The sequence below is a fragment of the Diplotaxodon limnothrissa genome, linkage group LG17 (genome assembly GCF_057381915.1).
Source record: "Diplotaxodon limnothrissa isolate DT_005_m linkage group LG17, D_limnothrissa_male_GT1.1, whole genome shotgun sequence".
NCBI lineage: Eukaryota > Metazoa > Chordata > Actinopteri > Cichliformes > Cichlidae > Diplotaxodon > Diplotaxodon limnothrissa.
Genome location: NC_140612.1, coordinates 14,949,248 through 15,093,426, shown reverse-complemented (window position 1 = coordinate 15,093,426; position 144,179 = coordinate 14,949,248). Strand labels below are relative to the sequence as shown.

Here is a 144,179-nt window from a genome sequence, read left to right as displayed (position 1 = left end):
CACAGATTATGAATGTAAAATAATGTTTCGTCTCGACACAAAGCTTGTGATCTTTCCTTCCATCCTTCTTTCCTTTGTGACAAAGCTTGTGATCTTTCCTTCCATCCTTCTTTCCTTTGTGACAAAGCTTGTGATCTTTCCTTCCATCCTTCATTCCTTTGTGACAAAGCTTGTGATCTTTCCTTCCTTCCATCGTTCTTTCCTTTGTGACAAAGCTTGTGATCTTTCCTTCCATCCTTCTTTCCTTTGTGACAAAATAGGAAAGCTTTGTCAGAAAGGAAAGAAGGATGGAAGGAAAGATCACAAGCTTTGTCACAAAGGAAAGAAGGATGGAAGGAAGGAAAGATCACAAACTTTGTCACAAACCAAAGAATGATGGAAGGAAAGATCACAAGCTTTGTCAGAAAGGAAAGAAGGATGGAAGGAAAGATCACAAGCTTTGTCACAAAGGAAAGAAGGATGGAAGGAAGGAAAGATCACAAACTTTGTCACAAACCAAAGAATGATGGAAGGAAAGATCACAAGCTTTGTCACAACGGAAAGAAGGATGGAAGGAAAGATCACAAGCTTTGTTACAAAGGAAAGAAGGATGGAAGGAAAGATCACAAGCTTTGTCACAATGGAAAGAAGGATGGAAGGAAAGATCACAAGCTTTGTCACAAAGGAAAGAAGGATGGAAGGAAAGATCACAAGATTGGTCACAATGGAAAGAAGGATGGAAGGAAAGATCACAAGCTTTGTCACAAAGGAAAGAAGGATGGAATGTAGGAAAGATCACAAGCCTTGTCACAAAGGAAAGAAGGATTGAAGGAAAGATCCCAAGCTTTGTCACAAAGGAAAGAAGGATGGAAGGAAAGATCACAAGCTTTGTCACAAAGGAAAGAAGGATGGAAGGAAGGAAAGATCACAAGCTTTGTCACAAAGGAAAGAAGGATGGAAGGAAGGAAAGATCACAAGCTTTGTCACAAAGGAAAGAAGGATGGAAGGAAGGAAAGATCACAAGCTTTGTCACAAACGAAAGAAGGATGGAAGGAAAGATGACAAGCTTTGTCACAAAGGAAAGAAGGATGGAAGGAAAGATCACAAACTTTGTCACAAAGGAAAGAAGGATGGAAGGAAAGATCACAAGCTTTGTAACAAAGGAAAGAAGGATGGAAGGAAAGATCGCAAGCTTTGTGACAAAGGAAAGAAGGATGGAAGGAAAGATCAGAAGCTTTGTCACAAAGGAAAGAAGGATGGATGGAAAGATCAGAAGCTTTGTCACACGGGAAAGAAGGATGGATAGAAAGATCAGAAGCTTTGTCACAAAGGAAAGAAGGATGGAAGGAAAGGTCACAGGCTTTGTCACAAAGGAAAGAAACAATGGAAGGAAGGAAAGATGACAAGCTTTGTCACAAAGGAAAGAAGGATGGTAGGAAAGATGACAAGCTTTGTCACAACGGAAAGAAGGACGGAAGGAAAGATCACAAGCTTTGTCACAAAGGAAATAAGGATGGAAGGAAAGATCACAAGCTTTGTCACAAAGGAAAGAAGGATGGAAGGAAAGATCACAAGCTTTGTCACAAAGGAAAGAAGAATGGAAGGAAAGATGACAAGCTTTGTCACAATGGAAAGAAGGATGGAGGGAAAGATGACAAGCTTTGTCACAAAGGAAAGAAGGATGGAAGGAAAGATGACAAGCTTTGTCACAAAGGAAAGACGGATGGAAGGAAAGATCACAAGCTTTGTCACAAAGGAAAGAAGGATGGAAGGAAGGAAAGATCACAAGCTTTGTCACACAGTAAACAAACGATGGAAGGAAAGATCACAAGCTTTGTCACAAAGGAAAGACGCATCGAAGGAAAGATCACAAGCTTTGTCAAAAACAAAAGAGGATGGAAGGAAGGAAGGAAGGAAATATCACAAGTTTTGTCACAAAGGAAAGAAGGATGGAAGGAAAGATCACAAGCTTTGTCACAAAGGAAAGAAGGATGGAAGGAAAGATCATAAGCTTTGTCACAAAGGAAAGAAGGATGGAAGGAAAGATCACAAGCTTTGTGACAAAAGAAGGAGGATGGAAGGAAGGAAAGATCACAAGCTTTGTCACAAAAGAAAGAAGGATGGAAGGAAAGATCACAAGCTTTGTCACAAAGGAAAGAAGGATGGATGGAAAGATCAGAAGCTTTGTCACACGGGAAAGAAGGATGGATAGAAAGATCAGAAGCTTTGTCACAAAGGAAAGAAGGATGGAAGGAAAGGTCACAGGCTTTGTCACAAAGGAAAGAAACAATGGAAGGAAGGAAAGATGACAAGCTTTGTCACAAAGGAAAGAAGGATGGTAGGAAAGATGACAAGCTTTGTCACAACGGAAAGAAGGACGGAAGGAAAGATCACAAGCTTTGTCACAAAGGAAATAAGGATGGAAGGAAAGATCACAAGCTTTGTCACAAAGGAAAGAAGGATGGAAGGAAAGATCACAAGCTTTGTCACAAAGGAAAGAAGAATGGAAGGAAAGATGACAAGCTTTGTCACAATGGAAAGAAGGATGGAGGGAAAGATGACAAGCTTTGTCACAAAGGAAAGAAGGATGGAAGGAAAGATCACAAGCTTTGTCACAAAGGAAAGAAGGATGGAAGGAAGGAAAGATCACAAGCTTTGTCACACAGTAAACAAACGATGGAAGGAAAGATCACAAGCTTTGTCACAAAGGAAAGAAGCATCGAAGGAAAGATCACAAGCTTTGTCAAAAACAAAAGAGGATGGAAGGAAGGAAGGAAGGAAATATCACAAGTTTTGTCACAAAGGAAAGAAGGATGGAAGGAAAGATCACAAGCTTTGTCACAAAGGAAAGAAGGATGGAAGGAAAGATCATAAGCTTTGTCACAAAGGAAAGAAGGATGGAAGGAAAGATCACAAGCTTTGTGACAAAAGAAGGAGGATGGAAGGAAGGAAAGATCACAAGCTTTGTCACAAAAGAAAGAAGGATGGAAGGAAAGATCACAAGCTTTGTCACAAAGGAAAGAGGATGGAAGGAAGGAAGGAAATATCACAAGCTTTGTCACAAAGGAAAGAAGGATGGAAGGAAAGATCACAAGCTTTGTCACAAAGGAAAGAAGGATGGAAGGAAAGATCACAAGCTTTGTCACAAAGGAAAGAAGGACGGAAGGAAAGATCACAAGCTTTGTCAAAAACGAAAGAAGGATGGAAGGAATGAAAGATCATAAGCGTTGTCAAAAAGGAAAGGAGGATGGAAGGAAGGAAAGATCACAAGCTTTGTCACAAAGGAAAGAAGGATGGAAGGAAAGATCACAAGCTTTGTCACAAAGGAAAGAAGGACGGAAGGAAAGATCACAAGCTTTGTCAAAAACGAAAGAAGGATGGAAGGAATGAAAGATCATAAGCGTTGTCAAAAAGGAAAGGAGGATGGAAGGAAGGAAAGATCACAAGCTTTGTCACAAAGGAAAGAAGGATGGAAGGAAAGATAACAAGCTTTGTCACAAAGGAAAGAAGGATGGATGGAAAGATCACAAGCTTTGTCACAAAGGAAAGAGGATGGAAGGAAGGAAAGATCACAAGCTTTTTAACAAAGGAAAGAAGGATGGAAGGAAAGATCACAAGCTTTGTCACAAAGGAAAGATGCATGGGAGGAAAGATCACAAGCTTTGTCACAAAGGAAAGATGCATGGGAGGAAAGATCACAAGCTTTGTCACAAAGGAAAGATGCATGGGAGGAAAGATCACAAGCTTTGTCACAAAGGAAAGAAGGATGGAAGGAAAGATCACAAGCTTTGTCACAAAGGAAAGAAGGATGGAAGGAAAGATCACAAGTTTTGTCACAAAGGGAAGAAAGAAAGAAAGAAAGATCACAAGCTTTGTCACAAAGGGAAGAAAGAAAGAAAGATTACAAGTTTTGTCACAAAGTGTCATGGTCCTGGGTCGTTGACCCAGCGTTTTGTGATTATTTTCCTCTGTTCTAGTTATTCTGTGTCCTCCTCCCTTGTGTCCGGTTCGGGTCCTAGATTTCCTGTTTTGTTCTGAAAGTCTGTGTCTGTTGTCATTGTGTTCAGCTTGTCTCCTCCGGTCCTCGTGTGTATTAGGTTCAGCTGTTCTTCCCTCCTGTGTGTCTGTGAACGTTCTCAGTCATCCAGGTCATCGTAGTCAAAGGAGCTTGCAAAGAAAAGCGTCAGGACTTCTTTAAGTTGTTTGAAGACGTTTCACCTCTCATCCGAGAAGCTTCTTCAGTTCTAAGGTCAAATGGTGGAGAGTCCCAGATATAAACCTAGTGGGAGTAACCCCCCAATGAGGGACAAAAGGACCCCCTGATGATCCTCTAATCGCCACACCTTGGCTCAGGCGATTAGAGGATCGCGCCGTTGGCGCGTCACCCCACAGCCGGAGATTAGGACTTCTGAGTTGCCGGCTGTGGTGAGTGCAAAAGACACTCTGTCGGTTTCGCCAGATCTTGTTACTGTTTATACCGGGGCAGTGTTTGTTGAGTTAGCTTCCCAGCCAGAAGCTCAGTTAGCTGCCCAGCCTTCACCTCCATCACATTCAGCCTCACTACCCATAGCCCAGTTACAGTCACAGCCAGACTTATTAGACACTATGTTACAGTCCATAGCCCAGTCAATAGCTCAGTTGTTAGAAGACTCATCAGCCTTATTATCAGCTCAGCCACCTATTCAGCCATCATCTTCACCAACTCCTCCTGTACAACAAGTTAAGTCCATCCAACCCGAAAAGAACTATTTTTCATCTGTTTATTTCAAGCAGAGAGACAAACCACACAATATTGAAAACATTCCTCAAGAGCTGGCCAGTTCTGAGACTGAGACACACTCCAGGGCCTCCCCAGAGGCTGGGTTTCAGCCCCCAGCCCACTCTGGACCCCTGGAGGTTAAGAAGCCAGCTGAGGACTGCACCCGGCTATCGCTGCCTGAGCTGAGTCAATGCTCTGTGCAGCTGCAGTCTGCTTTGTGTTTGCCAGAGGCCCGTGCGCCTGCTGGTTCTGACCTGTTCCTGCCAGAGGCCCGTGTGCCTGCTGGTTCTGACCTGTTCCTGCCAGAGGCCCGTGCGCCTGCTGGTTCTGACCTGTTCCTGCCAGAGGCCCATGCGCTTGCTGGTTTTGTCCTGTGTGTTCCAGGGGCCCCGGTGCCCACTGGTCCAGAGACTGTTTTCGCTGGAGGACTCGAGGAGCCCGTCCAGCCTCCTGCTTCGCCAGCTGGAGGGCCCGAGGAGCCCGGCCAGCTTCCTGCCTCGTCAGCTGGAGGGCCCGAGGAGCCCGTCCAGCTTCCTGCCTCGTCAGCTGGAGGTTCAGGGGAACCTAGCCAGCTTCCTGCCTCGTCAGCTGGAGGGCCCGAGGAGCCCGTCCATTTTCCTGCCTCGTCAGCTGGTTCAGGGGAACCTAGCCAGCTTCCTGCCTCGTCAGCTGGAGGGCCCGAGGAGCCAGTCCAGCTTCCTGCCACGTCAGCTGGAGGTTCAGGGGAACCTAGCCAGCTTCCTGCCTCGTCAGCTGGAGGGCCCGAGGAGCCTGTCCAGCTTCCTGCCTCGTCAGCTGGAGGTTCAGGGGAACCTAGCCAGCTTCCTGCCTCGTCAGCTGGAGGGCCCGAGGAGCCAGTCCAGCTTCCTGCCTCGTCAGCTGGAGGTTCAGGGGAACCTAGCCAGCTTCCTGCCTCGCCAGCTGGAGGGCCCGAGGAGCCCGTCCAGCTTCCTGCCTCGTCAGCTGGAGGTTCAGGGGAACCTAGCCAGCTTCCTGCTTCGTCAGCTGGAGGGCCCGAGGAGCCCGTCCAGCCGCCTGCTGCAGCTTCATCATCTTCGCCTGGCCCGGCTCCAGCATCATCAGCTTTGCCTAGCCCGGCTCCAGCATCATCAGCCTCACCTGGTCCGGCTCTGCTTCTGCCTCGCCTGGTCCAGCCTCTGCTTCTGCCTCGTGTGGTACTGCGGGGGCCACACCACCATCGCGTCCCGGAGTGCCGCCTCGACATCAGCGGTCGTCTGCCGGGCCGCTAGTTGGGCGTCATCGTCGACATGGACGACCTCCCAGACGCCGCCGTTGCCGTCCGCACGGTCGGTCGCCTGAACGGTTTCCCCGTCGCCGCCGCTGCCGTGTGCACGGTCAGCCCCCTGAACTGTTTCCACTTCGCCACCACTGCCTTCCGCGCAGTCGGCTTTTGGATCTGTGTCGCCAACGTGGCCGGCCTCAGAAGATGAATTGTCCTGGTCTTCTGAGTTGTCAGCCTCCGGGCCGGCCTCCTGAACTGTGTTTTGTTCTTGTACTCCAGCATGTGTGTTTTTGTTTTGGACAATTCCCTCGGCTCGCTGGATCTTGTTTTGTTCGGTGTTGGGTTAGGGTTAGAAAGATCACAAGTTTTGTCACAAAGGGAAGAAAGGAAGAAAGAAAGATCACAAGCTTTGTCACAAAGGGAAGAAAGAAAGAAAGATCACGTTTTGTCACAAAGGGAAGGAAGAAAGAAAGATCACAAGTTTTGTCACAAAGGGAAGAAAACAAAACTGTCACATGAATATAGGGCTGAAGTACAAATGGCCATCTATAACAGAACATACCACATTCTTAAAACATTACTGAGAAGATATATCTGTTAAATTATTCATCAATGAGTAAAACCGAAACTCTGCTTTTATATATAGAAAATTTTGCTTGACCCACCACAAAATTTAGCAGATTCCACTTTGAAGCCTCCTTTTTTTGTATAGCCAGCACCAAACAGAAATGCCAATGGAGACCAACCCCATCCACATTTTTCAAAGACATGCTCTAACATAACAAACAGTGGTTCAAGGCATTTACATTCAAGAAATGTGAAAAACAGTTTCTGTTTCCTGTTCTGTTTTCTGTTACCAGCTGTCAGCTACTTACAAAAGGATCCTGGTGTTATTTCTCAGAAACAGTTCATAACTTCCCTTCAACTCATTCATGTCACCTAAAAGCTAAACCTGTTTCTCCATCACCTGTTCATCTCTGATGATTCAGTGAGGACATCTGGTTTCATCTTCATGTTTCCCTCTCACCAGATAACGAAACCAATATCATGACCAGCAGCTTTTATGGCTGTGGCTCCAGCAAACATCCGCTGATACTAGAAATTAATATTAAATAAATTCTAACAACAGCTCATCAAGCTGAATAACTCCAGCTTGTGTCTTTTTCGATTCTAGCTCGAGCACGGGACAAACTATTCCTTTTCAGCTCAATATGTAATATTTTCGCTGAATACGGGACGATTCCATTTTTTAAGGGACGGTTGGCAACTCTAATAACTAACCTTATGAATAAAATAAAGTTCACTATCAGTAACATCATAGCACCCACTCAGCTGTATAGAAACTCCGTCATGCTAGCTAGTACCCAGTACGAGTTAGTAACTGACTATAAAAAGGCAGCACAACAAAAATAAACTACACATAAACTTGGTTTATATCTGAAAAAAAAAAAATCATCAGCCCATAAACATGAAAAATTATCATCGGCCCACCGGGCAAGTGCCCGGTATGCCCAATGGCCAGTTCAGCTATGGTTGTGCCATCAGTTAACCCAGCTGGCACGGGTTGCTGACCCCTGCTGTAGTGTCTTCTGTGTTTACGTTCACCTTCCCATGTGTATGCGTTTCTCTCTCGCCCCTCTGCATGTCTTAGGTTGGCATCTTTATGTTTCCTTTTTTATTTTGACAGACTTGTGTTCCATGTTCAATGTTTTTAGTTTTGCTTCCCCTGTGGCGTCAAGTTCATTTGTATCAGCTGTGTTCCCCATGTGTTTCTGGTCATTGGTTATTTTCACACCATGTCTCCAGGTTTCCACACTGGTTTTCATGTTTAAAGTTGTCACGTTTATTATCTAGTTTTCCCAGTTTAGGTTCAGTTTAGTGTCAGATTCTTTTGCCTCACCCACAATAAACAGTTCTTCTCGTTAAGATTTCTGTTGTGTCCACATTTCATTTGTCTGCATTTGTTATACTACTCTCCACACCATCTGCCAGAGCAGACTGTGCCATGGCCTCATGACATCATTAAAATGTAAAAAGTGGCATACAGTTTTAAGTCCAAACTTTTAACACAAGTTGAAATGGAGACTCATAGCTGCAGCTGAGGGTAAATAACAGTCACCTTCATTCCATTTCCAGAGTGTGCTCTGGCACAATCATATGCATTGGTTGCTAAAGAAAACAAGAAATAAGAGCCACCCCTGATCACTAGGTAACATAGATCAGATTATCATCATCATCATCATCGTTTATTTGTATAGCACTTTACGAACACACCAGGCAGACCAAAGTGCTGAACAACACAGATCAAAACAACAACCAAATTAAAAATACCATAAAATCATTACATACAATAAAATAAATAAGAAGGTGTCAGTTTCCTACAGAGTTAAAAGCCAGGGAATAAAAATAGGTTTTCAATCTGGACTTAAAGACCTGCACTGTCTAATTTGGAGGGGAAGGTTATTCCAGAGCATCGGAGCCGCAATTGAAAAGGCACGGTCTCCTCTGCATTTCAGCCGCGACTTAGGGACCGACAGCAGCAACTGCTCAGCTGAACGGAGCGAGTGAGGAGGAACATGTGGCTTCAGCAAATCAGATAAATAGACAGGAGCCAGACCATTTAAAGATTTAAAAACCAATAAAAGGACTTTAAAAAGGACTTCACTAAAATCTTCAACCTTTCCTTGTCATCAAACACCGTCCCGCCCTGCCTCAAAACCTCCACCATCATCCCCATCGCCAAGAAGACAGCTGTGGCCAGCCCAAATGACTACAGGCCTGTTGCACTTACGCCTGTAGTGATGAAGTGCTTTGAGAGACTGGTCTGTCAGCACATCAGGGCCGGTCTGCCTCCCACTCTGGACCCCCACCAATTTGCCTACAGGACAAATCGTTCCACCGAGGACGCTATCACCATAGCGCTCCACACTGCGCTGAGTCACCTGGAGCACCGAGGAAGCTATGTGAGAATGCTCTTTCTGGACTTCAGCTCAGCATTCAATCATATCATCCCGGAGATCCTGGTCCAGAAACTGTCTCACCTGGGACTCTCCACCCCCATCTGCCTCTGGATCAAGGACTTCCTGACAAATAGACCACAGTCTGTCAGACTCGGCCCCCACCGGTCCAGCACCATCACACTCAGCACCGGGTCTCCACAAGGATGTGTTTTGAGTCCCCTCCTGTTTACGCTCTACACATCCGACTGCTCCCCTACCCATCTCTCAAACACCATCATAAAGTTCGCAGATGACACCACAGTGGTTGGACTCATCTCAAGGGGGGATGAGTCGGACTACAGAGATGAGGTCAACAGACTGACTGAGTGGTGTTCAGTTAACAACCTCCAACTGAACACCACGAAAACTAAAGAACTTATCTTGGACTTCAGGAAGGGCAGAGCAGACCCGGCCCCACTTTACATTCACGGGAGCTGTGTGGAGAGGGTACACTCCATGAGGTTTCTGGGCGTGCAGATATCTGATGACCTCTCCTGGACTGCAAATACTACAGCGGTGGTTAAAAAGGCCCAGCAGCGTCTCCACTTTCTGAGAGTGCTCAGGAGGAACAACCTGGAGGAGAGGCTGCTGGTGACATTTTACAGAGCCACCATAGAGAGCATCCTAACGTACGGCATAACAACATGGTATGCAGGGTGCTCAGCTGCAGACAGGAAAGTACTGCAGAGGGTCATCAACACAGCCCAGAAGATCACTGGCTGCTCTCTGCCCAGCCTGGAGGTCACTGCAAACTCTCGGTACCTCAGCAGAGCTGGCAATATCATCAAGGACCACTCTCACCCCAGCAACCAACTGTTTGAACTATTACCGTCAGGCCGACGGTACAGGTCACATAAAACCAGGACAAACAGATTCAGGGATAGCTTCTTTCCCAGAGCTATCATCGTAGTAAATAAGCACAAAAACAATTGAACCTATTCCATACCGTCACTGTCATTATATTATGCTGCTATTCATACTGTCATCATATTAATGCTGCTATCCTGTATATATTGTACATACTATTGTTTGAGTACTTACGATTGTTTTGTTTTTTTTTGTACTTTTTATATTTTACATTTATATTTATTATTGAAACTTGCACCAAGGGAGTGGCACTCCAATTTCGTTGTACTCTGTACAATGACAATAAAGGCTATTCTATTCTATTCTATTCTATTCTATTCTAAAACGAATCCTAAATTCAATGGGAAGCCAATGCAAGGAAGCCAGAACCGGAGTGATGTGATCGAATTTCCTACTACCAGTTAAAAATCGCGCCGCCGCATTTTGCACTAACTGCAGGCGTGACAAGGTGCCCGACCCGACCCCTATTAAAAGGGAATTACAATAGTCCAGACGTGAGGTGATAAAAGCATGAATAAGAGTTTCCAAATTGTGTTTGGAAAGGAAAAGCTTAACCTTCGACAGGCGTCTGAGGTGATAAAAAGCTGATTTCACCACCCCATTTACATGACCTTCAAAAGTAAGCGCAGAATCAAGTTTAACACCAAGATTAGTGATTGAACTTTTCAGATGAGAGGTCAAATCACCAAAATCAACATCTGGAGAATCAGTAGAACGATGCGGGCCATATAAAATTTGCTTCAGTTTTGCGACCATTAAAATTCAAAAAATGATTTGCCATCCATAATTTAATATCGCTAAGACAGTCAAGCAGTGATTGACCTGGGGAGGTATCCAAATGACTAAAAGGTAAGTAAAGCTGACAGTCATCGGCATACAAATGAAATGACACTCCGTGTTTACGAAAAATCGCACCAAGGGGGAGTAAATACAGCGAGAAAAATAATGGCCCAAGGCTAGATCCCTGGGGCACACCCCAAAGCAGAGGGGCCACAGAGGAAGCGGCCAGCTCCAGCTTGACACAAAAACTCCTTTTGGAAAGATATGATTTTATCCATGACAATGCCAGATCAGAAATTCCCACACAGTGATGTAAGCGGGAGATCAGCAGGTCGTGGTCCACTGTGTCAAATGCAGCTGTCATATTCAATAACACAAGCACAGCATATTTACCACGATCAGTAGCAACAAGGTTGTCATTCATAACTTTAACAAGAGCTGTCTCCGTACTGTGAAAGGGCTTAAAACCAGATTTCAGACAATTGCGAGTCGCTCAAATAATCCAACAGTTGGGTATGTACAATCCCCTCCAAGATCTTGCTTAAAAAGGGAAGTTTGGAGATAGGTCTAAAATTTGACATAGTAGAACTATCAAGGCCAGGTTTCTTAAGTAAGGGGTGTATGACTGCATGTTTAAACGCACTAGGAACTTGACCGGTTAACAGACTAGTATTGATAATTTTCAGGATATAAGGTCCAATGATGGGAAATACTTTTTGGAGAAAACGGGGAGTAACAACATCATTCGGGGAGCCACAGGGCTTAGCATGTAGCACCAACTCCTCTAAGTCACGCAGAGAAATCAGTGCAAAAGCAGGGAATAGGCTTGAGCAAGGAGCATGCATGGCCGGATCGACAATAGGTGGAATCAGAGGCCTCAGGCTAGCCTCAGAGGACGGCAAAAGGTTGTGACCCTCCAAGTTAAGTACAGAATTAATCGTATTGTATAAAACACAAGGGTTGTGAGAGTTGGCCGAAATAAGTTGGGAAAAGTAGGAGTGTTTATCGGCCTTAACTGCCCTCTGATAAGTTTTCCAACTAATCTTTAGGGCTTCCAGGGTGTTACATCCCCCAGGAGGATGTCTCTTCTCCCTATTAACCCTTTGTTTTGTCCAGGCTCCACCTCCTCTGTCCTGATTGGATGTTGCGCAGAGTCCGGCTAATTGGTAATCAGCAGAGCACTACTTAAGGCCTGTGGAGCTGTGCTTCTGTGCCCTCTGGCCATTTTGGTTGCCATACTTGTGCAGGCTTGCATGCCTTTGTATTTTGTGTGAGCATTGTTGTTTCATGTTCAGACTGCTTGTAGGGGAGAGCTGCCTTTTGTTTTGACACCCTGTTTTCTCCTGTTTATGTGTTGTTAGGTAGGTTATGGTTATAGGTTGTATATTTTGTTTCCTTGGAGTTAGGTAAGTTTCTTTTATTTCTACGTCAGGGATGTTTTGTTTGTTATGTTGGCCTTGGCTCTCCCTGACGTTACACCTCGGTCTGAACCCCATCACCAGTGTTAAATAAACCTTTTAAAATTACCATCTTGGCTCCTCCTTCTCTATCCACATTTATGTTCGTCCCTTCAACCCCCTAGACTAGCCAGGGGACGTAACACAGGGAGACATGCAATCTGTCTTTTTTCCACTGTCTTTCACATTTCCTACATTGTCTTCTAATAGCTCGGGTACGCTCTGTTAACCAAGGACTAGTCTTAGATTTACATTTTCTTAGTCTCAAAGGGGCAACAACATCAAGCACAGATTTACAAGCAAAGTCAAAATACAAAAGTAGGTCATCTGCAGTGGGCAACTCAGGGGCATAAGACATAAATTTGTCAAACAGTATAGAAAACCGTTCATCAGAATCCGAGCCAAAGGCACGATAACATCGAGCAGGTGCAGCCTGATTTGCAAAAGCGTTAGAAAGAGCAATATCAAATAAGATAGGCATATGATCAGAAAATACTTCATCTTCAACCCGTACATTGCAAACAGATAAACCATGAGATAAAACTAAGTCCAGTGTGTGACCACGTTCTTGAGTGGCACCACTAACAAATTGGACAAAATTAAAAGAGTTCACTAAGTCCAGAAAGTCCTTGGCCAGGGGCTTCCCCCCTTCTGATAAGAACACCTTGTTATATTTCAGCGGGCGATAAACAATCGCACATAACAACGAAGGCAAGTGGCCCAGTTTACATAAACAGAGTTCAAAACTGGTGTAGCGAGACGAAGGGAAAAGCTGCTTCAAGTCCAAGTGAGCCTTAAAAACAACAGCAAGCCCTCCTCCGCGACCAGAAGCTCTCGGAACATTAAAAAAGGTACAGTCAGCGGGTACTAGTTCAATGAAAGCGCTTAACTCACTGGGAGAAATCCAGGTTTCAGTCAGGAAGAGTAAATCCAGAACACGAGATGGAAAAAAATCCTTCAATATGAAGGTCTTGTTGGCCACCGACCTGGTATTTATTAGACCCAGCCTGAGAGGGACTGGGTCCAAAACTTCCGAGGTATTAGCAACCAGATCCACCGGTCGAAGATTTTTCTTGTCAACTCCGCGCCAGCGCATATGCCGTAGAGGAGAGAGTTTTGCTGGACCATTTTCGAAAGACCCAACAACAGCGGCGGATGCAGCGGAGCTCATGGGGAAAATGAGAAATCCAGGTTTTCAGCTTCACAAGACGACCTCCACGGTTACCCCGTCTCCTGCGTCGCTTCCGCAGATCCGGTGACGGTGGTAGGGAACGCCAGTACGGTGGTATTGGTTCCAGTTAGGGAGGAAAAAATCCTTGGCTGTCATATTCAGGCCGGTCAGACATCCGGATGGATAAACCTATTTCCAATAATGTCTGGCGATCATAGGAAAAAGTACAACACACATGTAACACAAAGTTAACTAAAAACAATAAAACAAAACAAATAAAGGAGAGCGATAGACGGCGTGCCGAACACACAGGCGCCATCTTGAAATTAACCTCAGTTGGTCTTAAAAAAATTAGAGAGAGAGAAATGCAGAAAGAAAAGCACAAACGGAAATAAATGAACATATAACTAAAAGAAATTGTGCTTCTTTATTTTATTTCCAAAGCATGCTTTGTTATTATTACAAGGATTCATTTTTATCACCTACTCAGTATTAAATAAATCCCATGCATTTGGATACATGTAAATGTATATATTATATCTATAAAAAAAATAATGTTCAATGTTCTGGACAAAATTGACATAATTGTCCATCATGTCAACAAACAAAGAAGTCTTACATACTTGTCCCAAGTCAGCTTCAACAAGACTCTATTGCCTTTTTTTTATGGACTTCCGTTTAACAGTGATTTGTTAACACAATGTAAATCTCCAAAAAGCTATTGAGTCTTGTTGAAGCATCATATGTTCTTTTGTTTATTTTTGTTTTATTCGGGACTTTAATGAAAAGTAAAGAGAAGGAGTCCAAGCAGCAGATGGATCATTCCCAGTCTGATAGAACAAGCATCACTTTTGGTGGTAGAGGCAGTGGTTGCAGTTGATGTAGCAGTTATAGCTGTAATGGCGGCGGAGGTTGTAGTTGGGGTAGTGGTTGTAATCGTAGTTGGGGTAGTGGTTGTAGTTGTAGTTGGGACGGTGGTTGTAGTTGTGGCGGTGGTTGTAGTTGTGGTGGTGGTTGTAGTTGCGGTGGTGGTTGTAGTTGCGGGGGTGGTAGTAGTTGCGGGGGTGGTTGTAGTTGTTGTTAGGGTGGTGGTTGAAGTTGCGGCGGTGGTTGTGGTTGTAGTTGGGATGGTGGTTGTAGTTGCGGCGGTGGTTGTTGTTGGGGCAGTGGTGGTGGTTGTAGTTGGGGCAGTGGTGGTGGTTGTAGTTGGGGCATTGGTGGTTGTTGTGGTCGCGGCAGTGGTTGTAGTTGTGGCGGTGGTTGTAGCTGGGACAGTGGTTGTGGTTGTTGTTGGGGTGGTGGTTGTAGATGCAGCGGTGGTTGTGGTTGTAGTTGCAGCGGTGGTTGTAGTTGTGGGCATGGTTGTGGTTGATGTAGCAGTTGTAGCATTTGTAGCTGTAATGGCGGCGGTGGTTGTAGTTGGGGGAGTGGTTGTGGGTGTAGTTTTACTGGTTGTAGTTGGGGGGATTGTTGTAGTGGTGGTTGTAGTTGTGGCAGTGGTTGTAGATGTTGTTGGGGTGGTGGTTGCAGTTCCGGCGGTGGTTGTGGTTGTAGTTGCTGCGGTGGTTGTAGTTGTGGCAGTGGTTGTAGTTGTAGTTGTGGCGGTGGTTGTAGTTGTAGTTGGGGTGGTGGTTGTAGTTGTGGCAGTGGTTGTAGTTGTAGTTGTGATGGTGGTTGTAGTTGGGGTGGTGGTTGTAGTTGTAGTTGGGGGGATGGTTGTAGTTGGGGCGGCAGTTGTAGTTGGTGCTGCAGAACAGGCAACACCTGATACTGTACCAATGCTCTGCATGAAAGGTAGAGAACCCAGGCTTGAAGCAGCTGCACACAGGTTTGCAGATGCGCAACCGTAACCTGGATACGTGCTGGTGCTGCTTTTGACTGCAGATGAAAAAGAAGAATTTCAGGAAATGTTTTAAATTGGCTACTTTCCAGGAAGCTTAATATATTTCATGCAAAAAACAACTTAACAGCTTTTTAAAACATTTATGTGTTTGTCTGACTTCCAGGCTTGAAATTTAAAATCTTATTACAGTAACTTTCACACCCAAGGATAACATTTAGTATAAATTAGGGTAAAAGTTTCCGCTCTTTTTATATGTCAGATGTATTACAAAAGAATTTGAAATCATCTTTGATAGAAAACCGATGACACAACTGATACAACATAAAGACTCACTGATTGATTGGAAGCATTGGTTCTCCACTCCCTGACACTGTAATGTGGAGGAGCACTGACCAGTGGAAGGGTCACAAAAGTTGCATACCCCACCATTATTTGACTGAGAAGCAGGATCTGAAACAGAAAAGAAGATGATTTCATTTCAGAACAGAGACCCTTAGAACATCAGATTATTGTCTTTATCTCTTTATATTATTCTTTTGTCTTCAATGAGCAACATAGTATTTAACTTACTTGGCAGAGTTGCTGAGTTGCAGTTATCTGTGTTGCAGCATTGAGCAGAAGCAAGAGCACTTTGAAAACCCAGGTCGACTGAAAATGTCTGAGAAGTTACGGCTGGACACAGGGAGGAAGATGCACATGCCTTGTAGATTTGTGTTGTCGTAGTTCCAGATAAAGTAGCTACAAAGGCAAAGTTATGGGCAGAAATCTGTGCCATCAGAAACTGAATTTGAATAAGTTAAATTTGAATTTGAATTGCTCCAATTGAATCTGAATTGTAACTTGAATAAATGCTTTTGAAAACTGAATTTGAATTAGTCTAATTTGAAATTGAATTTATGGTTTGAAAATGATCATCACTAAATTGAAATTGAATTTTATATTTTGAAAATGAATTGATTTGCTTTGAAACTGCATTTTATCCTTTAAAAATTCAGCTCTCGAATAATTTCAGTTTCACTTCTCACCATTCAGTTTCAGGTCTACAATTCAATTTCAGGTCCAAAATTCAGTTTTTTGGAACTTACATCCGGTTCCGGTTCAAGCGCAGATTAATAGAACTACGTTTTACTAGCGGACCGAAAGTGTTACTGACGGGAATCTACAGCGTCTTGAGCTGAATTAAGACTTCAGAAGTCATTTGTCATGTCGAATGACCAGCGGATAAACTCTCAGGTTGGTAATAAATGTATTACATGTATAAAAACAAGCGTCGTGTTAACAAATGATAGCCGTAAGGTAACTTTTATGCTTATTGTAGCTGTTATGTCACGAGTTGCTCTGAGGATCCACTCGCAGGACTCCGGAGTTGTGTTTTAACAGAGACGGTTTATTTACAAGATCTTCACCAAGTGTATTTACAGACAGTGCGAGGACAGTGCTATATACAAGATGTGAGAGGCAGGGTTCCAGGGCTCCAGGGAAAACAAGGGAATCACACACGCGCTCACGCAACCTCTCTCCGCTAGTGACCAGTCACCCCTTACACACTCCACACGGGGAAACACGGGGACGGGTCCGGGGAATCTAGAACAGAGAGACACACGTTAACTTTCTGAGACGGAAGTGTGGGAAACTAGGGCTCGACGTGTACTGACTAGAGTCTTCACAACAATCCAGCGTTGAACAGCTGATCTCCTCCTTCTAATATACCAGCTGGTCTGATGAGGCCCAGGTGTGCATGATCCAGGAAGGCGTGGACCGAGGGCGTGAACCCGCCATGAGTTCCGCCCCGGCAAAACAGGGGAGAGGGAGAGAGAGAGAGAGAGGAAAAAGAGAAGAGAAGGGGGGCTAGGAGTGGAGAGACGCTGATCAGCGCCTTGCCGATCCCGCAGGTCGTGACATGTTAGCTAAAAACGCTAATTTAGCGTAGTTTGCCCTGAATTCAGCTTTGACAAACAAATATGATCGACTGTTTTTAGTAGAATTCCAAAGTTGTCATCTTGTACCCTCTCAGAGTACCACCTCTGTATGCTTGCAGAGACCCCTACAGTAGGGAAACATGCAAAACAGTGTCCAAACCTTTGTATTTTAGCTTTATTTATGTCTTACACAGCATCCCAACTCTTTAGCTAACTTAATAACTTTAGCTAAAGCGAATAGTTAGTCTAATTCATTAGTGCAGCATTACTGGATCACCTCTGTTTGAAGTGATATAATATGATATACAACTATCACTGAAACAGCAAACTTTGTAAATAAGCAAACAACACTTCTCATTCTCTAAACGTTTGGCCACAGCTGTAGATTACACTATCAGTGCTTGTTCACTCTTGACAATAATTACATTTCAAAATTTACTTTGTGCATTTACAGGTAAACAATATCTAATATTTTATCTAAATGACTGCTTTGTCTTTGAAAAGGGTGAAGAGCCTGAGGCCGGTGACAGTCCAGTTCTACTCTAAGTACAGCCTTACAGTGGCTCACAGGACAAGGCCACATTCCTGTCCTGCCAGAAGAGAAGAGAAACTTCAGAGTCTTCATGCAGTTCAACCACACCTGTCATATTCCATATGACAGGGGTCTCAAACTCCAGTTCTCAAGGGTCAAAGTGTCATGCAACTTTTCCATGCCCTCGAGGACTGGAGTTTGAGACCCCTGCCGTATAGTGTTCATGCAGTTTTCTACCCCACAGTTACAGCATGTCTGACTGCCTGTTCAGCATATGCAAAAATATATGATGACTTTAAGCATGTGATGACTAAGGCCTTCCATTATGGTGTTTGTCATCACATGTCACAGACATCTGGATGATCATTTGGAATAAACTAAAAACTAAAAACTTGTTACTTCATCTTTTATCTTTATTATTATCATTGTTCTTATTTTACATTTTTCATTGTTAGGCATTAGGTTTATTTGTAGTAGTCCTTTCCAACTTCTTTCCCTCTTCCATGTTACTGTGTCAGCTTGTCAGCATCTATTTGGGTTTGGAAGTGGAACAGAAAGTAAGGAAATCCAAAGTGCCATTAAAACCAGGAGAGGTTCTTATATTTCAGAAGAAGGGATTAATTCAAAAGAAATGACCTCAATGCCATATTTTATTTAGGAACCCTAGAGAGCACTTTGCAAAATAACACATTCTTATAATTTCACCCTCAGATGAGCCAAGCTACAACTGTCAGGGAAGGTGATGTAGGTACAGAGCATATGAGAGTGGTTAAGTTAATGTCTCTTGTCTAGATGAAGGCACAAGAGGGATCAATGGCAAGGCGTAGAGATTCAGTATCTTCAGTGGACACTCCATTTCTGGCACAAAACACCTGTAAAAGATGGTCGATTTAGGAGGTGACCCGACAACTTCAGCCTGTCAAACATAGTAATGGAGCAGTATGCTTTTAAAAAAAAAATCTAATTAAGCATGCACTCAGTACCCTAAGAATTATTATGGTAGTTAAACACAGTGATAGTTGTATATCATATTATATCACTTCAAACAGAGGTGATCCAGTAATGCGGCACTAATGAATTAGACTAACTATTCACTTTAGCTAAAGTTATTAAGTTAGCTAAAGAGTTGGGATGCTGTGAAAGACATAAATAAAGCTAAAATACAAAGGTTTGGACACTGTTTTGCATGTTTCCCTACTGTAGGGGTCTCTGCAAGCATACAGAGGGGGTAATCTGAGAGGGTACAAGATGACAACTTTGGAATTCTACTAAAAACAGTCGATCATATTTGTTTGTCAAAGCTGAATTCAGGGCAAACTACGCTAAATTAGCGTTTTTAGCTAACAGCTACAATAAGCATAAAAGTTACCTTACGGCTATCATTTGTTAACACGACGCTTGTTTTTATACATGTAATACATTTATTACCAACCTGAGAGTTTATCCGCTGGTCATTCGACATGACGAATGACTTCTGAAGTCTTAATTCAGCTCAAGACGCTTTAGATTCCCGTCAGTAACACTTTCGGTCCGCTAGTAAAACGTAGTTCTATTAATCTGCGCTTGAACCGGAACCGGATGTAAGTTCCAAAAAACTGAATTTTGGAACTGAAATTGAATTGTAGAACTGAAACTGAATGGTGAGAAGTGAAACTGAAATTATTCGAGAGCTGAATTTTTAAAGGATAAAATGCAGTTTCAAAGCAAATCAATTCATTTTCAAAATATAAAATTCAATTTCAATTTAGACTAATTCAAATTCAGTTTTCAAAAGCATTTATTCAAGTTACAATTCAGATTCAATCGGAGCAATTCAAATTCAAATTTAACTTATTCAAATTCAGTTTCTGATGGCACAGATTTCTGCCCATACAAAGTGCAGCTGGTTAATGTTGATGGAACACAAATAGCTTCACATTGGATGTAATTTAGTGAAAATATGAAATATGATATGAAGAAAACATTACCTTGAATGGTAGCTGTAACACACATTGGTTCCGATGAGGAACATGTATTTGCTACTGTGGTTGAACACGTCAAATCTGTTCAGATTTGACACAGAAGGGCTCCAGCTGCAATCAGGAGAGAAATACAGAAATGATGATCACAATTTAAATATATAGCAAATATGAGATGTTTTGAAAGTTCATATTGGGTTACAGCAGGTTACAGTAGAGTCAATACTACTCACTAACTTTGGAAAAAAAATACAATGTTAGATTTAAAAAAAGATTTAACCTCCTAAGACATGCATTTTTAATTTCTCTTTGATATTTGGGCATATTGGGGCCCGGTGAATGTAAAAACAAAGAATTACCAGATTTTTTTTTTAACCATATTTTTGTTTTTAAGAAAAATAAGAGCCACATATGAGGATATTCGTTTAAAATTTTAAAAGAACAGTAGCAGTATAATGTCCTCGTAAGTGGATATCAGGCCCATGTAGAGCAAAATTGAGTATTTTAGTCTAAATAACCCAAAATGTGATGTCCACATATGTGGACGCCAGGTCCTAGGAGGTTACAGCTTTAAATTAGACTCCCTTCTACCTGCAGGTGAAATGAGTGTAGTTACCTGTGGTGGAGAGTGCCCAGAGATGAAACAGAGAAAACAGCAGCTTCATTGTGATGAACAGGTCAGTTCTGCAGATTAGTTTGCCTGGGCTGTGATACTGAAGCTGAGGAGCAGCACTGCACTTTATATACTGAACAGGTGACATCAGGTTTGGGTGTGTTTACATTTTTACAGCATGATCATTCATACATTCAACTCTTCTTTCGTCAAATCACTATGTCAGAGCACCTTACCACACCTGTTTTCTTCAAATCAACAAGTATCCAGGCATCAAAACAAACAAAGTAAGTTGTTTTTTAATTTTTTAACCTTTTAATAAATGAGAATGACCTCGTGCCTAGCATCATTAAACTGTCATCTTTCATTTTTATTGTGAAACCATGATTGAATTTTTGTTGATACAATTTAATTTGTTTATAACAGTTGACACTTTCAAATAAAATCAGGATCAAATGCAAGGGCGATTCTAGGATCAGAGCTTTGGGGATGCTGAGCACCCAGAGAGCTGTCCAGCCAAGCAAGATAAACTACTTGTCACGATGAGACTTCTTCCCTGTCTCTGTCAGTCCCTGCATCCTTAAATGTCTCCAGTTGCCCCGAGTTCTCTCTGACTGTCTCCTTGGTGCATTTAAACCCCTGTTCCCGTCCTCGTCGTCTGTTGTCTTCGTCTCCGTTATCAGTCATCATAATTTTACCATCTCTGTGCTCGTCTGCAAATTTCTTCATTAAATCATAAGAATCTTAAATTCATCAAGTCTCTATGTGCCTGGGTCCTCGTCACAAAACACGACATCACTGTTTTGTACATTTTAACACAATTTAATCCCCACATTTGTGAAAGAAAAGCAAAACACTTTTTTTTTTGAAAAGTTTGTAACAAAACCATCAAATCTGATAAAGGTTATTTAAATGCTGCAAAAGGCTACTACTGCAAAAGAAGAATTGATTGGAATAAAAAAATACATATCCTAACCTTAATTACTGGGGGAGAATAATGCATGGTGCTCATAGTGAGTAAACAGTAAAACTGACTGCATTTTTTTGAACAGAGATTCACTTTTATTGTGTATGTACAATATAATACAGATACATAAAAAATACACTCCAAAAATAGAAGAGTCCTGATGATGTACAAATGTACAAAATATTAATTAAAAAAATTATAAAAAATTGAGGCAACTTTGCCTAGGGTACAATGTATACTATGTAAAAAAGCTACTACTACTGCAGCTATTACTATGGCTCTATGGCAGATTTTTTATTTTAGTTTAACCTCCGTCGCCTCACCTTGAGGCAAATCACTTTTGGTGGTCACATCTCTCAAGCAGTTTAACAGTTTCTGTTTTGCCTGTCACTAGTCCCTGTCTGTTTTCTTACCTGGTTCTTCCTGACCTTGTACTTTCTCCTCACGTTCCTCTCTTTCCTCTCTCCTTCTTTGGACTGACAATCATACACAAATAGATTGTATTCAATTAGATGAAAAAAATTACATTAATATGCAAAAAATACTATTAAGATCACTAATAAAAAAGTTCTCTCTTAGTGTACTTTCAACTAAAAGGCAAATTTTCAAATCACTTGTACATATGACAAAATAAGCAGCTTCTCTCATTCCATTTCAAACAGGACAGTGGTAACAACACTACGCTACAATAAGTTTTAGATTTCAAATAGGCTGTATAAATCTCAATGGAAGCAACAGGACGGTCAAATGTAGCTGATTTTACTACAGAGTAAGACGGATTGTAGGGTAGCAAATATCGTCGGAAAACACGTTTTCAACACTGCAGGTTACCTGGATGTAATGTTTTTCAGCTAAAAAGAAACATGGTCTGACTCCTACCTAACTATATAAAGAGCAACTGAAGGTTAAATGCAGCTAACATGTCCTGTTTTAAGCCAGGCACTTACACCTCCGCTCCGCTGCATCTCAGCCACTATCGCTCTGGAAGAAAGGGCGCTAGAGTCAGAGCAGGGGAGAGGCGAGCTGGAACAAACCATTTTAATATATTTTAACAACAAACCTTTTGTTGTTAAAATATTACGTCTCAACCAGGTACTGTATGATTTTTGTATTTTTATTAGTGTGTCACACAAACAGCAAATATTGTCAAAAAAAGTAAGAAATCTTCAGGGGTGCTTTGATTCACCCCCGATTCATTTTTTGGGGTGTTGAAGCACCCCCAAAAATGGGCATAAAACGCCCCTGATCAAATTTTTCGAACCAAACCTGGAATGACTTTTCTACAACGAATGAAGGCCGAACCTAAATGTTTAACATTAGGTATTGTCCACTACATATATATGGAACGCCAGGACTGCCATAATGAATTAATTAAATACACCATTAAATAATTAATTAAATGTGTCAATAATTAATTAAAATTGGAATTAATTAATTAAATAAATAGTTATGACACATGTAATTAATTAATTATTGACACATTTAATTAATTATTTATGTATTTCACATTTTAATTAATTATTGACACATTTAATTAATTAATTATTGACACATTTAATTAATTATTTATGTATTTCACATTTTAATTAATTATTGACACATTTAATTAATTATTGACACATTTAATTAATTATTTAATGATATATTTATTTATTTCATTTTGGCAGTCCTGGCGCCTGGCTCTCGTCATGAAATAATTTTATCTGTCAGCCTCACCCATCAAACTCAGGGGGCGGGGTTAACGCTGCCCATGCAGCTTCTCTAACATTTGATTGGTTGCCGTGCAAAGTAAGTCAAAACAGGTCGATCCTAGATAATCGATTGCTTGTGTAGACTTGGGGCAGCCAGTTATCCCAGAATGCAGATCAAATCACAGGCAGCAATGGTGGTGGTGTAGTTTTAAAATACCCCGTTTTTCTGTCACCAGCTACACTTTTAACAGTGTTTTAGCCGCGAATGTCGCGACGTATGTCTGGTCAGGTTGTCAACATAGAACATGTTTGCAAAAGTGCTCAGATGTTTTCAGAGATTTCACTAGCTCTGCTAACAGTTAGCATGCAGAGTGCACCGAGGGGGTACATTAACCGGTTTGTTTACATATTCCACTCTCCGTGTTCCACATGTTGCATTCGCAGATTCTCATTTTCACCGAACGATCGTCTCTTTCCGCCTGGTCTTGTGTCTCTGTGCTTCTGTAACATAAAGAACGAGCTGACATTTTTCTCACGAAACCAGCGATCAGCTCAGCAGACCCTCAGTTTACCTGCATGCATCCTCCTCCTCATCTGTCAGCTGTTTAACACCTGCTGCTAATTCAAGAAACACGCCTAGTTACCTGGTGATAGTCACAGTTTAACTGGGCAGCCGGTGCTCGATATAACGCAATGTCAGCGCATTTTTCTGCACAAGATAAGTAAATATAGTATTTTCCCCGAGCGCAGAGCTGCTGGAGCTTGTTTCCTTACAGAGCACTTTATAGGCGAGCCAGCTTTATCAGCGGCTGATGTCCAATCACCAGCACACAGCTTTGAAACCTCAGCTGAGTTTTAGCTCTCAGTGGTTAAACGCTGGACTTCATTCACTCAGGTTCTGTCTGTCGGGTCACGTTTACTTCGCTGTTTTATTTACAACTGAGCAAATCGGTTTGGCTGAGGTTAAAGTTACGTTTCATAACTGCATAGTTTCACAGACGTTTAATGGTTCACTGGCACATGTGTTAGACTGAACTATCATCTAAATATCATCTGTTTTTTAATAGTTATTCAACTGTATTCTAAGCACCAGCTGTCTGTTAGAATGTGATTTTTTTTCTCTCTCTGTTGGCAGAGGTATAAAAATGCGCAGGAAAATCTGACGTGCATGGCAAACTTCACCGACGATATTTAGGGAGGAATAAACACACATCAAACATAAATGAACCATTTGCCTGTCTCCATAATTGAGAGCATTTTCTCTTCTTATGTCAACACTCTCTCTCTCTCTCTCTCTTTTTTTTTTTTTTTTTTTTGCTTTTTTGGTCATGTTATGTTTACCTGTCAAAGGCTTGTTACAAACTATGAAACACATTGTGCAGACTTCTGGATGTTAGAAGAAAACGAATACTGCTCATGAATGAGACTAAAGGCAGGAAGGTGTCCTTTAAAACTAAACATGTTAATAGGACCTCCCTATTTATATCATAGTTTATGATATAGCATGTGTATTTCAGTAATAGCCTGCTGAGGCCACTATACGTGCTGGCCTCATATCAAATGTGAAGGCAGACTGAGTCTATGTTTGACGTTTGTTTATATCTAATCTTCCTTTTCAAACATTTAAACAGCAGCGAGTCTGCAGCTGAGGGAATACAAATTCAAATTGTCGGAACAGGTTTGCTCGTTTCTTGGATTCATTTGGTGATTTATTAAATGTATAACTGTTATTCTAATCTGCTGCTGAGTCTCTTACACTTTTCTTTATGCTGTATATTTTCACGTCTCTGGAATAGTTGGCAGTTAGATAGTCAGCTGGGAAACTTTGTGTTAACTCATGGAGCTGAGGATATCGTGGATATGCTGACCTCGCTGCGTGGTGTACAGAGCGAGGTCAGCATGATTAATATTCACAATAAAAATATTAGCCGAACATCATGAAGTCTGTATGTGTTTCATAGTGTCGAACAACCTTTGTACAGTTAAAGCCAGCAGTTGCTACATGACAGAAACACCAACGTTATCTCTTTTATGTGTTTATACACAGGTCACGCTGATTACTGAACAAAAACCCAAAGATCAGATGTTAAACAGATTTATTTGCTCTCTCTCCTCCTTAAACATGTTTTTAATGTTAGTTATAATTCAGAATTGGCGACTGAAACACGTAGGACACATAAGAACATCAGGAAATAAAACACCGATAAATATAACCTCAGTAAAAGAAGTCAGCGGGGGTTACTACAGCTGTGTACCGGGGCCTGCGCTTTGTCGGTGGGATTGCTTGCGAGGCGAGCGGGTCTATCCCACGCTTTGCCGTGAGACTGGGACGACATCTCCGAAATCATCGAAACACTTTTGCAAAGAGGCTGTATCTTGACAAACCGACCAGACACATGAAGATTAAACCACTACATTCTCGGCTAAAAAAATATTAAAACGGTATTTGGTAACACACAAACAGGGTTTTTAAAGCTCAGTTCTGTTAGCTTCCACATGCCGGTTGTTGTGTGCTAGAAACAATGGCCACCAGGCCAAAGCAATGGTTTTGACTCGATCAGCGTTAACCCCGCCCCCTGAGTTTGATGGGTGAGGCTGACAGATAAAATTATTTCATGATGAGAGCCAGGCGCCAGGACTGCCAAAATGAAATAAATAAATATATCATTAAATAATTAATTAAATGTGTCAATAATTAATTAAATGTGTCAATAATTAATTAAAATGTGAAATACATAAATAATTAATTAAATATGTCAATAATTAATTAATTAAATGTGTCAATAATTAATTAAAACGTGAAATACATAAATAATTAATTAAATGTGTCAATAATTAATTAATTACATATATCATAACTATTTATTTAATTAATTAATTCCAATTTTAATTAATTATTGCCACATTTAATTAATTATTTAATGGTGTATTTAATTAATTCATTATGGCAGTCCTGGCGTTCCATACATATACAGGGAGTGCAGAATTATTAGGCAAATGAGTATTTTGTCCACATCATCCTCTTCATGCATGTTGTCTTACTCCAAGGTGTATAGGCTCGAAAGCCTACTACCAATTAAGCATATTAGGTGATGTGCATCTCTGTAATGAGAAGGGGTGTGGTCTAATGACATCAACACCCTATATCAGGTGTGCATAATTATTAGGCAACTTCCTTTCCTTTGCCAAAATGGGTCAAAAGAAGGACTTGACAGGCTCAGAAAAGTCAGTAGTGAGATATCTTGCAGAGGGATGCAGCAGTCTCAAAATTGCAAAGCTTCTGAAGCGTGATCATCGAACAATCAAGCGTTTCATTCAAAATAGTCAACAGGGTCGCAAGAAGCGTGTGGAAAAACCAAGGCGCAAAATAACTGCGCATGAACTGAGAAAAGTCAAGCGTGCAGCTGCCAAGATGCCACTTGCCACCAGTTTGGCCATATTTCAGAGCTGCAACATCACTGGAGTGCCCAAAAGCACAAGGTGTGCAGTACTCAGAGACATGGCCAAGGTAAGAAAGGCTGAAAGACGACCACCACTGAACAAGACACACAAGCTGAAACGTCAAGACTGGGCCAAGAAATATCTCAAGACTGGTTTTTCTAAGGTTTTATGGACTGATGAAATGAGAGTGAGTCTTGATGGGCCAGATGGATGGGCCCGTGGCTGGATTGGTAAAGGGCAGAGAGCTCCAGTCCGACTCAGACGCCAGCAAGGTGGAGGTGGAGTACTGGTTTGGTAAATAAATGGTAAATGGCCTGCATTTGTATAGCGCTTTTCTAGTCCATAGGACCCCAAAGCGCTTTACACTACATTCAGTCATTCACCCATTCACACACACATTCACACACTGGCAAGCTACATTGTAGCCACAGCTGCCCTGGGGCGCACTGCCGGACACAGGCGCCACCGGGCCCTCTGACCACCACCAGTAGGCAAACATGGGGTTAGTATCTTGCCCAAGGATATTTGACATGCAGCCCGGAGGCAGCCTGGGATCGAACCACCGACCTTCTGATTAGTGGCAGACCTGCTCTGCCACCTGAGCTACAGCCTTTTCGGGTTGAGGATGGAGTCAAGCTCAACTCCCAGTTTCTGGAATACACCTTCTTCAAGCAGTGGCAGAGGTGGGACCAAGTCATTGTTTTGCAAGTCTCAAGTAAGTCTCAAGTCTTTATCCTCAAGTCTCAAGTAATGTCAGGCAAGTCAGAGTCGAGTCTCAAGTCACTGGTGTAAAAGTCCGAGTCAAGTCACAAGTCTGAAACTTTGAATTTCAAGTCCTTTCGAGTCTTTAAAAAAAAACAAACGAAAAAATAATGTTGCAGTTATATGCTAAATGTAAATATTAGACCATGTAATTTTAAAATCTGTGTTTTTCTCAACACATACAAAATAGTGAACTTAGAAAATATACACAAATTGTGAAATTGCACCTCTTTAAAATGCAGCTCAGTTAAACTTAGCTCCAAGAATAATTTTCACCGACAGTTCTGAGATACGCTGCATGTTATTCTTGGATGCGGTTGTAGGACCAGCTTTAAAATCGCATGACAAAAATATCATACACATTAAAAAAAACTGTATCACCAACGTAGCCTGGAAAACATTTGCTAGTTAGATGAAGTCAGCTATCTCATCTTAGCATATTTATATGCATATTTATAATTATACGGTTCTTGGAGTGAGTGCATACACTCATGAAGTTTAGTAACTTCCAGTCACTGCAACAAGCCCAGGTACAGTTTACCGACGGATGGGTGCAGGACCTTGAAATGCACCGTGTAGAACGAAAGACCATCGTACGTATCATAAGTTTACCAGTCTCACAAATCGTCTTCATAAATACACATTCGTTAACCGTTTATTAATATAACCTTTGAGCTCAACGGTAATTAATTAGTAGTGGAAATAATTTCTGGTAGCATCACAGAAATGTAGCAGTGACAATAATATTGTATGCTGTAATCGCACTGGGCAATTAGTGATACAAAAAACCTGTTTTATCCTGTGAATAAAAGTACATGTTTTTGTCAATGTACCATAATAACAGAAGCGAAACGCAATATTGTGTCAGGATAATTTACTATTTATGCACAATAAACAAAGGAGCATAGCGCGACAATTTCTGTTCAGCGCCAGACTTGCTTGTAACCTATATCACTAATTATGTTATGAAAATGACGTATTAACTACAACAGCAGACTGACCTTCGTGTAAATGCTTGGAGCAGACTAACCTGTGAGCTGGAGTGTTCTAGGACGTTATATTTGATCTTTGAATGGCTGCAATCCAGTCGCCTCTTTGTTACTTCGGAAACATGGCTCGAACAATTTCTCTTCAACGACGTAATCCGATAACAACCGATCTCTTTACCCGTCGGCTTCCCGTGGCTGTCATGCGACCGGCTATTGCAGTTAATAATACAACAGCTTCTTGACATTTTTGTGTTTCTTTTTATCGCTGTGTGACTGATTTTAATTGAAAGCCTGCGTGCGCTAGTACCGCTTGCCACGAGTTCCCAGAATCCTTTGCGGTTCTACCCGTGAATGACGTCACATTTTCAATCTCCATATAATATGCATGTTAAATTTTATATTTGGGGTAAAATATCAAGTCTTTTCAAGTAAACCGGTTCAAGTCCAAGTCAAGTCACAAGTCTTAGAACATTTTTTCAAGTCAAGTCTAAAGTCATAAAATTAATGACTCGAGTCTGACTCGAGTCCAAGTCATGTGACTCGAGTCCACACCTCTGAGCAGTGGTACAGGAAGAAGTCTGCATCCTTCAAGGAAAACATGATTTCCATGCAGGACAATGCTCCATCACACGCGTCCAAGTACTTTTTGGGTTCATTGAGAACATGGTTGTTGTTCAATATTAAAATTATTCCTCAAAAATGCAACTTGCCTAATAATTCTGCACTCCCTGTAGAGGGTGCATTCAAATAAACCTGATCACTCTTTCTTTAGCAGTTAATATACAATGAGCTAACATTGTAACAGAAACAATATGTACTCTGTGGTTATGAGGTTAGTACCAACTAATGCAACCAGTCACTGTCAAACATGTAACATCCATATACATATGTGTTATACTCTGTATTTTGTTCTTACCTTCACTTGGTCTATGCTGTACACCTGGCCTTTTTTTTTAAAAATTGCTATGGCTATATCTTCTCAAACATCTTCACTTTTAGCTGATGTGAGAGATTTTACATGGTGTTCAATATGAACCAGCCGAATCAGACATTGCAGAACGGGTGCTGTACATTTAGCACTGAAAGAACTGACATAAAAAAAAGCAATAAAGTCTGATTGACTGATAATAAAGACCAAATAGTATTTGATAAAACTGAAAGAATAAGAACAAAACAATAATAATTGTAAAAAAACAAATGTGACAAATAAAGGCTTCATCCATCTATCATAACCTTGGAGTTGGACTTCACATTTTTCTACCGCAAACCGACAAGTCAAACACATCAGATTTTTTTTTTTTAGGATGACCTGATTCTTATCTACAAAGTCTAAAAATGTCTGTTTCACTACATTTTTAGATACGGCCAAGTAAAATAACAACACAGGTATTTAATATGTAAAGATTACAATTAGAATTCTATTATTCTTTTCTAATGTGTCGAGCCTCTCATGAAATATACGCGCGTTACATCTGCATTTCAAACGCGTGCATGATATCATCCACTAGGTGGCAGCAGAAAATAAATGACCACATTGCACCACTTAAACACTTCCGGGTAACGTTTGTTCGATTGTAAACACTTGGGGCTTTAATCTGAGTTGTGTAAGGTGTGCAAATAGCAGAAACACACAGGCTGTCGTTTGTGAAACACCACATTTTCGGTTCCCGTGTTTAATACGGAGCCTATTTACTATTACTCGGTTATGTTGTTCCTCCGGACCGCGGCTTTCAGCGCCAGAGCTCTGGCCGCTCTGCGCCGCGGACCAGCCGGCTTAACCGCCTCCAGAGCGACCGCTACGTACGTCCAGGGCCAGAGCCCCACACCACGCATCCGAGAATACTTCTACTATATCGACCATCAAGGACAGGTAAGAAAGTAAACTAGCTCTTCAAAAAGTAAACATCCGGAGTCTCCCTTTAGCAGTAAATATCATGTTAACTTTCATTCCTCTACTTGCAGCTTTTCCTCGATGATACCAAAGTGAAAAACTTTGTCACCTGCTTTAAAGGTAACCAAGAAACATACAGCACAGACTTATTATTTATTTTGACATTAAGAAATGACAGCGTTACAGTACACAGCAAAACTCTTGACTGGCCCATCATTTCTTTATAATTGAAAATGGGCAATGTATGTAACGATTTATTAAAATATCCAAACATGCATGGAAATACAGTTTAAGGCATAAACAGTTTGTATAATTCTAACGAGCTTGGAACCTCTCTCTCTTGGATTTTGGCACTCTTTTGTTCTCATCCCTTCATTAATTCTGAGGTCCAGGCTCAGGGAAGATAGTGTTTTGTTCTTCCGTCCCGTTTGGTATCCTCAGTACATACTGCCGACAATTTGAGCCCAAAATGTAAAGTTTGTATTCATCACTCCATACGACCAGTTGTCATTGATTTTTCAGTCCGGTTCTGGTGTAATGGTCACACCCCTTTTTCCCATCCTTAAGAATGTCGTCGTCTTCTTCTTCTTCTTCTTCTTCTTCTTCTTCTTCTTCTTCTTCTTCAAGGTACAGCGTGTAAAATATCACCGCTATATGCTGGTAGATTGCAGTTGACTGATTTCTGTTTTCTTACGCCTCCCAAATCATGTGCATTATCGTAGCTTTAGTGACTTCTGTAGAACAAACAACTCTGGCCAGCGTTAATCTGTAGTAAGAGCAGGCAGTCAGTCCACTATTTACCTCAAACATCAGAATTCTGAGTGTCCACATCTGTTTATTCTGGAGGATGCTGCAAAACTTTGTGAATGGAGTCTGATACACATCAATGAATCACTTAAGCTCACGTCTGTCAGATGACATGATATTGAGATGAGGTGATGAGGATGTCCTGAATTTTTCTGTTGGTTAGCGGTGCTGTTTTACCATTGTTAGCTGCTGTTAGGCAGCATTGATGAAACTTTCTCTGAAGTGGATCAAACCTTGCGGTGAACCCCAGGAGAACTGACGGCTCTGACGGCATCCCATGGGATGTTGTTAAAGCCTGCGTGAAACAACTGTCAGGGAATCCTCACCATGCTGTTCAACCTCTCCCCGACTCATGCCACCATTCCCACCTGTCTGCCTTAGCCATCATTTCCATCCTCCAAAAGACTGGAATAGACCGCCTCAATGACTACAGACCCATAGCCCTTACGTCTGTAGCCATGAAGTGTTTCAAGCAGAAGGCCCAACAGCAGCTGCACTTTCTACGCATCCTGAGGAAGAATAACCTGGACCAGAAGCTGCCGCTGGTCTTCTACCACACCTCAGTGGAGAGCGAGCCGTCCTACTGCCTGGGTGTTTTGTACTCCACTACTGAGCCCAGGATGTCCCACACCTCCAGACTCATGAACAGGTTCTTCCCTGGGACATTTAGACTGTTAACAAAAATTGTTCTCCCACACCCCACCCCTGCCCACCATCCTCACCAATATGAGCTATGGTCTGAGTAAACCTCACCATTCAGACCACTTACAAGAATGATACACGTGATAATGCACTGCTTCCAAGCACTTTGTTCTCCAGTGTGTGCCTTTATTTCCTTTTTGATTGTATATATTTCTCCTGTTTGTTATTTATTCCTTCTGTCTTACTGTTATTCATGTACAAATGTTAAATGGTTATATTTGAACCATTTGCGCTTTTTAAATTAAAAACAACTTATAAGGTGTATTACATATGCGGCCGGTCCTTAGCTATGTACATTAAACACATGATGTAGAAATACTTCAGAAAATAAGTGCTTGAGACCACTTATACCAGGTATTTCAGTTAATTATAAAAATGTCTGGATTCTTGGATGCAAGGAACCAGACTAAAGAAATGAGAGGTAACTTGTGACATTTCACAATTCGCAATTCACTTAAATTGCAGCCAGCTTGAATACATTGTAGTGTTGTACATTAAACTGGGAAAAGAAAAAAAAATTTACTTTGTGATAATCCTTGAGAGACATTTAAATTGTGTTACACTGAGATGATAAACTGTGACATTTAATTATGGATTTAATATCACATTCTTATGTTATACTAAAAAAGTTTTATACAAAATGTAGTGCGATGTTCATATACAGTTGAATTATTTTAATTTCAAGTAAATTGCATTAATACCACTTGTGAGACCATTACTGATGCCCTCATTTTTTATTTATTTGTTTTTTGTTACCAGATAAGGAATTCCTAGTCTTCTTCTTCACTCGTCTGCGCATGAATCATAGTGGTCGTTACGAGGATGACTTCCCCTTCCTGTCACTGTGCGGCAGGGAGAGGAATTTCCTGCGCTGCGATGACCGACCTGTGGTCTTCACCCACCTGCTGCAGAGCCCCACTGGACCGCAGGGCGAGCAGGAGCTGCTATCATACTGTGGCGGCGCAGAGAAACTCTCCGTCCTGTTCCGCCCCGAGGCGCTGTACATGCATCCTGTCAGCGGGCGAGTTTACCACCCCTGCTCAGAGCTTTCAGGTGGAGTCGGCCTGGTCAGGTCGGCTCTGGCAATTGAACTCAGCCCCTTCTTTGTGTATACACAAGAGCGAGACCAGTCAGGACAGCCTACATACTTTGTATGGGCAGGACAGAAGCACGCACTGACCAATGAGCTTGCAGGATACTTCCCTGTAGCTGAGCAGGGCAATGGACACCAGGGAGAAGTGGGATAATTTGGTAATGATTCCAGACTGAGTTTAAAATCTTCTTAGGGATGGGATGTGTGAGAAATGAGAATCACTAATGAATAATAGCTCCAACATTTTTTTGGCTTGCAAACAAAGAAATGCCTTCTTTTGTCAACGTGTTTGAGGCTGTAGCCCACTAAAGGTGTCACATTTGAATTCGGTTTATGTGCCTGAAGCGATGAAATTATCCAGACAGTCAAAAGAGTACAGCTGTCTAGTGTTTAGGACTGTTACATTGCAGCAAGAAGGTACCCAGTTCAAATCCAGGCTGGGACTTTTCTGTGGGTTATTTGCTCTGTTGTGGTCTTCCTGTGCCTACGTGGGTTTCCTCCTCTTGCTCTTTCCCACAGTCCTGAGATATGCGTATTTTAGGAAGGATATTATTTATACTTCTGTTCTATTAATTAAGCTGTTCTCCTGAGGAAACTTGAAAAGAAATCCAAGTTGTTGTATCACAATAGAATGTGGTGTAAAACTGAGTTTTTTTTAACAGTTGTATATATCATATTATAGTTACAGTTTTTGCAAATTTAGGTGCAATTCCTTTTAAAGAAAGATTCAGATGTAGCCTCACTTTTAAAAGTTGAAACTTGATACAAATGCATTCATTGTGTTGAATGCAAAGTCTAAGAGTATTCATTTGAACACTGTAAAATCACAAGCAGTGTGAACTGAAGTGTGCTTTGGAAATATTTTGGAATTAAACTAATAACATATTCCAAGGTTTAGTTTTCAGTTTATTTTTGTCACACAAAAAACAAAATGCTTGGACACTGCTAGCATGGGCGCCTACAGAAACGCAAAGCAGTAGATGAAGCATCGCTGAATATGTTTCCAAACCAACTTCATTCTAAGCCAAAGACTAGAAAATATGGTGAAGCATATCTTCCCTTTGGTTTCACCTGCACAAGTGCCAAGGTAGGTCTCCACTGCAGAATTGGTTTTCCCTTCGTCGGGAGCAGCGCTGGGCTGTTTAAATCACGGACAAACAGTATCCCACATTCGTGATTTAGTTCACAAACACTTCTTGTAATGACTAACTACTCCTGACATTTTGGAGATATACATACTATACTTTATAGAGTAAAGTTACAGTGGGATACAAATGATATCAAGCTGATCCTGCCACGATTTGTTCCCCCGGTTCAAATCACGGACAAACAGTATCCCACCGTTATTTATGTTTTAAACCTGTTTTGCTCAGAGAGGCATTTTTTGAAAAATGTATTGATAGCAATGTTGAATATTATTACACAGAAAAAAAACAACTACATGTAAAATAATTACACCGTGACGCCTCTGCCTTTGTAAATGGAGGGACAGTAACTGCGTGTGTAAATGTAAGCCTGTAAAACCTGAAGATGGTCAGATTAACACATTTGTCTCTATCTGCCAGTATGCAATTCATCTCATGTAAACAATAACGTGGCGCACAGGGTGATGTGGAAAAAGGCACATACCTTTGACGTTGCATGATGAACTCTGTATTCCTCGTCCACACGTAAACGCAAAAAAGGAGTTTTAAAAAAAATCTCCGTTTTCGGTGATTCGAAACGCCGTTTACGTGTGGACGAAAGGTCAAAACGCATAGAAACAGCTGCGTTTTCAAAAATACCCGTGTAGATGTGGACGTAGCGTAAAAGAGTTAGTAGTTTATTTTCTTACTACCTGTAATTTATTGCAGGTTACTTGTATTTGCTTAATTGTTTACTAAATGTTTGAGGTGTGAAATAAACCGCAATGGAGCAAAATATGGGTGTGTGTGGTTGGAGGATGTGTTAGTGCGTGTGCGTGCGCGCGTGCACGCGGTGGGGGGGGGGGGCGAACATTTTTCTTGTAAAACAAAGGGGGGCCAGCAAAAAAAGTTTGGGAACCACTGGGTTAACTAATGATTGTACATTGCCCATGCATGTGAATGTGAGTTTGAATAGTCTGCCCCTCTGTGTTAGCTTTCCGACAGACTGGTGCCTCTTCCCCTGTTGCAGCTGGGATAGGCTCCTGCTGCAAACCGCTCAGGTCCTATGGCTGCACAAGCCCAAATCATTAACCCTTCACCACTGTGCTGTGTATTACAACTAAACTTCTCCACTTTGCTCTTATCTGTCCAAAAGACATTGTTCCAAAAGTCTTGAGATTTGTTCAGGTGCAACTCTGCAAATCTAAGTCGTACTACCATGTTCTTTTTAGAGAGAAGAGACTTTCTCATAGCAACCTTCCAAACAAGACATGCTTGTTCTTTCTTTTTTATCTACATTCTCTTGTCATAATGGTTAACATTTAAAATCCAGAGGCCTGTGGCTTTATGGTTGTTGTTTTTTTTAATGTTCTCTAAGCATAAAGCAGTATGACCTTGGAGTAAATTTGTGTGATGTTCAAGTCTGGGAACACTGTGGGAGTGTGTTAAAACAACTCCTGCTGTGACTGGCCCTCTCAATTACCTATGGAAGCACTAAGGATGTGTTAGTTTTTCATAGGACTGCATAGAGTCACGGGAAGACTTTTTCACATGACTCTAGCTCATTGCCAGATTTAATTTCAGCTTGACATAGTGGCCTGCAGAGAACAAACTAAGACCAGTCATTACTAGATTGTTGATAACCAGAGATGGGCAGTAACGCGTTACAAGTAACACGTTAGTGTAATCCGATTACTTTTTTCAAGTAATGAGTAAAGACAGGGATTACTATTGCAAAGAAGGTAATTCGTTTACTGTTACTTTCCCGTGAGCACGCTGCGTTACTGCATTACTAAAACCATGATTTTTTTTGTGTGTGAGTGTCTCACGACAGTGACCTAAGCGAGTGCGGCATTCGTGGCAACAGCTGCGTGCAGATCAACAATGGATAATATAATGGATACTATAATATATCTCGAGAGAGAGAGTATGACCGTGCAGCATTTAAAGTGTGGAAGTACTGACCTTACTTTGAGTTTGATTCCGTAAGTGACAAAAACATTAGCGTCTGCTGTTCGAAGAAAACTTTTACAGCATCTGTTTGAAAGTGTGAGTTTAAACACAAAAGCCTATTTTTTATATGCTGGAATGTGCAGAAAATAGGTTTAAATGTTAAACAAATTTCTTCCAGTCAGAGAATGTTGCATATAATTAAAGTTTTGCTTGATGCATAAAGTTTAAAAATTAAAACTAATAAAACAAGTTTTAAAAAGAGACTTTTTCATTTGATTACATTTTATATGATGGATTATGCAGAAAAATGGTGTAAATGTTTTTAAAGATTAACTAAGTAACTAATTACTTTCAAAAATAAGTAATCAGTAGGGTAACAGGATTACTTTTGGGGGGTAATAATCAGTAATTAGTTACTGATTACTTTTTTCAAGTAACTTGACCAACCCTGTTCATAACTATGCAACTGACAAATAAAGAATCTTGAATAAGGTTAAAACCAGAGGATGCTTGCTGACATTTTGGAATAAATTTAGTCAGAAATTAGAAATAATCAAATAAGATATTCCAACATTTTCATGGCTCATTATAAATAAAGACTAATTTTGTAGTTGCAATATATGCATAGATGGTGGGTTTTTACATTGCGAGCTGAAGGATCTCGCTCCTTCACAGCAGGTGGCCACATGGACGCGATATTTTGAAAGTGAATCCAGTTTTCATCATCCAAAATTGCGTTAGGTTAAGCGCATGACTCGTGACACGGGCTGACACTAATGGGAATCACTAGACCATAAATGTACGCCAACAAAGAGACTAACTGAAAAGTCTTTAATGCAACAACGTGAGCCGTGGCTGTATCTCCCAGCTGCCCCGCTCCGTCTCTGCCTCAGGGGGTAAAGGAGTCGGTGGGAGAACTGCAAGTCCCAGAGGTCTCGGCATCAGCCCTGGGAGAACATGGCAGCGCCGTCCAGCAGCAGCACGTGCAGCGGGGTTATGGAGCGGTGTATCCGGGAGCGGGTTCCCCCGCTGCTCACCGACTTGTACCAGTTCACCATGGCGTATGCGTACTGGCGGGCCGGTCGCCACGACGAGCACGCCGTGTTCGATCTCTTCTTCAGGGACAATCCGTTCGGCGGAGGCTTCTCGCTGTTCGCCGGGGTGCACGACTGTCTGCTGTTCCTGCGCAGCTTTCGCTTCGCAGACGAAGGTGAGGAGATCAACTAACTACATGTTACTGTCACTGACTACAAACTGGACATAAACGCTAGATTAAATAATAAAAGTCTCGTTATTAATCCGCTGACAGTCACGTTTCTCTCCCGTGGAGCTCTGGTAGGCATACAGAACTGGTTGCGCAATACTACTTATTATTTCTTAAGAACTGGAAAAGAGAAAGTAGTGACTTGTGAAAACTTACAGAAGCCCAAGAAGCAACTGTGCTTCTTTAAGTTCGTAAAGTCCAGTTTCCCCAAAGCCGTTAAGAATACCACCATTAATCGTATGATCGTGTTACTATTTGTTCCACCAGCAGCAGCTTTGCTACTCCAGGACCGATTTAACCGCAAAAGGCACACAGGGGCTCTGCAACCTTGGTTTTATGTAGGAATATAAGCAAATCATCTGTAGCCCACTGCACATCTACTCAGACTGACTGCGAGGTGTTAGTGCTCTGTCTGTCTGTATGAGAGTGACAGCAGTCAGTCCGAGTGGGACCACTGTTGATTTTGGATACACAGATATGCCAGTCCAGCATCAGTATCGGATAACATGACTGCATTAGATGTTGCTACCTATCCCAGTAACTAATGTTAATGTGCTGCCCTCGCTTTGATATAGGACTGTTTCAGTGTTTGAAAGTGATGAGGTTTGCACAGTAGTACACAGCAGAGGAGCACTGTTTCACACTGCCTTCAAAGTGGTGGACCTATGATGTTCCTTCTATACATGTGTTGGAACGTGTACTTGAGTAAAAACAGGAAATCTATTTTTCTCTACCACAAAAGTATGGTCTAAAGTAGCATAACATCATCAGTTAAGTAAAACCACCAATTTCTTTGCAATACTTGAATTAATGCACTTTTTAAAACTTTAGCAGCTGCACAGGTGAAAAGTAATCAGCGCTAAGACAGGATCACTGTGCCACACTTGTGCAACAAACATGTTTAGTCTAACCTTCGTTATAGTCGCACCACTGATTTACAGGAAACGATGTGATTTTTTTTTTTTTTTTTTTTTTTTTTTTTCTGTTCCTGTGAGTGTAGGTGCGTGAGACAGGAGGACAAACAGAGAAGTGAGTCAGGAGAGTGTTACAGGGTTGTGTTAACATTTTGTGTTCATGGATCCAGATGTGGAGTTCCTGCGCTCTGTCATGCCTCCAGACACTGACCCTGCCTTCTTCCAGTTTCTGCGATGCCTCGACTGTTCGGGTGTAACGCTCCATTCCGTCCCCGAAGGCACTGTGGTCTTTGCCAGGGTGAGCTATGAGTCTTTAAGGTTAAACTGAGGTTCAAAGGTCACAGTCTGAGGGACTAACTAGTGCTGCATGTCATCATATCTTCAGGTGCCTCTCATGGAAGTGGCTGGTCCACTGGCTGTGGTACAACTACTGGAGACAAGTCTATTGTGTCTTGTCAACTATGCCAGGTAATACATAGTCATATTTCTGTCTTTCCTGGAAAAGTAACGTCCTGGTTATTTTCCCATGTTGTGCCATCTTTAAAGCTACTGCGTTCACCCCGAGGACCTTAGGAAATATATTTCTGAAGAATTCTATTTCATATTTGGGAAAATGTAAATAAGCTTATTTGCGATATTTTGTTTGTTGCTTTCATGGAATATAAATGTCATATACTGTAGCTTCATTGAAGCAAAGCTAAATTTATATAATGGACTGTTGCTTCAGTGTCCTCTCTCTTCTCTGTTGTCAGTCTGGTCTGCACTAATGCTGCCCGTTTCCGTCTGGCGGCAGGCCCTAAGAGGAAGCTGCTGGAAATGGGCCTCAGGAGGGCTCAGGGTCCAGATGGAGGACTCACCGCCTCCCGATACACACACATCGGAGGTGATTGCTGTGTGATTACTTTGTTTTGATCCTCCCAGATCTCGACAGATAACTTGGCACATTTGTGGAGTTGTCACTTAAAGGCTGCTTTCCTATATATATATATATATATATTTTTAAATGCCAATATCAAAAATCAGAAATGTGATTTTTTTGATATTGGCATTCCATCCAACGAAACTCATGAAGAGGACGCCTGTCTTAATGAGAGGATAAAAGCATCCATCTGTAACCTCTGAAGGAATGTAGCGATCTGGACTTCATTTCCATGCTGTCTTACACAGCGTGTCTGCAGTATTTACTGAAATTCCCAAAGAACATTACTATATGACATCAAATGAACAAAAACCAGCATGTTTTATGTTGAAATAATGCATGAAATAATGTGGAAATGATTTTCTTCTGTTCTGCATACACACAGAGACTTTATTCCATCTTTCAGGGTTTGATCTTACCAGTAATGTTCAGGCTGGTTTCCTGTTTGGAATCCCAGTTGCAGGGACCATGGCACACTCGTACGTAACTTCTTTTACCTCCCTGGAGGAAGTGTGGCCGCAAGTGAGTATGTGCACTCTGTCTTTACGTCATCTGAATGGAACCATACCATTCAGATAATTGAGCTACACATCTTATGTGTTTATACTGGCAAACCAGAACATGACTTCCATTTTACACTCGGCAGGGTTTGTAAAGATCAGCTGTGACATGTTCCACGACTCATTAATGCAAATATCCTATGAGCCAATCACATGGCAGCAATGCAATTATGGCAGCAATGCAATTAAGCGAATTAAAACATTACTATACTAGCAAGGTCTACCAAAAAAGCTGGTCTGGGAGTTTATGTAAGGTAAAGGTGATGTAATATTAGAGAGAATGCAAGAATCAGACCACTCGGCGACAGTGAGGAGGACACCCCCCCCCCCCCCCCCCCCCCCCCTCTTACCACACTCCCTGCCGGTGCCTGATGCCCTCGTGTGTTGGTGGTTCCCGGTGTCTGGGACTGGGCGCTCAGGTATGTACTGGCTCACTCCCAGTGGCTGCTTGACAAGGCCTGGCGCCCGGGACTTGGTCGGGCCCCTTCTAGGGGGTGGGGCACCCCCTGACAGTGGGCCCCTGGGCCCGGGATTCGGTCCGTCCAAAAAACACAAACTACCAGAGAGAGTTGACAAATGAAAATGAACGACGTGCACCAGTGGCATATAAACACCACAGTCCCCAGCCACCTGAGTTATCACCACCAAAACTACGGGATGGTTCAAAAGATTCAGCTCCCATTTGAACCCTAATTTCAAAAGTAGAGAGGGTATCAGTCTCCTGAGGGCTGGTTTCACAGGAGAGGCACACGTTAGGCTCTCCTTATGTTGTAATTTGGTAACTGAAATGCTCTATTGCATTTAACAAACTCTTAAACGTCTTGTTTGTCTCTTTACAGACACTTTCGGCGGTGAACGGGGAGCATAATCCAGTCGATATCATTTCTTTAACAAAAGGCTGGCTGAGTCGTGTGTGTGATCTTCTGGGAGCAGAGCCAGGGAAGATCCATGAGGGAGAGCTGGCTGCTTTCTTGTCTTATGCCATCGCGTATCCTCAGAACTTCCTCCCAGTGATTGACAGCTACAGTGTTGGCTGGTAACTCCTGCCTTACATTAAGTTAAAGTTAAAGTTTACACTGCATATATGAGATAAAGCTGACAAATTGGCAGTTTGGCTAATGAAAGCCAGAAAACTAAGAAGCTCTAAAAACTAAAGGAACACTTTTTAATCAGAATAAAGCATCTAGTCACTGAAACTTCTGGGATTAGAGTTAAAATAATGAGACAAGCCCCAAAACAAAGGTGGAGGCCACTGACATTTTTCCCTCATCTTTTCTGACTGATTTATTCATTGGTTTTGCATTTGGCTACAGTCAGAGTCACTACTTTTAGCATGAGGTGATACCTGGACCCTACGAATTGATGTTGTAGAGGTAATCCAACTCCACATCAGTCTATCACAAGGTAGGCTGGGTCTTCCAGCAAAGTTTGAAGTGCATGGAAGAGATTCCAGGAGACAGGCGGTTGCTCTAGGAGAGCTGGACTGTGCAGGAAAAGGTCTTTAACCCACCAGCAGGACCTGTATCTGCTCTTTTGCGCAATAAGGAACAGGATGAGTGATGCCATAGTCCTATGAAATGACCTTCAACAGGCCACTGGTGTGAATGTCTCTGAGCTAACAATCACAAACAGACTTCACAAGAGTGCCTGATGACCTTGGAGCACAATTAGCATTTTCCATACAATATTAGAACTGACAGGTCCACCACTGGTGCCCTGTGATTTTCAGTTTAAGAGCAGGTTCACCCTGAGCACATGTGACTGATGTGTCTGGAGAAGCTGTGGGGAATGTTATGTAAAATCATTAAACATGACTGGATTGGTGGTGGGTCATTGATGGTCAGGGGAGGCATATCCATGGAAGGACACAGACTTGTACAGGCTAGGCAGTGGCACCCTGACTTACATTAGGTATCAGTTTCATGTGATGAGAGTATGCAGTCAGCTCCTGGAGGACGAAGGAATTGATATCACTGACTGGCCCTTCTCTTTTAAGCCTTGTCTTTTCTCCATTCCCTAGCTTTGTTTCCATTAAACAAAGCTAAACACAAAGCAGTTCAATGATCTCATCTATTCTGTGTGTAAATATAATTTCAGCAGCGGCATCTTGAACTTCTGTGCTGTGGCACTGGTACTGTGTGAGCTGGGCTACAGGCCGGTGGGGGTTCGTCTTGACAGCGGGGACCTTTGCAAGCAGTCCCTTGATGTGCACCGTGTCTTCAGACTCTGCAGCGAGCAGTGAGTAAGGTGTCCTCCCGTCTGTCTTTAAACTTACAGTGAGATATGTTCTGACTCCTCCAGAGATCTGTGGCTCGCGTCTAATTTTGTGTCACTGCTTTTTGATTCCTCTCTTATTGTTCATTTCATCTCTGCAGATTCTCCATTCCTGCTTTTGATTCCCTGATCATCGTTGGGACTAATAACATCTCAGAAGAGAGCTTGGCTGAAGTCAACAGTAAGGTAAATTGAGTGGCCATACAGGGTAATTCATTAGGAGTCAGTCAAATTTTGTGACTTGTAAAAGTGACTCCCTGCAAGACCTTTCCATGTCAGCTTGATGTGTCATTGTCTTAGGAGAACGCGATCAGTGTAGTTGGTGTTGGAACACATCTGGTGACTTGCACAAAACAACCTTCCCTTGGCTGTGTATATAAGGTGATTTAATGAGAATTCACACTTACTAGCCTCTCTCCTCTCCTGCCATGTTTAACACCTGTATGGTTTTGTTTGTTCCTCTGTTCATTAGCTGGTGGAGGTGAGAGGAAGACCCAGGATGAAGGTCAGTGAGGACCCAGAAAAGAGCACTGTTCCTGGGAGGAAAGCTGTCTACCGGCTAATAGATCCTGAAGGTGAGAATTGAGTACTACCTGCTGCAGCTGAGCTTCTTTCTCTGTGTGGCACAACAACAGGAACGCCACAAATTACTTGTTATAAATGATCAGAGACAGGTCCGTGAATGGCAGTATGATCGTCCCTTTAGGCAGAAATGAATATGTTCCTGTAAATCTATAATTGGTTTCTGTCCTTTCTCCTCTGCAGGTCATCCATTTCTAGACGTGGTATGTCTGGCGGTGGAGTCTCCTCCAGAGGCGGGACTCCCACTGAGCTGTTACCCCCTGGGATGCAACCACACCGCCCTCTCAGTCACTCCAGCTCGGGTCACCTGTCTGCGTCAGGAAGTGTTTAGTAAAGGACAGGTGAGGATGGGCCGCTCTCTCAAACATTAGCAGACAGCTTATGAAGAATTGTGGGATAATCACACTGAATACATACTTTTTTTAAGCTTTGTATCTTAAAGATTTTCCATTTAGATTTTTAATCAGTGACTAATAAGTTTACAAAGAACACCAAACGTATGTAATATAACAGCAAAGAAAAGTACTTTCTTTAAAAACTATTAAAAAAAAATCACACTTCATGTACTAAACAGTACCAAACAAGCCACTATAGTGTGTGGGAGCTTTGCCTTTATGAGTGTCTCCAACATTTTCTAGGTCACACAGCCTTTGTGCAGCACTGCAGAAACTAGAGCAAAGGTCCAGCGCTCCCTCCAGACTCTGCACCCTCGGCACAAGAGACTGCAGAAGCCGGATTCCTACACAGTAAGTCTCTCAGTACAAGCTGTACTGAATGCAAGAGTACAGACCAACTTAGTCCTTCACTAAGATGCAGAAATTAACTCTCACAGATTGTGAAAGATTTCTTTACCTATGCCTGTGGCTTTCTCTTCCACTAGGTGGCCCTCTCCCAGAAACTCCACAACATGGTCAAAGAGATCCAAAAAGGAAGCAGCAACAACACCAACTTTCTTTTAGCCAACTAAAGCGAATCAAGTGTTTCCTAAATTGCCTCACAGAAGTTCTTATATTTATAGAGCATCGTCTGAATGAACCCTTACAGTGGGGACACTCCAAATACTGGAATAACAGCTGTTGTGTCGCCGGTGTTATTCAGATGTAACGAATGTTTTTAAAGAAGGATTAAAATAAAGGTGTTTAGTGCAATGATCATCAGGGTTAGACACTCTTTCAGACATATCCTTATAGTTATGTTTTCTACATTTGGAAACTTTCGACAATAAACATCCAACAAATCTAAAAACAGGAGCCGCACTGTGAAATGAAGACATAACAGTGCAGAAATAATCATGTTCTCTGAACCAGACTTTGCTGCCTTGTTGCAGATTAATATCATTAAGTTCATGTTAAGGTGCTGAAGAAAGACGTGGTTGGAAACTAGAAAAAAAAATAGAAAGCTGCCCGTGCATTAATTATTTTTTCATATTAATAATATTCTAAACTTGGGACTAAGACTCAGGTTAGTGGAATTTTTTAAATAAATATGTAACCTCAGACCCTTTGATCATGCTTTTGAAAAAGTGGAAGCAATTACAGGTTGATATTTTAGCTCCTGTCAAAGATTATGATTTTGTTTGACAGTATAGAAGCTAAGGAAGTTTGACCCTAAAGTATTTGTGCTTTCTTATCCATAACACTTCATCCATAATCACAGTAATCAACATTTTTATGTAGGTGAGACTACACAGGATGAAGGCACTGAGGAATATCGAAATTTCAGGTTACTTTAGGTTCATCACACTGTCGTCTTTTCACTTAAATTAAGAGGAAATCACCAGATTATAGATTACGTTTCCTTTGTCTACATGATATTAATGTAAAATGATTCATATGTAATATGTAAAACACACACTTTTCATATTTAATTGTAAAATTCCAGAAATCCTGCCATGCAAAAAAAAGGTAAATTATCTTCATATAATCACCTTGAGTGTGGGGGTCTTTAAAATTCTTACTGATAACTTGTATTTAATAATAAAATCTCATCTTCAATAACAAAGGCTGCTTTTTGTGAGCAAGAAATCACCACTTCAGTTGTATTTACATCTCTGAACTTTCCTGCTGTATTACTGCAAATTATAGCACTTTTTTAACCAACAAGTGTATTGATTGTCATTGAGTGCTTGATTTATGGAACAGTTTTACCTAATGTGTTTCTTTCTGGGCTCTTAATATGAAAATAAAATGACACAACAATGAGGTTTTTATCAAATATTCACATTTGTTTTGAAAAGGTATGCTCAAGTTAAACATAGAAATGTAACAAAAAAGTTGTAAACATATTCTTTATGTTAGTAATAAACAAGCCCAGTTTCGTAGTGATATGTGTTAGTAATAAAAACCTATTCACAACTAAAGTCTCTCAAATCCAATGGAAGGACTCAGTAAAAGATAAATGGCTGCTTGTGTTAAATCCACACAGAAAAAGAAAGTTCTAAAGCTGTGTATAAGTCCTTGGACTCACGTGTAGCTTATTTCTTTCAGCTGTTCTGACAGTATCTGTGTTTCTGTCCAGTGATGGTAAAGAAACTGAAAATCAAAGACTGCAGCTGTTTCCAAGTGTTCTTCTCATTTACCTACAAACCAAACGCATGCCACTAAAACAGTATTAAATGTGCCATGATAACAACTTTAAGTTCATTTCAACATGTTTTTCTGCTTTTTGCAGTTTATGGTTTCTTTGCAGGATTCATTTTAAGTTTGAAAAGAAGCAGAGTGAAGATGGAGACAGAGTGTAATGGTACTGCTCTTAGTTTAGATGTAAAATTTAACCTTTAGGCGATTAACTGAATGCTCACCATTCCTCTTTACTCTGCTTCAATCTGAAAACTGTTGGCAACAATTCTCTACATCCCACCCCCCAAGCCTCTTTTCCTTGCTGCTGCAGGACATGTGAGAAGAGTTCCCTTGAATTCTGATTGGCTGCCTGCTGACCAGTGGTAGTGGAACTGGAGATACACCCAGTGGACATATGGAGCTGATTAAAAACAGAGAGGCAGTGATATCATCCTTGACTGTCTCAGCGGTGGATCAGTCCACACTCTTTTACAGCCTCAGGGAGTCCTGCTAATGCACATTACTGAACTTTAGTCTATTTCACTACATAAATAATGGTCAGTAGTGGGCGAGTTATTCCTTTAGTTATGGGGATCACAAGGCACAAATCCTCTATCCAAAATTCCACGACACTACTTTTAAGCCATCCCTAATCTCTTTATATTTTGCTGGAAAAATGGGAAATAGGTGATTTATTGGAATGTCCAAATATATGGAAATGTAGTATATAAGGCAAAAACAGTTTGTGCTGTTCTATAGTTTGAAAGTCTGTAAGGCATGACCACCTTTACTCTATAAGTAGTTTTCAGGAATAGTTCTCCAGGATTCTTGCAAGACATTCAAGCTCTTCTTTTGGATGTTGGCTGCCTTTTGTTCTGTTCTCTGCCAAGATGATCCCACACTGCTTCAATAATGTTGAGGTCTGGTCTCTGCTGAGGCCAGTCCATGATTGATAGTGTCATGGATAAAACACTGTTTTGGGATCATTGTCATGATAAAAAAAAAAAACTTTCTATTTTTGTGTTCTTAATGCCATCAATTTTGACAAGTTCCCCAACACCACTGGCTGAAGTGCAATTCAAATCCACCTTGTTTGTGCAAAGATACAACTCAATGCCTGTCAAACAGTCTTTTCTTTAGCAATTTGTCAATTTGGTTTTTTGTATTTGTGTAAAGAAATGGGAACCAATTATGTGCTTTTTGCCTCTGGCTGCTAGTAACAAAGTGTCTAAAGGTATAATTTTAAGTTGTTTCTTTGCTAAGTTTTCTGTTTCCTGCAGACAACACACTGATACACTGCTTTTAATGCTTGGCTGATAGGTCAGTGGTAAGTGACTTAAAAAACAAAAGTGGCGATGTGCATAGACGCGACTGAAAACGAGTGAAAATCTCCACACACAAAAAAGCTCGGGACCACTTTAAAAGTTAGAAGAATGCATTTTTTATTATAAGAAAAATAAATGACTAGTGGCTCAAGACTTCTGCAAAGTACTGTACATAATAAAAGTTACTAAAGTTTTGCATTGTGCAGTAAGATGAGAATCAATTTATTATCCTGTTAGGTCCACATATATTTGGACTTCTTCTCTATTTTCCCTATCCTTCTGTTCATTCTCTCCCAACCTCTCTGTCCTTTTTCTTTCTCTTCGTCATCCCGCAGTTATGTCTGTTCTGATTGTAATGACTTAAAATAAAATAACAATATTAAAATTTAAAAAGTAATAAAAAAAAATCCTGACAAAATTCTAATTAACTATGACAATCAAGTGGACCTGAATAGCAAAAGGTCCACTTGGCACAATCAATCTGGGCATTTTCCTTGGACTTCAGAAGACAATTCCGATTGCTACAGTGACGCGGAAAAAAAAGTGATCAATACAATCCTAAAATTAGTTCTAATAGGTACATTAAGAAACCACAGAGCAGCATTTTGAACAGAGTTCAGGATGACTTTTTAGGGATACCCCAGAGGAGGGAGTGGAAGCGGTTAAGAAATACTGTATATACTAGCTGGAAATGACAAACTGGTTTTAGACTCAGATTCTGACTCTAACCAGTATTCTTTTTATTTCAAGGACATAAATTACTATATTTGGAAAGAGGGGGGGCATATTAAATAGCACACGCAATTTGCAAAGTGCATCCATAAAATAAGCGCAAGATGCAGACATATTGGCTAATTAGTGCTAGGTAATGGACTGATAAGCCACTACAATTTCACCCCCCAGAATTAAAGCACAAACTTGCTGAATGGTCTGTTGTACACTACAAACATGTTGGTCAGATAATCCATCAAAATGCTCCCAAACATGCTCCCCTTATTAACAGTATTAGTTTAAAACGATTATATGTATAATGTCCTGGAAATCTAAATTTCAGCTACGACATAAAAACAAAACAAAATAAACAAAAAGAACAACCTCTAGCGAGCTCACCAGTCTTTTGATTTACTGTTACTGGGTGACACATCAGTGACCTTTGTAATTTGAACCGCACTTAACCTCCTGACATGCCCAGATACCCGCTGAGTCCACTGCGCATTCGCTGCAGAAAACGCTTTCACCTGCAGATCTTGTAGAGGCCGGCAGGGGGCGCTCTGTTCTCTGGCTTCTCTCCCTCTCTGGCTGTCCCTGCGACTCTCCCTCTACTCCCCTCATCTTCCCTCAGATACTGTACAGCAGGCAAAAAAAAAAAAGTCGGATCAAGCTTTTCCGGTCTGCTGGCACTAATTTCCTCTCAAGACCTCTGGCGTTGAAGCTGAGGATACGCACAGATCCAGAGACAGAGCGCGACATCCTGGGGAAGGAGCAGCAGGGAGGACCTGGTGAAATTAACCGCACAGTCTTGCACCCGTCTCAAGGGGTTTTCTACCACGGGTGAGTGGATCCTGTGAGCAGGGAGAGGAGGAACAGAGAGGGAGAAGGGAGCAGAATGCTTCGGCAGATGGGAGCGCTCCCGAGTCTCGTCGCGGCTGCTCCGTGCTTTCCCATCCGCGCGTCTCTTCGTCTCCGTGAAGCCGCCACATAGCGGCCGCCGCTGCCCGTCCTCCTCTCCGCCGCCACTCCGGGTATTTGCCCGGCTCGTTATTGCATAACCCAGCGTCTTTGTCACCAGCCCCGACTTGATTCTCGTCAGTCAGCGGTGAGGGGATCCACATCTTGTTTACCGGCCCAGCGAGAGCAGCGAGGCGTCCAAGCAGGATTTTAAGCCGGATCATCACGCTGTCTGGCGGTGATGAGAACTCACCCCGAGTGGATTTCACTGGTGTGCTGCCAGAAGCATCTGGAAAGGATAAGACAGGAATACACTCCCCCCTCCAGAGTACCAGAGGATAGTTCACATCTCAGACGGGTCGGTGTTTGAGCTGTGCAGCTGCTGACTGATGCCTTTTAGCTTGTGTTTTATTGGGGAATAGTTTTATTCACTCTGGCTGCCCCAACTGACACAGTTCATAACCAGATTTCCTCCTGACCCCAGTGGGCTTGAACATGTTGAATACCCCTGTCCTTGTTGCTTGCAGCTGGTGACTGAAGGATAAGCATCCTATTCGACAAATCACAACAGATTAGTAATCCAGCAAGGTTTACTTTTAGCGATGCAGTGAAGATGTGTGCAGCCAGATTCAGTGGCTGCCTCAATGGCTGTGCTGAGGAGGCCCCCAGTAGTGTTGCAGGGGCTGCTGGTTCAGTCATGGTCTCCAGGATGCTGGACTGGTCTGAGGCAGGTGCCCGCATCCTCCACAGCCTGGAAATGGGCACAGTGATGACCATCTTCTATCAGAAAAAGTCTCAGCGCCCTGAGAGGAGAACGTTCCAGATAAGGCAGGACACGAGGCAGATAGTGTGGAGCAGAAACCCAGACAAAATAGAAGGAGAGAGTAAGTATAAAATTGGGGATTGATTTCTGTGAAATGTTTAAAGTCAGTAATTCATGTTGAAAAGTCAAACAGTTCTTCTAAACTAGCAGCAGTGAAACAATTGTGCTTTTAAGGCTTTTAAGGCTAATCCAATGTTTGCGTCTGCCAAGTTTAAACCAGCCCGCAAAACACAAGCATGTTTAAACCATGGAAACATCTGTCTCACATTTATAACACGCAGAAGTGTGTTTGAGTCAACCAAAGAGTCAACCTGGTTGAGCCTTTCCATCTTGGAGCTGTTCTGAAACAAGACCACAGATTCAGACAGCAGCGCTCCATATAAAACAACCTGAAGAACCAATCCCATAAACGTATAGGTTTGCTCTACATCACAGGTGTCGAACTCCAGTCCTCGAAGGCCGCAGTCCTGAAACGTTTCCATGTGTCTGTGCTGCAACACATGGAGAAAATTAGTAGGTCATTATCAGAACTCTATGGAACTTGACTGCATGCTGAGGTGGCAATTCAGCCATTTGATTCATGGTACAGCAGCTCATGAATATGGTGCAATAAAAGTACTTTTAGAAGTTAAAACTTAAATTTATTTAAACTTACTTGCACAAGGGTTAGGGGTTGCCACCTCGGCATGCAGTCAAGTCTTTCCAATGACCTAATTTTATTCAGGTTTGTGCAGCAGGGACACATTTCAAAGTTTCGAGGACTGGAGTTTGACACATGGTCAGAGCTGCTGACCATGCATGTAACGCATTATTAGAAATCTGAGTATGATGTTATTTATGTGGACTCTTTCAGCTCATTGTGAAAGTCTCTACTGCTGTTTTGGTACCATTGTGCTTGATTCTCTCCTCTGCTCGCTGTTTTCTGTCTGGTTTAGGTTGATACCTGGCTTTTTTTTAAGGCAGTAAATGAGAATTTTTAGGAAAAAAACCCCCACCATCACTTCATCAAGACAAGGTTATTAAAGAAAATCCAATATTCTGATGTTCCAGTTCAGTCTTTATTTGAAAAATCTTCAAAATAGATATTATGCGTCATATAAAAGTGGTTAGAAACAGTCTCACATAGATGCAGTGCCAACACTAGACAGCAGATTTTCCCACGTCAGTTACATTAAAAGCTGAAATGAAAGGCAGTGATCAATACAGTTTTCTCCAGGCGTTAATCTGCTTAACATGGCTAACTAGCATAGGCAACATGAGCACTTGGCTAATTAGCCATCAATATATAATTCACATTATCAGAATTATGTCCTGACCCCTGTTTCCTTTCTTTATTTACAATCATCCCATTACAAACTGTAGTCTGTATAAAAATGTTAAAGAGTTATTATGTGTATTTATGTGTATGCTCATATGCTCCCTAACTTGCTGCACTTATGCAAGATTTCTGTATCGTGCTATTAAATAATGAGAGCTCAACAGCAGGGGCAGTGGATCATGTGTTTGATGACCTGAAGTTGAGGCAGCAGCACAGAAAGGCCTTCTGTCTTGAACCATCACACCCATGTTCACAGACTCATCAAGCCTCAAAGATAAATCTGCGGATGTGACAAAGTTTTGTATTCACACAAATGAATGTGAATGGCTGTGTTTACGCTATATTTATGAGTTAAATGAAGGAGAACAATAGATCCCATAGAACTTCTTAACATTTTTTACACACCTCACACAGTACAGCCTCTGTCTGAGTGCTCACTGCTGATCCGTACAAAGAGAATACCTTGTTCTGAAAGCAAGGCATAATTGCGTGATGTGGTACTGTGTATTTTTTTTTCTTTTTTGGGAGGTGGGGCTGCTGTAGGGCTATAAAAAGTGGGTAAATCTAGAGAAAATAGTTGATATAGAGATATATAGTTGGCAACACTGCTGTAAATAAGGGTTGCAGGCATACAGAGAATTCTCTTTATTGAAAAAAAGAGAATCTATGTCTATTATTAAAAAAGAATATATACAACAAACAAATATCCAGATACATACAGTGATTACATAGTTATGAAGAAGCTTTATAAAAATGCAAAATAACAATAATTGGGTGTATTTCTCTATAGCAGAGGTTTGATTGATTTTAAATATTTGTGCTCAGAAATCTTTTAACTATTGAGAATAACACATTCATACAGGATATGATGGCGCTGTTTTCCACAAATCACATGCACAGATTGTGTATCAGAAGATGTTGAAGTATCAGCCAACGATTAGGTGTCAGTGAAATATGCTGACAAGCAAAGAAACAGGACACCACAGTCTGCTTCCTCAGCTCTGTGTTCACGCTTTTAAGAGGTGATTACCAACTATAGACTGTATGTAAAAGATGGATATGGACACCTTGATGTTGGTCACTGGGCTGCAAAGCTTTTTAAAGCCTCAAGCTGAGGATTTTTGCAGGTGCCATTGTCAATAGAGACCTGTCCTAAACCACACTCTGCTTTAATGTCCTAAACAGTGTGAAATCCACTTCTTGAAAACACCACCTTCAAGCGGTTACATCTTTTAAATCCATCCATCCATTTTTTTAAATACAGCATACCAGCTGTGACCCATTAAGATGCAGTTTAATGTTAATTTTTATCTGTTATGGCAGCAGGATAAAGGATAAAAGTACAGTCAAGTGCCCAGTGAGGCCTTATACTGAGACAGTGCAAATGTACAAAAATTACACATTTTGTTGCTTTTCTGTCTCAGTTTCTTTGTCCATAAGTGCACTATGGATAAAGAAAGTGAGGTTTTACAAACCAAATGACACAAATATTTATGCACACCGTGTGTGTTTGTGTGTACAGCACTTTCTTTCTCCACAGTGCGCTTGTGGGCAAAGAAACTTTGACAGCCTAAAATAAAACCAACTTCAAAGTAAATGTAGGAAAAGCTGACTTTGAAGGCTTAGCCAACTGTTTAATCAAGTTTCTTCTGATTTAAAACTAAATTTGTCCAGTTTTACGCTCTAATTCAGATTCCTTATAAAGGTTTTGTATTTAACAATTTTAAGAGTGTTTTAGAGCTTTAAAGTTTGATTTCTCATGGAACTCATGGCTCAGTAGCTTTCCTTTTTCGGGGGTTTTGAGCTATGAGATTCCCTCTGTAGTCACTGGATGAAAACCAGACCTGATGTGGTTGAAAGCTCAGGAAAAAGGCATTGTTTTGCTGGTGATGCAAAAAGCTCTGAGATCTGGATGCTGCTTAAGCTTGAAGCAAAATCAATATATAGTTAACTGATCCTTTGAAAAAACAGGTTTCTGGGGTTTTCGTTCTAAGCGTTGCTGTAAAATGACATTTTGCTGTGGCAGGCTGTTCCCCACAGTGTCGGAGTGTCTCCCGTCCCGACACTGTGACAGGGCCCTCAGACGACAGACAGATCATGACCCTGTGACCTCTGTTTCCTCCAAGTCAGCCTGCCTGTCACTCTCAGCACACATGCTGCTGCGGCGTGGATCTTTGGCCAGCTTTAGCTTTTCTGCCGGCTGCCCAACATCCTGACTGACTGACTGGCAGGTTGTGGGCTTAGACGACTGAGACAGCCTATTGGAGTGGAGTCAAGTGGCAGTGGTAAACTTAAAGCAGGCGGCTGTTGTTGGGCTGTTGATTCGTCCTGTCTGGGGTGTGGACGCTATTGTCTGCGTCCTGGATTTTGTTGCCCGGGAGTGGATTTGTTACAGATTCTGTTAGTACTGAGAAAACTTATGGTATTCACAACTGGCATGCTAGAGTTTCCTTCTGTCTGCCATGTGTTATTTTAACTCCAGCAACTCTTCAGAGGCGACGCATCACCCTGACAACCAAGAAAACTGAGGTTTAAATAGGTGTCAGGTGTTGTATTTTGATCCAAGCCATGATTTTTTAAAAACCAAACCAAGTAGGTCATATATACAAATATATATATATACAGTATTCTGTAAGTCTTGAGACAACTGAATTTCTGTGAAAAATTGGAAATTGGTGCAGCGATTTATTGAAAGCTATCCAAACATAAATGGATATATAATCTATAAGGCAACAAGAGAGTGGTTCAGAACAGCCTCCTTGTAATTTCGATAAGTATTCTTCATGAGTAGCACTCCAAGCTTCTTAAGCTCTTCTTTGGATGGTGGCTGCCCTGTGTGCTGTTATTTGTCAAGATGATCCCACACCACTTCAATAAAGTTCAGGTCTGGATTCTGGGGAGGCCAGTCCACGACCGATAATATTTCATTGTGTTTTTGTATCTAAGTATGCTTTTACTGGATGTGTTTGGGGTCATTGTCATGCTGAAAAATGAGGCTGCTGCCAATCAGACATTTTCCTTGAAAAGCAGCCCTAAACCAGGACATACATTTGAAATTAGGATTCACTACAGGATCTGTTGCCACTGATTTTTATTAAAGTCATTGTGTAATTTGGCTTAATAATAAGATATTTTGTGTTATTTGCTTTGTGAGGGTTTCGATCATTGTCTGTTGTGTGAGCAGCAGAATGAAATTTTTATTTTATGAACACATTCACAATGAAAAGCTAAAACATACAGCACAGAAGCTGGGAGAACACAGAAAAGCTAGCCTATAGTTTTTAGATGACCTTCCTTTTTTTTTAAAATTGTTGAGCTGTGATATTCAAACTGTAGCAAAGTTCATGTGTGCCATCTCGGCCCTCTGTTTCAACAACAAACAGTTCAGTATCAGTAAGCATTTCTTAAGCTAGCAGTCATTTAAGGGGTTGGGCAAGTCAGCAGTTGTTAGAACCACAGACTGTAAGTAAAAGATGGTTTCTGGACTTCTCTGCATCTCATTTTTCACAATCACATGTTGTTACTTGCTCTGCAGATGATGTCCAGTAGGTGAATAATGAAGAATTTATTAATACTGTTTAGTTATCTGTAGTTGCCCCTCCTCTCTTCTGAACTCTCCTCTGCCAATCTTTCTCTGAACGCTCAGAGGCTGATTTAACCTTAATTGTAAACCTAGCAAAAAACAGCACCTTGGCTAATGAAGGGAAAAACATTCAAGTGTGAGCATGTACAAAATCACAGAGAACACCTACTCTGTCCAAGTCTACACATTCCCACAATGGTAAAAACAAAAACACCCCGTTTACACAAAAACACAAAAATCCTCCCACTGGAAAAACTCATCAGTAGATTCTAGGAATTCAGCAGGTCTCTCTTTGACTTTAGCTCCCACAGCTCTTACTCTCAGCCACCCATGTTTATCCCTCCTCTTCTCGCCTCTCCATTTTCTTCCCCCAGCTGTCCTTTCTCATTTTCCTGCCCCCACGCATTCACCTAAACACCCTTCTCATTTCCAGATTTTCTCTGACCTCCCACATTATTTTCTCACTCTGCTTTCTTTCACTTTCTTTTTGTAGCTACAAGCTCATTTATCTCACGCTTAGACCATCATGACCTTCCCCTTCTCTCCTGCTTTTCTTTCCTTTGTTTTTGTTGTTTTTTTTCCCTACTGTTTGCTCAGCTATGTACACACCTGCATGCTTGGATTCAGTGTTTTTTGTCTGAGATGAGCACTTTGGCAAACAGTGGAGGTATTAAGTCTTGAGGCAAAGGAAGTATGGGGTTATCAAGGAGTGTCTCACTTCCTGCCTCAGATTGAAGGGCCGAAAACAAAAGGCCCAGCGTCATCTACAGGAAGCAGAGACATGGTCCACAAATGAGGAGTTGGATGTTTGAGATACTCAGAGTATTTTGAATCAACAAAGAACAATTTTGTTCTTGATTAGGGTTAGCCAGAGTCAGTTTATCTGAAATGTGCATATGTAAGATCACTATGCTGAAAAATATGAGATTGCTCTCAGCGGTGTCGATTGTCCTCCCATCTTTAAATTTTTTCTTTAGCTCCATTAAGCTGGGACCATACAGAGTATAGAAAAGTAGCTTCAGAATCTGAAAAATGAAGTCTGCATCCTTTATAATGGCCAGCAGGGGGCAACTCCTGTGGTCACTAAAAGAAGGTTGTAAGTATGTGGAAAAACTTCTCCTTTGTTATTTGATCTGTGACCTCAGTAAATGTTTTCCTTCTAATTTATTGTCTCCATTAGAGTGAAAAACAAGGATAGAGCCAGGCATTATTCAGTGCTTAACAGTTAATCGAATATAAATTTTAGGTATGATTTTGTCTTTTAGTATTTATGAAAAAAAAAGTAGTGCTATCAGCGTTAATCTTCATGGGGCTGTACGGCGCTAACGCGGTAACAAGCTAACCGCTCTAATGTGTTGACGCCGTGCAGTCCCACGCACGGGACGACCCATGCTAACTCGCTAACGGAGATTTGCCGTGTTAATGTGGTTATGGCGTTAACGTCATTTTAACGAGATTAATGCTGACAGCACAAAAAATTGGATAAATTGCATTTTTGTATTCATTTTTACTATCATTTTCTCTTGTCTAGCATGAACATTTTCCTTTACAGCAATGCACTTTCTCCCCTCCTTCAGAGCCAACTCAAAATTTAGTTCAACTACATTATTTGGTTGACAAGATTGTCTAAAAGAAGTAAAAGGTGTAAAGGTTTTTGACAAGTGAACCTGCCTATTAGCAGCGGTAGGTGCCTTTGTGTACAGATCACCAGAGGTGTTTCACCTCACCAGTCCTGGAGCACAGTGTTGGTTGGCTTCAGGCTCTCCATCGCTCCCTGCATGGCTACCACGCATGTCTCTTCCTGAAGATGCAACATAATTACCAGTAGAGCCCTATGTCTGTGAAGGTTCTCAGTCATCCAGGTCTAAGGGCTTGGAAAGAAAAGCGTCTGAAGAGCCCTACCTATTTATACATGGGCCTAAATTATTGTCTGTTATAAGCTGTTTGGCAGTCTTTCAGTATCTACATTTATAACTAAATGAAAACTAAAAAGTAAAGAAGAGAGAAGAGAAATATCCTTTAGTCGTGTTGCATAGTTTGTCCATTAGAGGCCACAGTATCAGTCCACCTCTGATGACCAGTTTACATGTATTTGAAGTGCCTGAAGAAAGCTGCTGTAACTTTTAGAAGTTGTCTTCATCCACAGCCTTTCCCACTCCTTTCTACTCTTCTTATTAACAGTAAACATCTGTGAATTACAGTAGAAAATGGAAATCAGAGCCAGAAGTGGGGCAACGTGGCATTTTTGATGCTTTTTATATAACTACAGCAAGTGCAAGAGGTTCACATCGTCGACCCAGAGTGCATTGCTCATGCACGGTAATGACAGCTTCCATAAGTCATAATATGTATTAAAGTGGGATTTTTTGATTATTTTTTAAATATTTAAATTCCAAATTTGTAATCTCCATTAAATTTAACTTCATTTTGCCTTGTCTAGCTGGGCTATACATCTGTGTTTGGATGTCAGCTGAGTTCTTCGATAATGAAAGCTTAGAAGTTTTGCGCAGCAATAATACTATTAAACCATGTTACAGTTATGTCATATCAAGCTTTTCAATGACGAGTCCTTCTAACTGTTCATTATTTAGTCCTTGTCTAACCTGAACACCTCCCTCCCTTCAATTCAAATTCTTTGAGCTGCCATAAACTATTTGTTCCAACGGGCAGGAAATTCTGTTACTAGCTGTACCAGAAGAAATTTGTTTCACTGGAAGTCCACTGCAGCTATCAGTGGTGTGTGGTTTTAGGTCAGCTATGCACAAAATGGCTTTTAGGAGAGTTTCTACAGCCAGTGTCCGTCTAGCACTGAGTATTGACAGCAAACCAGAGAAGTTCATAAGCTGCTCTCATGATAAAACAACTGATTATATCTCTTTTTGTGATGGAGGTTTACCTTGTATTTTCTTTCTGTGAGGCTTCTGACATTACCTCACACTCTTACATGCTAAATGTGCAATTGGCCCTTTGGATACGTCTCCCTACTTATTCTTTAAACTTTACTTTAGATTGCAGAGTCTGTGTGTCTTTATCACAGCTATGTTTACAGCTTAGACCCGGATTAAAGACCGTAATATGTGTGGTATTTATCAGTCTCTGCATACTGCGGAGTGGGAAAGGCTGGGTGTGTGCTGCCATAGTTATGGTGAGCGAAGTGTGACGTTTGGTGAGCCGAGCGCCTGTTTGCCTTATTGTCCGGAGTCCAAACGAAATGGCAGGAAATAATAACGAGAGCGAGCAGAGGAAAACAAATAGGAGGTTTTTGAGGTATTTCTAAAATTAGTTTGGGAAGAAAGTGACTCAGCTTAGACTGTGAAGCACTTTGTATAGCTTCATGACTGATGCATATAGTGAGGCATTTTTGTTTTTTACATGTCTAGCTTGAGGGATATAAAAAAGGCCATGGCCTAAAAAGGAGTTTTATGATGCATCAGACAAACAAAAATAAAATTAGACTTAAAAAAGTGAAAGTTTTTGGTGTTGGGCTCTGACTAGGTCTTTTCTTTTTCAGCCAGTCTGTTGCAGGCTTGCTGCTGTGTTTGGGATCACTGTCCTGTTGCATGACATCTATCTGTCTTCTCTCTCCCCAGCAGATGGCCGCCCCTCCCTGAGCTTAGTTCTGCTGGAGGTTTCTTCCTGTTAAAAGGGAGTTTTTCCTTCCCACTGTCGCCAAAGTGCTTGCTCATAGGGGGTCATATGATTGTTGGGGTTCTCTCTGTATGTATTATTTTAGGGTCTACCTTACGATATAAAGTACCTCTAGGTGGCTGTTGTTTTGATTTGGCGCTGTATAAATAAGATTGTATTGAATTGAACCCAGTTTCAGACAACTTTCAGCTGTCAGACATTTGACTCTTTGGTATACAAAGGGGTTTATAGTTGATTCAAGGTGTCAAGGTAAGGTGTCCAGGTCCTGTGGCTGCAAAACAAGTCCACTCCCCCCAACCCCCCACTGTGCTTGATAGTTGGTATGAGGTGTTTGCGCTGGTATGCTTTGTGCATTATGTGCATTATGGCCAAACATTTCCACTTTTGTCTCTTTTCTTGTAGGAAGTCTTGTTGTTTGTTCAGATGTACCTTTGAAACCTTAAGCTCTGCTCTATGTGCTTTTAGAGGTTTTTCTTGGTCCTCATTCGTGTGAAGACTTTCTTTTACACATGACTGTATATGATCATGAAGACCGCTATTAAGAGTTACCAAGCAAACATTAGCTGTGTTTCCTCTTGGTTTAGTTTGAGTGCAACACCAGGTTAGTATTTCCAAGTACGAATAACCTGGATCTTGTTTTAAATTTCACCATGATTTTCACTTTGAGACAATCAAAGGGATATTTTTTAAGCTAATGTATGTGTGAATCATTTATGTTTATAATGGTGTTTTTTTTTACATCTTATAAAGTTATTATTTCCATGTACTGAAACCAAACAGATCTCTGGTTAAGAAATTGCTGCTTCCAGTGCTGGACCCCATCTCAATGAAGTACGGCCACATTTCCATCTGAGGAAAATGGCTTTCTCTTAATCTCATGCCAAACGTGCTCCATGTCATCTCCACATGCAGGAGGCTCAGATAGGAACCAGATTTCTGTTTGATTCCAGATTATTTACAACCTGCTGAGGATGGCCTTGGCTTGATAAAGACCCGGAACACTGTTCTTTCCCCTGCTGTGTGTTCCCTGTTGTGTATGCCCTGCAGTGTACATTTTGGAAAGATAGCTTTTTCCTGGTGGGATTTTTTTATGCCAATGGGAAAAAAGCTGTTGGGCTTCTGCTTGATTCCTGTTTTTATTCGGAAGAAGCTTCTCTGTGGTGGAAAAATCACATCCAGGCTTATAAAAGTCACATTCAGTTCAAGTGTGTGTGTGCTACAGTGGGTCTTTCTGTGGTCTGTGAATGGCAGAGCATTTTTGAGCCTATGTTTATGTGTGTTTGCACAAGACATCTGCTATGTCAGTAAGCTGGGGTTTTCTTTGTGGGTGTGTCGACTGCTCCCAGTGTCAAAGCAGAGGCCGGAGTTTACATCATATTCGGCGGTCTGTCACCCGACTCCATAAGCCTGCCAGTGGAGCTTTCACTGACTGAGCCACAAGTGTGCATTACATCTATGAAAGCCTTTATATGACACAGGAAATAAGCCAACGGTTAGATTGCATGTAAATCTTCATCAAATAAACAAAACTGCTTGACGTGCTATATTTTGAGAAATAAAAATGACTTATTTATAATAACTTTATGTTATGACTAAGACTGCAGTGCATATTGTAGGCACTGCAGTGCAGTGCCTACAATGTGCACTGCAGTCTTAGTCATAGAATAGTTTCGGACTGTGTGCTTACCCTGACATTGAACAGGCATGTTCACAATTTGCTTCAGAATTCCAGAAGAAGTTCCAACCATCAGAACCAAAGTAAAGTTTTCTCATGTTTCGTTTTGTAATTCTAACCAAAGTTTATCTCTATTTATGTTGTTTTCATGGTCACCGCCTGGCTGCTTGCACAGAGACTAAAGGTACAAATTGGTTTTATAGCAGGCCGAATATTTTTTTGTCCAGATGCTTAAGACTGAGACCTATCCCAGCTGTCATAAGGGGAGAAACAGAGTACACCCTGGACTCTTGAAATGTCGTTGAGCATCCTCAGTAAATTTTAATTAAGTTAATAAACGAAATTAAGTAAATTTAGTGGCTTAAAGCCATGATTATAAAAAGGGGCCTAATCTATTTTTCTGTTTCAGTGAGTTCAGAATATTTCTAAGTAATTCCCATGACCCAAAAGTTTAGCTCTAAACTCGCAATTTGAGACATTTTTCTTTCTTTTCTTTGCTCTGTGATGTCATTGAGAGCAGATAGACCTAATATGGTCATCTCAGGCACACAGCTCTGGCTGTGAGTACAGAAGCCCCACCCACCTGTTATTCAAAACTTCTTTTTCCAAGGAGAAGCCAATCAGAAGGGAGACTGAAAGTATAATCTCGCACTGTTAATAATGCAAAACTACTAGAGTCTCAAATTAAAAATACATTAGAGAATCTTTTCCTTTAATAATGTGGAAGGAAAGCGTAAACATCGGTGTGTTGCAGACATTCTGCAGTCAGCAGAAATGTTAGTGTGTGTTTTTGGGCTCTCACACACAAACACTGAGTATTTGTTCAGCTCTTCAGCAGCAGATTTCTGTGTGTTTGGCACTGAAATGAACAACGTGCCAAAGTGTGATTTATGGTTGTGCATATTTGCATTCATGCAACACAATCTTTCCTTCCTCTCTCTCTCCCTCCTACAGTCGACATACGGGAGATCCGGGAGCTGCGGTTGGGGAAGGGCTCCCGTGATTTTGAGCGCTACCCTGAGGAGGCTCGTAAGCTGGACTCCACCCACTGCTTTATAGTGCTGTACGGCCTGGAGTTTCGCCTCCGGACCCTCAGTGTAGCTGGTCAGTGTGTGTGTGTATATAAGCTACTGTCTGTGTATGTGTACTGATGATTCCCAAAGTGTTTTCACAGCTACTGTTTGGTTTTTCTCACAGTCATGTCTGCTGCTCAACTAGAACTCGCATCACATCACATAACATATTTTCTGTTACTCATTTTCACAACTTTGTTCATCTTAAACAATCAGTTTAGCACTGCTGTTTATTTAATTACTGTCAAAATGCCACATTTTGACACAATCTAACAATGTGCTTGGTTTCTCTATCATGATGTTAAGGCTCTACTGCAAACATATGTTGGTGGGCCCCTGGTGTTCACTGTCATAGTCTACAGTATCATAATTTGCCAAGTAACCATATAAGCAAAGCTTAGTTATGTAATCAACTTAAAATCACATCTTAAAATTTGATTTTCAACAACAAATAAAACAACCGTGTTTTATATTGTACTGTTACTTTACAATGAATCGTACAGACCTCAGTTATAATGAGTAAACCTGGAACCTACGTGGGTTTAAAACTACTGGTTTCCAAGTGAAGGTGTAAATCTAAATAACAACTATGGGGAAAATGAACTCTTATTTGTTAGTGTGTGTTTTTAATAGTTTTTGATACAGAGTTATATTTGTTATGAGAATCATTTTACTGTTGGGTATGGTCTTTTATTTCTGGAGGAATTCAAGACAACAATAAAACTACAAAATTTAAAATACCTACAATTCAGTTTTAGCAGGACAATTGTTGCCCTAAAAACATTCTTGCTCTGTGAATTTGTGTTTGTAGCCTTCAGTGAAGAGGAAGTCAACATGTGGATCACTGGACTCAACTGGCTAATGATGGACACGCAGAGGGCACCGGCACCACAACAGATTGACAGGTTTGTGTGTTTGTGTTTGAGAGAGCTGTAAACCTGAGGCTTCATATACACAAATGGATATGCTCCTATATCAACACACAAATCATTCCTGTCCATCATCTTAAAGGGCAGTTTGTGCTGGGAAGGTAGAGGAACGACAAAGAGACTCTCAGATTTATTACAGTTGGTCTTCTGATCACATCAGTGTAGCTTTGTACCAGAATGACAAGTATCACAAGAAACCTGTGGCAAACATCAGAAGAAACTCTGGATGAAAATCTGTATTATGAGTAATAATAAGAGTAGAAAACAATAATCATATACTTACACATATATAGACCACCGGAAGGGACCGGTCCGGTCTGGGGGATCTTGAGGATCAGGACTGTCCAGCCTTCGGTTAGCCATTCCGGGTGTCTAGCAGCTGGTTCATTAGTACTGCCAGAAGCTTGTGGAGTGCAGTCAGCTTCTTCAACCAGTAGGTGTGAACCATGTCGGGGCCTGGTACTGTCCAATTCTTCATACTGGAGACCCTTTCTGCCACTGTGATGGTTACTGGACCCTGTTAAGGGAGGTTGCTGTGGTCTGCTCTTAGATCCACTAGCCCCTGAGCATTGCCGTTAAGGGTTGCGTCCTTCTCCCATAAGCTCTTCCAGTATTGCTCCGTCTCCAGCCTTGGGGGTGCTGTTCTCACAAATTCACATTAACTACTTACATCCAGGGTCTAGCTAGAACCTCATAGATTTGAAACTGAAAGTTAGAAATTCCTCCACAAATAGTGATCCAATTGCTGCAGTATGGTGATATAGGCACTCTGCAGCTTTGCTTTACATAGAAATATGTCAAGTGTCCTGATTTTATTCGGTGTGTTAAAGAGACAGTAAGTAAGTAACAACTAAAAACACATCTTTTTAGAATTGCATTTTGTTAACTTTTGTCTGTTTTTGTTTTATACCTTGTGAAGCACTTTGTGATCTTTTATCTAGAAATGTGCTATATAAATAAAATTTTACTTACTTACTTATTAAGTATTAATGTACAGGATGTTTTATTAAATGTCAGAAGTTTGTGAAGCTTTTATTTTGACATTTAAATAAACAGGAAGCTGGAGGTTCAGAGAATAGTGGGGAAAGCATGGCTGCACCTTTGAGACCATTCATCAAAACAATCCTTTGGAAAGCAAAGGATGTGAGTTCCATCAGTTCTTTGGGAACTGATTATAGTGTGTTTTGTGTAGAGATGGCACGATACCACTTTTTTATGTCCGATACCGATACCGATATCATAAATTTGGATATCTGCCGATACCGATATGAATCCGATATAGTGTTTTTTAATCAACAAAACTGTTTTTTTTAAAATATCTTGCTGCATTTTGTATAAGTTCATACTCAAGTTTAAAACAACAACTACACTAAAGCTATTCTGTTATACCTGTATGCAAAAAAAAATATTTCATAGTTCAGCAATACTGATCAATCTAATAAACTTAAACCTACACCATCCTCCCTATTCTGGTATTTTAAAGAGTACTTAGCATAAATATTAAGCAGCCTAACTAATAGGGTTCCAACTCCCAGCAACAACAAAAATAAATAAATAAAAAATAGGGAACCACCCCTCACGCTCCACCTCATGATGCTTAATCGACGTAACCAACCTTAATTTGATGCAGTGTGAAAAAAATTATTTATTAAAAGCTAGACATTTTAAATGAGAATAAGAAAGAAAAGTATGTCTTTGTGCCCCCTTTTCCCTGTTAATGCCCTATCGGCCCCCCTGGCTAAACTTTGCTAGATCCGCCCCTGCACAGTTACCAGCGTCAGCTACGTAGAAAAAGATCCTCGAGTAGAAAGTAATAATAAATAAATTCTAACAACAGCTGATCAAGCTTAAACGTGCTGCTGTTGTTCAGCCGCTGGTTTCCTCTTTCTGGTGCAAAGTGGGCCAAAAGCAAACTAGAGACACGGACTCGCGACAGAAAAGCCGATCAGCTGATCGTTAAGCAGTTTCATGATTGAAGTAGCAGCAAGAAGAGGCAGTCGCTCCATATATCGTTTGTTAAGCTTAATGCAGGAATGCTTTACAAACATTCAGAGATGGACTTACACACTTGCTTTACTTCTCTCGGGATAACTTTGTCGGAGATGAAATGCCGGGTTGCTAGCGAAGCTCCAAATGCTATCCAGACCACCGACAGGTCCCGCATGCCACAGCCGCTCTATCACGTGATGCATACTGCTCCGACGTGCTAACGTTCTGAGGCGAGTTACGGCGTGTTGCAAGTTTTGTGAGGTGCTTTCGTGATATTTAATGGATCGGATTACATTTTTTATTTTTCTCCGATATCCGATCCAGTAATTTAGGTCAGTATCGGACCGATACCGATACGTAATATCGGATCGGTCCATCTCTAGTTTTGTGACAAACCAGTAATAGAAGTTCTAACCTGCTTATTGTGTTAATATAAGATTATATGTGTAGGAAACTTGTAGTCTCTTGTGTTAGTACTATTTACATGACAACCTATTAAGAGTTTTTTTTCTGGCTTTCTGATTTCACTCCAGTTGATGTCAATGATGTCAGTTCGATGTGATGGATGTGTACGAAGTCAATAAAGGAGAAAGTATGCTCTCTTTCCTTTCCCTGAAAAGGAGTTTGGCTGGTTGATTATCTATAACTCATTTATTCAGATTGATTAGTTAAAAAGAAGTTAGAGTTATTATGAAGAGGGAAGCTTTCTAAAGAAGGCTATAAACATGCTTTTAAATGCTGTAAAGTTGCCCACAGGAACCTATATAGACTGGCCAGCTGGGTTCAGCAGAAGCTATAGGTTAACAAGTAGCTTTTCTTTAGTCAAAATCTAAACATGAACTCTTAAACTTTTTCTGGCATGCCCCACTTCAACAGCCCAACGGGTCAAGCCCCATAGCCCACATTTTTTATCGATTATTAACAATGAAAAAAAGATCTACGTTGAATTTGACTTAAATAGGGGTGAAGATAATCAGTGCAGTAACAACAGGAAATTCTCCTTTTCTCTGGGAAAAAACAGGAAACTGTTGAACAAAAACTAAACAAAATGAGCAGGAAAATTATACACCCCCTCCCACTCTCTTCCCCAAAACTAAAAAAAAGGCTTTTCAGTGCCTCACCTGCAATGTCTCTGCATCTCACGTTACCTATACATTCACATCATCTGGCAATCATTTTCAATTCAATTTCAATTCTTGTTGTAGTGGACAGCAAGAGAGAGGGGCAAATGCACAGCAGCCACTATCCATTATTAATGAGTAGCAATGTATAACTTAGGGCTTTTTAGAAATACAATGTGTGGAAGGCAAAATAAGACACACATATGTGTGTATGTGATTTTGGTCTACACAAAGAGTCTTCAAATCCTGAGGCTTCTGTTTTTCTATGAGGTTGCAATTGGATTCAGGTCAGGTGATTGGCTGGGTCATTCTAGCTGCTTTATTTTCTTTGTCTGAAATAAATTGAGAGTTTTCTTGGCTGTGTGTTTGGGATCATTGTCCTGCTGAAACTTCCATTCCTGTTTTATCTTCATCATCCTGATAGATGGAAGCTGGTTTCTCACAAGAATGTCTCAGTAAATTTTCCATTTGTTCTTCTAGCTCTGCACAAGTGGTCCTTGGCTCTGGGGAAACTCTTGTGATAATTCTTTTCAGTTCTCTGTCTGAAATCTTGTGGGGAGCATCTGGTCGTGACCAGTTTACGGTGAAATTATGTTCTTTCCACTTCCAGATTATGGATCCAACAGCGCTCACTGGAACCTTGAGTAGTTCCGAAGATTTTCTGTGACTAATACTAACAGTATATTTTGCAACAATAACTTTGCAAAGGTCTTGAGAGAGCTCATTGGTTTTACCCATCATGAGATGTTTCTTCTGTGACAACTTGGTAATGAGACACCATTTTATAAGCCATCAGTTGGGACTGAAAAAGCTGATTTTAATTTGCACTAAGTGGCAGATGCTAGATATCAGCTGGTGTCCCATGCCTTTTTGCACCTCCCTTTCTTCAATACTTATTGTCCTCGCTGTATATACGTGCAGAAATTGGGTTGTTTTTAATATGAAACATTAAACTGGACAATGCTCCCCACAACCACCAAAACGGGAGGCCAATTGGTGCCAATTAAAAGTACAAAACTGAAGTAATGGAAACAATTTAAAAAAACCTGTCTATATTTGTGATCTGGGTATATCAAAGGAGTGGTGACCTGGACAGAAACGGAATTGTGAGTCAGCAGTGAGGACAAATATTTATTTTGGGATGAAAATATTTGTTCCGGACAAATGTGCGGAGGCAGTTTTTTGGCTTATGTGGTGAAAGCAGAGGAACAGAGAGGTGTTGTATGGCAGAAAGACAGTTTTGTTGTCTACATAGTGAGCACAGTTTATGTTTGGAAGTGGTCGAAGGGAATGAAATGGATAATTTTATCTATTTATGAAGTTAAGGAGAAGAACCATTGGCTGAATACTTAAAATAGACGCAGGCATTATGACAAAAGTCAACTTCAATGTCTTTGAAAGTTTAATAGTTAAACAAAAAGGGAAACTCTGTATAACATTGGTAATGTGTGTCTTTGTGTGTTTTAACACTGGAACACTAATTAGATTAGCTTTGTAATGTTACAGTATGTTGTAAGTAGCACTAATATTGAAGACATTAAAAGTGAAACTTTTTCATCCCAAATATAAATGATGATCTTTTTAAAAGAAAGAAAAAGAAGGGTACTCTTAATGAAAGACAATAAAAATATCCTACTTGAATGACTTGGCACTATGACCGGCAATTTCAATTCCATTTTATTTATATAGCACCAAATCACAACAGCAGTTGCCTCAAGGCAATTTAGAATGTAAGGGAAAGACCCTATAATAATATAGAGAAAACATCAACAATCAGGTGCAAGCACTTGGCAATTGTGGGAAGGAAAAACTCCCTTTTAACAGGAAGAAAACTCCACCAGAACCAGGCTCAGGGAGAGTCAGCCATCTGCAGCAATCCCAAGTTGTTAGGAAATGAGCACACCATGGATAATGTTCCTTCCTCACACTAAGAATAACCAAAATCGATAACATCGACTTAATGTTTTAGTTAGTATGACCAAAAATGATGCACTGGGCACATTATCATCAGGAAATTATTTATTAGTTTTACCTAAAATAGAATGACTTCTTTTCAGAGCACAGTCTGTCAGAATACATGTTCTGCTTCTATGTTAACAGTTAAAACAAAGTCTAAAAATATTCAGTGCTTTCCTTTAACTTCAGTGTTTTAGCACAGTACCCAGAAGTGTGTATGTTAGAGTTTAATGCTTTTAAATGCTTTCTCTCTCCTATTACTTTACCCTCTCTCCCTCTGTAGGTGGCTGAGGAAACAGTTTGAAGTCATGGACAGGAGCCACGAGGGCAGGTGAGTGACATGCAGGCCTTCAGCACCCAGTTGTAAAGCCTATGACGGCTGCTCATTAGTGGGTGCCACAGCAGGTGGAATTACGGTGAAATCATATCCAGATCTCATCAGAGAGACTCTGCCAGGGACCTGCCCATACACCTCCATGCTCCGAGGCAAATATCACGCAGACTATTTTAAATCCAGGCTTCTGTTTGGGTGGAAGTAGCTCCAGGACAAACAGCCTGCCACCCCCTGATAAGGAGGAGGAAGTGATGTGATGCGATGCCGGGAGAGGGCAACTTCCTGTCTCCTGTGAAAATAGTAACAGTAGCTAGAGAGAAAGAGGAGGGAGGTGGCAGGTCTGAGACCAGTAGTGATAGCGGTCATTGAACCTAAAAGATCCCAAGAGCGCTGACCTAGATTCTTTTCCAGCTTCCTTCTGTAATCTCTTATTGATTTCTGAAGTTGCATATGTTTTTTTCCTTAATCTCTAATCCATGTGCAATTTGTCTATGGAAAAAAAGTTTAACGTTAAAGACATCAGCGGCTCTACAAAAGCTCACGCAGTCTGCTAATACACTGTTTTATCAGATCATGTATCTCTTTTTTTGACCGTCAGTTTAAAAACTGTTAAGGCATTGTTAAGTTTAGTTAACATTTAGGATAATGGTTTTCACAGTGGAAAGTGCCCAACTTTTAATGTAACGGTATGGTATTTGCCACCATGTGACTCACTCTGAACAAACTAGATGATTTTTTCATGTGCTGAGTTTAGATTCACTGCACTTGAATAAGGTTTTTCTTTCTTTTCTTTTGTTCCCATCCCAGCATTACAGTAAAGGATGTGAAAGCTCTGCTGCCTCAGGTCAACTATCGAGTGCCCAACATGCGCTTTCTCAAAGACAAGCTACAGGTTAGAGTGAAACATAAGTCTGAGGATCATTTTAATGTTTTACTGCCTGCAGCTTCTTTGCCTTTTTGAATTTGCTCTCCTGCATGTTCTGACTTGACCACAGCACTGTTTGGTGTCACTGTAACTCACAACAAACCCATTTACATAGGAGGTGGAGGCCAGGAGCGACCTGTCATACCCCAACTTTGCACAGCTCTACAGAACACTGATGTTTGATGCACAGAGGAGTGTGAGTGTCAGATATAAACCTACATACATTTGCAGAGCACTGGAGGAAGTATTAAAATCGTATACTTAATAAGTAGCATCATCAGGATGGAAAAGACAATAAAGAAGGTTTTTCTTAAGTCACTATTATAAACCATATACTAAATGTTATGCAAGGAAAGTTTTACTGTCCAAGTGGTTTCAAGGGTGGGGGGTACACCTTGCCACACCAGAATGTGAAATAAGCCAGCGAGCTTGAGCTTGAGCTCAGCCTTCAATAATGATATGATAAGGAATTCATTATTGGAGTTTGGATTTCATTAAATCTATATGATGAGATATAGTAGGTTGTTCACCAGCTAAATTGTTTCATGTCCTCTGGAGGATTCATTTTGACATTAGGAACTGTAGGAAAAAATCTGGGTTAAGTTCAATATCAGCAACTAGCGCTATAAACTAAGTATGCTACGTCCTGCGACAATTTTCACTTTGATCAGGAATAAGCTTACTGAGGAAACTGAGACTCAGTTGCCTTTTTTAGGATGCCATTACATGTTGTTAGTGCTTCGTAGCTACAGGGTGTTATACAGCATGACCCAAAGTGGCAACTGATGAAAATCTTTCAAGAACCTTTTTTTGTTGTTGACTTAGCAAGCATAGACAGTGAAGGAAATGGAGCTGTCATGATGTCAACCATCAGTTTCTGAAGTAACTTTTGAACCCTCAAGATGAATGTTTTCGCTGTCTTCATCTTGGTTGCAATAAACTTGACATGAAAGGCAGGTCTGGCTGAAAAGCAAATGATGCCACTAACAACTCTTTAGGCAGTTAGCTTGCTGTTTCTCACGGGTCCTCCATTTTGAAACACAGCATGACCAAAATGTACAAAATAGGCTTCATTTTTTTATTTAGTATATCCCAAAATGAGTAACTGAGCTCACAATTTACTATGGTCAACACATGAAGTTGTTTTTTTCCTAGACTTCTATGCTATGTTAAGTAGCTAGCAAAGTGTCTGTGTTAGCATGCTACGAGCACACATTGGTTTTGATACCTAAGACCAAACAGAGAAATCCTGTTCAGGATGTTTTATTCAAGAAATCATGCAGCACGATTTTAGTCGTTTTTATATTCTTCAATTTTCTAAAGCTCTGGCTGCTACAACAGCAATATAACATAATTGTTTTCAAAACATTTGTAGACAAAATTAAAGAGGTAAGGATGAGAGTGTTTGGTAGGGTTGCCAACTGTCCCGTTTTAGCCTAGACATGGCGTATAATGAGGCAAATTAGTTTGTTCCTTATTAATGTCCCTGGATGCTTGTGTCCAGTCACAACCAACACTGATGACCTATCAGGCACACCACATGTGAGGAGTAACACGTGATTCGTAAAAATAACGTTTGGTCTCCGTAGCATAATAAACTGGGTAATTGAAGCCTGTATTTACAGTATTTTTATTTGAATATTTTTTTCTTTTCTGATTATTTTTCAAAAAAAAATGACCATCATTTACTTTATTTTTCTTTATTGTGTTAGAAAAGGCATTGAAACTGATTACCAACATTTTACTGCATTTTTATTATAAGAATATGGACATAAAGTGCATATTAAACTTTGCCCAGCTGACTGTGCATTGTGCTTCTGGTGCACCAGTGTCCCTATTTGATAGTTAAAAAGTTGGCAACCCTATGATTGGGACATGTGCAGAGAAGCGATGGGGATATATTGGTCAAAGGATGTTAACCATTGAGCTGCCAGCAGGAAGGAAAGAAGGAGATTCCAGAGAAGATTCATGAATGTAGTGAAGGAGGGCATGCAGAGGATTGGTGTGACAGAAGAGTTTGCAAAGTATAGGGTGAGATGATCCACTGTGGCAACCCCTGAGGGGCTAGCTCAAGGAAGAAACAACAGCAATATTTTATATGTTTATACAGTATTATATTTATCTGATCTTGATTGTTGTACTTAAATATCACTTAGCTAAAAGTTTCAGTAGCTCAGAATTCCACTAAGTAAACACACCAGTGCTGTGATACTTCCTCTTCTGCTCTCATGCACGCTTTGCTCACTTTGTCCTTTACTGCTCCCTCCCACCTGTCCATCACCTGGTTCCTTCCCTTTTGTTCTTCAGATTATTGAGCAGCTGGAGCTCTCCTTCCCTCTGCGGTGAGTTCCTCCACCTTTTTGTCCTCAGTGTCTTGTCCTTCATCCTCACATCCCCTGCTATCCCACTACTCCTCCAGTTTTCCCAGTTTATCAGGGAAGTTTTGCATTTCAAATCTTTATATGATTTGTCACATTAATGAAATTTAATAATTGTTTTGGATGTCCAAAAAAGTGAAATGTTTTCTTAAAGTTATGTATGCGATGGGGCGGTGGTAATAAAATAAAGAAAGCTATCACAATGAAATTATCTATCACTAAAATTCTTGATGTTTCATGCCTGCTTTCTCATTCAATAGTACTTTCAGACGTCTGCCATCTAATATCTTGTAAATCACTGTCTTTTCAGAAATGTTGACAGACCAGAGCTATGTCAAATCTCCCTCTATGACTTTCAAAAGTTTTTACAGATGGACCAGAAGGTACAGAAAAGATTGAGTGCCCATCAGCACACAGAAAAAGCTTCCCAAAACTTCTTTGCGCTTACTTTTCTTTATCCGGCTCGTCTCAGGAGTCCTGGGCATCAGATCTTGGTCGTGTCAGGGAGTTTCTTATGGGCTACATGAGGGGGGCACCACAGCCTGAGCCGATGCTACAACTGGATGAGGTGACACACTAAATAAGCACAAAAAGTTAACCTCTCAACAATCCACCAGGTCACTGACAACCTCGCTGTACGGCTGCTTTTGTTATAGACACATACGTGGTCAGTGCTGGTGTTCCAAATGACCAAAGGAAAATGGTACATTACTGAAGTGAAACCCTAACCTGAGATGAAATGCCATTGGCCTGATGGATGTTCTCGATAAACTTGAGCATACAGTCAAATCACAGTGTTTTCCTGACAATTAGATCTTTTTGCTGTTTTTTGTTTTTGTTTTTTTTTTAGTTCCTGACCTTCCTGTACTCTAAAGAGAATTCTGTGTGTGACCCTCGTCTTTCACCCGTAGTTCCTGATGACATGAAAAGGCCATTGTCTCAGTACTGGATCTCATCTTCGCACAACACGTAGGTCTCACAGGAAATCTTTCAAGTTCACAAATATTCATAATTCAATAAGAACATCTTTTAAGCTAAACACAGATGACAGTTTAAAAAGTTCAGTGATAAACTACCAACTTTATTATTATAGAGAGCATGTCATTAGAGACTGAGTTTGCAGATAGGAATTTTTATTCTGCTTGCTAATATTTTTAGGATTTTTATACATTTTTTGAATGTTTTTTCCAACGCAGAAGTGAAAGGGATATTGCTGTTCTTTGACATCTTATTATCAAAAATGTTGAGTTAAAAAAATTGGAAATTGAAAAGTCCTTCATGACAGAGATATTTCAAGAGAGATATTCAAAATCCTCGGATTTGCTGGTAACTGCTGAAAACAATACGATTCAATATTTCTGTGGAAATTTAAAGACTGGAGTCTGTTTTGTTTTTGGTTTTTTTTGCTTGCTAGTTGCGTCGAGGGGTAGTGCTGGGGGTTGTTAGTATTTATTTTTTTAAATATCATTACGGTATATTTTTACTTGCTACAGTATTAGTTATTCTATAACCACCGCTGCTATAACCAGGTTGTTTTCTACATTCATGCTTTTTCAGGTACCTGACAGGTGACCAGTTTTCCAGTGAATCATCTCTAGAAGCCTACGCTCGCTGTCTGAGGATGGGCTGCCGCTGCATTGAACGTATGCAAGATGTTTTTTAAACTCACTGGTGAACTATTCCTTCCTGCAGTTTATTACATACATAGTGCTGTTCCACAAGCTTTGGGTTAACCAATACAGGCTTCATTTCAGGGTCTAAAATCTTAACTATATGTTTGATTTTTAATTTCTAATCTAAGTGGACTGCTGGGATGGACCTGATGACCTGCCAATCATCTACCACGGCCACACATTAACTTCCAAGATCAAATTCCTGGATGTGCTGCATACCATCAAAGAACATGCCTTTGTTATATCTGAGTGAGTACATGATTGTGTTCATTTACTGAGCCGTATTGCTAAAGTAGCAGTTTTAAGTAGCGACTGAATCACCATTTTTTTTCTTTAGCATTACAGCTCTTCTACCTACTGTTGTGTCTTTGCAGGTATCCTGTGATCTTATCCATCGAGGACCACTGCAGTGTGGTCCAGCAGAGGAACATGGCCACGCACTTCAAGAAAGTTTTCGGAGATCTGCTGCTCACCAAACCGGTTGACAATAACGCAGAGGAGCTTCCTTCGCCCTACCAGCTCCGCAGGAAGATCCTCATCAAAGTATATACTCAACGCCTCAACACTGAAGAGATTTTTCATTTTAAATTGAAGTTAATATCACACAGTGATGTTTGTCAGGTGGTAACAATGTGTGCAGAGATGTGAGTTAATTCAGAACAATGGAGGAGGTGTAGATAATGGAAAAATAAAACTATTTTTAAAGGTTGCCTTCAAAATAGATTCAAAGCTGTATTGCTCTCAGCTCTGTATATATCTGGTCAAAAGTTTCATCATATCCTGAAAATTTACACCACATGTTCACCAGAAAGCTTGACTATTCCACAGAGTGGTAGATAGAGTAGCTGACAGTAATTACGATGCTGCCCTCAGCTCTCTGTCATCAGCCCCAAAGCACAGCGTCCCACCCTGTCTATGACCAGCCAATCCTTCCTGATTATAGGCTAGAAATGCACGCAAGCACAATTAGTCTGCCTATAGTTAAGACAAAGAGTTACTTTTGGCCATTTGAAAAACAAAAATCTCTTTGAAGTTTAAGTTAATGAAATGCCACCTACAAAAAAGGTGTTAAATGAAATGTCGAAAAATCGTTTTATATTTATACATTGGTGTGAAAAAGTGTTTTTGCACCCTTTCTGTTTTCTTATTTTGTTTTGTTGTTTGTCACACTTAAATGTTTCAGATCATCAAACAAAATGTAAATATTAGACAATGATACACAAGTAAACACAGCATGCCATTTCTAAATGAAGGTCTTTATTATTAAGGGGCAAACCTTAATAATGAACTGCATCGCCCTGTGTGAAAATGTGATTGCTGCGAAAGCTGTGGGATTCCAGTGAACCATAGTGAGAGCCATTATCCACAGATGGTGAACACATGGAATAGAGGTGAACTTTCCCAGGAGTGGCCGGCTGACCAAAATTAGCCTAAGAGCGCAGCGACGACTAGTCCAAGAGCTCACAAAAGACCCCAGAACAACATCCAAAGAGCTGCAGGACTCACTTGCCTCAGTTAAGGTCAGTGTTCACCATAAGAAAGAGACTGGGCAAAAAGCAACATAAAGGCTCTGTGGACTGATGAGACAGAAGTTAAACTTTGTGGAAGGTGTGTGCCTCATTACATCTGGCGTAAAAGTAACAGGAACATCATATTAACAGTGTGATGGTCTGGGGCAGGTCAGGACCTGGAAGACTTGCTGTGTTAAATGAACCATGAATGCTGCTGTCTGCCAAAACATCCTGAAGGAGAAAGTCCAGCCATCTGTTTGTGACCTCAAGCTGAAGCACACCTCAGGTCTGCAGCAGGACAATGAACCCAAGCCCACCAGCAAGTCCACTTCTGAATAGCTTAAGAAAAACAAAATGAAGACTTTGGAGGGGCCTGGTCGAAGTCCTGACCTGAATCTGACTGAGATGCTGTGGCATGACCTTAAAAGGGTGTTTCATGCTGGAAAACCCTCCAATGTGGATGAATTATAACAATTCTGCAAAGATGAGTGGGTCAGAATCCCTCCACAGTGCTTCACTACCAGTTATCACAAATGCTTAATTGCAGTTGTTGCTGCTAAGGGAGAAATCAGGAAGGGGACAAACACTTTTTCAAACCACTATAAAATTTATAATGCCAGGTATTTATTTCTTGTCTTGATATCACTTGCATACTCTTACCTCCACCTAGGCAAGATATATTTTTTCCCACATTTTTTTCCACACAATTTGTCATAATTTAAAAAGAGAAAAAGGTTTCTGATTATGACAAGAAACTCAAGAAAAACTGCTTTGGTAATGAGTGCGGCAAAATAATACACTGTTTTGATTTGTATGTGTAGATTTTTCTTCCCCTTGATTTTACTTAAAAATGGCTTGTATGTCATGGCATGGTGGCCAGTTCTTTGACATCATTTCAGGCCGTGTTGAAATCGTACAAATGCAAACACTGACAGTTCCATTCCCTAAATGGTGATGTCTGACAATGAGATCACTGTTTACCTTGAGCTGTCAATTAACATTTCAGATTCCACATTAATGGAAAATACACCTGGTTGAGATTTTCCTGGGACAGTAAACCTGTGGTGCTCAGCATCTTTCTTTCTTCCTCTGTCACAGCACAAGAAGCTGGTTGAAGGAACCCTGTATGAAGAGGTGACGTCAGCCAGCTACTCTGAAAACGACATCAGTAACTCCCTAAAGAACGGCATCCTTTACCTCGAAGACCCCATTGACCATGTGAGTTTGTGTAAGCTTGGCTAAGTGATTATGAAGAAAATATACTTTAACCTCTAACTCTAACTATACTGATCGTTGTGTGTCTAAAATGTGTGTATCCATTTGCAGACATGGACGCCACATTATTTTGTCTTGACCAGTAATAAGATTTACTACTCTGAGGAGACGTCTCATTATCAGTCAGCTGATGAAGAGGAGGATGATGAAGGAAAGGAGGTAGAAAAGTGGCACATAGCAACACATGGCAAAACTTGGTGCTTTCGCAACCAACTTTGGTATTACTACCTCCTATGTCTTTGTAATTGGTCAGGAGTGCAACAACAATGAGCAGCACTGTGCAGAGCGCTGGTTTCATGGGAAGCTGGGTGGAGGACGCGATGGCCGACAGGTGGCTGAGAAACTCCTGCAGGAGTACTGCGAGGGCGGGGCCAAAGACGGCACCTTCCTGGTCCGGGAGAGTGAGACATTTGTTGGAGACTACACCCTCTCCTTCTGGTCCGTGTGTTTTCTGTCATAAAATAGCTGATAAATTAGTAACACAATCTGGTGCAGAGAAAGAAAAAAAAAACAACATTTGTAAAAAAAAAATTGCCATTTCATGATCAGACATCTCAAATTTAAATTATCTCCAAACCCCATATCCAGGAATGTCAGAAAAGGTTTCTAATTATCTTGAAAGTTCATTAACAGAACAGCTTTACACACTAGACAGACTCGCTTAGGAAAGCCCAGGCTTTCCTAAAATGACTAGCGGTAACTAGGCTTAAAAAAAACTTTAGCAAATAAGGAACCTAAATGTTTAGAAGTTGCCTACAGAAGAATAAATCATCGACAGTTCAGAGACCCACATATGATAAAACTCTGACTGAAGAAGATAGGACTAAAGAGACTAGAGAGAAGGAACTAAATCACAGTACTAATGCAATCTTATTCGCCTTCCAGGCGCTCTGGTCGGGTCCAGCACTGCAGGATACATTCACGTCAAGAGTCTGGCTCCACCCGCTTCTACCTGACTGATAACCTGGTGTTTGACAGCCTCTACCGGCTCATCTGCCACTATAGAGACACGCCGCTCCGCTGCAACGAGTTTGAGATGAGGCTGGGAAACCCTGTACCTCAGCCGAATGCACACGAAAGCCGAGAGTGAGTGACTCACATCTTAATATAATAAAGTAGAGGGTAAATGTATTGATACTTTAGTGTAAAAATACATTACAAGTTCAAGTCGTGCATTAAAAATGTCCTGTAATGTAAGCAAAATGATGCTAGAATAGAGGAAAAAATATGAATCTTTATTATTGATGCCTTTAATATTTATTGTATTTTATAGACTGCAGGTTACATAATTTTCATTACTGAATCAAATCGTCTTTGAATTATGTTAGTAATTAGTTCATTAAAACAATCATAAAATTAAAGTAACAGCTTTTGTCCTGCCAGCAATTTAAAAGGTTGAAGCCCAGGGAGCAAACTGAATTCATTGCTCAATGTACTCCACAAGTGACAGTGCAAATAACAAACTGTTAAAATGAAGTTTGTTGCTGTTCAGGTGGTACCACTCCAACCTGTCCCGTGTTCAGGCTGAACACATGCTGATGCGTGTGCCCAGAGACGGAGCTTTCCTGGTTCGAAAACGCAGTGAACACAACTCCTACGCCATCTCCTTCAGGTAGAACTTGACACACCGTAAAGGACAAAAATATGAGTTCTGGTCTCTGCTCAGTTAATTCTTAAAGCCAGCATAAAAATGTCATTTATTTTTGTCTATAACTTTTTTGTGTGTAGGGCAGAGGGTAAGATCAAACACTGCCGTATCCAGCAAGAAGGCCGTCTCTTCATGTTGGGTAGCTCGGCAGAGTTTGAGAGTCTGGTGGATCTGGTGAGCTACTATGAGAAACATCCTCTGTATCGTAAAATGAGGCTCCGCTACCCCATCAATGAAGACACTCTGGACCGGATGGGCACCACGGTTGGTCAAGACACACCTCACTTCAAAGCATAACCTTGTTGTACAGTATTGTGTAGTCTTAAGCGCCCCCTCATTTCTTTTTATTTTCTCTACAGGGAGACAAAATGTAATGAAATTTTCACTCCTTTTCAGTCCAGTCCTTGTACTGGACCATTTTCAGTGTTTTGATTGTTTGTTGAGCCACTCAACACTGAATTATTCAAACATAAAAATGCATCTAACTCAAGGCACGGACCTGTGTTGTTACACATAACAGACAACTTGGCAAAGAACGAATTTTACATTTTATCGTTTTGTAACTAGCAGCCGGTCACAAAGACACATCATTTGTTTACATTTCACTGGTTGAATCACGAAAAATGCACAGTGAAAAATCAGACATATGCCAAATTACAGAAGAGCTGGACTGAAAATCAGTGGCAACCATTTTTATACACTATTGAATTTCAGCCAGTGGGGATGGGGATCTTAATAGAATTGATGGAATTATGTAGAAATGTACCATCAGATTTTGATCAGTCATGCAATAGCATCTGGAAAGCACCTGAATGGCAGCAGCTATATTTTTCAGCATAAGAATGATCCCTGATACATTACGTATGCAGTAAAAGCATAGCTGCATACAAAAACACACCAATGGAACACTGTCAGTCATGGCACCCCCAGATCCTGAGTCCCAACATTGCTGTAGTGGTGCGGGATCAGTTTGACAGAGAACAGAACAAAAGGCAGCCATGATCCAAAGAAGAGCTTTGGAATGACTTTAAAGAAGCTTTGAGAACCATTCCTGAAGAATATTTACAGAAATGACAAGAAACCTTGCCTAAAAGATCTCAGGCTATGTTGAAGAATAAAGGTGCTGATACTAAATATTGGCTTTCATGCTTGTTAAAATTGTACAAAATCAGTTCTTACATTATACTACTACTACTCATCAAGAAATGCTACACAACTAAGTGAATTTCCATTCAATATGAACATATAAAAAGCTGATTTTCAGAGTTTTAGGGTGCAACGGAGTCATTAATCTAATAATAATTTAATGTGCTTAATATTTCGTTGTTGTTTAGTCTATGTCTGACAATAGCAAACAAAAAGGCAGACCTTGTATTTCCTGTTAAACATGCACACTGTTCCAATGGTGGAATGCTTCTATTAAACATTGCCAAAGTCAAATATTGATGTTAGTGTATGTTGAATTAATTCAAAGTCAGTCAGAAGTAACAAAACAAAAACGGTGGCTGAAAACTTGATTATTTATTTTTCCAGGAGCTTGACTATGGAGCGCTGTATGAAGTTCGCACTCCTCATTTCTATGTGGAGGCTAATAAGATGCCCACAGCACGGGTGAGTGTGACTGGAAACACATGGCCTATGGCCCTTAAGTTTAATGGGTTTGTTTATTGATTATCACATATTATCATATTCTTTAGTAAATGATTAGTAGTTTTAATTGCCTCATTTTGCTACTATGGAAACACGGTCTAATAGCCTTTGGCAGCTCTCTGCAGTAGCAGCACAAGTACAAAGTACAGGAAATGTTTGTTTTCAGTCGGGTATTGGGAGTCCAATGTCCTTCTTGAGGGGCTAACAGTAAAACTACTGGCACCAAAGAAGAGAGTGGGGTTTGTGCTTTTAGAATAATTAAAGGAACCAAAAAGAGAGACTGTTTATTTAAAAAGAGAAGCTGTGACTGAAAGAAACAAACGAAGAAAGAACAGAAGGAAAGAACCAGCTGTGTTTTTAAGAGACAGTTTAAAAAAAAATGTAATTAACTTTGGCGCCATCAAGCGGCTGCATCTAAAGCACAATGTGGCTGTTACGTCCCCACTTAAAAGCTAGGCGATGAGGGTGGGGGACAGTAACAGTTAGATCCAGGTGGAATGAAAAGAACGCCAGGCAGAGGTATTTAATATAAAATAGATCTTTATTGTAGGCAAACACCTCAATAATCATATAAATGGCAACAACAAAAGGAGACAGCACCGCTGCTTTAATGAGAAATCAGGGAGGTCAACCCAAAGTGGTAATGACCACTTCAACAAAGAAAGCAACAATAAGGCTTCAACAGAAAGAGACAGCAATGCTGCTAGCAAACAATATCCAGGCAGGCCACACAAACTAATGAAGGCTGCCGTCACTCATGGGCAATCACTGCTCAGTTAAGCACTACTCACAAAGAGCCACACACCAGAAGGCTGTTCCACACCTAAGCCAGTAGCACACTCTGACCAGCACACTCTGACCAGCACACTCTGACCAGCACACTCTGACCAGCACACTCTGACCAGCACACTCTGACCAGCACACTCTGACCAGCACAGCAGAAATCCACCCGAAACCTCTCCCTCCTCCTCCACACTGCTCTTCTCCAGCTTATATCACCCCTGAGGGTAATTGGTTGTAACGAGAGCAGATGAGCAGCAGGTGTGACCTAAAGGAGAAGGCAGGGGCAGAGAGAGACAAGGGGAGGGGCCAGAACGAAGGAGGAGGAGAGGGAGAAGAAAACACCACGCCCACACAAGGGCAGTATCAGGAGGCCCAGCTAGGGCCGTAACAGTGGCATAAATGCTGCAATGAACTCAGTGAAAGCAACACATGTGATGCTTCTTATCACTTTAATTCACGTTTCAAACCTCCACAGCATTAGTTATGTCTCAAAGTGCGTTCTCATTTCTCTAAAATTGTGTTTTCTTAATTGCATCAGAGTTTGTGAATTGGTCCTGTTTCTCCCTGCATGTTTTAGTGTACGGTCAAAGCTCTGTATGACTATCGAGCTCAGAGAGAAGACGAGCTATGTTTCCCCAAACAAGCGCTCATCCTGAATGTGGATAAGCAGGAGGGCGGCTGGTGAGTGACGCTCAGGTGCACATGTACCTTCTTCTGTTTTCTGCATACCTTCTTGCTGTTGATATGCGACCTGCCTTTAGGTGGAGAGGTGACTATGGAGGAAAGAAGCAGCTGTGGTTCCCTGCAAACTATGTAGAGGAGGTCCCTAGTTCCCCCACTAGAGAGATGGATGAAGCAGTGAGCTCTGATTCACTCACTACTTTCAAATGAGCTTCCAGCTTTCACTGTGTATTATTCTGACAAATATTTATTCTTTTGTGTCAGTCCACAGAGAACAGTCCTCTGGGAACTTTCCTCAAAGGCTTCATAGATGTACCAACCTGCCACCTGGGTTAGTGGATAAACGTTCTTATGTGTTATAGTTTTATCAGGTATATTAAATAATTACTGCAGGAAGGGACTAGTTCCTGCTCAAAATGATGTTGAAATTTAACCTTGATCAAAAAGATCAGTCCACAACTAGGATCATTGACTATTTTAGAAATCGAGGATTTGGTCTTTTAAAACGAGCTGCTCTCTGGTTTGTATTTTAGACAATGCAATGTTTTTAATAGTTTAACTGCATACATGTGTTTACCAGAACAATTTATTGTTTTACATGTCATATTAAAAAATATTATTTTAAAGAAAACAATTTCTTACATGCAAAAGAAAAGAAATAAGTAAAGTAGTGTCAAATAAGATAAGGTGTACATGCAACCTAAATAAGGTATATAAAAAAATAAGCCTTTATCTTCTTGGAATGCTTTCCAACATTATTACGAGGCAAAAAAGGACTCTGACAGTATTGTATCTCCTGAGTGAGGTAATTGTGGGTTTTTATGTGAAATACATACATCTTGTACACTCCAAGCCCTTATTTAAAGCTGGATAGCTGCTGTCAACCTTAAGCTACCAAATTGAAACATGGTTTCAGACTAAGTTAACAGTTGATCTGAATCAGTGTTTTTGTTGAAAAATTGGGCGTCACTTTTTATTCATACACATGATACATTTCTACTGCAGGTGTATTTTTAGTCACAAATGTGGGTGAAGCGGTTGCACTTACATGGTGACAACTGGGCTCTACAGAGTTATATTAGTATTGAAGTATTAAAGTAAAAACAGCATAACAGATTTTGTTAATGCTGTTTTTAGATTGCTCTGTGGAAGTCCTGTTCTCACTCCTTGCAGGCTTGCCCCTGCTGTGACTTCCACATGTCTCAACTTTCTCAACTTTAAGACTTCATCATCGTCACCAACATGAATTTCAAGTTCAAGATTTCTGTGTTTTGACACAGAATGAAAGAGACTTGTCGTGCATCACAGAGGCCACAAAACAGAGCAGTCTAAAAAAAAACCCCATCACTGGTAGCGAGGCAGAAATGCAAAAGATGATGAACTTGAAGGTGAGATTGGCCTAAATTAAATTAGTCAGGGTTTTAGATTTGCGTGGATTCATTAGTGGAAAGTAAAGCTCTGGGCTCTTACCTAGGCATAATACTGCTTTGCACATGTAGATGATACTGGGCTCAAAATTCAAAACCAGGAAGTCCAGCCAGTTGTTTTAGGACTGAAGAAGCCTCTTGGATGATCAGTAAAATGTTTTCATAAACCAGCTCTCAAGACTATCATGACCTAGATGAATGAGAAACTACACAGGCACATTTATCCAATTCTAACTTCTTCCCTCCCTTTTTTCTCATTCCACTTGTACCTCCTTTAATCTCTGCAGTGGTGCATAAAGATGGAAAGAATTCCCGGGCCTTTGTGTTCACTATCCACTCCCAACACCTCTCTTCTCATCCGGTCCAGACTCTGGACGTAGCAGCTGACAGTCTGGAAGATCTCACCGGCTGGGTCAGCAAGATCAGAGAGGCTGCACAGAATGCTGATGCACGAGTGAGTGCAACTCCGCACACATACACAGATGAGTGCAAACACATCTGTTAGAGTTTTTGCTACTTGAATAATTAGACCGCAGGTCGTCAGGACTTCACTTAAGGACTTTCCTTGCTTACATGAAAACGTGACAGAGCCTCGATTACACTTCGCATCACAACTAAATTTTGTAAATAGCAATATTTATGACTATGTATATGATATATGTGGCTTTTCTAGAACAATTAAGTATGAATATTTTTCAGATGTTTGTGTAAAATGATTTGTTTTATCTTTATGCTCGATTGGACTGGATGTTTGCTGTGTTTGTCAAACTGACTTATGGTTACTCTTTTGATCATAAAGCAGGAAACTACATATAAAAAATTTAGAGATTAGGAAATGTTTTCATCTCTAAGCGGAGTCTGCATTTATGGGTCCGAGCCTGTGGTGAGCTTAGCAGTTTTGTCTTGCTGAATATCTAATTTTGGGGGTGACAAACTGAGAGATTAATGGGTTGGTGAGTTATATCTGTGCTATGAAGGGGGCTCTCTCTTCACCTGGTCAAAGCACTTTAGTCACTTGCCGAGGACATCATCTGCTCCTGACAATGTTGTATTCAGATTTCACTTTAAAATTGTCTACATGCACCACGTTTTCATGTCTTCTTTAATACACTACAGCAGGGGTGAGGGAACTCCAGGCCTCGAGGGCAGGTTTTAGATCTCACCCTGGGTCAACACATCTGAATCAAATGATTAGTTCATTAACAGGTCTCTTGAGAACTTCAAGACATGTTGAGGAGGTCATTTAGCCATTTAAATCAGCTGTGATGGATCAAGGACACATCTAAAACCTGCAGTTCCCTACCCCTACGTTATGGTGTAGTGTAAAACTTGAACACGCTCTCAGTCTTGCAGAAGTCCACTTTACTGTTAGTGTGAACACTGAGGTTCTTGTAACCCTCTGCTGTCTCCAAACAGAGCTTGGGAATGGAAATAGGGATCACTGGTGTTGTTGTCCTCCTCATGCCCACAACCAGTTCCTAGGTCGTTACCTCATTAAGCTGCAGATGGTTGTGCTTTGCTGCATTCTTCCTCATCACCAGCCTAAAGTCTGTGGTGTTTGGGGTGAAGAGAAAGGGAGACGGGATAGGAGATATGTTTCCTGTGTTTTGTGATCAGCAACACACAAGTCTGTGAGAAACACAAAAACACTGTGGGAATCACTTTGTTGACTCTTGCATGCTAACTCCCCACTTCTTCGACTCCACTGCTGTTGGCTGGCCTTAAACCAGTGATGGTCTTCAGACCTCCCTCATGTTGTTTTGCTGAGATTTCCACTCCAGCTCCCTCCTGTATTTGTCCTTGGCCTCCCTGACTTATGCCTTCAGTTCATTTTGAACTTCTCTCACTGCCTCCCTGTTAGCAGACCTCAAAGCTCTCTTTTTCCTGTTGAGCAGTGCTTTGATGTCCTTTGTTACCCATGGCTTGTTGTTTGGATAACACTTCACACTCTCTGTTGCAATTGTGGAGTCGGTGTACAAATTTATGTAGTCTGTGGTTAATTCTGTGAGCCCATCGATATCCTCCCACAGAGTGCTTGGCAATTAGTCACCTCAAAACAGCCCTGGAGAGCCACAAAAGCATCCACTGATTATTTCCCCACCGTCCTTGTGGTCACAGGCTATCTCTTGACTAAAGGGGCATTGCACAGAGTGATGTGAACCAGGCTGTGATCCAAACGACTAAGCGTGTGGGGGGGAGGATCAGGTTTGGAGCAGATCTATTGTCCTGTCATTTTTGGTGGGGCAGCTAGCCTGCTGGGTGAAGGTGGTTATTGCGGTGTCAAAGGTGTTGTGGTTAAATTCTCAAGCGATAGCAATAAATGCACTTGGATTTTGTCTCTGTAACCGGGTCTGGGCATTTAGGTTCAACATGGCAGTGGAGAAAGCAATCCCCTCAAGATGCTTGGATCTGTTTCCTAGTCCACTGTTTACATCACAGAATGATACATGGGGAACTTAGTTGGAAGTTGCTGTCAGTTTAAGTTGATATAAGAGTTGTAGGTCATAGGTGGGTACATTCCAAATGGGATTCCTAGAAGCTGCTGAAGCATGTTTTTGAATCAAACTGCTACACCACCAGCAGTAATCTCAGCTAGAGTAGAGAGTGTGAATGTATAAAGTTTTCTACGGGACAACCTTGTCAAATAGTGAAACTCCAAACTTGACAGTTTCCTCATACTCATATGTCAGATACATGCTGTTATAATGTCGGTTGTTTATAGAAAATATAGTTAATGTTGTCAGAAGATGATGCCATGTTCAAGATTCAAGATTCTTTATTTGTCACATGCATAGTCTGAGCGGAGCGGTCAGGAATGTTGCTCCTTGTTGTCCATGTTGTTGTTTTCATGGTGTGAAAACCGTTTGCAGAAAAAAATGTGACATATGTTTAAGAAATGTTCATATTTGTATGGTTGTCTCATCTCCATGGTAACAGATGCAGGAGGAGAAACAGATGGAGAGGAGGAAGAAGATTGCAGTGGAGCTGTCTGACCTCGTGGTCTACTGCAGACCAGTGCCCTTCAATGAGGACAGTAAGGACCATACCATTTCATTTCTTTTACCATTATAAACTGTTGCTGTATGCAATCTCATGTCTCACTTCCTGTTTCATTTGCAGAGATTGGGACGGAGCGAGCATGTTACCGGGATATGTCCTCCTTCCCGGAGACAAAGGCAGAAAAGTTTGCGACCCGTGGCCGAGGGAAACGCTTTCTGCAGTACAACCGTCGTCAGCTTTCCAGGATTTATCCCAGAGGACAGAGGCTGGACTCCTCCAACTATGACCCTCTACCTATGTGGCTCTGCGGCTCACAGCTGGTTGCACTCAATTTCCAGACCCCAGGTTAGTGTGTGGATGCATTACTGTAGAGAGCCTTTCTATCCACACAGTGAGTCCAAGACAGCATGGGTTGATGGCAAGTTGTAAGATTTTCCTCATCTCAGACACTAATTCATGTCTGTTCTCAGAGAAATTTATCCATCCATCTTTTTCCACTTATCTGGGGCTGGGTTGTGGGGGCAGCAGCCTAAGTAGAGAAGCCCAGACCTCCCTCTCTTTGGCTACCTCCTCCAGCTTGTGTGGGAGAACACCAAGGTGTTCCGAGGCCAGCCGAGAGATATAATCTCTCCAGCGTGTTCTGGGTCTGTCCCGTAGCCTCCTCCCATTGGAGGAGTGAGGAGGAGCAAGAGGCCGGGCAGACCCACCTCACCCGGGAGACACTTAGGAGGCATCCGTGACAGATGCCCGAACCACCTCAACTGGCTCCTTTCGATGTGGGGGAGCAGTTGCTCTACTCTGAGCCCCTCCTGGAGGGCTGTACTTCTCACCCTATCTCTAAGAGAGAGGCCAGCCACTCTTCGGAGGAAGCTCATTTCCACCGTTTTTATCCACAGTCTTGTTCTTTTGGTCACTACCCACAGCTTGTGACCATAGGTGAGGGTGGAGACGTAAAACAACTGGTAAATCGAGAGCTTCACTTTTATACTCAGATCTCTCTTCACCACGACAGACCGTAACAGCATCCACATCACTGCAGTCACAGCACCAATCTGTCTGTGGATCTCCCGCTCCCTTCTACCATCACTGGTGACCTGTCACCCTGGATACTTAAACTCCTCGACTCAGGGTAGGAACTCGTCCCTGACCTGGAGTGGACACACACCTTTTCCAGCTGAGTACCATGGCCTCAGATTTGGAGGTGCAGACTCTTGTTCCCACTGCTTTACACTCGGCTGATGCTTGCCCTCAGGCACGCTCCCCGGGCCTGGCTCCTGAGCAAGTTATCGCTAACAAATTCCTAACAAATTTGACTCAAGCAGTGGCCACCAGGGGGAGACATTGATACAGTGTAACATCTGGCTTACTTTAACAGAAAAGCTCCTATTTGCCTCTAAGAACAACAGGCCACAGTCTGTCCACATACTCAACCTGTGATGGATCAGTAATCAATTAGTGATGCTAAATACAATTTTACACTCATTCTTTAAAACCTGTCTGTTTGTAGATAAACCCATGCAGCTGAACCAAGCTTTGTTCATGCTTGGAGGTGGGAGTGGCTATGTTCCCCAGCCTGACATCATGAGGGATGACATGTTTGACCCTTTCGACAAGGACACATTGCACGTGGAGCCAATCACCATCCAATTACAGGTCAGATTAAATAAGCAGGATAGAGGGAGTTTGATTGTACAGCTAAGTCAATCCTAAGAGAAAGCAAAGGAGCAGTTCACATTGTCCAGGCATGCTCCCTTTCTAGGTGAGAACAAGCTTAAAACTACACTTTTATTGTTCTTTGAACCATAATGAAAGTTAATGGAAGAAACTGACCATAGCTAGAGTTAGAAAGGCCACAAAGTCACACTCAGCCACCGTTTTGGCAGATCAGTTCATACAGAAGGTGGTATTTTTGCTCCCCCCTTTTTTCAAAGCGGAGTGAAAAAAATATCATATGAAGTCAGTTGTCTGACAATATGATCATGAGCCAATTTCAGCTGATTTCTAAAAAATACAGACCGATTTTACTTTGTCTATAAGTGCTCCTGGCCCACTTTAATATTCTAAGTGTCCAATTTTCCCACTGTCTTGCTTATTCTTGCTCTGTTTCCCAGGTGCTGGGAGCTCGCCATCTGCCTAAGAATGGTCGGAGCATTGTCTGTCCTTTTGTAGAGTTGGAAATCTGTGGAGCCGACTATGACAGCTACAAGTGCAAGACAGATGTTGTAGGTAAGACAGCTGCTGCATAGCAGCAATGAAAATGCAACATTTCAGCAGTTTATGTGCACTCACTGCAGTGTTAACCCTCTGCTTTTCTCCACCCTCCTAGCTGATAATGGTCTGAATCCTGTGTGGGTGCAGAAGCAGTTTGTGTTTGATATCCACAACCCCACCTTCGCCTTTCTGCGCTTCACTGTCTACGAGGAGGACATGTTCAGCGATCCCAACTTCCTGGCACAGGCAACCTACCCAGTCCGTCTGCTCAAAACAGGTGAGTGCGCAAATGTCTCCAGAATACAAACTTATGAGTTATTTATTTTTGTATTTTTTAGATTGCAATGTTTCTGGAAATATTTCCTAATCTTAATTTACATTGAATTGGTTTAATTTTCTGTTTTACCAGGCTACAGGAGTGTACCTCTAAAGAACAGCTACAGTGAGGAGCTCGAGCTAGCGTCCCTTCTGGTTCACATAGAAATCGTCAATGCTAAGGTTTGGGCTACTTTATCTCTGCAACAAACAGGACATCTGAATAATAGTACTCTGCAGGCATGAGGCAAGATTTTTGGTTTCCATTTGTAGTTCAAAGATCTGTTGATGTGGAATCTACACACAGAACCCCTGACTTTCACCGCTGTGAGATACATAGCCACAAATAACATGGTATCAGCAAATAAAGTTCACTAAGCACAGTCATATTTGATGATTTCTGGATTTCCAGTTAGCAGCACTGCTGTTAGTTGAAGCTGAACACCACCATCTGAACGTGAAAATTCCAGCGTGAAATAACCTTTTTGAACACGTCTTCATCATTATTTCCACAAAACAAATATCACACAGCCTCTTTTTTCAACTAGGCACTAAAAGTCACAAATTCATGAATTGTTAAAAATGTTCAAAATTTATGATTCATTACAAATCCACATTTATCAAATCCCACTGTTAAGTATTACATTCTGAAATAAAGCTGTTGTATTCTCTATCCACCTTGTGGCTACAAGGAGGAAGACGATGAGAACTTGTACACATCCATCCAGCGGTTGCGAGATCGAACCTGCGAGCTGTCCAACCAGGTTTCTCTCCTGGAGAGGTCAGGCTCCGCAGACCTGAGCTATCAGCAAAGTCTGGAGGAGCTCCGAGCCGCTCAGGACCAGCTGAGTGAGCTGGTGGAGGCTCGCAACCGCAGGTTAGTCCCTTAGCAGTGGCTCCTGCAAGCTTTAATTTAACATCTCCAAATTACATCTGTATCTGCTACATCTGCTATCTGTCTGTCTTCCACTAATCTGTCACTGTTTTTCTTGCTGCTCTTTCAGGCTGATGGAGAAGAAGAGAAGGGAGAAGCTGAGACAACAGGTGATAGCAAAGCGCAGCTAATCCTTCCGTCCACCCGAGAGCGCTAAACTCCAACACAAACTGTGCCTCATAGGTTGTGTGGTGACAGCCTGAATAGAACAGGGCTCGGTTCCAGGAAGCATATTCAATAAACTGTTAGTCTGATAAACTCTTAGTTGATTAACTCTGATATCAGAAGCTCAAGGTTTTCAGTTTCAGAACTGCTCATAAGTGTTTTCTTTCTCTACTCACTTGCATGAGTAGAGAAAGGAAACACTCATCACTGAAGATCAGATACCACAATGCAACAGGGGAATATAGTGCAGAGTCTCAATTTTAATCAAATGAATGGAGGAATGTGAACATGTGCCAGTGCTGACTATGACATTTATCGGGGGGGGGGACTCATTTTAATTTGCTTGGACCAGTCTGTTATCATTACAGACCTTACAAACTTTTATATGAAATTTAAAATTTTCTATCGTGTTCACAGTCCTTTACATGAGATGTGCATCCAAAACGGACCAAAAACGCATGAACTGGGAAATTACTGAAGCCGAATTCAATCCAGGCCCGATCCAGTATGAATCTGTGATTCTTGTCCATTTTTAATCTTTTCTGTTGTGCAAGTGGACTCCAACCTGAACATAGTTTTTGATCCATTGTGGAGCCTATCATAGGCTACCTGTGGGCAAATCTGGGTCTGAGTTGATCCAATGAGAAAGATTCAGGTGATTTTTTTAGTCGAAAACATCAGATTCAAATTCTGATTTTCAGACTCTCTACCATTCAGCCTGATGTTTGACTTTAATTTAATGAGTTAATGACTGAATATCAATCTGTGAACACATTTCAACATGAAATCTACAGAACACACCGCATTTTGCCTAAAAAGCCAATTTAAAATACATTTTTAGACTCTTAATGCCCTTTCAGCCTAATCTTCATTCAAATATTCATCTCCAACATCTGTGACTGATAGTATGACCGATAGCAACACGGGAAATGAAGTTCATTGACCAGTGTGTTGTCTGTCTAACGCTTCATACAGATCAATTTAACATAAACAGTAATTGCTACAGTGCTCTAAACTTGTTGATAGGCTGACAGTTACACAGCTGTCCACAGGGTCACAGAAGAGATGGATCTGAGTGAGGGTAAAAGCACTCAAATCTAAAAACAGCTAACTGAGGTCTAACTGGGATTTGTGTTTTTCTAAAAATGTAAATTTCCTTAAATGAATTACCTGTGCTATGCACTTTCATAGTGAATGAGGAGCTGAATCAGAGTATCAGTCAGCTGATTCAGCAGCAGCAGGACATTGAGTGGGTTTAGTTCTGTTTACCCAGTGACTGAGTTTAAGTTAACTCGCTTTCTGGAACAGAAAACCTGGCGTTTTCCTCATCTCAGGGTTAACAAAGAGTTGTTAGATAAACCTGCTTCCTGGAGTAGACTCTAGCAGGCTTTCTACAGCAGCCACATGCAATCCATTTAGAAGTGAAGAAAACATGTTCTTTGACGAGAAAATATCATATAGTATAGCAACGTTCTGTGCTGAGGGCAGAATGAAAAAAGTAAACACAAACATAAGTATCTCATGGACTGAAAAGACATAAAACTAAGCTATAAAAACAATCGTGGACTAAAGGCTGAAACATATTAATTGCAAACTGGTTTTTCTGTGACAGATTTCATGAAAAGTAGATCGCATAACAAAACTACAACGTGTTTCTAATACTTTTGGCAATAGTGTCCAATGAAATGGAATCTGGGGAAGTTTAAACCATTGGTGAGAAAAAGAAAGTGTTTGAAAATGAAATATTTATGAAAACAGACATTATTCATTATTTTGATGGACCTGGAAGTTATTTAAAAAGGAAAAACAATCAGTACAATAACAAATAATGAAATTATTCTTTAATTATTATTTGCCATTATTATAAAGAGTCATTGTGGGAATCAGCAGTAAATACAGCTAGCACTTTTTCAAATGCAAACACAATATAAATTTCCATTTGACATTTTCAGATGAATGCTGTACAATTTAAACAATAATTTACCTACAAAGCTCCCCCTGAAATTTGCACTTACTTTGTTTCAGGCTTTACCAAGAAAAACAGGATAAAAAGGGAGACGAAAACTCAGGTTACACAAATGTGGGGAATGAAAAATTAAACTGTTCGTAATGGATGGAAAAAGGGGTTAGAGGGCACTTGTAGCAAAAAGGAAGTATCCTGTATGTGCCTTTGTTCTGGAGTGTAATTACTCTTGTATTTAAGAAAGAACAGGAGCTCTCTTTACAACTGGAATAATTTCCCTTTTAGGGAAAACGATCTACAGTCTAGAGGAACATGCTCATTTGGTTTTTGACCACTACCCATGAAATAGGGTTTAAAGGGATCTAAAGATGCAAGTCTGTTCCTCCTAATCAAGACCAAGTCCTCGGTTGATCACTTGAACTCTGCCTCCAGGTGGTGGGGGCTTCTGTCATAGACTTTCTTGTTCTGCCGGGGAGAGCACAAATTCTCACCAAACCACGTAGAGAAGTTTTTTTTTAATATTTCTTCAAAGGGCTCTAAATTTATCTATACTACCTTCAGAGAAGTGTGAGAACAGTGAGTGGGGGAGGAGACGAGAACGCTCCCCTGGGTGTCTGCATAGGGGCTCAGATGTGTTCGCCTCTACAGGGAAACACCCACAAATAAAGGGCTATCACTAAAAAAAAAAAAAACCAAGCAAAGAAAAAAACAACAACAAAAAAAACCTAGTAAAGCATTCTTTTTACCTGCCAGCTCTGATTTCATGCCTTGTTTCTAAACCATCGATCAAGATCAGTTTCCATCATCTGACTTTAATCAACAGATGTGGCCCAACTGGTCCTGAATTTGCCAAAAGCAGCTTTGATTGGACCCTCTGCATGACTTTATATTTAACCACCCACCCCTGTAGCTACTTCATCTCCTCCCCTGTCTGATTTCTCATTGTATATAACTTCTTTTATTTATCAGACAGCTGTAGATCCTGTTTTAATAGATAAAAGAACGTGCTACAAGGATGCTAGCGGACTTCAGATTGAAGATACTATAACTTTATGTAGAAATTATTATTGTGTACCTGGAGCTCCCTTTAACTGTCCCCGTAGACACAAACCTCTCTTTCTCCCTACACTGCAGTTGCACTGGGTAGGGACTTCTATGCAAAGGTCATCGTTTTGGCCTATAGCCATTGTGTATTAGGCGGTTGACACAAGTTGTGTTTTTCTCTCTGCACCTATGCTAACTGTCCAGTATTATTATTCTGCATTGCAAATCATGTGCAAGTTTCCATTTAATAAAGCTCTTTCATGTAATCGGCAGAGTGTCTTTTCATTTTAAAACAAAAATCCAGAAAAAGGAGTGATCACATTTTTATTGATATATATATTTTTTTCTTCTTTTTTTCTTCTTCTAATGATTAAAAAAAATTGCATCCAAACAAATTCTGTCCCCTAACGTGCGGCAACCAGCCGCTCTCCACCTAGCTCCCTCCTCAGGTATGGCTCCAGGGTGGGGCCCTGGTTAACCGTCTCAGGTAATTTCACCCCGTGGCAGGAAAGGGACCGTCTAGTCCAGGGCTGCCCAATCCCAGTCCTCAAGAGCTACTATCCTGCAGCTTTTAGATGCATCCCTACTCCAACACAGCTGAATCAAATGGTTTGATTACCTCTTCAGCATGCCATCATGTTTGGCAAAGGCCTGATAACAAGCCATTCATTTGATTCGGGTGTGTGGGAACAAGGATGCATCTAAAAGCTGCAGGACGGTAGCTCTCGAGGACCGGGATTGGGCACCCCTGGTCTAGTCCAAGTCTGCTCTGTTGTATAAAAGCTAAACTTATACAATTATATATGTGTCAAGTAATTGATAAGCAACATTTTTCACTGAGTCATTATGTGAACCAAATTAAGAACTGTTTAAATGCTGCTATGCTGCTACCAGTTAAAGAAAATTCAAAGTTATGGGCTAGCACAATCCATTTCATTCCAAACTTCCCAAAATATTCTACTTTTGCACTTTGTCATAGTTGTCTGTAAAAAGATTTCCCACTTTATTTTAATGTTGTTTTATTAGTTATTATTTTTCCTCTGTACGGTGTTTATCCTTATTCCTATGTTGCATTTCTGAAGAATAGTTGTTGCCAAGCTTTTTATCCTTGATCGGCAAATGAAGTAGATTTCTATTCTGATTTTGTCAAAGCATTACATTACAAGCATTACAAAGAGCTTGTTCAACAGGTAGTCATATGATAAAAATATTTATTGACCCTTATTTATTTATTCGGAACATGCTGATATGTATGTGACTGGAGCCCCAGTGTAAATTAAATAAGAGCCTTATAAAAGGAATGGTGTCATTAATAACTGCAAAAACAGTTGCGTATTAAAACCACAAATTTCTAAAATATTGTGATCTATTTAAAAATACAAGTTAATATATAAATATTCTTGCTTGGGTTTTACATTACATTATTTTCTTTTAGACCAGTACATAGGTCTCTTTCTGGTCAAAGAATTACATATTAAACCTGCAGTCCCATTTCATTCTGTTGAAGTGGTCCACCAGTTAGTTATTCTTTAATTTGTTGTGGTAGAACAGTGGTTCCCAAAATGTCTGTGAAGGTTCTCAGTCATCCAGGTCATCGTAGTCAAAGGAGCTTGCAAAGAAAAGCGGTGGTTCCCAAACTTTTTTTCCTCCCCCCCCGCGCGCGCACACTCACACTCACGCACAATCACATCCTCCAACCACACACACCCATATTTTGCTCCATTGCGGTTTATTTCACACCTCAAATATTTAGTAAACAGTTACGCAAATACAAGTAATTGCAATAAATTACAGGTAGTAAGGAAATAAACTACTAACTCTTTTACGCTACGTCCGCACCTACACGGGTATTTTTGAAAATGCAGCAGTTTCGTCCACACGTAAACGGCGTTTCGAATCACAGAAAACTGAGATTTTAAAACTCCTTTTTTGCGTTTACGTGTGGAGGAGGAATACAGAGTTCGTCATGCAACGTCAAAGGTATGTGCCTTTTTTCACGTCACGCTGTGCGTCACGTTATTGTTTACATGAGATGAATTGCAGAATGGCAGATATTCAGATTTACAGGTTTTACACGCTTGCATATAAACACGCAGTTACTGTCTCTATTTAGAACGGCAGAGGCGTCACGGTGTAATTATTTTACATGTAGTTGTTTTTATTCTGTGTAATAATATTCAACATTGCTATCAATACATTTTTCAAAAAATGCTTCTCTGTGCAAAATGGGTTTAAAAACATAAACAGCTGTGGGATACTATTTGTCTGTTTAGACAGGGGGACCAAATCGTGGTAGGATGGCAGAATCAGCCTGATATTATTTGTATCCCACTGTAACTTTACTGTATAAAGAGCTAACATCTGAAAGGGAAGATATGCTTCACCATATTTTCTAGTCTTTGGCTTAGAATGAAGTTGGTTTGGAAACATTCAGCGATGCTTCATCTCCTGCTTTGCGTTTGTGTGGCGCCCTGTGCTAGCAGTGTCCAAGCGTTGCCCCCGCCCCCCGCAATGGCTTTGGGCGGGCCCCACATTTTGGGAAAGTCTGTGCTAGAAAGTAATTTGGAAGAAGCAGTGTCTGTCTGGCAAAGCTCCTCGGACTGCAATAGTTTTAAATGGACAGCTCCAACATTTGAGTTCAACTGTTTCATGGAGATGATGACTTCTCTTCAACATGTGAACCCCACAGTGAGAGGGCTTAGAGACTCTCCGCAAACTATGCTTCAGAATCTGGCTGAACGAATCAGAAAAGAGATTTCACTGGTAAGTCCTGGCAATCAGCTCAAACGTATATATCCAAAATATCTTTCTTTTAAGTAAAAGTGTCCGTGGAATAAAGTAAATGCAATCTCTGTAGCAAACATCGGGAAAGACTAGCCTCTCTTCAAGTGGTAACGCAATGTGTGGTTTTTTTTATTTATTTATTTATTTTTAGAACATGTAGCCAAATGTGTAAATGAGAATGCATACATTTCCCTACTGGAGATGTAAATATAGGTAAGTTGACACTTGCCAAACTCCTTGATTTACACATAAAAGGTATTTACAGATCTGTCATAGCAAACAATCACAAAAATCACTTGTGACAAGACAGCTCTACTTGCTTACAGGATTTACAGTTATCTACACACTCTTAGATCTACTGAGGAGTGCTAAATTAAAGGAGTTAAAGTAACATACAGCATCTCAGTAAGGTGACAACATGCAACTACACTATGCGGCTGTGCCTTAGATGTTGAAGCAGGCCGTCTACTAATCAGAAGGTCTTACAAATTGAGAGTTACAGATTCCTGTTTAATTGTTTATTTTTTAATGGTTGTCACAGGGTTGTGAACAAATGTCTACATCTTCTCCACATACACAGCAGTAGTGTTACACCACCTTTAAAGGTGAAGTCAGTAATTTATTTTACACTATTAAATAGCCAAAAACCATAGTGTACTCCGAAATATATAGGAGGTTGGTGTGTAATTATGTCTTCCAACAAACATATAATTAATCTATTAAAAATACACATCAGTGGGTTTGCAGTTTGTGGAAGCAGCAATGTTGTCCCACTCTATTTGAATGCAGTGGTCGGGAAGGACTTCTTTCATCAGACTAATCACGTTTTATGTGGGCCAAATGTAAAATACAAAATGTAGAAGAGAAGAGAGTCCCCGTAGGCATTTGCATACTGTGAGGATACATTTTAATTCATGTCTGCTCCTCCATATTCAAGATATGAAGCATCACATCTATGTTCTGTTGTAGGAGAAAGATTCCAACAGACAAAAACTGGCTAAATAATAACAACAGCTGGTTAAAAACTAACACTATGTTAATGTTCCATCACACTTTCTCAATGATAAACAGTTTGGTTACATTCTTACGGTGGCCCCTAGAGACAAAGCACGTACAAACTCCAAAACACTTGCAAACTCCAAAACACTTGCAAACTCCAAAACACTTGCAAACTCCAAAACACGTACAAACTCCAAAACACTTGCAAACTCCAAAACACTTGCAAACTCCAAAACACGTACAAACTCCAAAACACTTGCAAACTCCAAAACACGTACAAACTCCAAAACACTTGCAAACTCCAAAACACTTGCAAACTCCAAAACACATGCAAACTCCAAAACATGTACAAACTCCAAAACACTTGCGAACTCCAAAACACATGCAAACTCCAAAACATGTACAAACTCCAAAACACTTGCGAACTCCAAAACACTTGCAAAATCCAAAACACGTACAAACTCCAAAACACTTGCAAACTCCAAAACACGTACAAACTCCAAAACACTTGCAAACTCCAAAACACTTGCAAACTCCAAAACACATGAAAAATCCAAAACACTTGCAAAATCCAAAACACTTGCAAACTTGTTACGGATTCAAATATTGGGGATGGACACAAGAGGAAAAACCACAATAACAACACTGGTCCGGCCGGGTTGAGTCAAACAATGATTTTAATGATCACACGCGTGGGAGATGGACACCGTACGCAGACAGCATCAGATCTCAAAATGGTGGAGCATTTAGCCTCTAGTGGCCCCCACCTTATCATAAAAGCCTAAACATTCACATGCTTTCTCTCACACAGTGCCTAAGCTACGACCTTGGCTCCCTGTTTATCTGCTCCTGCTGAGATGGGGCAGAAAACTCCAGTATGTTCTGTTCTCTTCTAATCAGACAAATAAGGCGATGACTTTCTGCGAACAGTATTTCTTATAACTCAGAAGTATAATGCATCATAAAACAATATCATTCATTCACAATAAATCAGCAATCTAATGTAATGCAAATCAGTTTAACAAATGCAATAGTTATCACCTTCTTCTAATTCAGGAGAATAATGCAAACTAAAACTACATAATAATTCACAATCTTTAATTAGGGGTATAACATGGCATAAAATAATATTATAATCTCACAAACTCCAAAACACGTACAAACTCCAAAACACTTGCAAAATCCAAAACACTTGCAAACTCCAAAACACGTACAAACTCCAAAACACTTGCAAAATCCAAAACACTTGCAAACTCCAAAACACGTACAAACTCCAAAACACTTGCAAACTCCAAAACACGTACAAACTCCAAAACACGTACAAACTCCAAAACACTTGCAAACTCCAAAACACTTGCAAACTCCAAAACACTTGCAAACTCCAAAACACTTGCAAAATGCAAAACACATGCAAACTCCAAAACACATGCAAATTCCAAAACACAACGGAAGTGCTCCAGGACGCTAGGGGCAGTGTTGAGCTCGATTTGCAAATTAAACAGCAAGTTCGTCTGTATGCGACGGTCTAGTCTCCGTCGCGCTTCCCAGGTTGCCTAGCAACCATGATACTAACCGCTGGAAATGTGTCATACAACTTTGCTTGACAGAAATGAAGGAGAACATATTTTGTTCATTTGTTTGTTTGTTTCTACAAGAGCTTTGTGTGATTTGATAAGTATCTGAGGCTGAGACCACAGGACAGTAAAACATGATTTTTGGGCTTCATTTCTGTACTGAACAGTTATTTCAAGATTAGTTAGTAAATAACAATTAGCTAATGTTGTTCATGAGACTAAAGTCATATCACTTTGGTAATGTAAATATAATATGCCCAATATTATTATAGTTATTATATTAATCATTATTAGCTATTACAGCAGTGAACATGAACTCTGTGTCAAATACTGAGCCTCAGTACAGATTCAAGTTGCAGTTATTTATATGTCTTATCACCTTAAATCTTCACTCAAAGACAAGTATCTTTGACAGTGCATATATAGGTGTATCATATATAAGAGACAAATGTTGTTCCTTCAGTTATTCCTTCAGTGAGTGCAATGCCTCACAGATGATGTGCAGCAGTGGGTCCCTCAGTCTGTCATCACTCTGGACACTTGCAGTTGTCACACATGGAAATCAAATGTGTGATAAGCTGCAGGATTCAAACACAAGTGTAACTTATAAATACATGTTCATACTTTTATTACACAACACAGAGAGAAAGAAACAGAGAGAGAGTGCAGCACAGACAGACAGGTGACAGTCTCAGGTGTATACACTGCTACAAAACAGCACAAAAGAAGGAGGATTTAGTATTTGTGTTATTACGAAACAAGAAGAGTTCCCAGATGGTTCAGTGGACACATGTGTGACTCCTGTGATTAAAGCATCTTTCTTTCAGCTTAACGAGTGAACCGTCAGCTCGTTCAAACACACGTTAAAGTCCGTTTGGCTCGACACCACCGAACAGAGGCAGCAATATAACATAGCTAACATTAACATCCATGCTAGGGAGGGGGACAGTAGTGGCGTGGCACTTTCAAAACACGTCTTTCAGCCTTCCGCACTGAGAAGCAACATTTCCAGCTTACTTAGTTTTTCTAAGTTAAGACAACTCAAATAAATTGAGTTGATCAGCGTTTTTGCATAAAAAGTACTGGTAACTTACTTAAATTGAGTTCTAATAACAAATTGTTAAAAATTGAGTTCAACCTACTTAATATTTTTAATTAAACACAATATCAGTCCCTGATTCTTCAAGTCTGATTAACTGAGTGTCTTTGGGCAAGATATTAAACCCATATTTGCCCCTGATATATGTAAGCATATTGACAGAGCACACACACAACAGGTTTGCAGCAATTTCAAACATAGCGGAGCTGCTTGGATAAAATCTTTGAGGAATGAAGAGCTAGCAAAGTTGAAGTCTCAGTGAAAGAGTTAAACCAAAAGCGTTAAATATGACAGAAATGGCTCACTTCAGAAAGGAACTTCAGGGGTTACTTAAGGGTTAAAGAGTTAAGAAAATTTGAAGATGAGGAACACACTTCTGTGGTCCACTGCCATTTTGATTAAAAATCTAAATATTTTAACCAGGCTGGTTTTCATTAAATCAAAGAAACTTTCAGCTGTAATAAACATTCAAACTGCTTCTTCATTTATGAGTTAATTGTTTTAACTGAGTTGTTTCTCTAAAACTGTTAGCTAACTTGGGAGCTGAGAACCTCAGAAATGTTGCGAGAAATGAGAAAATCTGTTTCGGGTCTAGAGAATTGAGTCTTAAACATGTGTTGTCCTGCAGGGGGCGCAGAAACCCTTCAAGAAGGTGATTGATGTTAGCTCAGGTGATCCCCACAGAGTTGATTTACAACATGTTTCATTTCTTCGACAGGTTAGTGTTCATTAATTGTGTTGTGTAACTTTTTGTGTTGTGTAAGCATTCCTGTCAAACTTGTGTATCTGTCATATAAGTTGTGATTTTTTAAGTGTAATCTTATTTATCCATTTTATTTTCATGTGCTTTATTTATGTCCATTACTTTCTGCAGTGGATGTAATGTATAGTGATTATTGTTAATTCCTGCATTTTATATTACTCTTGCACCATACATATCCTATATTTGTAACCATGTTGTCTTCTTAATGTGTTAAAAACACTTTCCTTGTTCAAAAAGTCTTGTCTACAAACTCCTCTCTGAATCTGGCCTACTTCCTCAGGTCTTGGCAGTGTGTATATACCCTCAGCTGCTGGAAGACAAATGTTTTCCTCTGGATGTCAAGATAAGAGCTCAGAAACTCCTGGAGGCCTGTGACGGAGCAAGTGTGGGTGAGGGTTAAAAAATTTGCATGTACAAACTGAATTTTAAACTTGAGAGTCTGGGATTTTAACTCACATGTATATTGAAATATACTTAAATAATTATAATTTGATAGGTTCATACACTGCATCCTCTGGTCTTCGTCATGTGAGGCAAAGCATCGCTGAGTTCATCACAAAAAGAGATGGAGTTCCTTCATATGCCCAAAACATCTTTATTTCTGCTGGCTCTCAAAGGGCTATAATGGTATGACTATGAACACTATTCGTACTATTTCTAGTTACACAAATGCTACATGTATCTACTCTGGTCGAAAGAATCCACGCTTCATACTGATGTCCACAATTCTTTTATTCCTCTCACAATCATGGAGCACCGTGAAAACTAGAAACAAGTAAACTAATATCAACAGCACATATGACATTCATCTCAGCCACCTATTCCTATAAGTCACAGGGCAGTGGATCAGTCCCAGCCTATACCAAACGACTCACGAACCGGTCCGATGCCCGGGGGGTTGGGGACCGCTGCACTACATAATTAAACATGTCTAACATCAAGGGAGGCCACACAATAAAACACATTTTAAGCAAGATGCAATGTCCAACTTTATCAGCCACTTTATCTTTTTTAAAATGCTTTGAAAGGACACAATAGCATAAAAACAGACAGCTGGAAAGTGCAGTTATCTGAGTGAACACACCTATCACTCAGACCACACACCCACAAATCTTTAGGGTTTACCATCGCTCAAAAAACTAAAATTGGATAGTTATTTCATTTAAAGAGTCTAAGTTGTAATTTGAACTAAACAATTTGATGTTTCTATAGTGAACATAGTTGAAACATATACAATCTGCATCAAATTCATCAGCATAACACTTGCTAAATTTATTCTTGTTGGGATGACATAATGCAAGCTAGCAAGACTGGTTAGTTGCCTGGACTAGCAATATCACAAAATCATTACAAACCACAGGAAAATCACTAGGGTCACAAGAGGCAGGAAATTATACACACACCACGTGTATGCTATTGCTATTTATTGTTCATAAATGACTTTTTATCAGCATTAAGTGCTTTTGCTGGACTAATGTAATTTGCGTGGCTTGGATCAACTCAATTAAATTAAGCTGGACTCAACTGCAGTAAATAAGTTGATTCATCATTAATTAATAAGCCAACTCAAGTACATTAAGTTGGAATAACAGACCTGCATAATGCTGAAATAAAGCAATTTGATGACGTGGAAATCCTTTCCATGACTTTTTTATGTATCTTCTGCTATAGCAAACTGTAGTAGTTGTTTAGCTTTCACATTTTATCTTTGCACTTAACTGAAAAATAATATGATTTGTATTAATAATAATGTCCAGTCTTTACACATTGTAAAAACCTCAACCAAAATAACCAAAATATTCTCAAACAACAGCTTAAACATTTTTACTTCTACATGTAACATATTTTTAGAATCTTTGAAACAACCAGGTGTATTGTATTAATTTAGCCTTTAAACATAGTTTATTGAGTTAGTTGTAAAGAAAAGCTTAAATGTGTGAGTGATCTCTCATTGTTGCAAAGGGAGTTGCGAGGGGAAACAGTTTTACTTTGTTTTCTGCTTCAAACATTTATTTTATTTCATTTATTCCTGATTTTTTAATAACCTGTAGCAAAAAGTGACAGAAAAGATTGCTCTCCCTAAAGGAAAAAAATATAGCTTTTTCGATTATTGTTATAAGATTGCTGTGAAACTGCTGGCCAGTGGTGAGGGGAATACTCGGACAGGCGTGCTGATACCTGGGCCCTGCCCACACATGCTGTACAATGTGCTGGAGGAGGCTGGGGTAGTCTTGGTACCGTACCAGCTGACAGAGGAGAGAGGGTGGGCTGTAGACCTGGACAACATGCATCAAGCTTTAAAGGCTGCTCGGGGGTACTGTGAGCCCAGAGCCATTTACATCAGCAACCCGGGAAATCCCACAGGTAAGTAAAACACAGTAGCTAAGTGAAATGAGAATCCGAATCAGCACACCTTATTAATCCCGAAGGAAATTATGTGGTTACAGTTGCTGGACAGCAACTGACTGAAATAAATTCAATAATACAATATATTAAAAAGTTACAAAATATTAGAAATAGCTCTAATATATACAAATAGCTCAATTATAAATATCCAGAATATTAAAGAGGTTAAATATATATGACTGACATTTTACTTTAGACTGTTGATAGGTTTGTAGCATAAACCTATTCGCTGGAACGTTAAGACAATATAATTACACTGCTAAGCAAGACACAAATAGGCAAAGTTCTTCATGTTACTCGTGCACGGGAGAGAACCGGACAACCGCTTGACTCCAGTTGGTCTCGTCCGTTCTCCCGTATCACTGTCCTTTTATTGAGGTTACATGAATATGCATAAGTTCATTAACATATGACGTCTACATACACAAAGAGTACCTTGCCTGTGTGTGTGTGTGTGTGTGTGTGTGGACTGCTGATCAAAGGGTCAAACATCCTTGGTCAGGAAGAGGGTAGCCTCCCCCTCACCCTAGATGGTTCATCCTAGATAACACGGTGAGGAAGTCCTGCAGTTCATCTAAACAAAGAGCACTTAGACTAGAACAGACGCAACTACGTTAATCCTACCATAAAATAATAAGACACGGTATGACCTCTCATGCTCCCAAAGTGCTGTCTAATACACACAAAGTTTGCAGACTATCAAGGATCAAAACCTCTACCAATCTACAACTAATTACAAAACTCTAAGCATATATAAGTAAATATTTCTAAGCATAAATGACAATCAACAATACAAATCTAACATTTCCCCCCTTTTTGACCTTTATGCTTGAAAAGTTCCCAGGTATGAATACCTCATGTCTGACAGTTTCAATGCAAACATTTTTATACTCAGCATATGTCAAATCACCCTAAATTACTGAAAAGGTACACAGTTCAACAAATGTATTAGCAGTTATCCCATTCATTGAGCTCATCTCATGGCAAACTGCATCTTACGAGCAAACAAAGAAATTGTTAATTTAATAGTGAAAATAAAAAAGTAACATTTTCAAAAACATCTCAGCTTGGTAATGCTTCCTCCAGGTGTGCACATCACATGTCTCTCTGCAGAGTGGTTTGAGTTCTGCAGGGCGTCATGAATGTCTCTTCCAGTTGTTTCCATCGTTGTCCATAGGACCAGAGTCCAAATGTATGTAGAATAAACATTCAAACATACCAGTTGGTTTTGTTGTTTGTCAACATGGTTCTCAGCTATTTCCAAAGCTGCAGACCTCTCAGCACTCTAGTTTTATGGCCTCCCATTACCTCACTTCAGGCCTTCATCCTGCGAGGGGGATATTTATGACTCCTTCATTGTCCACGCTCTGCAGAGAAACACCTCTGTGGAAAGGGTGCAGGGTTCTGTTGTCTTACTGCTGTTATGATCCCAGCAGCCTTCAGAGTGTCATCGTATGCACAGTATAGTGGCACAGCATTAGGTGATGTTCATAGGAAACTGCTGTCATCACCACCATAGCTTCTGGTTCCTGTGCTTTTCACAGAATCATGATGTCATCCTCGAACTCCTCCTACGCTGTCGATGGAGCTTGGCACGCTCCTCATCCCCTGAGTGTTTATGTTCCAACGCTGCTGAAGGTTTAAGGCAGAGCACGTCGTACACCTTAGTCGTCTTCCTCAGCGTCAATATTGAATCTTTCATTTTATTTAAAATCTTGCTGTGGGAAGTCTCCTCTTGATTTCCTGGAAGCTTAGTAGCACAGCTCTCTGTGTGATGTCTGCTGTGCTGAAGATGATCTCTGATCCTCCTGAAGCCTCTCTCCCATCTTGTGGACGATCCTCTCCTCTATTTTGCAGGCAGTTTCATGGTCCTTGCTGTGGCTCCAAGGTCTGATTTCATGATGGGCCCCAACCAGCTTGATCTTTGACCTCAACCACTGCCTGGTCCTGTCAGCTATGCGCTTCTCACTGGGCCTCTGAAGATTTCTCAGGAGATTACTGCTGCACCTGTATTTCCTTGCTAGGAAGACAAACTATTTGGAGAGTATGTCAACAATCATCAAACCACATTCTTTAGTTCAGTGAACTTCACTTATAGGCCATCAAAGCCTCATCTGAACATGGGTGCACCACTTGCATAGGTTTAATATTTGTAAATAAAACGGCTAATCACACAAATCACTGCAACAATAATAAAAAACATTGTTTAATGTTAATCCTTGGACCCCTCCTCTTGACGCATGGACACACCCATGCGTCAACTCACCAAACCTGGATTCCTGTCTCAAAGAAAAAGATTAGCTAGATCATATCCCAGGCAACATCAGGGCATCTCCTCCCCTGGAGCAGCACCACCCTGGACCCACAATCCTGCAATGAAAATGTTAGTGTGCTTTGCATATTAAGTTTGCTTAACACCTGGCTCTCCCAGGAGCCTGCAGACACACCATCATGGCCTGGAAAACAAAATCTGGAAGTAAAATCAAACTTCATACCTGTAAACAATTGTATCATAAGGACAAGAAGCATTCAACATCAGCAAGACAAGTGTCATGTGCAGGTTTTCTCAAATCAGTAAACTACAATTATTTTCATAAGTCGCCTCAGACATGGATCATCCCATGTACTCAGGCAACATTAATGTAATCGGTGACTGCTCTTAAGCAAAGCCACTCCACTTATATATCACTATGGGCTCAAAAGTGGCCAGCTAATGAGCCCATATCAAACTATCCCAGAAACACTGTATCTCTTATTTGTTTTACTCATGTCACTTGTCCGTTTCAGCTGAATCTTCCACAGCATTCTCAAAGAAACTAACATTAGCAATACACATTGACTGTAGTCAGACAGAGGTCAGACACAGGTCAACAGGTTCCAGAGGTGCCATAAAAACACCATAAAGTCAACCCTAGCTGTGGAAAGAAGTAACACCAGTCCTCAACACAGGAAATTTCACACACGTTATTCACATTATCAAAGTAACCTTCACATTTTCCCATCAACACAATGCAACAGCATCACCACTCATAACCCGTAAACACAGTTTTCCTCACACATAAACCCAGAAATCCTGTAGTAGGAAAAAACATCAACCAGTTGTCCTGGTATAAATCGCATCATCAATTCACATGAAGAACTGGCATGCTGTAAGAAAAGAAAATGCAAATATTAGCGCTTGCGCAGGCGTATGCATACTTTGTCACAGTTATCTCTGTGAGCAACACAAGCCTATGAATAACACACCTGATAAATGCACAGACACAGAAAATGGCATTTAAAAGGTTAAATCATCATGCAACCTCGAGTGTTGCTGTCATCTTTCTGCTCCTGTAAAAGGAAACACATGGGTTCATCTGCACCTTTGTCAGGTGGGGGTTAACTTCACACAATCATGTTCAGTCAGTCAGTCAGTTATTTTAAAATTCTTACTCATTCACTCAGTGGTCCCTTCTTTTGCTAATTGTGGAAATTATCATCGCATTCGTTTCCACGCTCAGCAAAACGACGTTATTTCAAAAAGAAAAATAATTTAGACTGGATTTCCTCGTTGAATCCTTTTTGGGGGGGGGACTCTCATTTCCTAATTGTCCCAAATAAGTGGCTTTCTCCTGAACCCATTTTAAATGTGGAGAAACTCACTTGCAACAATTTTCTTGACGACGTGTAACGCTTTTAATTCCCGACTTGCAGATCTGCTCAAAGAAAAGAAATTCACAAGCAAAAATCAGTGCTTGTTCAAAAATGAAAAATAAAAAATAACAGAGATTATCAAACCAAACTCTCAGTGCACTGTGAAAGTATCAAAATAAAAAGGCCTTGTTAAGTCATGACACAAACTCCTCATCATCTTCACAACAGGAGAAGAATCATCAGCTAGATTCACTCCAAACCAACCATCAACTGCACAACACACAACATAACCCTAATGTCATATTAGCTATGAGTTTAATCACCCGGTCTGTGCTCTTCACTCATTTAAGCCACAGATCTATTTTATTCAATTTTCCTTTTTTCCCTTCATCATAAAACATGTGACATGCTGTCATGCACTTCACAAAAGACGTTTGTTCTGATGTATTCAGAGTTGTGTATCTAAATACAGGATTCACTCGCACATCAAAACAGGAAACTCAGTGTTTTAGAGTCTCCACTCAACACACAACAACTCCAACACATCTCATTCACTCATACTAGAATTCAGTCACCTTTCATTAATCTAAAACCGATCAACTAATTTGCATATCAGCTATTAACCCACTAAGTTGACAGGACGACAGAAAAGCATGTTCAAAATAGTATCACAAAAGACAATTTCCCTCATACAGTAAATTACATGTGCTGCCTCAATCAAGCAGGAAGCTTCTCCCAATTTACCATTTTAACAACTAAATTTATTGTCTGATCACTGGTTGGTCAAACCAGGATCTTTTTTCCCACAAAAGTTAAACTGTTGTCCTGCAACCTGGAGAGTCAATTTTTTGCATTGGATAAATTCAGTATTTAATAACAAGTGTCTGCTAAATTGACACTATTTTAACACTGATGAAAGATAACAAGCTAATTTTCATTACATGTGTTTGTGTTATTAGGCAGGTCTAATGCATGTCTGTGGAGCTGCATCTCCAGCAGAGCATGTTCTTAAAGCTGCCTTTCCTACACACTTCTCTGCTATTATTTAATCATTTCTTAACTAATGTACTATGAGTCTTCATGAGTCATTTTGTGTTTGGAATTGTTAGTAGGGTTAATGCATGTTCTGCTTGTGTGTGTGTGATTTTGTATATGTTTCTATTTTCGCAATGTTTCAGACTCCGTCTCAATTTTCCAACTTAAGCAGTCAGTTTTCTTTTCCCCAGGTTTGCTAACCCAAATTTTGATTTCCCACATTAAATAATTCCTATGTGTTCTCACCTAGTCTTCTCACTCTGTTGTCCTCTCACTCTTTTGTCCTCTCCCACTTCAACAGTCCCGGCAGTTCTCCTTCAGCTTTGTCCTGTCTAGTAGCTGAAGTGCTGCTGCTGCCTTCTTGGGCGACTTCTTAGCAGCTGCTGCCGGTTTCTTGGCTTTGGCCGCGGCGGGCTTCTTGGCTTTGCTCTCAGTAGCCTTGTTCATCTTGAAGGATCCGGAGGTCCTGGTGCCCTTGGTCTGCACCAGAGTGCCCTTCGCCACCAGGCTCTTGATGGCGGTCTTAACACGGGCCTTGTTCTTGTCCACATCGTAGCCTCCGGCAGCCAGAGCCTTCTTGAGGGCGGCCACGGACAGGCCGTTGCGCTCCTTGGAAGCGGCCACGGCTTTCACAATCAGCTCGCCCACGCTGAGGCTGACCTTCTTGGGCTTGGAAGTCATCGTCTTCTTCTTCTTGGCCTGAACCTTGGCGCAGGGCGCAGGGCGTGTTTATGATGGAGCCTTTCCCACCACAGCGCTGGCACGTTGAACGCATCATGAAGGGTCCATTTCTTTCATGTCGCTAGCCAGCATGCTAGCTGCATGTGGCTTGCCCGAGTCACTCAGTCCTTTTTGAGCATTTCAACATGCTGCCACCGCCATCTTGCTCGCCCCTCCGTGGAATTCATCCAATCAGACAGGAAGATGGGTTTGCTTTCTTCTGCTGCTGTTTATCCACATTGCTGCTGCTTTGCTGGGACTTTTTGTGCTCAGGACTTGCTGCTGTCTCTTTATCATGGAGCTGCATTCCTTATCTTCAGGGAGGAGTGAGCTCGCTTGTGAGGTTGAGAAACACATGGCACTGTAAATAAGTCAGCCAGAAACTTGGCCTGCATGTTTCCAATGATGTTAAACTATAACTTTCTTCCGACCGCTGCATGTGGAAAATTGATTCAGGTCCGCTTTTCACCTGAAAGTGACAACTAAGACATTTCATTATTATCATCACTGCTTAATCAACACATATCTCTCTCTCTCTCTCGCTCTGTGTTTTTGTGAACAGTCCTTTCTTAAAAGCAGAAAATGAAATTATAGTTGTTTTTTTTTTTTTTTTTGGTTGATCAACACAAAACCTTTTTCCTATGATTATTTTTTTCTACAATATAAATTCTCCCTCTTATTCACTCTTTTTTTTATTTTTTTTTATTTACAATAGCTGGTGACCTGCAAAATCACCGCTGTCACTCACAATCAAAGGCAATTACTCTTGCACAGTGCACAAAAACACTGTGACATCAGACACATTCACACTCACTTTGTCATCTGCAAAAATAAATCACATGGCTGATGATATGTGCCATGGTGATCCGTAAATATGATCACCAGTTTATTTAACTATTTTTCAACCCAACAAACAAATAATCAAAAACATGATGCTGATGTTATGAACACTCTACACACAAGTCAAGATGCAGGAAAACTGCTCATGGAAACGTTGCACACTCCAGTTATCACAGTTATCATAGCGCTGTTTCCCTCTCTTAGAGTAGTTCTCAGACAGCTCTCGATCTGATAATGTGTAGCCTGCTCATCAGCTCAGAAGAAAAAAAAAAACTGCAACGCAACATCACACAGTAGTTGCTCTGCCCACAGCGGCAAAGTCTTACACTTTCATATTCAACTCAGCTTCTCCATCATGTACTTTTAGATGTTTCATACAGGGTTGAGCATATTAGTTGTTTTCACAGATGTGCTCTATATCTCAACAATGGCTCATAATAAGACGAAAGTCTTCCACACAGGTCAAGTGCCTCTATGCACTTCATTAGTTTAAATATTTACCTATATCACTTCACCTCACATGTCATCGTACTGAATTTAAGCAATCACAAGCGTAATGTAGATGACTTTTAACAACTATCCACCTCAATTACGTCTATGGTCTGGCACACAGGCTGAAGAGTTAACGTTTTGTGTCAGCAAGGGGTGGGGGGACAGCCACCCACCAGAGCATAGCTGCTGATGTGGGCTGGCCTTCTCCACACGCTCTTCAAGGCTGGTGTGTTTTCTGAAAACTTCTAACATTTTAATCTCTTCCATTTTTAAGCCTGCGATTAACCGCACGGCTCAGGTCCGCGTGACCGCGCTCGCGTGAACCCGCGCAGCTGTGGAGCCGTCGCTCTCTCTCTTTTTTACATAAATACTTTGTGCTGCCAGGAGCAAAGTCCAGCACAAACGTCTGTCTCCCTCCGACTCACTCTTGGTTGCTTAGAAACCCATGATAACAACAACAGTCGGTGTCACAGACCACATGTTCTGCTCCGCACACACAACAACAACAACAACGACGACGACAATGACAACAACACAAAATAGGCCTACTGTCCAGCACAATCTGGACCCCGCGGAACTTCTCAACACCCCACTGAGCGGTGGAGAACTCACTACAGTACCCCACACAGCGGTCTGTATTTCGCCCCACTAAGACGGCGAACCAAAAAAAGTTCGAACTGCGCAACTCTGCGACTTAATGCTTCTGCACAAAAAACCCCACTGAGCGGCTTTGTACATCGCCCCACTTAGACGGCGAATTTTAGCCCCACTGAGCGGCCACGGACAACGCCCCACTGAGCGGCGAAGACGTAATTTTAGCCCCACTAAGCGGCCACGGACAACGCCCCACTGAGCGGCGAAGACGTACAGTTATAGAGTTGGACTCTAAACTTACTCGGTGTTGCTTAGCGTGTAATATCAGCCTCGAATCCCGCCAATCGCCATTCATCGAGGAGAAAAGACATACAGCGAATCCACAGGAACTTCCTGGCTGACGTCAGACTTTCAGCGTGCCTCTCCTCCCCTCGGTGAATGCGATTCCAGGGCTCCGGCATCGAAGGACCAATTAATGATAGGTTTGTAGCATAAACCTATTCGCTGGAACGTTAAGACAATATAATTACACTGCTAAGCAAGACACAAATAGGCAAAGTTCTTCATGTTACTCGTGCACGGGAGAGAACCGGACAACCGCTTGACTCCAGTTGGTCTCGTCCGTTCTCCCGTATCACTGTCCTTTTATTGAGGTTACATGAATATGCATAAGTTCATTAACATATGACGTCTACATACACAAAGAGTACCTTGCCTGTGTGTGTGTGTGTGTGTGTGTGTGTGTGTGTGTGTGGACTGCTGATCAAAGGGTCAAACATCCTTGGTCAGGAAGAGGGTAGCCTCCCCCTCACCCTAGATGGTTCATCCTAGATAACACGGTGAGGAAGTCCTGCAGTTCATCTAAACAAAGAGCACTTAGACTAGAACAGACGCAACTACGTTAATCCTACCATAAAATAATAAGACACGGTATGACCTCTCATGCTCCCAAAGTGCTGTCTAATACACACAAAGTTTGCAGACTATCAAGGATCAAAACCTCTACCAATCTACAACTAATTACAAAACTCTAAGCATATATAAGTAAATATTTCTAAGCATAAATGACAATCAACAATACAAATCTAACAACTGTAATCTGTAAAACTTTGCTATTTGTTATTTTCACTGTAGAGGATGTGCCAAATGGTGTAACTATTGCACTGTACTGTACATTAGATGGAGATACAGTCTTCTTTCATCACTGTTTATATTACCTTTGTCTTTCTAGGCCATGTGCAGGACAGGAAGTCAATAGAGGAAGTGATTCAGTTCGCAGCAGCTGAGAGAGTCCTACTGTTAGCTGATGAGGTGACCATGAGCTGTCTTTTCAGATTGGCTTTTTATTATGCATTTGTCAGGTTTTCTTTATCTATCAGTTTCTTTCCTCTGCACTCCAGGTGTACCAGGACAGCGTGTATGGGAAGGACAGAGAGTTTATTTCCTATAAGAAAGTCCTGTTTGAAATGGATATAGAGCTTGCAGAAACAGTGCAGCTGATCTCCTTCCACTCTTTATCCAGTACCTGCATTAGAGAGTGAGTTCTGTCTCTTATGTTTGTCAACAACAATTTCCAACAGGATCCTAGACAAAAGTTCTGGTGGATGGCCGCATGGACAGTGGTGGCATTGGAGCTCAACTGGAAGCCGGAGGCGCAAAAATGTAGTTTTTTTTAAAGATATTTGTAATAATATCATTTTAGGCCTCAGTCAATTTTCTATACTTTATAATTGAGATATTGCCAGTCCAGCGATGCTCCACTGTGGACCGGCGGAGGTGATGGGACCAGCAGGTGCAGAAACCTCCGGCTCGGGTGGAGGCCTCCAGACTTGTGCAGAAAAAATTGCATCTGTATGGCTTGATGAGCAAAAGGCATGGCTAAGGTCTGTCCATGCAAAGAAAAGGGTGCTCAACTCCTTCTAGCCAATGTCTCCAACATCATTGTCTATTGTTTTTTGGGAAAGAGACAGCGAGAGAAAAAGGCATATGGGTGCATTTTACCTGAGATGGATGTGGCTTAATGGGGATGGAGGCTGAACCGAAGAGTGTGTCAAAGGCTTCTTGAGTGGAGGCATCCACTGAAAAGGAATTTTGGGAGATGTTAGGTTAGTGAGTGTTTGGGCTATTTGGCTGAAGTTGCAAATGAATCAATTGTAGCAAATGCTAGGAAACACCGGAGTTGGTTCCAGCCTGGTTCCAGCCAGAACAGGCCATTCTACCACTACTTGCACCACAGCAAGTCTGCTGGGTCTGCTTTGGCTCTATCTATATCTGACACACTCTGCTATACAAGCTTGTCATTAGTACACGGAGATCTGCCTGGCCTGAGAGCCTCCGCCAGTCCCACCTGAGGCTCTCCCCAATCTACAGCCTTAATTCATGTTCAAACCATTTGCCTTTTATCTATTAAAAATGCCGCTGCGCTCTGCTTGTATGTCAGTTTTGTTTATGGCCGTTCTACATGTACTAGATGCCCCAGCTCCGTGTCATTTCAAAACATGTATCTCTGTGACTTTGTGTCCTCTTTGAGAGTTTGTGTTGTATTATGTTCAAATGTGAAGAAAAAAAAAGTATCTCTCAAAGAAGAAAGCTTTAAAGAAGAAGTTCTGGAAGTTTAAAAACTATGCACCTTAACTTCTGTCAAAAAGTTCACCCAACTCGAATATGCGCAAAAAATTTTTCTTCATCCTATGGTTGAACTTTATGAGGTGCCGTAAGGGACATTATTACTGAAACGCTCTCACACACACTACTGAAACGCTCTCACACACACTACTGAAACGCTCTCACACACACTACTGAAATTTTAGCTCTCACACACACAACTGAAACGCTCTCACACACACTACTGAAATTTTAGCTCTCACACACACTACTGAAACGCTCTCACACACACTACTGAAACGCTCTCACACACACTACTGAAATTTTAGCTCTCACACACACAACTGAAGCGCTCTTACACACACTACTGAAACGCTCTCACACACACTACTGAAACGCTCTCACACACACTACTGAAATTTTAGCTCTCACACACACTACTGAAACGCTCTCACACACACAACTGAAACGCTCTCACACACACTACTGAAATTTTAGCTCTCACACACACAACTGAAACGCTCTCACACACACTACTGAAACGCTCTCACACACACAACTGAAACGCTCTCACACACACAACTGAAAAACCAAGTCATTTCAGTTGAACAGGAAGGCATTTCAGTTGAACAGGAAGGCATTTCAGTTAAACAGGAAGGTGTTTCAGTTGAACAGGAAGGCATTTCAGTTGAACAGGAAGGCATTTCAGTTGAACAGGAAGGCATTTCAGTTAAACAGGAAGGTGTTTCAGTTGAACAGGAAGGCATTTCAGTTGAACAGGAAGGCATTTCAGTTAAACAGGAAGGTGTTTCAGTTGAACAGGAAGGCGTTTCAGTTGAACAGGAAGGCATTTCAGTTGAACAGGAAGGCATTTCAGTTAAACAGGAAGTTAATTCTTGACAAGGAAACTGAAGGAAAAAGTGTTAGATTTCAAACAAACCACTACACAGATGTCTACTCAGCAACCTGTTAGTTAGGGGTGGGTTTTTATAATCGATTTATTGATTAAAATCAATTCTGGCTTGGATAACGTGAAATCGATTCATTAAAATCCTGAATCGATTTTTTAATATAAATTTATTTTGCCCGAAATGCCAGAATCTCTGGTGAAACCTCACAAAATTTCAACAACCACCAAAAAGCTAAGACAGTAAATCAGAGCAGGTACACGGCTTCTGCACAAAGACGTAAACACACAGCGCGGACCCGCGGATCAGAATCAGTGAGATGTCGCCTTTCTCACCCGACAGCACGGACACGGTCGGGGCTGAAAGCCGACAGCTCACTGATTCTGATCTGTCGGCAGGTCCGCGCTTTGTTTTCACGCCGTTTTTGCGCCGATTCTAAAGCTGTTAGTTTTATCTCTCTCCAAACAATATTGACTGAACCAGCAGCAAAAGAAGATCCAAACTGCGCTTCACATAAACATCGTCATGAATTCCCTCACTGTTTTGCTTCCACCACGATAAAATCGCACGTCATGCACAGCCCTCTCTCTCTCTTTCTCTCTCTCTGTACTTCAAGAACAGTTTTCCGTTTAAAAATCTGTTTTCTGCATTATTCGCTTGCTTGTTACGCACAAGTCTACTGTTGTTTACAGCGCAGTCGGCCGCTGTTTTTTTTTTTTTCATTTTACATACTTCCGAAAAGAAAACCTAATTTCTGCCGTTCAATACTGAATAAATTTAAACTTTTTAAAATTATGCAAAATGCAAAACGTTAGCCGTGTCTCTAATAAAACCGCTGTAACGTCAGAGGTAACGTTCATATGTTGATTAATGGTTTTCTTTCGTTTTTGATGTACTGCAGAATATTTTTTTATAAAATCCCAGGCCAGGAAAACCACCTTCATGTTTTTATGTGTTTTATCTTCAGCTACTTTGACACAAAGGCATCTGCTGTGATGCTCACACCTTTGATAAAGTCTTGCGTGTGTCAGCTTCCTTTTTTTAAATACAAAAATATGTAAATGTACTGATCTGAATTATAATATTTCTGACTGTCAAAATTCCCCATAATCAAATCGAATTGAATTGAATCGAATCGTGGAACAAATCGATTCTGGACCTTAGTGAGACAGCTGCATTACTTAACAATATATTAGCCTCAGCATAAGTCAAAATTTAGAATAGCGGGAGACGTGCATTATCCTGGTTATTTTTTTGGCATATGTGCTTTTTGTCTTTTTTAGCAAAGAAAAATATCTTAAAATCATCAATAAAACCAGGGAGAGAAGGCTTAGCGTTCCTCCATTTAGCACAATGGATATGATATTTACTCAAAAGTATGATGATGTTAATAATGTCTGAGACATCCAATGCTAGATGATCCATATAAAAAAAATTATGATGTAATTCAAACAGTGGCACATCATTAATATTTAGGGAAATCCAATTTTTTAAGTTGCACCAAATACATTGTGTGATAGGGCATAGGGAAAAAAAAGATGTTCTAGGGTTTCATTTTCATCAGTACAAAAAGAACACTGATCCACCTCAAAGCCAAATCTCTTTTTTTAGAAATTCTGCCACAGTATTAGTTTTGTTTAAAGTGTGTTTCTTTAACTTTAGGTAGAATAGGCTATTTCATAAATTTTTAGTATGCTTTATCCAGTGTATATGAAATAACTAAATTAGAACCATGCCATGTAACCATTCTGTTGTAACTATGAAATATTTTGTCTTTGAAGAAACTACTAACAAATTTCTTATTGCATTTTTATCAAACAGCTGACATTGCCCTAGCAATAAATTTGGGAGCACTGATGAGAAATTATTGTATATCATAAAAATTTTAATCAAATGAAGCAGAGGCAGTGGGACCAGTTCACAAAATTTGTTATATTCTCTTTGAGAACAGTTTAGACAATATTTTTCTGAAAAGTCTGTGTAACTTAGAATGACACCGTTATCATCCAACAAATCTGTTATGAATATAATATTTTTGTTCAAACCAGTCACTCTTGAAAATTGATTTTTGATTAAGTGTTATTACCCTATTATTCCATAAGGTTGAATTATGAGGAGAAGTTGTGGGTAAATCTCATTTTCCCAAAAATGCAACGTCTGTTTTATAAAGTTTGATATCTTTATGGGGATTTTATTTGCCGCAAAATCACATTTCAAAATAAAGTCTAATCCTGTATACTATTTTATTAAACAAGAATCATGGGATGTGGAGCTAAGTAGAGTCTGGCTGTGACAGACAAGATTTTAACCATTTAATTCTAAGGGTGCCAACCATAAATTCCAATTCTGGAGTTTTGATACCACCTTTATTGTATCCCTTCACAAGCTGAGATCTTTCTATGTAATGGGTTTTATTCCTCCACAAAAATTCGAACACATTTCTATTTATGGTTTTCATGGTATTTATCGTTTTTTTATTTTTATATCATTTACGTGGCGCAAAAAAGGTTGGGGACTGCTGTACTAGCAGGTTGCTGAGTAGACATCCTTGTAGTGTTTTGAAATATACCACTTTTTCCATCAGTTTCCTTGTCAGGAAACAACTTCCTGTTCAGCGGAAATGCCTCTGGTTTCAGTGGTGTGTGTGAGAGCGTTTCAGTAGTGTGTGTGAGAGCGTTTCAGTTGTGTGTGTGAGAGCTAAAATTTCAGTTGTGTGTGTGAGAGCGTTTCAGTAGTGTGTGTGAGAGCGTTTCAGTTGTGTGTGTGAGAGCGTTTCAGTTGTATGTGTGAGAGCGTTTCAGTTGTGTGTGTGAGAGCTAAAATTTCAGTAGTGTGTGTGAGAGCGTTTCAGTAGTGTGTGTGAGAGCGTTTCAGTAGTGTGTGTGAGAGCTAAAATTTCAGTAGTGTGTGTGAGAGCGTTTCAGTAGTGTGTGTGAGAGCGTTTCAGTAGTGTGTGTGAGAGCTAAAATTTCAGTAGTGTGTGTGAGAGCGTTTCAGTAGTGTGTGTGAGAGCGTTTCAGTTGTGTGTGTGAGAGCTAAAATTTCAGTTGTGTGTGTGAGAGCGTTTCAGTAGTGTGTGTGAGAGCGTTTCAGTAGTGTGTGTGAGAGCGTTTCAGTAATAATGTCCCTTACGGCACCTCATAGAACTTAGTGCAACTGTGGGCTTCTTTTTTATTGGTTGCACAAATTTACATAACAACGCGCAGCAGTCAAAGTTAAACTGGTTTGAACTTTGACCACGGGATGTGTCAGTACCTTTTGCTGATATGCTTGCGCTGCACTTTGCTTGACGCAGCAGTAAACCATTATTCTGCACCACAAGCAATAGAAATGAATGTGTTTCTGTGCGCAGCACTGTATGCGCCGTATCCTTTGTGAAAAGGGCTTTAGGCTTCTATAGCATAGCTTGTTTATGCAACCACATACTGATCATTAGAATTAATGTAGGCTAAATACACTTTGAAATATACTTTCAAGCTTCACTTTTCATGCCTTCTTATACCATACATGCATTTAAATGAATAGTTTAGACATTTCTCAAATTTTAAATGCATTATATTGATAAATTAATTAAGATAATCTGTGTCTGCATCTTAGGTGTGGTCTGAGGGCTGGATACATGGAGGTAGTTAATATGGATCCAGAGGTGATTTATTATTTTGATAACACATTGTGTTGTGATATCAGTACTCCAGTCACAGGACAGCTTGGTTTGGATCTTATGGTCAATCCGCCACAATCTGGAGACCCATCGTATCACACATACATGCAGGTGAGGAAACAGCAAAAGCCAACAGTTGTCCTCTGTTACACTCTTACTTTTAATTACTGGTTGTTCTGTTCACAAAGGAGACCTTCTTCATCCTGGCTACTCTGTCCCATAATGCTCAATGGGTTCAGGAGCTCCTAAATAAACTGCCAGGGGTAAGGTGTCAGCCAGTGCTTGGAGGAATCTATGTTTTTCCTCGCCTGCACTTACCATGTGGGATTAAGGAGCAGGCCAAGGTGGGAAATGTTCCAACAATCTTCCATCTTTCTTTCTCCATCAGTCTATTATCAATGTTAATGGAATACCAAGTCTAACCACTAAGTTTAGCCATTACAAATGAATGCCAAACCATTATCCTTACTTGAACCTGATTCCATCTTTATTCCTTACATGGCTTAACCTTGAAAACAGACTATTGAGGGATTGTGAAAAAAATGTGAATATTAAAAAAAAAAAAAACATCATTCTGATGGTACAAAAGTTGAAAGCCATACTGTCCTATATGCACTTCTGTTTTCAGTTATTGGGGCTGAAAGCTGATGTTCTGTACTGTCAGAAATTACTGGAAGAGGAGGGTGTATTAGCTGGTGCAGGTGAACATGGGGAAATGACTGACAGCTTCCATTTGAGGTAAAGTATATGAAATCATAAAACCTTTTGAGGTTTGTACTGCATGTTGTATTGCTTCAAAAAGTTGACTCTTGTTTGTGGTGCTCTCCCGCAGATTATGCATCCTTGTTCCTCATTACACCCTGGTAGAGGTCCTAGCTCGCCTCACCTCCTTTCACTGCCGTCTCATGGGTGGCACTGTGACCCCAACAGAAGTGTAAAGAAAGAGAAGCAAGAAGTCAGCTTATAGTGCCCTGTGGAGGAGGGTGGCCTAAACTAAGTGTAAACTTGAGATTGGTCAGATTTATGTGAAGTATCTCAAGAGGATAATTCAAATAACTGTCTGTATAACTAAAATAATATTTTTTTTAGAAAGATTTCAGTGTCATTCTGCAATAGTAACATCTGCTTTGCAACAGTTCCAACAGTAAAGAATTTAGCCAAAAACAACATAGGCTATATTGAAGTTTTGACATGATGCTCATGATTCTCAGTAGTGAGCGTCTTCTTCTTCTTCTTCTTTCAGCTGCTCCCTTTTTGTGTGCCACAGTAAATCATTGATGTCCATCTCATTCTTTCCTGGTCTCATTCACACGCAAAACCTTCCTTTTCTCCATCATATCAGCTTTACAAATCAGAGCACTTTATTTAGAAGTTAGAGTGTTAGCCAGCACTCTGTCAGCTTACAACACTAGAGTCAGTCATTATTAACCTGGGCCACGAACAAAGTGGTACAGAAATTTCATTCTTTATGATCTTCATGATACAACCCACACCATTTATCTGGGCTTGTATAAAAAATTTGAATAAAGCATAGGTGGATGATATCCAACAACAAATAAAACAGATTTTTTGGTTTTCCAGTTAATGTGAACAAAGCTAAGAGTGACGCTTTTAGATGAATTATAACTGTCTAGGTCTTATCGTTGATTCATATGTGTTGTGGAAATCTTAAATAAATTGAGGTGCATGGAAACATGTTGTCTCTATGTGCTTTATTTATCTTGAAAAGGAATGTTGAATGTTTAAACACACACATGAACACGTGGTATATCTGAAAGATTACATTGACAGAATGGAGCTTAATTAACCTTGTGTTGTGGATGGATCTCAGATGTTGTCTTGACTGAAGTCTGGTCCATTTTCAGCGTCTGTTTTACTATATGATTGCATTTGTCTCTGCCTATCAGGGATTCCCACATTAACTTTTACTGAAAAAAGTTTATTTTCTCATCCTTCTAACACTCATCCTCCATCTTTGCTCTTCTAATGTGTTTACCTTATCTTAACCATAGCTCGGTAGGTAGGCAACAATTAGCATACGATTAATGTCATGTTTTGTGTGCAAGCAGGATATTGGATTCAAATGCAGGACTCGCAGGACACAGAGGAATGAACTAAAGGAAGCAGCTTTTATTTCGCTGTACATAACTTACTACAAATACAAAAAGAAAACTTGAAACTAAAAAACTCAAACTAAAACACTACAAAATAAATGAGGAACTGACAACTAGGAATTAAGTGGGAATGCGGAGGGAAGAAACACAGTATAGTGAAGGTACAACATAACAGCTAACAGGAAGGAACACGGGACTTAAATACACAAGCAGGACAACGAGAGGATGGAAACAGGTGGTAAGATAGCTGGGATGAATCAGACCTAATGAGACAAGGGGAAGCAAAACCAGACACACTGAGCACTAGGGATGGGTATCGTTTAGGTTTTATCCAATACCAGTACCAAACCGGTACTTTTGAAATGGTGCCGGTGCTTAAACGGTGCTCGAACTGGTGCTCGAACCGGTGCTTAAAGAATGGAGAACACACACTTTGTCCAAAAACCTCTTATGTTTAGCTGGTTTTTTTGTAAAAAGATAACAATGTTAGCCTTTTCTGCAGCTATAGGGCATATATGGTATCACTCTTGGCTGGAAAAAGTGCTTAATCAATGGAAAAAAAACACCAATTTTGTCTAAAAACCTCTCATGTTTAGCTGTTTCCCACTTTTCTTTGGTCATTTTAGGCTTTTTGGCCAGGGTGAAGGGAGTATCTGCCATCAAACAAGAAGAAAGCTGCAAAGTTAACATAATTCATAGAGCGACAATAGATATAATTACAGGAAATACTCCCAGATTAAAATATACTCAGTTTTTTAAAAAGGCATGACAATATCTGCTTGTACTAACTCTTTAAAACGTTATTACACCAAGGAATAATAAAAGATCTTATTTTGCTGTATGATTATACTTTTGAACTTAAGGCCCATTATGTCAGTCAGTAACAAGCAGTTAGTTTTATATTTAAACTCCAGACTGTGCTGCTTGTCACAAGGTTAAAACATTTCTTTTGTTTTTAAAGTAGGAAAAGTCTTAAACGAACAAGTTCAAGTTCTAAGAATAGTAGACTTCTCTGGTAAACATTTAAAAGCGAACAAAATGAACAGACTGCAGAAAAACTACAAAGGATTCCGATTCAAACATATGCTGATATCCAAGTATGTAAAATTCATTTTTAAGCTTTATTTATACAAAAAGTGTCACAGTTGAAAAAGTCATATGGACAATTTCAGATATTAAAGGCAGTTTAACAATTAAGGCACAAAAACTTCAGATATAATCAGATAACACTATTGCGTTACCACTGGCAAACTGTGATTAGCCTGGAGTGTACCAGTCAGCAGCAACTTTGAAGGAAAGAGTATATTTCTTCCGTATTAGTTTCTCCTCATTTGCTCTTTTCTAAATCTGAATTTAAAAGGTGCTGAATAATCTGACACCGTCTTCTCTTAAAGACCAGACTCATCAGGAGGCGGGTATTCTAATTACAAAGTACCCGCCTCCTGAGTGTATTTCCAGGCCTCTCACTGGACCTTGATCAGTTAGACAGTTGAATCAGGAGAGATGAGCACTGTGCAGGACGTGAATCCCAGGGTGCGTGGGATCCGAGCCCCAGTGAACCTGCAGGGTCTAGCAGCATGCATCTCAGAGCAGATTGCACAGGTGAGTCAGCTGTAAAGAAGTTGAGAGACAGTATAAATTATGAGTCATATATATAGTAACTTGATAGTTACTACAAATGAAATGTCTGAAAACCAAATAAATATTAAGGCCACAGATCAGACTATTTTTTCCCTTGTGCTCTCTTATTCTTCTACTTATTCAAAAAAAAGGCCAGCATTTCCTTGACCTCCACGTCAAGGAAATGGATGAGGATGAGTGTACATTTTTAACCACAAGTATAAGCTATGGTTATGTCATATATGGTTAATATTGAATTCATTCTCTATCTCTATATAGTTTAAATTAGCCAAGGGAAAACCAAATGTCAAAGGGTTAAAGAGATAAGTACATGATTGGCATAGATAGAATTTAGCTGTCAATTTAAAAAACGGTCAATATTGATAAACACTGATGTATTTTTCCAGAGTGTAAAAAAACCCTTCAAGAGTGTGATTGATGTCAGCTCAGGTGATCCACACAAGGCAGGAATGCCACCTATCTCATTTATTCGCCAGGTTGGTGTTTTATGTATCATCTGTGAATTTTACCTGCACTTCTCTGTCAACCTGAGCACATCACTTTCTGATTGCTTTCTTAGGTTATGGCAGTGTGTCTGTACCCTGAGCTCCTCAAAGAAAAAAGCCTTCCTCTGGATGTCAGGCAAAGGGCACAGAAGCTTCTGGACATGTGTTCTGGAGGGAGTGTGGGTGAGAAAAAACAATTATATCTGCAAGCAATGCACAAAGTGAGTATAAATGCTTCTGCTGGCCAGTCTAATCACTTTGCCTGTGACAGGTTCATACTCCACAACCTCCGGTGGTTTACCACAAGTCCAGAAAAGCATTTCTGAATTTATCACAAGGCGAGATGGTGGCGTGCCTTCTCATCCAGAAGACATTATCTTAACTACTGGATTACAGAAGAGTTTGTCGGTGTGACACTTTATACTGAACATTTTAATGAAGGTTTCTTTTTGTTTTCTTTTTTAAATAAAGCTATATCTTTCTGCTTTGTATAATTAGTTACTTAAGAAATGCTTAAAAATTGGCCAATTCTTGGAAAGGTGTTCCACCAGATGTAATCTGTGAGTGATGTGGTGTGTTTCTTAGCAAATCATTCTTATTCTCTGGACTCTGACAGACACTTTAAATCCTGATTGTGAGACGCAGGCCAACCATTCCTTTAACTTGTAACCACCAGAAATGTAACCACTTGGCAAAGCCAAGAAAAAGGAAAAGTAAAATGCAGTAAAAGTTAATGTACTTCTGCAACTTCTTCACTTAAGAAGTTGCAGAAGCGAACAAGTGCAGACTCTGAAATGTACTCAGAGTAAGAAAGTAAAAGGTAGCTCCTTGAAGGACAATTCTACCATCTATTTTTATACAAAGGTAACTGAACCTGCTGGTATCTTAATATAAAAATATCAGCACACGAGAATACAAATGTACTTAGCTTGAATCTGTATCTAGGATACAAGCAGTGAATGAAAAACAAAAAACCCCCCAGCTATTTAGACTGATTTCTATTTCCTACACTAACAGTGTCTTTATCATAGTATATAACTGGCATAAAGGAGGACTTGAGTGAATGAGTCTAAGCTGTAATCAACTCTCTTCAGCTTAAATTAAAATTAATCTCTGCTATGCTTGATGTAACCGAACACTGACCATGAGCACCACCGCCACTGTGTATCAGTCCCACACCATTCCTTACTGTGAATTCACCACTTTGCTGCAACCACATCTTTTGATCATGCACAAAACTACCCACTATTTTCATCTATTATTATTATTATTATTATTATTATTATTATTATTATTATTATTATGACAAAAACAACATAATTTTTGCACTATAGGTGTTTTTGAACCTGCTTACCAGCGGAGAGGGCAAAACTCAGACAGGTGTGCTGACCCCCATGCCCTGTCCACATACTCTGCCCATGCTGCTGGACATGACTGGGCTGGCACTGGTTCCATACCGTCTTTTTGAAGAACAAGGCTGGGCTGTAAACCTGGATGAGCTGCATAGAGCTTTAGAGGCTGGAAGAGTCCACTGTGAGCCCAAAGCCATATACATCAGCAACCCAGGAAAACCTACAGGTGAGCAGCCCATTGTTGGTACATCCTGCACAGCTTTTGATCTATTCTATATTCGTGTATACGTTAAGAGAATCCTCGTCCTCTTTTTAAAACTATATCATGCTAAGAGGTCAACTGTCTTAAAGCCTAAGAGTTAAATAAAAACTAAAATGTGAGTCTCTTTCTAGCTGTTTGCACTGCACATGTGGATTTGTGGTTTACAGCTACTTCATAGAAGCTCATTCAATAATGTGACTTTTCCCCTGGTAGGTTACGTGCAAGACAGAGAGACTATTGAGAAGGTGATTCACTTTGCTGCTACCAATGGCCTCATCATACTGGCTGAAGAGGTGACCACAAGCATAACGTTTACTCTCCCCTCAAAGAGAAAGAGTACATCATCAGTCTGGCTGTTTTTGCCTGCCTGTTTGTTAGCAGTCTAACCTCCACAGTTTTCAAAATATCATGTACAAAGTTTGTGTGATGGTAGCTACCAGTAACAGCTCGAGCTGACTTAATGTTTGTGAAAATCAAGTGAAACCAAATATAAAAATATGTAAAAAAAAAACAAAACAAACTTATATTACCCACAATTTTTTTTAGAATAGAATAGAATAGAATAGAATTCAACTTTATTGTCATTGCACATGCACAGGTACAGGGCAACGAAATGCAGTTTGCATCCATCCAGAAGTGCTTAGTGATATAGATATATTACAATATATATTAGCAATAATATAGATATGTAAGTATATTACAGAAATGGGTCTATTATGTTATAATGTACACGGTATGAAGTATGTTGTGAATATTCTATAACTATAAGTATGTACAGGCTGTAGTGAGTACAAGCTATGGACAGGATATGGACAGGATATAAATATGAAAAACTATACAGAATATGAAATAAATAACTTTACAGGAATCTGAGATATACAGCTATACAGAAATGGGAACTATGCAAGTTGTAAACAGTTGTAGGGTTAAAAATTATCGTATGTACAGAATGATTGTTTACACAGGGCTATACAGTAGTGCAGTTAAGGTAAGTGAGGGTGTGGATAATTTCTACAGAGGCTATATAAAGTGCTAGTGGTTGTGAGTGGTGGTTCACTCCATGTTATTATTGTGTGTTTGAGGGTACAGTTGTCCATTGTGTGTGTGTGTGTGTGTGTGTATGTTCAGTCCATGAGTTAACGTGGGTCAGATGTCAGGAGGCAGAGTTCAGGAGTCTGACAGCTGTGGGGAAGAAGCTGTTCCGGTACCTGGTGGTCTTAGTCCGGAGGCTCCTGTAGCGCCTCCCAGAGGGCAGGAGGGTGAAGAGTCCATGTGATGGGTGACTGGGGTCTCTGATGATTTTCCCAGCCCTTTTCAGACACCGCTTCCTGTAGATGTCTTTTATGGCAGGAAGTGGTGCTCCGGCGATGCGCTGGGCAGTTTTCACGACCCTCTGCAACGCCTTCCGGTCCGAGGCAGAGCAGTTCCCGTACCAGACTGTTATACAGTTGGTCAGGATGCTCTCGATGGTGCAACGATAGAAGTTCACCAGGATGTCTGAGGACAGGTGGTTCTTCCTCAGAGTCCTCAAGAAGAAGAGGCGCTGGTGAGCCTTCTTGACCAGCTTGGAGCAGTTGGTCGTCCAGGTGAGATCCTCGGAGATGTGGACTCCCAGGAACTTGAAGCTGCTCACACGCTCCACAGCCGTCCCCTTAATGTGGATGGGTGGATGTGGGTCAGCATTCCTCCTGTAGTCCACGATGAGCTCCTTGGTCTTCTCGGTGTTAAGCAGCAGGTTGTTTGTGTCGCACCACTCAGCCAGACGATCCACCTCCTCCCTGTAGGCGGCCTCATCGTTGTCACTGATGAGGCCAATCACCGTGGTGTCATCTGCAAACTTAATGATGGTGTTGGAACCATCAGCAGGTCTGCAGTCGTGGGTGAAGAGGGAGTAGAGGAAAGGGCTCATCACACAGCCTTGTGGTACACCGGTGTTCATTGTGATGGTAGATGAGCAGCGGTTATCCAGCCGGACATGTTGGGGGCGGTTGGTCAGGAAGTCCAGTAACCATTTGCAGATGAGGGAACTGATTGTCTTCAAACTTTCATTGTTAGCATCCAAGGTTGACTTCAAGAAACCATGTTAAGTAATATGTCATATTAAAAAGGGCATGGAGAGAGCTATACAACAGTTTTTATTACCACAATGATGCTATAATGTTTCAGAAAATCACACATAAGCAAATTCTTCTCCAACCCTATGGGTAAAGACAATAAAATACACAATTTTAGTATGTAATCCTTCAAGATCATAGTTCCAAGGTCAGAAAGCAGTGGGCTATTATAAAAGCAGCTCGAGGTCAGCACGTAGTAATTCAAATATCATAAAACCTCATTGTTTTAGTTTAGCCCTTGCCCTTTGGAGGAGTTGTGCAGGTTTTCACTTTTCACTTTTTCTTTTGATGTTCACTTGTACTGTCTAGGTGCACCAGGATAGTGTGTACGGCCAGGACAAAGAATTTATTTCCTACAAGAAAGTGCTGTCTGAGATGGGTAAAATGTATGCTGAGACAATGGAGCTGGTGTCTTTCCATTCAATTTCCACAGCCCACATAGGAGAGTGAGTGTCATTCAATGATCAATGTCTAACCTCAACATGTGTTAGTCATTGTCCCTATTATCCCAATGTCCTTATTAGTTAGCTCTATTTCACAGATATCTATGTACTTGTACAGTTTATGGACTTTCTAACCAAGCTTGCTACTGTTAGTTGATAAATGAACACTCATGTCTAAATATGATCACTTTTGCCTTCAAATATAATAACTCTAAAATTGACTTTTTCTTAAAGCTTCAGAGCATAAAAGTGGTTGACATCTCGATAGGGTCCATTTTTAATATACAAATCGACTGCTGATGGGAATATAAGAACACCCTACAAAGTTGATTCTGTCACTCATCCTAGTCAGTCACTGGTTTGAGTGACTGAAGGAGTCACTGGAATGAGTTCGAGAAGCGTTTTCTCTGCCTCTGAAAATACAATGTCCAGATCAATACAATTAACCTTTTGGAATTTCCTTTCCTGAATGATAGAGCATTCATCAGTGTTAATCAATGCTGTTTATTAAACTCTGCATTTGCTTTGTTTAGGGGTGGTCTGAGAGGAGGGTATATGGAGGTAATCAACATTGACCCAGCAGTGAAAAAGTACTTAACTGTCATTTCCAGCGCTTCAGTGTTACCACAGCTGGCACTGGAACTTAGTGTTAATCCACCTAGACCTGAAGATTCTTCCTATAACTCATACACACAGGTAAGGGGACTGTCCTATGGTAACGTCTTTATTTAATCAAAAAGGATCTCTGGTAAATGCATTGTATTAAAGTGTAATCATGGAGACAAAACAGTTATGCTGTAGGAAAAATGCAATAAGGAGCTTAACAAGGATAAACACATTCACAAAACTAAAGGAAACTGCAGAGAAATTAGATTTGCTGTTGGTTTATCATCATAAGCCGCAGCATCCACATTACATGTTGTCATGGTACATTTAGCAGATGCTTTATAAGGTACACCGACTCAGCTATTAATGCAAATATCTAATCAGCCAATCACATAGCAGCAACTCAATGCATGTAGGCATGTAAACATCCCAATAAGGGTGTTTGAGGGTGGCTGTAGCTCAGGTGGCAGAGCAGGTCAGCCACTAATCAGAAGGTCGGTAGTTCGATCCCAGGCTGCACCCTGGCTGCATGCCAAATATCCTTGGGCAAGATACTAACCCCGTGTTTGCCTACTGGTGGTGGTCAGAGGGCCCGGTGGCGCCAGTGTCCGGCAGCCTCGCCTCTGTCAGTGCGCCCCAGGGCAACTGTGGCTACAATGTAGCTTGCTATCGCCAGTGTGTGAATGTGTGTGTGAATGGGTGGATGACTGAATGTAGTGTAAAGCGCTTTGGGGTCCTATGGACTAGAAAAGCGCTATACAAATGCAGGCCATTTACCATTACCATAACACTTGAACTGTTAAACTGGCAGGGGGATTGTTCCTTTCCCTGATATACTCTGTTAGGTGAATCCAAAGTCTTGTGAATATTTACAGCATTGGTGCAGCGTCAGCATGACCCAGTGAGCCATAGCATCCAAGAGGATATGAGATACAATATGTTGAATAAAACTGCAGTTGAGTAAATGAGTGTTTTTCAAGGAGCTCCCCAGCCTACAGTAATATTTATTTTATTCTTAAAGGAGATTCATCATATTGAGGATACTCTTTCCCAGAATGCTAAACGGGCGTGTGAGTTTCTGAATAGAGTAGAAGGGATGAGCTGTCAGCCATCAATGGCAGGACTCTTTCTTTATCCCCGGGTACACTTGCCACCTCACATCGTAGAGGAAGCTAAGGTGAGATTTCAAAGATAAAAATATGGATGTTATTCTGATTGTGTGCCTGTTTTTTTTTAAATTCGATTTCAGGGAACTTTACATTCCTACTTTTTTAAATTTCAGGGGTAAAATTTAATCCAGTATGTTTTTACAGCTTTGCTTTTAAGATTAAAATAATGTCAAAATAAAAGCCCACTGCAGTTTATATTAACTTATAAACTGCCCCACATCACATTAGACTTCCCAGTTTGGGAACATAAATGCACGCTGAAGAAAAAAAGGTCTCTCTTCACTTGGATCTCACCCAAGTCACTTCTTCTGTCACTTGGGTGAATGAAAGAATCAATTTAGCGGGAGAAGCATTTTTTCGTCTCCCACAACTTGGATGAGCGAGATTTATAATCTTACCAAAAGTAAGGATTTCAGTCAGGAAAAGTTAGGATTTTTCAAGTGTTCCCTTCATTTTTTGAGCAGTATATATGAGTAAAAAAAATTGTTAACATTAAAAATCCAGCATTTAATTGCTTGCATTTTTATGTAACAGTGAAAATCATAAATTGATACAATGTTTTACTGTCTTTAATTTCAGAGGCTGGAAGTGAAGGCGGATGTGCTTTACTGTCAGAGGTTGCTGAGAGAAGAGGGTATTTGTGTGGGGGCAGGTTGTGAGAATGGACAGGAAGATAAAAACTATCACATCAGGTAAAATTTTATTTTATGTTTCTAGTCAGATCTTTAATTAGCCCTTAGTCCCCTAAATGTGTGATTTTGTGAAAAAATGTAGAGAATGATTTGTAGACAAAATAAACAGTTTGCTGATGCTGTTGTGCTGACCATTATCTCATTAACATTTTTACTTGGGTCTTTTTTGATTGCTAATTGCTTAATTTTATTGGAATTGCATTCTCATTCCTACCGCATTATTTAAAGAGGTTTTTGAAAAATCTTAAATAGCAAACTGTATGTAAAAGATTAAGTTAACCCCCGAACTGTCACTCTTTGGTTTCTGAAGCCTCAATGTTAACATTCAAGTCCCTAACTGTGTTGTTGTTGTTGTTTAAAGCCAGAAGTGGCCATATTACAGAGTTGTCAGCTATTGCTAGCCTGGTTGGTTAGCAGCACAGAAACAACACAAAGACATATAATAAAATAAACCAGTTTCACAGATCTTTCTGTGAAGCCACGCTTACTGGCTAACACTTTAGTACAGATTAAAGCATTATATGAATGTGTGTGAATAGGGAAACATGTCTTGTAATAAAGTGCTTCTAGTGCTCAGTTAGAGCAAGTGCAAGAAATGCTATATAAGTACTAGTTAATCAGATACTAATAATTAGGTTCTAATAATTAGCACACAATCTGGATCCTTTATTTGTAACTTTATGAAATGTAGGGCTCTATTTAGTTTCGTTGTATATATTTAAAATTGGTAAAATCGAGCAAATGCAGGCACTATTCCAAAGGTCAAATGCTTGGTGATCTAAACACATTAAAAATGTAAGTAGTTTTCATGTGACTGTTCTTTTTCAAGGTAGTATATGTTAATGTTGTGTTGGTGTGTTTCTTTTTCCTTCTCTCTCAGGCTGTGTATTTTGACTCCTCCTTCCACTCTGGAGGAGATCTTGGCACGCCTTCGTTCTTTCCACCATCGCCTGCTGGAAAAACTTGCCTGATAAAAATGTCAACAACAGAATGAAGGAAACACCTTTTAATAATAATGCTGTTGCTTCCTTTGCAGCACAATGTAACCAATAATGTAGTTACTGTACATAAAATCAACTGTGAATACTACTGTATAGATAGAGATCTCTTTAAACCTTAATCTGTCATTTTAACCAGATTATGCACTGATACTCTGCACCAGCAGTTTAGCCACTCTCCCTTTCACACCTTTCCCTAACAAGCAAAAGCCCCCTGACGCAGTCCCGGGAGGAACCACAGATCTCTTGAGGGCTGTGTCAGTGGGGCATTTGGGATAAAAATAAATGTTAAAAAAAAATCCAAAACAAATATGTGGCAAATCCGTGTGATTAAGGGAGCCCTTGAAAGCAGCCCCACCACTCTGCAGTAACTGATTTTGGTTGATTACACTGAAGTTAAACTGTTGGTAATTAAAACACTAAGATTTTTAGTGATCACTTTGTGTAAAAGTAAAAATTCCCAAAATGTTTTGAGAATATTGTGTTTATAAATAGCTGCTAGTCTGGTGTGGAGATGCCGTGGAAGCAGGACAGATCTGGACATAAGCGAAAGCATGAGTGATAAGTAAGTGTTGGCAGTAAACTGGTTGTTGCCGTCTTCCAGGATGGGCTAAAGTTTAGTTTAGTTTAACCTTAACTAAACTAAACTACAGTGTAGTTTAGTTTAGTTAAACTACACTGTAGTTTAGTTTAAAACGCATAATAGCATAAAGCAATAGCAATAGAGAAACATGACTTGAAGTAAAAAACAGTGCCACACCATGAATTTTGCTCTATACCAGAAAATCCTGAAGGACTGTGTGGCCAACAATTCGTGCTCTGAAGCTCAAGTACACACAGCTTAGGAAGCAGGTCAATGATCCAAAACACAACAGCAAACTTCCCACTGAATAGCTAAAACAACAAAACAAAGGTCTTGGAGTGGTCTAGTCACAATCTGGACTTGAATCTGATTGAGAGGATTTGGCATGACCTTAAACAGGACATTCATGCTCAAAAACACTCCATTGTGGTTAAATTAAAACAATTCTTCAATGAGTGGGCCAAAATTCCTCCACAGCCATGTGAAAGACTCATTACTGGTTATCACACTTTATGCCAAGGATGGCACTGGCAATTACTTTTTCACACATGGCCAGTTAGGTTTGGATAGCTTTTTTCCCTTAATAAATTAAATCATCATCAACCATCAACATAAAAAACTACATTTTGTACTTACTCGTGTCATTTTTGTGACAAAATCACAAAAAATGAAGAAAAGAAGGGGACAAGTACTTTTTCACAACACTGTACATTGTTGCATCTCCATGAATGGCTAAGTCACTACATGATCTTTGTGTCCCACCTTAAACTAAATTTCATTAATTCATATTTTTTTACACTCAAATCACCACTGTTACAAAAAACAGAATAAAAAAAGACACATGTCCCAGTGTAAACTTGGTAAGTAGATGGATTTATATTGAATTACCCTCTGCTCACTGGGAGCCTAAACCCTCCCAAACTTTACTTTGTGTCATTTAGATCGAGGAAGTTTGTATTTTCATCGAGGTAGGACAGAACTCCTCTGTGTCTGAGATAGCAATGGGGAGGAGTCTGAAAGGAAGAATGGTGGAGAGCACCAATTTAAACCATGCAAAGCAGAGGCTAATTGGCTCAAAGAAGGCAAGCGAGAAGATGATTGGACCAGAGTAATGACGTCAGTATTTGGATTGACAGTGTAAGAAAGCAGTAGTCATGTAAGGAGCTAGGACCCATCAAACGTTTGTGCCCAGTGGTCTGTAACTCAATCATATACACAGCAAATGCAGAAGTTCATTTAAGCTGAAACATTTTAGTGAAGTGAAAATGATCTGGGAACATTTTTTCTTTATTCACAATTACATTTTGTACTTTTAGTATAACAGGCAAAGGTTTTGATTTCTTGCATACTATCAAATGTACACCTTTGTGTCACAGGTTACAGCTACTTCAGTCTTTCTTCAAATGTATTCACTTCACTGTAATGTTTGATTGTGGTGGAGATTTTATTTTGAAATAGTAACATCTTAAACTTTATCATTACTTTTCAGTCACTGACCCAAGTGTTTATTTGTTAAATTATACTTTTTAATGTTTTTATTTTCTCCATGTGTGTTTTCATAAAAATCTTTTTGGGAAAATTGCTCCAAACAATGTGATGATTTCTGTTTTGTTCAAGATAACTATAAAATCCAAATATATTTTCTAAATTCAATCCAAAAAAACATCATTAGAAGAAAAACTGAAAACATGACTCCTGGTCACCACCAGGAGTCATTGTCAGCTTTTCCTTTAAATGTGCTACTTTGCCTGTAGGTGGTTGGTGGCTGCTGCTGCTGACCAGCAGCAACAAAATAAGCAGATACTTGGAGGAGGGTGGTTGGTCTGTGCTTTCATCTCTGTTTTATCTGTCTGTGTATTATCAGTGTCCTCTCTTCATATCAGTTATAAATGTATTTTCCTCCACATGTGAAAAGTGTCAGTTGAACTCATGTATCCACTTTAAGGCGGAAACAAAAAGGGAAATATCAGAAATCTTAAAATTTATTTCCAAGTTGCAAATGGACTAAACTTGGGTAAGACACAAAGACAATGATAACACGCACTGTATCACAGCCTGAAACACACTGCTACGATTCCTAAGCTATCCGTTTTCATTCTACATGGTCTTTGGCTCCATTATCATAACAGCTGGAGGACACATCGTGCAAGCAAGCTTCTGAACAGCCTGTGCATTTCTGTTGCTTGTTTGTTAGTAGGCGTATGTTAAAACTGGAATCACATTTTGTGATCATTCTTAATTTGTGAAATTACCAATATTGAACCTCTCTCACTACATAACACCGAACCACCGTTTTGGAGCTGTGACCAAAGATACTATAATTCTTCAATGTGTTTTCATCCTGTTTTGTCAGATTGTTCATACAGTACATCCATCTTGCTCCAGCTCCCTAGATACAGTAATGCAATGATCTCATTGATCTACAAAGTCAGTGTTTGAAATTTGCAGGGATTCTAAATTTTTCCCTGGGATACAACTTTGGTTTTTAGACAGGCCAAAATCCCACAGTGTAACAAGCTTTCGACTTAAGGACTGAATATAATTTTCAGTGATTGTTTTCAGGGTTTCAGTCTACAAATATTCTTAAAGCCATGCCAAAAAAATGTAATTTACTGAACAATTTCTGATCTCTTTTATCATATTAACAATCTCTTGGTGATGGTAGAGAGAAAGAACTCCAGCCACACACACCTACCATTGCATTTTGGCCATTCACATTCACTTCATCTGCTCTGCACTACCCGACTCACTGGACCCTCTACAATTTGCTTACTGCCACAACAGGTCCACTGATGACACCATAGCCCTGCCACTACATACTGCCCTCTCGCACCTGGAGAACAGAGACATGTATGTGAGAATGCTGTTTGCCGATTACAGCTCAGCATTCAATACCATCGTTCCCTCGAAGCTGGACAGGAAAAGGCAAGATCTAGGCAGCTCTGACGAGCTCTCTGTGCAGCTGGATCCTTAACGTCCTGTCTGACAGATTCCAAGCGGTCAGTCTGGGCAGCATCACCTCGTATCCCGTCATAATGAACACTGGTGCCCCACAGGTGTGTGTACTGAGCCCTCTCCTGTACTCACTCTACACCTATAACTGCACAGACACAAGCAACTCCAACATCATTGTAAGGTATGCGGACAACACTACAGTGGTGGGTCTTACAAGGAGGAGGTCAGCACCCTGACATACTGGTGCCGAGACAACCATCTCACCCTCAACGTCACAAAAACAACAGAGTTGATAGTGGACTTCTGAGGGTGCAGAGAAGCACACACCCCCATCACCATCAACAGCAGTGCTGTGGAGAGAGTGAGCAGCTTCTCTTTTCTAGGTGTACATCTGGCGGAGGATCTTACATGGTCAGTACACATAAACAATACAGTGAAGAAGGTGCAGCAATGCCTCTTCTTTCTCAGGAGACTGAAAAGATTCAGCATGAGTCCCCGCATCCTCAGGACCTTCTACCGCTATGCCATTGGATGCATCACTGGATGCATCACCACCAGGTATAGCAACAGCACCGCTTACAACCGCAAAGCTCTCCAGAGAGTGGTCTGGTGTGCCGAAAGGATAATTGGAAGTGAACTTCCCTCCCTCCAGGACATCTACAGGAAGCGGTGCCCGAGGAAAGCTGGGAGGATCATCAAACACTCCAGTCACCTGAGCCATAAACTGTTAAAACTACTTCCAACACCTTCCATCATCTATCTATAGATCCATAGATCTATATAGATCTATAGATAGACAGAGATAGATATAGATATCTGTAGATCTATATATATATATATATATATATATATATATATTTAAATATATACATATATATAAATGAGTTTGCGGCATTTAAGCAGCCTTTTGCTGCCCAATCCGACCGGGCTAAAGCTATTGGGGTGTTTAGCTGCAGACGGGAGGCCGTATTCCGTTGTGTAAAACAAGAGGTTTAAACTGTGATGAACCAACCCGTTCTCACTCCCAAAGCGTAACATTTTACGCTAGGTGACAAATCGTCACCATATTACGTTTTCGGCTACCCACCACGTTCCTAAATGACGACCTCGGAAAAAGAGGAAATATGAGAACCGTCTGGACTGAACCTACACATGTTCGCTCTTTTTCTTCAAATCGCTTAGAAACACGCTATTTAACATCATTAAAGTCCTGGTTAAGGTCAGGAATAAGGTTATGGTCAGGGCTAGGGATAAGGTTAGGTTTAGGGCTGGAATACAGGGCTGGAACGTCTACTACCGCGGGAGCGTCATTGCACTGGATTCCAGCCATAACCCGCCGCGTACCATAAGAACGCCGAAGGTCTCCTTTCGCGTTCCTCAGGAACGCCGCGGGACGTGACAAAACGTCGACATGTTACGCCTCGGGAGTGAGAACGCTCTGGATGAACGTGCTTAAGCCATGCTATGATATCTCGTTGCGCGTCCACTTCAGTGTGACAAGATCGTTCCAAGCATGTATGAGCAGGAAAAGTTTAAAGTTATGGCTGAACTGGTGCAGGCGTCTTCTGTTGCTCTAACTACAAATGGGTGGACCTCCAGGGCAACGGAAAGCCACGTGACCGTGACCGCTCATTATATCACAGCGAGTGATAGATACAAAGCCCTGTACTGCCCTATAGATTACATTAGATTAGATTAAACTTTATTTATCCCTCAGATGGGTTCCTCCGGGAAATTCAGTTTCCAGTAGCACAGCACCGACAGAAGTTGCAGAATGTGAGCAGAAATATACCATATATACACATATATAAATACAGAGAATACAAAAGGGATAAATAGAATAAATAGGAATAAGAATACAAGGGAACGGCACATTTCAAGTTTTGTGAGTCTATTACACCGCTGGATATTAACAAAAACTATTGCACAGTGAAAAGGCACTACAGCTTACTTGTTCCCCCCTCCTTTGTCCCAGTTTTCCTTCCCTCTCCCCTCCAGCGAGGAGTTAAACAGTTTGATAGCGTGTGGGACAAAGGACTTTTTAAGTCTACTGGTCCTTGACTTTGGGAGAAGCAACCTGTCACTGAACAGACTCCTCTGGTTGTTTATGGCCGTGTGCAGAGGATGCAGAGGATGCCCAGCATGGTCCATAATGTCCATATTGCACCTTAATTTGTTTTTATATAAGTACATGGAATGAGTCTTCAGTTGAATGTTTTTTAATAGGCAAAAAATACTTAAATACGTAAATGGCGAGTCGAATTTTGGTCTTTTTTTTTCTATTTTTGCTGATCCGAAAATTTATCCGATCCGTGACTTAAAACCATGATCCGATCCGAACCGTGAGATTCTATATATATATATACATATATATATATACATATATATATGTATATATATATATAGAATCTCACGGTCCATCCTCTGCTACCAGCAGCTGGATAGCGTAGTGGTTAGACTACACGCCTTTGGAACAGAGGAACAGAGGATCGCAAGTTTGATTCCTGCCTGGGGCGTCTGTATCCAGTAAGGGTCCTAAGGCTAGACCCCCTATGCTAAGCAAGCCTACCGCAGACATGAGCGAGACAGATAAATATGAAGGCATGCCGGCTCGGACGTCGCCCGGATCAACAAGGTCCGCGTCAGGTGTTGAGGAACCAGGGCACCCTGACGAAAAGTGGGCTACTGGAACAAGAAGGCATCGGTGGGCAAGAGACGAAAACAGGGCGTTATTGGAATGCTACTACGCAAGTAACCCCGGCGGAAGGGGCTACATGAATAGGATGAGGGACCTATGGATTCTTCGATACCCAACATCCACAATGACGGCGAAACAACTAGTAGCTCAGTGTTCCAACATTCGAAAGAAGGGACTGCTCTCACAGCTAGAGATTGACGAGGTATAACACAAATGCTACGGCAAGGAGGAGTCAGGACGCCAGGTCAGGGGGAAGATATCATCACCCCCACCCGAGATTGGGTACATAGCCCCAAGTGCGATAGGAGAAGGATCGTTGAGTGCGAGGGGAACTGACCTGAAAAATAGGATAATGGCCAAGCTTGAAACCTGGATCCCCCGTAGCCGGTTACCAAGATTACGTGAAGTACCCTCAGAAGGTCTGCTAGATGATGTTAATGCAGCACTATGGGCAATACCTACAACCACGATTACCGACACTAACAAGCTGATCTACAATACGGCAGCAGTGATCAGTGAGATGCTTGGCTACAAGTTGAACAGCCACAAGGGGCAGTACCCTCCATGGAGAAGGAGGCTAGAGGGCAAGATCAAAGTAGCACGGAGGGAGGTTAGCCAACTAACGGAGTTGCAGAAAGGTGCGACAAATAAGGTGCCTAAGAAATACAGCAAGCTGTCCATACCTGAGGCCTTGGAAACTGCCAAGCAAAGACTCACAGCCTTGGCCAGCCGCTTGAGGAGGTACACCAGAGAGATAGAAGGCAGGAGAATAAACCAGCTGTTCTCCACAGAACCAGCAAAGGTGTACTCTCAGTGGCAAGGGAACAATAAGTGAACAGCACCACCAAGGCTGGAGACGGAGCAATACTGGAAGAGCATATGGGAGAAGGACGCAACCCATAACGGCAATGCTCAGTGGCTAGTGGATCTGAGGGCAGACCACAGCGACCTCCCTGAACAGGGTCCAGTAAGCATCACAGTGGCAGATATATATATATCTTCCTGATGTTGCTGTCATTCGGAACCGCTACATCGATCACTACGAACACGAGAAGCTGGAGAAATACCAAGGGCTCAGAGAAGAGCTCGAGAGGATGTGGAGGGTGAAGGTAACGGTGGTCCCCGTGGTAATCGGAGCACTAGGTGCGGTGACTCCCAAGCTAGGCGAGTGGCTCCAGCAGATCCCGGGAATAACATCGGAGATCTCTGTCCAGAAGAGCGCAGTCCTGGGAACAGCTAAGATACTGCGCAGGACCCTCAAGCTCCCAGGCCTCTGGTAGAGGACCCGAGCTTGAAGGATAAACTGCCCGCAGGGGCGTGCTGGGTGTTTTTTTTATATATATATATACATATATATATATATAGAGAGAGATATCTCTCTCTATATATAGAGAGAGATGTATAGATATATATGTACACACACACACACACACACACACACACACTTAGGGCAGTATATGAGAAATACTGATGTCACATGCATTTTACAGACACACATAATGAATTACACTTGACTGCAAAAGAATAAAGTGAAAAATAGCAATGGGAGCTGGCTTTGTTTCCATCCGGAGGGACTCCTCCAGCTTTTTTCTGCCTGGAGTTCAGCCCAGTGAGTGAATAACTGAGCTTCAGATCACAGGCCATTGGCTGGCTGCTCATTACTGAACGATGCATTAAATTCTCAGTTGTAAACAATGTGATGACTGCTGTGCAGGTCTCCACAGTTACCCAAATGATCTGGCAGCCATCTTTCTTTTTTCTCTGCTTCATGTCTCTCCTTACCACCCAGTCTATTCTTTCACAAGGATCATTTATTGTCCCGGTTCAGTTTTGCACATGCTATGTAATTATTCCACTCCAGTTGCTCAGGGGAGAGAAGAGAGAGGGCTTATTCCTCAAAAGTAAAGCCCCACAGCCCTCCTAAAATCCTGCTGCCTCCATCTAGCCTCCATCACCCAGGGAAACCACAGAGAGGCTTCACAGAAATTCAGTCTTCAGCTTTACTGGAAAGAAAAAACAAGGTGAGAAATTAAACATTCATCATGTTTAGTTCTATTCACACATAGATCTCACAATTAAAAACCAAAAGAAGGATATTAGTGTACATTTGTTTTCTATTTTATAATGGTATTACACTGAATACACTGCAAGCCATTTTTACCCAAAATTGAATGATTAATCAAATAGTTTCTCACCTTAGTGTGGTGCTTTGTAGACTAGTGGCAACTGTGGACATGTAAAAAGAGCTAGGGAATTAAGCTAATTGTCTTTCTTGATCAGAGTTGAAGAATATCAAGACCAATACAACTCATATGTACAGTTCACACAGAAATACACCTCTTGCCTTATGCATGCAAACTGAAACATAAATATTACAGTTTGCGAACTGTTCCTCCAATATGGCTGAAAATATAACAGAGCGTAAGTCTCCACATACTAAGATCCTGGCTTACACTCAACATGTAATTACATACAAGTGTTTAGAACAACTGTTCTTTTTAGATGCAAAAAACCAAAAGTCAACTGAAGATAAACAATTAACTGTATAGAGAAAATCTATTTTTTTTATTGAGATGTATATATTTTTTTGACACTTTCACAACAGGAAAGAAGATATATCTGTAGCACCACAGAATCAATAACTGAATTTATTACCTAATGAATGCTTTTTAATTAATACATGTCTACACTTAACTGAATCTTTTATAAAGAGATCAATATTGTTGGCCTGGAGGGCCACTTCAGACCCTTTGGTTTATGAGAGATTCCAGAGATTTTATTGACAGACGATTACTAAAAATAGTCTTTTTTGTTTAAGCCCTAATTACTGTGACAACCACCAAAGAGCTTTTGTTGTAAACTTCAGACTTCTTGTGTTTGTGCCAAGGTTGCTATGAAACCCAGGCATCATTTGGATGCCACTTTTAATTTTTCCTTACGTGTTTTCTCTGGTTTCTCAAATGTAATTAGATCCTTGTATTAATCCAATCTCCACCACCAATTGTCTGTTTGTTTGGCCATCTGCCGCCTGTTCAGCCTGCCTGCCTGCATTTCCACTGCAGACATGATACTAGTAACACACATACAGTGCAGCACATCTGATGCACCTGACTGTAAACGCAATATAATAACAGAAGGTGACAAGAGTGAGCATGCAGGCCCAAACTAAATCTGCTCGAAGTGGAGGTGTGTTCGTTCCGCAAGGAGTTACAGCAGGAGCTCACAAGCTGTTGTGATGATTGCAAAACAGATCTGATGAGATGAACTGCTTGCTTTCATTCTCCTCATTTCTCCAGTCTCACATGTATTTGTTTTTCTTTTCTTTGAACTCTGTTTGACAGTACAGATTACTATTATTATGATAATAACTAATGATAGCTAATTAAAAAAATAATGATGAAGATAGATAGATATATCCCCCAATATTTTAAATCTTCAATATATACAGTAAAATGGTAAGTGCATGTATGATGCTCTAAAGAAGGGTTTGTCCTTAAAATGAAGACTGCCTTCTAATCTAACTAATTGGAAGGTTTGTAAACCCTGGCTACTCCAACCCCAAGTTGCTCTCATTTGTCATAGTAAAAGGTGGTTGTGTGAATAAGGCCAGTTGTATAAAAGACTTTGAATGTTCAGGTAGAGCAGAAAGTGCTATATAAGAAACAATCAGTATTTAGCAAAATGCTCTTAAAACAAACATCACATCTGTAGTGCTCTTTCTCTGCTTCGAGCTGTTCTGCTGCTCGCTGATCATCACCTCTCTTCTTAAGAAAGCTTCAACAACTCCTTCCCATGGCTTCATGTTATGGTTCATCAGCTTTATCCCTTTGTAGTTACTTCAGCTCTGCACATCACCCACGTTCTTGAATATTGATACCAGTAAACTTCTTCATTCCACAGGCACCCTCTCACTCTCCAAGACTGTGTTAAACAATCTGGTTCAAAAGTCCACTGCCCTCTCTCCTTGACAGCTCCACACCTACTGTACACAGGTATGTTATCTGGACCAACAGCCTTTCCTCTCTTCATCCTCTTCATATCTGCCCTCACTTCCTTACAGATCCTCTGCACTTCCTGAATTAATAACTGTCCTTCGTCTGTCCTCCTTGCTCTTTCATTTTCTTCATTCCTTAGCTCTTTAAAGTACTCCTTGCACTTTCTCAACACACTCAGTTTATTTTTATATTTTGCAGAATAAGTTACACATGGCTTATTGGAGAGAAAAGTCCAATGTGGATAATGATAACAAGTCTACAGTCTTCAGAGACTCATGATCACTAGTGCCTGTATCATCCATCATTACAGAGGCGGATGTGAACGCTGGCGCCAGCTTTAATAGACAGAGCAGACACATTTCACACACATGCATTGAGAACACACAAAAGTGACCTCTTGAAAGCCCTCCTTTGTTTATTTTCCTGAACGTGTGAACATGTAATGAGTGGGTCGAGGATGTGAAACACCAAACATAATGTAATGCACGTGTTTGGTTTGCATGGTGGTCTTATCATGTGTGTGTGTGAACACAGTCACAGGCATGTTGATTGGCAACATTCATAAGATATAAGATAAATTTTTTTTTTAAAACCAAACTTTTTTAAAATCACATACTTTAAAAAGAATGCTGACATTATTTTAACATCTTCTCACAAAAATGTCCACTTAACATTGATAGTCAACACTGCATATTCTGTATATACTTATCAATAAAATATATGTCTTTACTGGTTAAGATAATGTGTTTATTTTTATTTTCACAGCCTGTGTTGGAATAGATTTTCATAGCAGTACTGATGCTGTGTGACTCACTTTTTATTGGCCTTTTTGGATGTAATTTATTTCTATGACCCTATAACTCAGCTCTTGCAGTAAGATTGTTGGAAAGATGGTACAATCTATGCAAAATCATTTCATGACCATTCTGCAGTAGCTGCTGCACTGATTAACTCTTTATAGCTCGCCATTGTGTAACACTGTACAATACCACCAGGTTTAATATCAAGAAGATAATTACCGGGAAACATCAACAGGAGTATCAGGCTGCACTAATGTTAGGGGGGAAAAATCTGTTAATGACTTTTTATTTAGTAATGAATTTAAATTATCATATGTTTCTGTTGTGGTTTCTGTGGGCGCGTCACTGGGTCATGAAATATAGTTTCCCCCTTAAACATCATTTAAGATAACACAGTGATATTTCAGTTCAGTTTTTTTATAGCGCCAAATCACAACAACAGTTGTCTCAAGGCACTTTATATTATAAGGCATTTTATAATGTAAAGACCATAGAAAAATAGAGAGGAAACCCAAACAATCAAACAACACCCTTTCAGGAAAAGGAAAATTTCCTTTTGTAACTCCTCTGTGTGAAGAGGACTCTCAATTTATGTGGACAAATTGGAGTCTTTTCCATAGATATGATTCAAACCACTGCAGCGCTTTACCTTACTTACCTACCACATGCTCCATTCTCTGTAATTAAAATATGGTCAGCAGTACTCAACGCTGCACTGAGGTCTAGTAGGAGAAGCACAGATAAGAGTCCACTATCAGAAGAAGAGCATTTGTAATCTTCACTAAATCTGTTTCTGTATGTGATGAGCTAATTCCACCTATTCAAGGCAGTAAGATGTTTGAAAGTGTTTCAGCTCATGTTGAGATTATGGATGTTCACATCTCACAGCTTCTGAGAAGCGATGCTTGACACAGTGTTGCCATGGATGCCTTCTTTGAGGGCTCTGGTCCATGTCTTTTTGCATACATTATTACACATAATGCTTTTATTTAGGGCACATGTTTTATTACTCTACAAATGTCTATTTGTATGTATATTTGCCTGTCATCAAAAATGTAATGTGCAAAATAGAGAATCTACATTTCCTGGCTCTATCTTCTTTTAATGTTTTAGCCGAAGCTGGTGAATACCAGCAGGCGATGTAAGGTATTTACTAGAAGAGTAAGAGATACCAGCTGGTGAGACTCCAGGGGGATTTGGCAGGTACAAGATATATGGGGATGAGTGACACTGAATAAGCAGGACGGGGTCAGGGGTTAGACAGTTAGCATGTTGTTCATATTTCCTGCAGGTATACTTAATCCTGTCAGAACAAAGAAAGGGATGTGGAGATGGGGCAATGCAGAGAACTAAAATTCTTTCTGAGGGGCTGGAATTTTTCTGGTGGGTCAGCCTCCCCACACCAGAACTCAAATGACCTGATACTTAGTTAATACAATTTTTTGACTATAGCTACAATGTATGCTAAGAGAATGGGTTTATTTAGGGAATCTGCAGATGATGGTGAGGACAGTGATGCAGAGGCAGACACACTGAAGAGGAGTGTTTTTAAAAATCGTTGGTGTTTTAATTCTTCAGGAGTTGTGCTGGTGGTTCAGTTGGTAATTCAGATTATAAAAAGATAGTGACCTCTAATATGAATGTCATCTTTGACCTTAAATGACACTAAAATTTTCTTTTTTTAGTGACTTTTAAGATCAAAATTCAAAATGGTAATTTTAAAACCTATGCAACAAGAACAGATCAGTTAAATTTCTAATTGTGTTATGATCGTCTTTGAAGCCTCCTTATGTTATATATGTTATTATATGCTATTTTATCATTTTTCCTTGATGTGGACTGCAAAGTTCCTTTCTTTCATTTACATTTACTACCAGTGTACTTTCTCCCCTGTTAACACCTTTAATAAAGGTACATAATAATTTGAAGCTACCTGAAGTCATTGATCTAATGCTTTGACTTGCATAATTAGCAAAGAGCCTCAGAGGTCTGCAGCACCCAGCTTTCTATTACTATAAGTAGCCACTCTGCGTTTGTCATCAGCTTGTGTGGCATTTCTTCTAAGTGAAGTAGTGTCTCTTTCACACAATGTCTCCCTGGAGATGTTTTAGGCTTGATACATTTCCATTCCTTTACTTTGCCAGCCTGGAGACTGGAGACAGGCTATTGTTGCTGCTGCTGTGATGCGTGTGTCTGTGTGTGTGTGAATAAAAGACTGGGGGTGGGTGGGTGAGACTGTGGCTGTTGTGGTTGAAAAATTATCCTCCTCAGGGCTCAGTTTCTGTTGTGTTTAGTGCGTCATAGTGACATTATGTGATACTGGAAATGATCTGTAGAATATACACAGCTTAGAAAGTGGTTGTTACAAATGCTTAAAACAGAAACCAGGACTTCATTCAGTCCGATTAAGCAGACTGATGTGATTCTGGTTGTCTGCCTACCTGCCTAAAGTCCAAATTAACGGAAGTAAACACTGTGTACGCCCACACCATCTCCCTCGCATGCTCTGGACAGTGGCTGAATCATCAAGTCGTCATCCTTCACAGGGGACCAGACACTGGGAGGACATACAGCCATCATTCCTCCTTGTATTAAATTAGTTATATACACTGAGGGCAATAAAGCTGAGCAATTTGCAGCACTGTTGCTTTTTGTTATCTAATACTGAATGAAAGAATACAGTCTAAAAACCTTTATTTTTCAGACATGGATAATGTCAAATAACATTACTGATAGCTACTGTATTACTGGAAGCAACATTTGTCTTTATGAACACAAAATGTCAAGCTGTTGAATCAACTAGTGATCAAGGTTGTTTTTAGGTAAATTAGCAAATCAAATCAGTACTCAGTCTATCTTACGGTGGCCCTGAGAGGCCAAACGGACTGCAACTTAAGAAAACACCAGCAATAAGAAAAACGCTGCAAAACATAATGGAAATAGGAAAACGAAAACGGAAATAGCTTCTAGCTTTCTCATGTGGGTTTTGAAGTCCTCTAAAATCTGAATGTTCTCTCTTGGTGGTTAATTTTGTACTCAGGGTCCCTGTGCAAACAACACCTTGCCTGTAACATGACAAAATGGTCTTCTATTACTATCTGAGATGAGAAAACGCTGGAACTTTAAACCTTATGTTAAGAGATGCCTTTGTGGTAAAAACAGTCAGATTTTTATGTAACACAGCTGAAAATAACTGTGAATTTATTTACGTCATTTGACGGGTCCCTTTAAGTGTCACTGTCCATCACCAGACCCAGACTCAAATATTTTTCCTTGTGAATAGGTGGAGACCGAACCAGAGCAGCAAAAGAGCTACCAGCAAAATTGTAACATTAACAGTCATTTAATGTTACAATTTTACACATCATTTATTGTCCTCCTTTAGTCTTGGACAGGAATCAATGAACAATGATTAGGCGGATGTTCGAGTGCAGACTGCAGCCGTTTTTAATCTCCTCCATTGGCTCATTCATTAATTGTTTTAAACAGACTCAGTGGTGAGCAGCAGTTTACTGCTTATTTATGCATGCTATCAAAAGCAACTTTGCACGTCATAAAGCGTCCTGCTTGTTGCCATTAATTACCTCTGTAAGCAGTTACACCTTGCTGGATAGCAGACAGAGCAGATCACAGCAAGACAAATACCAGAATATGTGATCAACTGCTAGGTATGGCACTACATGGGGGCACAAAGTGATGCTGTAGCATGATTGTTATTCTTAAATGAGGTGAAGCTGAGAAGGAAATGAGGCTCTATTTGGTTGCCATGGTGATTAGTTATCTGTAGGTGCTACAGAGGACACTGTGTGTGTCTGTCCAAGAAAGTAGCAAACATTACATTTTTAATCTGTAGTTTTAATCTAGTTTTGTATATAAAGTTGAACATAGAGCATCTAAGTGATTGTTTATTAAAACATTTGTCCTCAGTTTTAAGCTAAAAAAAATCCTCATGACAGCTCTACTAAGCAATAGCAATGCTGTCATCTGGATTTTTTTTTTAAAATAAATTCATGTTGTCAAAATGTGTTTTCTCCACTTGTCATGAGAGCTAAGACTGTGTTCAGCTCATGGGTGAGGCAATAGCTTTCTGCAGGTATTGACCAGATACTAGATATTGTCTGTCTTGAGTGCAGAAGTTAAAAATGATCTGTCGGATTTAACAGTACTGTTTGTGCTGTGCATTCAGAGAACCTTTTTTTCATATCAGCCTTATGTAACAATCTGACACCTTTCTGTGGAGTTTGGCTGTTCCTCCCATTTCTACATGGGTTCTCTCCAAATACTCTAGCTTCCTACCACAACACTAACAAATAGAGTTAGTGGGGTTAACTTTATTGGTGATGCTAAATAGCAGTTAGTGGCAGTCTGTCTCTGTTAGCCCAGTGACAGACTGGTGACCTGTACATGGCCTACCCCAACTCTTGCTCTGGCAGCTGGGATAGGCTCCAGTCTCCCACAAACTTGAATTGGATGAGCGGGTATATAATGGATGTATGCGTGTAAATACCTATAGCAGTAGGTTTGTCTAGGTGCTTACTATCTACATTTTAGTAATGACTAATCTACCACATGGTAACAATTTATACTGGCCCTCAGTATCAAATCCTGTATAATGATAGTTAAAAAATAAATGAATAAAGATATTGTACACAACAGTCACAGTTTTAATCAATGAGTCTTGATATACTGTGCAAAACAATGTCGTCAGCTTTTGTTTTGATCCAGAGCTGAATTCTAGCCTAGAGAATAAGTTTAGGCTCATTCCGTCATTTCTTCCTGATTGAGCCATGATCTTTTAAATATGAGAAAAAGGCAGGGGAGCAGAGTAACACTTCACTTGACACAAAATCTGACCTTAGGAATGTAATGGGTTAGCCAACAGCCATGATGGACCTGACTCTATAACTGTATATTAAGTGCATTAACTGTCATAACTATTAAAAATGAATTCTGTGTCTATTTCAAGCCCATGAACATTTCAGTGGACATAAACTATTGATTTTTTTAAATTTAGTTTTTAACAAGCCATTTCTTGTAAACACATCTCCTGGAAAATCTTTTGGAAAACTCATATTTTGTATGTAATCATATATAATTTTGCCATCAAAAACAAATGGCAAAATTATATATGATTACATTATATATGTCCTGTGCTATTTACATAGAACAGGACAGTAGAACAATGTTCAGAGGTTGACCTGATTAAATCGGTACTGGTGTTATTCAATGGATTCCTGTGTTTGGAAAATTATATAGCCTTTTCAAAGTATACATTCATAAATCATAAAATATTGACTGCACAATATGCAAGCATGATTCTTTTTTTTTTTTTTCTTTTTTTTGCCTGTCCCGTTTGGTTCTTTTGCCATCAGAATTGTTGTCTAAAGGCAAAGAAAGATGCCCAACGGATTTACTTTACCAAATGGACCATCCCAGCCTTGCTGTATAGATCTATTTGATTCACCTTTGCTTTTATTGTTTATTTAATTTTCATTTGCTGAACACGGGACAGACTTGACTGGGGAAAAGAAAAGGGAGAAAGAAAGAAGGAAAGAAAAAGAGCGGGGAAGAGGGACGGGGCTAAAGCAACAAAACAAACAGACTAAAAATACATATATCAATCACCTGGATCACCTGTTGAGAAAGAAAAAAGAGAAAACAAGCAAAGAAAAAGAGAGCAATATAATAAACAACATCATCGTGATGATCTATGTGAATATAACAGTAAATATTAAATATTATTGTGCAGCACGTAAGATCGACAGCGCACAGTGTGCTTTGAGGTAACAGCCAAAAAGGGTGTAGTTTGTTTGTGTGAGCACCCGTGTGTACATCTGTGAGCATGAGCGCGCTTGTATTTAAAAGGTTCCTTCATGTAATGATCTGCTAGAGGGTGTGGGGGCCATAGCCCCGTCCTCCAGGGCATAAAGCAGGTATGGAGGAGATCAAAACTCCAGACATGCAAAGGAGACCAAGGAAGACCAACGGAGGGGCAGCTGCACCACTATCCCAGAAAGAGCTGAGAAGAGCCCCAAATGAGGGGTCGCTCAGCAGCCGCGGAGCAGAAGCCGGGGGGTTGCAGTGACGTACCCGTGAGCTCCGCCGGCAGCCAGCTGTGCCAGAGTGACCCAGGCCGAGAGGCCGAGGGCACCCCACCCCCAAAGGAGCCCGATCGAACCCCAGGCTCCAGGCCCCGACAAGCAGCCACCAGGAGTGAGCTGGTGTGTACCTGGACGCCCATCCCCGGACACAAAGAACCACCAATGCACCGATGTCTGAGGCCGTCTGCCACTGGCAGGGGAAGTGGTGGTAGGGGGAGATAGGCCTCCATACCTTGGAGGGCCTGAGATGTCCCCAGAGAGGTGCCGTCTGATACCCGACCTGACATATAGACACAAAGAAAAACAGGCACACACAGATACAAACATCCATTCCCACCCTCATGCTCTCATATGCAATTACTCAGCACTCACCCAACGTGGAGACAGACATAGAGAGACACTGTACACACGATCACACTCCCCAAGCGTACTCTATACTCCAGGTCTAGGTACCCTTGCCCCCGGAGGGGGAAACCGCACCCAGACCCAGGTAGTGTTACCCTTTTCCCTGGGGTGGAGAGAAGCAGACCGCCCCGACTCTGCAGCAGCAGGGAGGCCCCACACTCCAGACCCCAGTCGGATGGCCAACTCCTCCTCCCAGCCCCCCCGCCCCAACAGGCAGCAGAGAACAGGGATGTGTGTGAAGACTCCAAACCTCCGTCCACCCGCTCATATGTAGTGTTGATGCATGTGTGAAAACCCAGGGGGGCATGGAGCTACCTGCCAGAGAGCAGCAGGTAAGCCCATAGCCCCTCCTGTTTGCCCTCAATGTAAATGGTAAATGGCCTGTATTTATATAGCGCTTTACTAGTCCCTAAGGACCCCAAAGCGCTTTACATATCCAGTCATCCACCCATTCACACACACATTCACACACTGGTGATGGTAAGCTACATTGTAGCCACAGCCACCACTGACAGAGGCTAGGCTGCCGGACACTGGCGCCACCGGGCCCTCTGACCACCACCAGTAGGCAACGAGTGAAGTGTCTTGCCCAAGGACACAACGACCGAGACTGTCCAAGCCGGGGCTCGAACCGGCAACCTTCCGATTACAAGGCGAACTCCCAACTCTTGAGCCACGATCGCCCCCTTCCTCCCATGTCTACGTGTATTTAAAATTGAGAGGTGGGCAACGACGCCAGGGGTGAGGTTGTACACCCTGATGGATTTCTGGATGACGTGTAGCGTGGCAAGTGGCAAGTGGCCCCTCCCTTGGGCCAGCTCCCCCGCTGACCCCAGTAGGCACCCCCACACTCTGCAACCCACCAGGGAAAGGGGGCCCAGGCCCATCCTGACCGGGTTCCAGTTCAGCAGCGCCACCCGACCCCACCACAGAGAAAACTGCACCCACCCCATCATCCACTTATCTTCCAGACACAAGACAATACAGGGAGTGCAGAATTATTAGGCAAATGAGTATT

The 144,179-nt window shown here is 40.8% G+C and overlaps 5 protein-coding genes and 2 pseudogenes across 5 annotated transcripts; 5 read left to right on the top strand and 2 right to left on the bottom strand.

Moving 5' to 3' along the window:
• Nucleotides 1-14,100: 14,100 nt before the first annotated feature.
• Nucleotides 14,101-15,448, bottom strand: LOC146614749 (uncharacterized; annotated as a pseudogene).
• A 14,094-nt stretch (nt 15,449-29,542) lies between these two features.
• On the top strand, nt 29,543-33,048 carry lg17h8orf82 (linkage group 17 C8orf82 homolog). The gene is made up of 3 exons (XM_085376363.1): nt 29,543-29,840; nt 29,933-29,981; nt 32,130-33,048. Exons 1-3 carry the CDS (start codon nt 29,676-29,678, stop codon nt 32,615-32,617), a joined length of 702 nt encoding a protein of 233 aa, XP_085232489.1. The 5' UTR covers nt 29,543-29,675; the 3' UTR covers nt 32,618-33,048.
• A 3,296-nt stretch (nt 33,049-36,344) lies between these two features.
• naprt (nicotinate phosphoribosyltransferase) lies at nt 36,345-43,986 on the top strand. Its single transcript, XM_085376485.1, has 13 exons — nt 36,345-36,750; nt 37,889-38,016; nt 38,104-38,186; nt 38,471-38,601; nt 39,044-39,159; nt 40,037-40,233; nt 41,295-41,435; nt 41,573-41,657; nt 41,772-41,852; nt 41,944-42,046; nt 42,237-42,394; nt 42,692-42,799; nt 42,934-43,986. Exons 1-13 carry the CDS (start codon nt 36,498-36,500, stop codon nt 43,018-43,020), a joined length of 1,671 nt encoding a protein of 556 aa, XP_085232611.1. The 5' UTR covers nt 36,345-36,497; the 3' UTR covers nt 43,021-43,986.
• Nucleotides 43,987-47,296: 3,310 nt separating this feature from the next.
• LOC146614746 (1-phosphatidylinositol 4,5-bisphosphate phosphodiesterase gamma-1-like) lies at nt 47,297-89,886 on the top strand. The gene is made up of 32 exons (XM_085376484.1): nt 47,297-48,488; nt 59,606-59,755; nt 60,536-60,629; nt 66,003-66,050; nt 66,861-66,945; nt 67,094-67,174; nt 69,286-69,320; nt 69,667-69,739; nt 69,829-69,924; nt 70,207-70,325; nt 70,914-70,999; nt 71,158-71,278; nt 71,404-71,572; nt 73,639-73,758; nt 73,867-73,974; nt 74,069-74,253; nt 74,701-74,901; nt 75,308-75,427; nt 75,544-75,727; nt 76,997-77,074; nt 78,474-78,577; nt 78,658-78,754; nt 78,842-78,908; nt 80,292-80,458; nt 82,942-83,038; nt 83,125-83,349; nt 84,512-84,657; nt 85,116-85,230; nt 85,331-85,492; nt 85,625-85,713; nt 86,223-86,407; nt 86,535-89,886. The coding sequence occupies exons 1-32, from the start codon at nt 48,218-48,220 to the stop codon at nt 86,593-86,595; spliced, it is 3,939 nt and encodes a 1,312-aa protein (XP_085232610.1). The 5' UTR covers nt 47,297-48,217; the 3' UTR covers nt 86,596-89,886.
• Nucleotides 89,887-92,045: 2,159 nt separating this feature from the next.
• On the top strand, nt 92,046-114,686 carry LOC146614744 (alanine aminotransferase 1-like). The gene is made up of 11 exons (XM_085375641.1): nt 92,046-92,399; nt 96,721-96,810; nt 97,136-97,244; nt 97,352-97,482; nt 98,976-99,219; nt 107,807-107,886; nt 107,976-108,112; nt 113,685-113,859; nt 113,937-114,092; nt 114,377-114,486; nt 114,581-114,686. The coding sequence occupies exons 1-11, from the start codon at nt 92,046-92,048 to the stop codon at nt 114,684-114,686; spliced, it is 1,692 nt and encodes a 563-aa protein (XP_085231767.1).
• Nucleotides 103,972-105,095, bottom strand: LOC146614745 (histone H1.5-like; annotated as a pseudogene).
• Nucleotides 114,687-117,365: 2,679 nt separating the features above from the next.
• LOC146614743 (alanine aminotransferase 2-like) lies at nt 117,366-125,597 on the top strand. Its single transcript, XM_085376352.1, has 11 exons — nt 117,366-117,464; nt 117,890-117,979; nt 118,063-118,171; nt 118,260-118,396; nt 119,323-119,566; nt 119,816-119,895; nt 122,026-122,162; nt 122,693-122,855; nt 123,787-123,942; nt 124,514-124,626; nt 125,507-125,597. The coding sequence occupies exons 1-11, from the start codon at nt 117,366-117,368 to the stop codon at nt 125,595-125,597; spliced, it is 1,419 nt and encodes a 472-aa protein (XP_085232478.1).
• Nucleotides 125,598-144,179: the final 18,582 nt, after the last annotated feature.

Coding starts and splice junctions, on each gene's coding strand:
- naprt (XM_085376485.1), top strand. CDS start 36,498: ATGGCAGCGCCGTCCAGCAGCAGCACGTGCAGCGGGGTTATGGAGCGG. Junction 42,047..42,236: donor CCGGCTAATAGATCCTGAAG/GTGAGAATTGAG, acceptor TCTCCTCTGCAG/GTCATCCATTTCTAGACGTG. Junction 42,395..42,691: donor AAGTGTTTAGTAAAGGACAG/GTGAGGATGGGC, acceptor AACATTTTCTAG/GTCACACAGCCTTTGTGCAG.
- LOC146614744 (XM_085375641.1), top strand. CDS start 92,046: ATGAAGTTGGTTTGGAAACATTCAGCGATGCTTCATCTCCTGCTTTGC. Junction 114,093..114,376: donor GGATTAAGGAGCAGGCCAAG/GTGGGAAATGTT, acceptor TTCTGTTTTCAG/TTATTGGGGCTGAAAGCTGA. Junction 114,487..114,580: donor ACTGACAGCTTCCATTTGAG/GTAAAGTATATG, acceptor GCTCTCCCGCAG/ATTATGCATCCTTGTTCCTC.
- lg17h8orf82 (XM_085376363.1), top strand. CDS start 29,676: ATGTTGTTCCTCCGGACCGCGGCTTTCAGCGCCAGAGCTCTGGCCGCT. Junction 29,841..29,932: donor ATATCGACCATCAAGGACAG/GTAAGAAAGTAA, acceptor CTCTACTTGCAG/CTTTTCCTCGATGATACCAA. Junction 29,982..32,129: donor CTTTGTCACCTGCTTTAAAG/GTAACCAAGAAA, acceptor TTTTGTTACCAG/ATAAGGAATTCCTAGTCTTC.
- LOC146614743 (XM_085376352.1), top strand. CDS start 117,366: ATGAGCACTGTGCAGGACGTGAATCCCAGGGTGCGTGGGATCCGAGCC. Junction 118,397..119,322: donor GATTACAGAAGAGTTTGTCG/GTGTGACACTTT, acceptor TTTGCACTATAG/GTGTTTTTGAACCTGCTTAC. Junction 122,163..122,692: donor TCCACAGCCCACATAGGAGA/GTGAGTGTCATT, acceptor TGCTTTGTTTAG/GGGTGGTCTGAGAGGAGGGT.
- LOC146614746 (XM_085376484.1), top strand. CDS start 48,218: ATGTGTGCAGCCAGATTCAGTGGCTGCCTCAATGGCTGTGCTGAGGAG. Junction 71,000..71,157: donor GGGCTGCCGCTGCATTGAAC/GTATGCAAGATG, acceptor TTCTAATCTAAG/TGGACTGCTGGGATGGACCT. Junction 74,902..75,307: donor AATGCACACGAAAGCCGAGA/GTGAGTGACTCA, acceptor GTTGCTGTTCAG/GTGGTACCACTCCAACCTGT.